General features: G+C 52.6%; 7 protein-coding genes and 1 long non-coding RNA gene across 19 annotated transcripts in view; 6 read left to right on the top strand and 2 right to left on the bottom strand.

Annotated features, from left to right (window-relative positions):
* Nucleotides 1-1,535: 1,535 nt before the first annotated feature.
* PRKD2 (protein kinase D2) lies at nucleotides 1,536-41,307 on the top strand. Of its 5 annotated transcripts, XM_084958851.1 has the most exons (19): nucleotides 1,536-1,828; nucleotides 2,161-2,532; nucleotides 4,763-4,901; nucleotides 10,113-10,244; nucleotides 12,744-12,898; nucleotides 13,021-13,243; nucleotides 15,474-15,551; nucleotides 15,627-15,780; nucleotides 21,079-21,196; nucleotides 21,437-21,514; nucleotides 23,414-23,672; nucleotides 25,313-25,365; nucleotides 25,513-25,585; nucleotides 26,355-26,461; nucleotides 27,875-28,036; nucleotides 32,415-32,513; nucleotides 37,090-37,357; nucleotides 40,447-40,532; nucleotides 40,872-41,307. In XM_084958851.1, the coding sequence occupies exons 2-19, from the start codon at nucleotides 2,293-2,295 to the stop codon at nucleotides 41,082-41,084; spliced, it is 2,637 nt and encodes an 878-aa protein (XP_084814977.1). In that variant the 5' UTR covers nucleotides 1,536-1,828; nucleotides 2,161-2,292; the 3' UTR covers nucleotides 41,085-41,307. The 5 variants fall into 5 exon arrangements, 2 of the variants coding, with proteins under 2 accessions (XP_084814977.1, XP_084814976.1); XR_014805084.1 differs by having other exon boundaries at nucleotides 1,536-2,532; nucleotides 32,415-33,112; nucleotides 35,896-37,357; XM_084958850.1 differs by having other exon boundaries at nucleotides 1,536-2,532.
* A 5,166-nt stretch (nucleotides 41,308-46,473) lies between these two features.
* Nucleotides 46,474-56,965, top strand: DACT3 (dishevelled binding antagonist of beta catenin 3). The gene is made up of 4 exons (XM_003355955.5): nucleotides 46,474-47,029; nucleotides 53,080-53,176; nucleotides 53,343-53,495; nucleotides 54,725-56,965. Exons 1-4 carry the CDS (start codon nucleotides 46,616-46,618, stop codon nucleotides 56,119-56,121), a joined length of 2,061 nt encoding a protein of 686 aa, XP_003356003.2. The 5' UTR covers nucleotides 46,474-46,615; the 3' UTR covers nucleotides 56,122-56,965.
* Nucleotides 56,129-65,753, top strand: GNG8 (G protein subunit gamma 8). 8 transcript variants are annotated; one of them, XM_084958849.1, is made up of 5 exons: nucleotides 56,129-61,452; nucleotides 61,671-61,923; nucleotides 63,831-63,846; nucleotides 65,040-65,125; nucleotides 65,553-65,753. In XM_084958849.1, exons 4-5 carry the CDS (start codon nucleotides 65,042-65,044, stop codon nucleotides 65,679-65,681), a joined length of 213 nt encoding a protein of 70 aa, XP_084814975.1. In that variant the 5' UTR covers nucleotides 56,129-61,452; nucleotides 61,671-61,923; nucleotides 63,831-63,846; nucleotides 65,040-65,041; the 3' UTR covers nucleotides 65,682-65,753. The 8 variants fall into 8 exon arrangements, with proteins under 8 accessions (XP_084814975.1, XP_084814970.1, XP_020950271.1 ...); XM_084958844.1 differs by lacking the exon at nucleotides 63,831-63,846 and having other exon boundaries at nucleotides 61,671-63,008; XM_021094612.2 differs by lacking the exons at nucleotides 56,129-61,452; nucleotides 61,671-61,923 and adding an exon at nucleotides 62,944-63,355.
* Nucleotides 65,754-73,099: 7,346 nt separating this feature from the next.
* PTGIR (prostaglandin I2 receptor) lies at nucleotides 73,100-78,084 on the top strand. Its single transcript, XM_003355952.5, has 2 exons — nucleotides 73,100-74,332; nucleotides 75,394-78,084. Exons 1-2 carry the CDS (start codon nucleotides 73,565-73,567, stop codon nucleotides 75,778-75,780), a joined length of 1,155 nt encoding a protein of 384 aa, XP_003356000.1. The 5' UTR covers nucleotides 73,100-73,564; the 3' UTR covers nucleotides 75,781-78,084.
* Nucleotides 78,085-84,009: 5,925 nt separating this feature from the next.
* Nucleotides 84,010-93,737, bottom strand: CALM3 (calmodulin 3). The gene is made up of 6 exons (NM_001244209.1): nucleotides 93,570-93,737; nucleotides 89,087-89,117; nucleotides 86,442-86,585; nucleotides 86,172-86,278; nucleotides 85,767-85,902; nucleotides 84,010-85,671 (listed from the first exon to the last, which is right to left on the bottom strand). The coding sequence occupies exons 1-6, from the start codon at nucleotides 93,570-93,572 to the stop codon at nucleotides 85,643-85,645; spliced, it is 450 nt and encodes a 149-aa protein (NP_001231138.1). The 5' UTR covers nucleotides 93,573-93,737; the 3' UTR covers nucleotides 84,010-85,642.
* A 7,434-nt stretch (nucleotides 93,738-101,171) lies between these two features.
* PNMA8B (PNMA family member 8B) lies at nucleotides 101,172-114,160 on the top strand. The gene is given in 7 exon segments (XM_084965673.1): nucleotides 101,172-101,181; nucleotides 113,011-113,130; nucleotides 113,133-113,198; nucleotides 113,201-113,376; nucleotides 113,378-113,457; nucleotides 113,459-113,718; nucleotides 113,721-114,160. Coding segments are annotated over 7 exon segments (1,152 nt in total).
* Nucleotides 114,161-120,557: 6,397 nt separating this feature from the next.
* LOC146402399 (uncharacterized) overlaps nucleotides 120,558-123,086 on the top strand; it is a 12,269-nt gene continuing 9,740 nt past the window's right edge. The window contains exon 1 of the long non-coding RNA XR_014806412.1: nucleotides 120,558-121,011. This is a non-coding gene — a long non-coding RNA (uncharacterized LOC146402399). The remainder of the gene's footprint in view (nucleotides 121,012-123,086) is intronic.
* Nucleotides 122,470-123,086, bottom strand: part of CCDC8 (coiled-coil domain containing 8) — a 2,799-nt gene continuing 2,182 nt past the window's right edge. Inside the window, exon 1 of the mRNA XM_003127233.5 lies at nucleotides 122,470-123,086. This exon is cut by the window's right edge and continues 2,182 nt beyond it. The gene's annotated coding sequence lies outside the window, so the exon portion shown is untranslated.

Raw genomic sequence — 123,086 nt, 5'->3', positions numbered from 1 at the left:
CTGGAACCCAAGCAGCGGTGGCCCATCTCCACTGGGATGCCTCTGCAGCTCAACCAGGCCTTGGCCTCGTGAAGAAGCCGTGGGTGGTAGCAACCCGCCTGGTAATCCTGGACATGTCACTTTGCCTCTCAGAGGGTTCAGCTTCCTGTATGTAAACGAAATGGTAGCAACTTTTTTTTTTTTTTTTTTTTTTTTTTGCTTTTTAGGGCCGCACCCTCAGCATATGGAAGGTCCCAGTCTAGGAGCTGAACTGGAGCTGCAGCTGCAGGCCTACACCACAGCCACAGCAACTTGGGATCCCAGCTGCATCTGCAACCTATGCCACAGCTCACGGCACCTCTGGATCCTTCACCCACTGAGCGAGGCCGGGGATCAAACTCGCATTCTCATGGATACTAGGCGGGGTTTCCTTCCACTGCGCCACAATGGGAAGGTCCCACCACTCTATTATTAGCTGGGGAGGAGAAATCAAGTCCGAATTGCTCCTAGAGGAGGCATTTTATGACAGCCTGACACAGAGTAGGTAGGGCCTCAATCCATATTTGTGGAATGACTGAATATACCCTTCCATAAACACCCCAGCGCTTCAACGTGCTCACCGGCTTATCTGAGCACTAGAGCCAGAGCCATCATCACTCCACGTCTGCTGTGTTTCGGTCACCCTTCTACTATCTCATTAATCCCCACAAAGACCCTCTGGAGTCAGTCCTAATATTTTCCCATCTGACAGAAAGGCTCAGAGAGCAGAGGCCACCAACCTAAAGTTACACAGGGGAAGACACGTGCACACTTCCCCGTGAGAACAATGGGCTCTCCAGCTACAAAGTGTGGGTGTGATGCTCCCTTGCTGCTATGGCCCTTCCAGCCACCCCCAGGCCTTTCTTTGGCTCTTCACCCTAAGAACTGGGGTGGAGTGGGGAGCTGACAGATGGAAAATATCCCCCTTCTCCACCTGCCCTGTGCCTGACTGCCTGCACAGCCCTGGCTCCTCCTGTTTGCTCCTGGCTCTTTGGCCAAGGTCGCTGGAGAGAGACCAGAGGCAAGAACCTCTGCCCTCAGGAAGCCTCGGTCTTCCCACCTGTGGAATGGACTGGGGCGTGGCGACACTCTGGGAAGAGGGAAGCCCAGCTCGGAGAGCGGGCCGGCTCTGACCCCGTCTCCCACCCTTTCCCCTGCGGTGGGCGCCGGATGCAAGCCCCGCGAGACGGCCCCCTTCCTTAAAGGGCCAGGCGCCTCCTCAGCCCCGGCATCGCGCCCTGTGGTGGTGTGCGGGTGGCTCGCCCCTCCTTCTCTAGGTCAGAGAAAAGCCGACTTTCCCGACCCGAGTGCGTTGGGGGGTAGGAATCAGTGTCGCCTCCGGATCCGCCTCGCCTCCCAGGTCCCCAGACCCGGTCGGGGGCGGGCAGGGGGGGTGCCACCCCCAACTCGGAGGCGCTGAGCCCGCCCTCCTCTTCCGTCCCCGGCCCCTCAGCAGGCTCCGCCCTCTCTGACGTCATCGAACCCAGCGCCGGTTGGCCAACTGCGCCGTCGCTCCGGACACTTCCTCCTGGGCCGCCGCAGCGGAGTTAAACTTTGGAGGGGGAAAAAGAGCCCTGGGCGCCCGGCCACCTTCCTTTGCCCCACCCCCACCCCGCCACCCCACTGCCGCCGGTAACACCCCCTTCTCCGCGGTCCCGACCGAATTTTTCTCCTACTTCCGAAACCCGTGAGATTTTCCCACCTTAGCACCCCGGCCCTCGGAATCCCTTTGCCCATCCCCGGGCCCGCTGTCGGATCCCCGGGATCCACTCGAATCCCGTCTCTGAGGCTCCTGCTCTCCATCCCCAAGGTCTGGTGAATCCCTCGGGCCCCCTTAGATGAGTCCTCTTAGAGCCACTGTGTTGGCTTCCCCTGCTCCCTTTCCAGTTTCTTCTCTCCCCATGGCTCCTTTAGATCCTGAGCTCTTCTGCTCCCCATGACCCCGACCTGCTAGATTTTCTTCTTTGGTTTCTTGGATTCCCCTGGTCGCTGGGTACCCCCAAACCATTAGCTTTCTACTGTCTGATCGTCTGTGATCCCTTGATTCTCGGGCGGGCATCTGATCCACTAGATAGCTTTTCTCTATCTCCCAGGGTCTCACCATCCTCCAGTCCCCTCAACCTGCCAGGTTTCTCTTCTCAGAGCCCCGGGATCCCCGCGGTCTAACCACCAGCTTACAAGATTCCTCGGACCCAGTGACCCGAGCCTCTCTGCCCAGGCTCCTCCAGCCGGATCCCGGGTGGAAGACGGGCGGCTGGTCCCGGGCCTCGCCCTATGGCCGCCGCCCCCTCCCATCCCGCTGGGCTCCCGGGCTCTCCCGGCCCAGGGTCTCCTCTGCCCTCCGGCGGCTTGGAACTGCAGTCGCCGCCACCGCTGCTGCCCCATGTCCCGGCCCCGGGCTCCGGGGTCTCCTTCCACATCCAGATCGGGTTGACCCGCGAGTTCGTGCTGTTGCCCACAGCCTCCGAGTTGGCCCATGTGAAGCAGCTGGCTTGCTCCATCGTGGACCAGAAGGTGAGAGCGTAGTGTTCCCCCCCTCGTCCAGCTCGGGGAGAGGTCTAGAGGAGGGGAGCGCTGGCAGAGGCGACCTGGAGCACAGCGTAGGGGAGGAGGGAGGGGGGGGAGCTAAGCCTTTGGTGAGTGAGGTGTGGGCCTAGGGCTTGGGCCCCCAGGTGTCTCCTCACCTGACTACCCATTTGAGGGAGGCCCCAGGGGTGGGGTGCCCCAGAGGCCTCCCCAAATTGCATGTCCCTGCATGTTGTTGTTTGCAGCAGACAGCAGGGAGGAAGGGATGGGCGGGCCAGGTGTAGAAGCCTAGAGGAAGGGGTGAGGGGGGCGGGGGGGGGGGGACACCTCCCTGCCTGGCCAGTCCAGGCCTCCCATTTGGTGGAAAGAGTAGATATTGAAGCCAGGCTGGCCATGGCGATCAGGTGACATGTGTGGGTGTGGGTGCCCGCACTAGCTGCCAGGGCCGAATGAGGTCTCAGAGTCCAGTCTCTGCTCCCGTCCCAGGCCTGAGGTGTGTGCGTGTGTGTGGAGGGGCCTCTTGACAATCCTCAAAGGCTCTGAGGTTTCTGCCCCCTTTCCTGATCAGTGTCCCCACCCCTCCGTTCTGAGATTGGTTTGTTAAAACGGGCCTTCCCCACCACCCACTCTTAGCTTTGGATATCAGGGGTCACCAAGGTGGGAGCCTAGCGGGGCGGGGGGGGGGGGGTGTCACTGCAAAGGAAAATCCGGTGGGACTCAGTGCTTGAATCCTAGAAAGCTGAAAGTTAGACTGAATAGTGGGCTTCTCTATTGTGGGAATTGTGGACTGTAAAAATGTTAAGATATTAGAGTTCTAAATTGCTGGGATATGCTAGGTAATTGAACTCCTCTGATAGTAAAATGTTCAAACATTAGAACCCGAGGTTGTTGAAATACTAATGCCTTAAAATGTTGGAATATTCTATTTTGTGTTGTTGGAATCCTAGAACATTAAAATGTTAGAATTTTGAAAAAAAAAGTTAGAATTTTGGAATGCTGGGTTGAAACCCTTTAATGCTGAGATATTTTAATATTAGAATCCTAATATCCAAAGGTTCCTAGAACATTAAAATATTAGACTACTGCTAATTTAGGTTGTTAAAATCCTAAAGCATATAATGATAATTTATTGGACTCTAGAATGAGTAATCCTCTACTGTGAGCATATTAGAATCTCCAAATATTCAAATTCTAGAATCTTAGACGCCTCGAAATGAAATCTGGGAGATTCAGAGAAAACCTTAGGCACTAGGCCAAGTCTCCCATTTAACAGACAAGGAAATTGAAGCTCAGAAGAAGACTGCCCAGGCAGTCAAGGCCCAGGGGGTCCTGGCCACCTGCGGCCCCCCTCCCAGCCGCAAGAACAGCGAAATCTTCCTTTGCCATCTGCTTAAACCCCCAAACCATCAGGCCCAGCTCCCACATGCAACTCAGTCTGCTCCTTGGGAAAACAGGCCTGGGGGAGGAGGGCGGGGGATGCAGATTGTCCCCTGGGTGAAATGCTGTGTCCCATGCTCAAATCCTCAGCCTGCCCTCCGGGGCCTCACTCCGGGTTTATTTTCTGCCCTCCCTGTCCAGGTGTCCTAGGGCCCCTTTCCTTCCTTCCCCGGGCTCCACCTGGGCGGTTTCACTTTCTGTTCCACCAGGTTTCATTTCCTGCCCCCCCCCAGCTGGGGGATAGGACACCTGGGTCCTTGGGGCTCTGGGTGGGTGGCACCCTATAGCTCCCTTGAACCCTAGCCTTTCTGCAACCCCCAGCACCCCCAACCTGGAGTCGTAAATCCCCCCCTTTCCAGCTCATCCAGCCCCAGTGCTGGGCCTGGAGCCAGGTAACAGGGACAACAATGGATCCAGGAAGGAAGCTGGGGGGGTAGGGGGAAATAAAGGGCTGCTAATTCAGCCCCCCTCCCCCGCCCCATCTCCAGAAGATTCTCGGTGCCTACCCTCCTTGGAGCCACTGTCCCTCCCACCCCAGTACACTAGCTCGGCCACCAAACTCTGGCTGGCGCTCTCTCCTAGCACACCTGGGGCCCTGGGGCCCTGGCACCCTGCCCGGCTCGAGCTGGGCTTGGGAGGGAACCGGCAGGAAGCGAGGGGCTGCGGGGTCTCTGAGTTTCCGGGGGAAACAGAGGGCCCTGCCCCGGGAGGGTTCTAGACCGCTGCCTGCGGCAGGCAGCTCTGAGCTCTTCCGTCACCGCCCCCCTCTCCCGCCTCCCAGTTCCCCGAGTGTGGCTTCTACGGCCTTTACGACAAGATCCTGCTCTTCAAACATGACCCCACGTCAGCCAACCTCCTGCAGTTGGTGCGCTCGGCCGGAGACATCCAGGAGGGCGACCTGGTGGAGGTGGTGCTGTCGGGTAAGAACCCGCGGCCCGTCGAGGGGCGGAGCTTCGGGTGGGGGCGGGGCAGCAGAGGAGTCGGGCGGCGAGCTGGGCCCAGAAACTTGGTTCTTCACGTTAAGGGCCGGTGGGCCTAAGCCCCAGCCGCAAATTAGAATCACGTGTACAAAGTCCCGGCCCGGAACGGGCAGATGTACTGTGGCGCCGGCATCCGGTGGAATTCGCACAGCCCTGAGCAGAAATGATCCGCCGCAACGCGGATGAATCTCACACTTCGCGCAGAGCGAACCGAGGCTAGACCTCGGACGAACAGTTTCACGTAGGACATTCAAAGACGGATACTTTGTGAGAAGCCAGGAGAGTGGGTACCTTTGAGGAAGGTGGAGTTGCGTGAGGAGCACAGAGGTTTAAACTTCATTTATCCATCAGGATCCTGGTGACACTGCAGATACAGTTTGACCATTCATTGAGCTGTGCGTGTTTTCCTTTTTCTTCTTTTGTCTTTAGGGCCTCCCCTGCGGCATATGGAAGTTCCCAGGCTAGGGGTCTAATCGGAATTGCACAGCCACAACAACGCCCCGGATCCTAGCTGCGTCTGCGACCTTTGCTGCCACTCAAACAACACTGGATCCTTAACCCACTGAAGGGGGCCAGAAATGGAACCCGCATCCTCACGGAGACAACATCAAGTTCTTAACCCACTGAGCTACAATGGGAACTCCGAGAAATTTTGATTTTCCCCTTCTAAGCCTGCTCTTCCCACAGTCTGTTCCAGCTTGGTGAAGAGTATGACCGTTAACCCAGGTGCTCATGCCCAAAACCTTGGGGCATCCTTGCCTCCTCTTTTTTTTTTTTTTTTTTTTTTGTCTTTTTGCCATTTCTTGGGCCGCTCCTGCGGCATATGGAGGCTCCCAGGCTAGGGGTCTAATCGGAGCTGCAGCTGCCAGTCTACGCCAGAGCCACAGCAACGCAGGATCCGAGCCGCGTCTGCGACCTACACCACAGCTCACAGCAATGCCGGATCCTTAACCCACTGAGCAAGGGCAGAGATCGAACCTGCAACCTCATGGTTCCTAGTCGGATTCGTTAACCACTGCGCCACGATGGGAACTCCCGCCTCCTCTTTTTCTCTCACCCCTTCGCTTGATCCATCATCAAACCTATTGGTCTTACCTTTATATACATCCCGAATCTATTTCTTACACCTGCACTGGTCCAAGCCTGGATCACCTCCTGCCTAGACTATTGCAGTAGCACCCAAGTCAGTTCATGACACCACACTGTTCAGAGTCCTCCTGTGGCTCCTCATTACTCTTGGAACAAAATGCAAACTCCTCAACGTGGCCTCAGGGCTGTCGGTGACCTGGCCCCTGCCAATTCCCCAGATTCATCTCTCTCTTTTTACTCTTTACGGCCGCACCTGGAAGTTCCCGGGCTAGCGGTCGAATCAGAGCTGCAGCACACAGCTATGCCTATGCCACAGCCACAACAACACTGGATCTGAGCTGCATCTGTGACTGAGGGCAACACCAGATCCTTCACCCAATGACTGAGGGATCGGACCCACATCCTCACAGAGACGTCGGGTCCTTACCCGTTCAGCCACACAGGAATTCCCGGAATTCATCTTCTCTTGACACTGTCCTTACTTTCTTTGTTCTAGCCATCTTGTCTGCCCCTCTGTCCCTTGAGCAAACCAAGCTCCCTCCAACCTCAGGGCCTTTGCCCTGTTTCTCCCCACCGACCCACCATCACCCCATATTCTCATAGCTAGCACCTTCTTCTTATTTGGATCTCAGCTTAAATGGCATTTCCTCCAAAGTCTGAGGTTTCCTTGTTTATTTATGTTTTTATGTTTCTTGTCTCCTCAAAAGAATGTCAGCTCTCTGACAGTGGGGTATAAATCTGTCTTGTTCAGAACTTTATCCTGAGTGTGTAAACAGGGCTTGGTACATAGAACAGAGTCCCCTTTCCATTGCATAATACGAAGAAAAATAGCTTAATATTAGACAAATATGGGCAAGGGTGGGGGTGGGGAGAAGAACAAGATTTAATCCAAAAATGAAATTTTTAAAATACTAGCTTGAGCATTTTTTCTGCACCAGGTACTCTTTTTTTTTTTTTTTTGTCTTTTGTTGTTGTTGCTATTTCTTGGGCCGCTCCCTCGGCATTATTGTTGTTGTTGTTGTTGTTGTTGCTATTTCTTGGGCCGCTCCCGCGGCATATGGAGGTTCCCAGGCTAGGGGTTGAATCGGAGCTGTAGCCACCGGCCTACGCCAGAGCCACTGCAACGCAGGATCCGAGCCGCGTCTGCAACCTACACCACAGCTCACAGCAACGCCAGATCGTTAACCCACTGAGCAAGGGCAGGGACCGAACCCGCAACCTCATGATTCCTAGTCGGATTCGTTAACCACTGCGCCACGACGGGAACTCCTAGGTACTCTTTTTAAGAGCTTTGAATATATTCATTTAGCCCATGAAAAACAAGAACTATAAGGAGATACTTTTATGATACTGGGCGTGCTCTTTCCTAGATACCTGCACAGCTCAGACCCTTACCTTTTTCAGGTCTTTGTCTTACTGTCACCTTAAGGGGGCCTTCCCTGACCACATGTTTAAAATCATACCTCTTGCATCTTTTCCATCTCCCTTCCCTGCCTGATTTTTCTTCCAAGAATGTACTGGCATCTCACCTACTATACATTTTATTACTTAAAAATCTCAAGAGTTCCTACTGTGGCACAGTGGTAACAAACGTAACTAGTATCCATGAGGATACGGGTTCAATCCCTGGCCTCACTCAGTGGGTTGAGAATCCAGCATTGCCATGAGTTGTGGTATAGGTCGCAGACGTGGCTTGGATCCTGTGTTTCTGTAGCTCCGGCGTAGGCTGGCAGCTACAGCTCCAATTCGACCCCTAGCCTGGGAGCTTCCAGATGCCATAAGTGTGGCCCTAAAAACAAAAAAAAACAAACAAACAAAAAAACCTTGGGCCTTCTCTTGTGGTGCAGCAGATTGAGGATCTGGTGTTGTCACTGCTCTATGGGTTGGGTTACTGCTGTGGCATGAGTTTGGTCCCTGGCCCAGGAACTTCCACATGCTGTAGGTGTGGCCAAAAAAATAAATCTTGATGCAGTTCCTTGATGGCCTAGTGGTTAAGGATCAGGTGTTGTCACTGCTGTGGCACATGTTCCATCCCTGGCCTGGGGAACTTATATATATATGCCGTGGCTGCAGACAAAAAAATAAATTAATTAAAATTACACAAGAGGCAGTAAGTACAGTGCTAAAAGCATGGACTCTAGAGCCCCTCTGGCCTGGGTTCAAATCTGCTTCTGTACCTTGCTAGCTGTGTGACCTTAGACAAGTTTTGTAACCTATCTGTGCCCCACTCTTCTCATCTAGAAAACAGGGATGTTGGAGTTTCCGTCGTGGTGCAGTGGTGAACGAATCCGACTAGGAACCATGAGGTTGCGGGTTCGGTCTCTGCCCTTGCTCAGTGGGTTAACGATCCGGCATTGCCGAGAGCTGTGGTGTAGGTCGCAGACGCGGCTCGGATCCCACGTTGCTGTGGCTCTGGTGTAGGCCGGCGGCTACAGCTCCGATTAGACCCCTAGCCTGGGAGCCTCCATATGCCGCAGGAGCGGCCCAAGAAATGGCAAAAAGACAAAAAAAAAAAAAAAAAAAAAAAAAAAAAAGAAAAAGAAAACAGGGATGAGTGTTAGCGGGCTCTTGCGAGGGCTAAAGTAGTTGATTAAAGTACTCAGAGCAGTGCCTGGCACAGAGTAACTGCTGGATTGGGTGATTGTTAAAATAACATTTCTTTCTTTTCTTTTTGTTTTTTGTTGTCTTTTTAGGGCTGTACCCGCGGCATATGGAGGTTCCCAGGCTAGGGGTCTATTTGGAGCTATAGCTGCCAGCCAGCACCACAGTCACAGCAAAGCCAGATCGAGGCTGTGTCTGCGACCTACACCACAGCTCACATCAACGCTGGATCCTTAACCCACTGAGCAAGGCCAGTGATCAAACCTGCCTCCTCATGGATGCTATTCAGATTCGTTTTCACTGAGCCTGAGCCAAGACGGGAACTCCCATTTATTTTATTTTATTTATTTTGTCTGTCTCCCACAGTAGAGGCCAGGCAGAGATTTTGTCTCTTTTTTCTGTGTGGTGTCTCTAGCCCCTAGAACAATGTCCTGTAAATATTTGTTGGATTTCCATTTTCAGGATGAGAAAAGTGAGATATATATAGGTGGGGTTTTTTTTGTTCTTTTGTTTTGTTTTGTTTTCTTCTCTTGCTCCTCAGGCTATTCCCAGATCCAGTAGATGAGAAACTCTGAGCGTGGGACCCAAGTATCTGTATCTGTTTTTTTTTTTTTTTTTTTTTTTACAGCCCACACCTGCAGCATACGGAAGTTCTTGGGCCAGGGGTCTAAAACAAGCTACAGCTGAGCCCTACCCTACAACACCAAATCCTTGACCCACTGAGTGAGGCCAGGGATCGAACCCAAATCCTCACAGAAACAATGTCGGGTCCTTAACCTGCTGAGCCACAAGGGGAACTCCTTTTTTTTAATTAAATTTTTTTGTCTTTTTAGGGCTGCACCTGCAGCATGTGGAGGTTCCAGTGTTAGGGGTCGAATCAGAACTGTAGCTGCCGGCCTACACCACAGCCACAGTAGAGCCAGATCTGAGCCGCGTCTGCGACCACCACAGCTCAAGGCAACGCCGGATCCTTAACCCAGTGAATGAGGCCAGGCCAGGGATCGAACCTGCGTCCTCATGGATACTAGTCAGATTCGTTTCCACTGAGCCACAATGGGAACTCCAAATTAAAATGTTTTAATTGTGATGAAATATCCATAACATAAAATTACCATCGTAACCATTTTTGTCTACCGTCCAGTAGCGTTAATGACATTCACAAGTGTTGTGCAACCAACCTTCAGAACTATTTTCATCTTGCAAAAGTGGAACTCTGTACCCATCAAACAACTCCCCATTCTCCCTCCACCCAGTCCCTGGCATAGGCTCACCGGGGTTTTGGCCAGTGGCGGAGCTGGGATTTGAACTCAGGTAGAATGTGGTACACGAGTAAATGATTGAAGGAAAGATCAAACCTTGCAACGGGGAGGGCTGTGCACAGAACTCTGGGAACACACACAGAGGCCGAAATGGCCTCCAATGGTCCCCGCTCAACCATCCGCCCTTCCCGGCCACCTGCAGCTTCCGCCACCTTCGAGGACTTCCAGATCCGCCCGCACGCCCTCACGGTGCACTCCTACCGAGCGCCTGCCTTCTGCGACCACTGCGGGGAGATGCTCTTCGGCCTGGTGCGCCAGGGCCTCAAGTGTGATGGTGAGAGGGGCTGGAGGCAGGGCCGAGTGGTGCGGGCGTGAGGGCGGGGCCGGGGTAGAGCTCAGGGTCGGGAGGGGGGGCCTAAGAGGCGGGGAGGTGAGCGCCAGAGGCAGAGCTGGGGGGGCGGTCCTGGAGGTGGGGTCGAAGGCGGGGCTTGTGGGACGGGGTCTGGCTGGAACGCAGCTGGGGGGTGGAGACTGGGAGGTGGTGCGCCGAGGGGGAGGTGAGGGGCGGAGCTTGGGGAGAGAAAGGTGATGGGGCAGAGGGCGGAGCCTATATCCGTGGGGGATCAATCAGAGAAACAACCAGTAGGGAGGCATATAATAAGGGATTTTTGGAAGGAATTTGCTTACAGGATTGTGGGGTCCGGTAATTCTGAAATCTGCAGGGCGGCCGTCAGGAAGGGCAGGCTGTAACTCTCGGGCTGGAGCAGACGCTGCTATCCACAAATGGAACTTCTCCATCTGTGAAATCTCAGCTCTGCTCTTTAAACCTTTCCATTGGTTGAAATGGGCCCACCCAGATTAACTAGGATAATCGCCTTCATTTATGTGGACTTGAATCACATTTCCAAATAGCTTCGCTGTAACACGTAAATTGACATTTGAATAACTGGGGAATGCCAGACTAGCCAAGTGACACAAAAAGGGGACCGTCAGAGTCCACCCCTTGGCAGCTTGCACTTGGGTCTGCTAGGGCTGTGGTAACAAAAGACCGCAGGCTGAGTGGCTTAAACAGTGGAAATTTATTTCTCATGGTTCTGGAGCCTGGAAAGTCCAAGATCTGGGTTCTGACAGGTGTATTTCCTGGTGAGGGCCTTATTCCTAGCTGGCAGATGGCTGCCATCTCAGTGTGTGCTCTTACGGTGAATGGAGAGAGCAATTTCTTTCCTTTCTTTTTCTTTTTTTCTTTTTTTTTTGTCTTTTGTCTTTTTAGGGCCACACCCTCAGCATATGGAGGTTCCAGGTTAGGGGTCCAATTGGAGCTATAGCCACTGGCCTATGCCAGAGCCACAGCAACGCTGGATCCGAGCTGTGTCTGTGACCTACACTACAGCTCACGGCAACACCGGATCCTCATTGAACAAGGCCAGGGATCAAACCCACATCCTCATGGATGCTAGTCAGATTCGTTTCCGCCGAGCCACAAAGGGAACTCCCCTTTCTTTCTCCCTTTTTTTTGAGGGAGAGCGATTTCTAATGTCTCTTATTTTTATAAGGACTCCAGTCTCATTGATCAGGGCCCCACCCTTATGGCCTCATTTACATTTTTTTGTTTGTTTTGGTTTTTTAGGGCCACACTTGTGGCATATGGAGGTTCCCAGGCTAGGGGTCAAATCGGAGCCACAGCTGCTGGCCTACACCAGAGCCACACAGCAACGCCAGATCTGAGCTGTGTCTGTGACGTAGACCACAGCTCACAGCAACACCAGATCCTTAAGGCACTGAGCCAGGCCAGGGATCGAACCTGCAACCTCATGGACACTAGCTGGGTTCGTAACCCACCAAGCCACAACTGGAACTCCCTGGAATGCTTTGGAATCACCAGAGATGTATTGGCAAAGGGTACAGGAAGTCCAGTGGGAAATGACAAGCTGAGCCAGACTCTTTCATGGTCAAGGATTAAAAATAGAAAAGAAAGAACAAAGTCATACTTCCACTTGATAGGATACAACGAAAATGCGCTCTTTCCCCAGAAGGCGATGTCCTTGGGTGATGTTCCCTCTTCTCCTATGATATAATTTAAGTATCACGATATATAGTTGATTATTAGTAATAGCCTGTGTTAGGTGATCAGAGGGTAGAAAAGGGAAGAAAACGAAAATATTTGGTACACACATGTTCATAACAAAACCAAGACTATTCAGGGAGTACCCTGGTGGTCCAGTGGTTAGGACTTGGCACTTTCACTGTGACAGCCCAGGTTCAGTCCCTGCTGGAAACAGATTCCATATGAAGCCGTTACTTGCTGGTGGCCAAAAAAAAAAAAGATTGGAGTTCCCGTCGTGGCTCAGCAGAAACAAATCTGATTAGCATCCATGAGGATGCAGGTTTGATCACTGGGTTAAGGATCCGGCGTTGCCATGAGCTGTGGTGTAAGCTGGCAGCTGTAGCTCCGATTGGACCCCTAGTCTGGGAACCTCCATATGCCGCAGGTGCGGCCCTAAACAAACAAACAAAAAAATTGCTGACAGTCCTTTTGGCTGCAGCTGGTCACGTAGCGGGGACATTCTCTTTGCCCAAAGCCAGCACCTGCTCATCGTGCTTTGCCTACTGGGGTGGCCCAAACCTTTATTCCCAGAGGCTCTCAGCCATTAGCAATTCTGTCTGAATGGGTTTTGAAGTTTTCCGTTGATGTTAATCACACTAGGAGGAGGCATCCTGAGGGATCCGTGTTCCAGATCCTCAGAAAAGGAGAAGGGAGGAGGTGCGGGAGGCGGGCAGAGCTTTCCAGCCCAGACCGGGTGGTGCCTATGTCTCTGTCTGGCGCCCCCAATAGGTTGTGGACTGAACTACCACAAGCGCTGCGCCTTCAGCATCCCCAACAACTGCAGTGGGGCCCGCAAGCGACGCCTGTCATCCACGTCTCTGGCCAGTGGCCATTCGGTGCGCCTCGGCACCTCTGAGTCCCTGCCCTGCATGGCTGATGAGCTGGTGAGGGGCTGGGGGAGTGGGGAGGGCTGGTGACCTGGACGGGGGGGGGGTGTTGGGGGGTGATGGGGTCCCGGGTGGCGGCAAAGCACTTAAGCATCCCCTCCACTCTTGCCATCGGGTAGAGCCGAAGCACCACTGAGCTCATCCCTCGCCGCCCCCCCTCATCCTCCTCTTCATCGTCTGCCTCCTCCTACACCGGTCGCCCCATCGAGCTGGACAAGATGCTGCTCTCCAAGGTGAAGGTGCCACACACCTTCCTCATCCACAGCTACACGCGGCCCACGGTCTGCCAGGCTTGCAAGAAACTCCTTAAGGGCCTCTTTCGCCAAGGCCTACAGTGCAAAGGTCAGCCAGGGCCCCCAGGGTTGGGGCGGGGGGAACAGAGTCAGAAGCCCCCCCCAGGCACAAACATACACACTCAGAGGCTTAGGATCTCAGCTGGGCTTGTGGCAGGATGCAAGAATCTACTCTAATCCTGGAAGTGCCGAAGGGCATAGCCGGTTAAGGATCAGGCATTGCTCCAGCTGTGCACAGGCCGAAACTGCAGCACAGGTTTGATCCCTGGTCTGGGAACTTCCATATGCCTCAGGTAAAAGAAAAACTTTTTAAATTAAAAAAAAAGAGTCTGTTCCAACCCTTAGGAGCACAGGGCCTGGGAAGGGGAGTGCCCTGAATTCTGGCCTTCCAGAACCTTTGAAATTCTGGAATCCTAGAGCCTCAGTCCTTAGAAACTTGGAATCCTGGCACCTTAAGAATCTACATTCATTGGACACCTAGCATGGAATTCTGAAACTCTAGAATTTGAGAATTCTTGAATCAGAACCTAAGAAATGTAGGTTTTAAGAATTCTGGAGTTAATGGCTCAGTGGTGGCTCAGTGGTTAACGAATCTGACCAGGAACCATGAGATTTTGGGTTCGATCCCTGGCCTTGCTCAGTGGGTTAAGAATCCGGCATTGCCATGAGCTGTGGTGTAGGTCGCAGATGTGGCTCGGATCTGGCATTGCTATGGCTCTGGCATAGGCTGGCGGCTACAGCTCCAGTTAGACCCCTAGCCTGGGAACCTTCATATGCCACGGGTGCAGCCCTAGAAAAGGCAAAAAGACAAAAAAATAAAAATAAAAAAAATAAAAAGAATTCTGGATCTGGGTTCCTGCTATGGCACAGTGGGTTAATAATCTGGCTTGTTTCTGTGAAGGTGTCAGTTCAATCCTGGCTCACTGTACCAACTGAAGGACCCAGCGTTGCTATAGCCATGGCATAGGTCACAGTTGTGGCTTGGATTCATTCCCTGACCTGGGAACTTCCATTCTGCCTCGGGGGTGGCCAAAAAAAAAAAAAAAAATTCTGGATCATCGGAGTCAGCAAAAAAAATCACAAAACATTTGACTCATAAATCTTAGAACTATCAAATTATAGATTCTCAGAATATGAGAATTTTAAAACGATAGGATTTGAGAATAGAAACCTAGAAACCCACACATGTGAATCTTAGAAATCTAGAATCATATAGCCCACTGAATCTTAGAGTCCTAGAAATCTAGGTTCCCAGAAATTTGATCAAATTCTGGAATAGCAGAAGTCTACATCCATAAAAAGTTGGAGCCATCCAATTCTAGAATTCATCGGAACAATCAAATGCTAGATCTTAGCTCTCTAGAACTAAAGAACCACAGAAACATGAAGTTCTAGATTCTTGGGTGTACTGAATTCTAGACCTTTGGGCCTATCAGTTTCTAGAGCCTTAGAAGTCTAAAATCATAGAACCATAGAGTCACCAAATTCTACAGTTCAGATACATCAAAACTTAAAACCTCAGACATCAAAGAATCTTAGCATTCTAAGAGTCATACAACTGTCAAGTTGTAGATGTGTAGAGTTCTGGAAACTTGGACACCAAATTCTGGAGTCTTAGAAATATAGAATCAGAGGACCTTAGAAAAATCAGTTTTCACGCAATCCCAGGCTCTTTGATGTATAGCACCCGAGAACCTTAGACTCATCAAACTCTAAAGCAATGATTCTCAACCAGGAATAGCTTTGACCAAGGGGGAATGTTTAGTGACACTGGGAAACATGTTTGTTTGGCACATGGGGCTAGTGCTGCTGGTGTGCAGGGGTCAGGAACACTGCTAAAACTCTTATGATGTACAGAACAGCCCCCCACGGCAAGGAACTGTCCAACCCCAAATGTTCCTAGTGCCAAAGCTTGGGAAACCTGCCCGGGAGAGTCCAGAGTCTAGAACCATAGAATGTTGGACATGATTCCGTTCTAGAATTGCCGCAGTCTAGGGTAATGGATGTTTACACTGTTAGACCATCAGACTCTTCTTCAGGTCCTAGGGCTCTAAAGCCACAGATGCTTCATCTGGCCCTCCTGTTTAATGGCGCCCCTCCATAGTCAGAACTGCGGCTCAAAGGACGGATGACCAGGGAAGGGTCAGCTAGCTTTCCTGCCCCCCAAAGCAAGAGCAAACTCTTTCGAGACTGGGGGTTGGGGGTCAAGGGTCAACCCTTAGAAAGGTGACCTCTCTTCCCTTTCCCACCTGTCTCGGCGTGCCCTGTCCTGCCGCCAGATTGCAAGTTCAACTGTCACAAACGCTGCGCCACCCGCGTCCCCAATGACTGCCTGGGGGAGGCGCTCATCAATGGAGGTAAGAGGCTGAGGGCTGAGCGGGAAAGGGGGGCAGGCCTGGGTGGAGGCCCCTCTGATGCCCCTGTCCCCCCAGATGTGCCGATGGAGGAGGCCACCGATTTCAGCGAGGCCGACAAAAGCTCCCTCACAGATGAATCGGACGACTCCGGTTTCGTCCCGGGCTCTCACTCGGAAAATGTTCTCCACGCCAGTGAGGAGGAGGAAGGCGAGGGAGGCAAGGCCCAGAGGTACCCAGGGCCCCCTCCAGCGAAGGCCCCTCCCCATCCCTACAATGGGTTGACAGCACCCCGTACACGCAAATCCCCCAGGTTCCTGAGGTGAACCTTTTCAAGCACCCAAACTTTGTTTTGTTTTGTGTTAGGGCCACACCAGCAGCATATGGAGGTTCCCAGGCTAGGGGTCGAATCAGAACTGCAGCTGCTGGCCTACACCACAGCCACAGCGACTCGGGATCTAAGCCGCGTCTGCCACCTGCACCACAGCTCACGGCAACGCTGAACCCCACTAACCGAGGCCAGGGATCAAACCCGCATCCTCTTGGATACTAGTCATGTTTGTTACTGAGCCACAGTGGGAACTCCCCAAACTTTATTTTTTTTAAAACTTGACCTTTATTCCTGATTTACATTTCGAACAAGTTTTTTCATTTTGAACAAGCCTTTTTTTTTTTGGCTGCACCCAAAGCATGCAGAAGTTCCTGGGCCAGGGATCCAACCTGTGCCCCAGCTGTGACAATGTCAGATCCTTAACCCATTGAGCCACCAGGGACCTCTAAGCCTATTTTAACTTACATTATATTTCTTCTTTTTTTGAGGGGGGAGCTAGTAACATGGTCACTCAAAATGTGTATAGTCTGTCCCTCCCACTTCCCTGCTTCCAGCTGCCCAGCCCCTCTCCCCACAGGATGCCACTGGGATCATGTTGTCATGGATCCTTCCAGAAACAGTCCATCTTGCAAAGGGAGAGTACAAAGAATGAGTAAGAACATGGACTTTGGAACCAGAGTGCTGTACGGCCTTAGGCAAGAGATTAACCTTTCTGGGCCTCAGTTTTCTCCTCAGTAAAATGGGGATGAAGTAGAATCTACCGTTTAGTGTTGTTGTGAGGATGAAATGAATTATTACAGGAGTTCCCATTGCAGCTCAGAAGGTTAAGAACCCAACATAGTGTCCGTGAAGATGCGGGTTCTATCCCTGGCCTCGCTCAGTGGGTTAAGGACCCAGCATTACTGCAAGCTACTGTGTAGGTTGCAGATGTGGCTCAGATCTGGGAGTTACTGTGGCATAGGCCTGCAGTTGCAGCTCCAATTGGACCCCTAGCCTGGGAACTTCCATATGCCGCAGGTGCGGCCCTAAAAAGAAAAAAAAAGTGAATTATTACAAAACAGTGCATGGTGCACAGTAAGTGTTAGTTTAGCTTTTATCACAGAGCCCTGAAATCTTAAAAAGGAAGGGAAAACCCATCTTCTTTCAACCATTTTGGCCTCAGATTGACTTGAATGGCTTTAAACAGGTCTCTTCTTGGAGTTCCTGTCGCGGCTCAGTGGAAATGATTCTGACTAGCATCCATGAGGACACAGGTTCAATCCCTGGCCTTGCTCAGTAGGTTAAGGATCCAGCGTTGCCATGAGTGTTGTAGGTCCCAGGTGCAGCTCGGATCTAGCATTGCTGTGGCTGTGGTGTATGTAGGCAGGCAGCTACAGCTCCGATTCAACCCCTAGCCTGGGAAACTTCCTATGCCGCAGATGCGGCCCTAAAAAGACAAGTAATAGGAGTTCCTGTCATGGTGTAGCGGAATCGAATCTGACTAGGAACCATGAGGTTGCGGGTTCGATCCCTGGCCTCACTCAGTGGATTAAGGATCTGGCACTGCCTCGAGCTATGGTGTAGGTCGCAGACACAGCTCAGATCCTGCATTGCTGTGGCTGTGGTGTAGATCAGCAGCTGTAGCTCCCATTCGACCCCTAGCCTGGGAACCTCCACATGTCGCAGGTGCAGCCCTAAAAAGCAACAACAACAACAAAAAAAACTACTAAAAAAAATAATAATAAAGACAGGTCCTTTCTCCTTTTGCTGCGTCAGTCTTCCCATCTGGAAAATGGGGAAAGGAGAATAGCCCCAACCAGCTAACACGTAGAGGCTTTCTTCTGGCGGGGAAGCTCTGAAAAATAATAGTAACTTTTACTTAATTACACATTTTAAGTGAGAAAGGGAATTCATATTCAACTCCACTAGAATGTGAGTTCAAGTGCTTGATGACAAGGATATTTGTCTGTCTTCCAAGTGCCCAGGAAAGGCCTGGCTTCCTCTCTGGGGATGCCTGTTGATGGAGGAGGTAGGAAGGCAGCAGGGCTGAAAGCTCAGGGTGCTGGAGGCCAAGGGAGCTGGGCTAGATCCTGGCTCCATCCCTGAAACTGCTGGTCACTTGTCCGTGTGCCTTAGATTCCTCCTGGGGAATGAGGACGTGCCTTAGAGAGTGACTGTGCAGATTCCATTAGATCATGCAGGTAAAGTGCCTGCCAGGCTCTAAGGGCTCAGAAAATGGAAAAGGAGTTCTCCCAAGTATTTGAATCTTGAATCCCCAAAGCGGGGAGAGTAAGAGATGATCCGTTCCGAATTATGAGAAGAAAATAATTGAATTTCTGGAGTGCCCTGGTAGCTTAGCAACTAAGGATCCAGCATTGTCACTGCTGTGGCTTGGGTCACTGCTGTGGTATGGGTTGGATCCCTGGTCCAGGAACTGCAGCCTGCCATGGTGCAGCCAGAAAAAGAAAAGAAAAAGATTGAATTTCCATTTCTCGACTTTTCATCACATCCTTTGAAGGTTTTCACTTTTTTCCTTATGTCTTAGGAAAAAAATATTTATTTTTATTTATTTATTTTAAAAAACTGGAGGGGGGTTTCCCATTGTGGTGCAGTGAGTGAAGAGCCTGACATTGTCTCCATCAGGATGCCGGTTTGATCTCTGGTCTTCTTGTCCAGTGGATTAGGGATCTGGAGTTGCTGCAAACACCAGCATGGGTTGCAGATGTGTCTCGGATCCAGCGCTGCCATGAGCTGTGGTGTAGGTCGCAGATGAGGCTAGGATCTGGCATTGCTGTGGCTGTGGTGTAGGCCAGCAGCTACAGCTCCAGTTTGAGCCCTAGCCCAGGAACTTCCATATGCCACAGGTGCAGCCACAAAAAGAAAAGAAAGAATTTCTTTTGGCCACACCTGAGGCATTCAGGAGTTCCCAGGCCAGGGAGTGAACCCAAGCCACAGCACTGGATTCTTAACCACTAGGCCACCATAGAACTCCAGGAAAAAAAAAATTTTAATTGAAGTATACTTGTTTACAATGTTGTGTTTGTTTTAGGTGTACAGCAAAGTGATTCAGTCATATATATATATATATATATATATATATATTCTTTTTCAGAGTCCGTTACAGGTTATTATAAGATATTGAACACATTTCCCTATGCTTAGAGTAGGTCCTTGTTTTATATACAATTTTTATATATAATAGTGTGTATATGTTAATCCCAAATTCCTAATTTATCCCTCCCCCAGAAAAATATTAATACCGTAGTGTTAATACACTGTATGAATACAGTAAATGCATATATAAATAAATAGACATGCGTGGAAGGGAACCTGTGGAATTCAACAACCACTGATGTAAACATTTGTTCTTGAACTAAATCCTTCCCATAAGGACTGTTAGGGTCATTATCCCCATTTCCAGGTTAGAAGACTGAGGCTCAGGGGCTTCAGCCAGTAATCAATAAGGGAAAGGAGCTGAGACTTCACCCCAAAGGGCCAAGGAAAAGTAAACATGGGGAGGAAATTTGTCACTTCCTCGGAGCATCAGTCAATACTTAATGAGCACCTACTGGGTTCTAGACTCCAGGTGCACAGCTGTGAATAAACCAGGTAAAACTCTGACCTCACAGAGCAGACACTGCAGCTGGGGAGACAGCTAATAAACGCAGGCATCCATAGCATCAGATAGTGATAACTCCTATCAGAAATGACATTTAAGCAGTTCCTGCTGTGCTGCAGGGGGTTAACAATCCAACTGCAGCAGCTCAGGTCACTGCAGAGGCACGGGTTCGATCCCTGCCAGGCACAGTGGGTTAAAGGATCCATCGTTGCCTCGGCTGTGACTTGGATTCAGCCCCTGCCCCCAGGATCTTCCATGTGCTGCCATGAAATTGTTTAAAAGTAAATAAAAAATAAACATTTTAGAAGAAATGGGAGGGGATAGAAAATGGGGAGATACTTTCTTATTTAGGGTCATTGAAGGAGCCCTCTCTGAGGAGGCGAGGGAAGGAGCCGTGTGGAGGGTATCTGGGGGAAGTGCCTGCCAAGCAGAAGGAACAGCAAGTGCTAAGGCCCTGAGGTAGAAGCAAAGATGTGCAGGAATAGCAAGGAAGCTGATGTGTGTGGCTGATGCAGGGGAGGAGCGGAAGAGAAGGGAGGTGAGGCCAGAGGAGGGATGGTGGTACAGGTCACAGCGGTCACCAAGAGTTTCTTACTAGTGCTACCCGGCCCTCACTGCCTGGGAGCCTCAGATTCTCTCTCCCAGATCTTTCCTGGGAGTGGTTAGTAACAGAATCATAGGCTATCAGAATTGAGGGACTTGGAGGGGAGATCTGGGGAGAGGCAGCCCCTTTCACAGATGAAGACACTGAGTCTCAGATGAAGAGAAGTGGCCAAGGCCACCCAAGTCCAGGTCTAGCACAGAGATCAAGAAGTTCTTGGTTCTGGAGTTCCCATCATGGCGCAGTGGTTAACGAATCCGACTAGGAACCGTGAGGTTGCGGGTTCGATCCCTGGCCTTGCTCAGGGGGTTGATGATCCGGCGTTGCCGTGAGCTGTGGTGTATGTTGCAGACACGGCTCGGATCCCATGCTGCTGTGCCCCTGGCATAGGCCGGCGGCTACAGCTCCGATTAGATCCTTAGCCTGGGAATCTCCATATGCCACGGGAAGCAGCCCTAGAAAAGGCAAAAAGAAAAAATAAATAAATAAATAAGAAGTTCTTGGTTCTGGAGTTGGGCAACTCACCTAATTTCTCTCAGCCTTCATTTCCTCCCTGAAATAATAGATCGCTCACACATGAAGGAAATGAGGCACAGAGAGGTTAAGTTACTTGCCCAGTGTCACACAGCTAGCTCCACAATCAGTGGGGTCAATACTAATTAGCACTTATTGGAGGCACACTGTGTGCCAGGCACTGTGCTAAGCTCCTAAGAAAGGCTTCACCCCTCACAGCAACCTCTTTGGGTGGAGAAACAGACAGGAAGAGAGCAGTTAGGTAACTTGCCAGGCAGCCGGACCTCAGAACCCAGCCTCTTAAGGTGGTCCTCTCAAGATCCTTGCAAGAGTCCCCTTCCTCACAGGGGAAAAAATGTGTGGCAACCCACCCCTACCCCATCCCGGCTGCCCAGAGATGCCCCAGCCCCTGGCTTCACACACTATGGCCCCAGGAGCCATGTTTTCTGCGTGTAACCTCTTATCCCCTCCTCTCACCCATCCTCAGTTCCCTGGGGTACATCCCCCTAATGAGAGTGGTGCAGTCAGTGCGACACACGACACGGAAATCGAGCACGACACTGCGTGAGGGTTGGGTGGTTCATTACAGCAACAAGGACACACTGGTGAGTTGGTGGGGTGTGGCCAGTGGGGGCGGGGGTGGGGTTGTTTGTGGTTGGGAGTGGGCGGGGTCATGCCGGAAGTAGCGCTAGAATTAGAGGGGCGGGCTTGGGGCTAAAGGGGCGGGGCAGGATTTAGGGGTGGGCGGGGCTAAGACAGTCTGGGGCGGGGTTTGGCTGGAATTAGAGCAGGAGCCAAAGCAGCATGGGCAGCAGACCACCTCACTCAAGCACCTCTCCCAACAGAGGAAGCGGCACTATTGGCGCCTGGACTGCAAGTGCATCACGCTTTTCCAGAACAACACAACCAACAGATACTACAAGGTGGGCCTTCTGGCTCCCAGATCCCCCAGGCCTCCCCTCTTTGTCCACTGTCTTCTCCCCTCCTCTCCCAGTTGCTTCAGCCAAACACCTGCGAATCACCCCCTCTGCCCACCTACGGCTTGCCTGCTTCCATGCCATCAGCAGGTGCCACTCACCTGGATGCCCTGCCCTGTATTTGATCCCCGCTCCATCACTTTCCAGCTGGGGGACACAGGAAAGTGACCTCACCTTTCTGCACCCGGAGTCTTTCACTTGTAAAAAGCCTCAAGAATAGCCAGGCCTGTTGCCAGAATTAAAAGAGATAATCTACCCGAGGCAATTAGTTTAGGGGCAAGTGTATGCTACCTGGTGAACTCTCAGTAATTGTGTGTAAGCACTATTACTTTATAATTGATTTATTGAATTTTTTCTTTGTATTCATCAGCGCCTCCCACAGCCAGCGCTGTGTTCTGGCCAGTCTCATCATGGGCCCTTGCTCTGCCCTTGCCCTCATAGTCTTTCACAGCAGCCAGAGGAGTTGATTAAAATCGTCAGAGCCATTCTCCTGGTAGCCTAGTGGTTAAGGATCTGTTGTGACTGTAGCTCAGTGATGTGGGTTCAGTCCCTGGCCTGCGAACTTCTACCTGCCGCAGGTATGGCAAAAAAAAAAAAAAAAAAAAAATCAGCACAACCTTCCAATGGCTCCCACTGTCCTTAGAATAAAACCCAGACAAGGAGTTCCCTGGTGGCTCGGCATGTTAAGGACTCAGTGTTGTCACTGCTGTGGCTTGGGTTTAATCCCTGGCCCGGGAACTTATACCTGCCTCAGGCATGGTGAAAAAAAAAAAAAAAAATCCAGAGCCTCGCCATTTACCTTGAGAGCAATTTCCTTACACTTCCCAGGGCTGCTTGCTTCTCATCCTGCCTGTCGTCCTCCAGCCATGCTGTCTAAAATACAATCCCCACCACAACGTCTTTGTCTCCTGGTTTTATTGACTACATGAGTCAGTCTCTCTCATTCTTTCCTTTGTGTCTTCCTCCCTTCCTTCGTCTTTCAACAGTTTTCAAAGCACACTCATTTCCCTCCCCATAGACCTGCACCTTCTCCCTAGGGCCCCCTCTGTCCCCTTTCTGGTCTCCTATGTCCTATCCTGTCCCAACCATCTTTCACACACAGCCAGTTTGGAGCTCCCCACCTTGCTCTAAACCCTTCCATGGCTCCCCAGGGCCCAGGAGACAAAGCCCAGGCTCTTCCCTGTGGCTCATGAGGCCTTACATGGCCTGGGCGTAGTCTGATTAACTTCATTTATTCATCAAACATGGCACACAGGAGTTCCCATTGTGGCTCAGCAGTAACAAACTCGACTAGTATCCATAAGGATGTGGGTTTGATCCCTGGCCTCACTCAGTGTGTTAAGGATCTGGCGTTGCCATGAGCTGTGGTGTAGGTTGCAGACTCGGCTTGGATCCCATGTTGCTGTGGCTGTGGCGTAGACCAGCAGCTGCAGCTCTGATTTGACCCCTAGCCTGGGAATTTCCATATGCTGCAGGTGCAGCCCTAAAAAGGAAAAAACAAAACAAACAAACAAACGAAAAAAAAAACCAAAAAAAAAGGAAAGAAAAAGAGAAAGAAAGAAGCCAGGCCCCATCCATGTAATGGGGATATGGTCTGTCCCTTGAACCCAAGCCCTTTCTACCTCAGGGCCTTTGCACATGCTTCCCCCATCAATTCCATTCTCCCACCAGCTGGCCTTTTCTTACCTTTCCCACCTCTGCTTCCATGTAACTTCTGCCAGGCAGCCTTTCTTGACCACCCCATGCAAACTAAGTCCTTCCACATTCTGTGCACTGATCTGAGTAAGTGCGGAGCCTCTGGCTCTGCCTGGAGCCCTCACCTGTACTGGCTCTGTGTCCTGCCAGGAAATTCCACTGTCTGAAATCCTCACCGTGGAGCCTGCCCAGAACTTCAGCCTTGTGCCACCAGGCACCAATCCACACTGCTTCGAGATTGTCACTGCCAACGCCACCTACTTTGTGGGCGAAACCCCTGGTGGGGCCCCAGGAGGGCCCAGCGGGCAGGGGGCTGAGGCCGCCCGGGGTTGGGAAACGGCCATCCGCCAGGCCCTGATGCCCGTCATCCTCCAGGATGCACCCAGCGCCCCAGGCCATGCGCCCCACAGTGAGTCCCCCACCCCAGGTGCCGGGGAGGTTGGATCTCAGGGGGCTTGGGTGGGGCCCTGGGGAAGGGAAGAGTCAGGGAGAAGGTAGGGAATGGCAGAGTGGAGACTGGCTTCTGGACTCAGCAGGCCTGAGTCCAAACCATTAAGCCCCAGACCTCCTGTGTGGCCTTGGGCATGTCACTTCCCCTCTCTGAGTCTTTTTAATTCATGGAGCTTGCAGTCCAGGAAAGGAGGCAGATCTGTCCCCAGACAGTGATGACTCGCAGTGGGCAGGGCTGGGACAGGGGAGACAGAGGACTGTGGGAGCTCAGAACGGGGTGCCTAATGCAGGCTGGGTATCCAGGAGGGCTCCCTGGAGGAGGCAACATCTGAACTGAGACTTGAAGTTAAGAAGGGGTGAGACAGTGGGAAGCAAATGGCTGTTCCTTTCAGGCAGAGGCAAAGGATGATCAGAAAGTCCCAGTTTCCCGCCTTATGGAGCTCATAGTCCAGGGCACGTGACACATTCAGCAGATCATCCTGGGTGAATGACAAGTGGGGCATAGAGCCCATGCTAGAGGAACCTGACATGGCCCCAGGAGTGACATTTGAGCTAAGACTGAGAGGAGAAGAAGATTTAGCCAAGTCCAGAATGAGGGGAAAAGCATGCCTGGCAGAGAGAACCACAAGTGCAAAAGATAGGAGAGAACTTGCTGTATCTGGGACCCGGTAAGGGGCCCAGCATGTCAGGAATATGAGTAGCTCAGGAGAGGGTGATGTCAAAGAGGCAGAGAAACCAGGCTCTGCCTGATTGGCCATTTAGAGGGCTTGGGCTTCTTCCTGAGGGCCCTGGGGAGCCATGGCAGAGTTTTGAGCAGGGGAAGGACAAGACCAGGTTTGTGCTTTGGCAGGATCCCTCTGGCTTCCCCGTGGAGGGTAAATAGGAGAGAGTGGAATGGGGAGACCAGGGAGGAGGCTGAGCGGGAGGACCAGATGTTCCTCAGCAAGGGGACAGATGTTCACATGACAGGAGGATCAAGACTTTGGAAACGTCTGGCCCTGCCAGGGGTGGTCATGGGGCAAATGAAGGGGAAGATGCCAGAGTCAGCTGGGAGTTTCCCAGAGCCTCAGTTTCCTCCTCTGTAAAATGAGATCATCATACTTCCCTTGGTGCCGAGATTGCGGAGCGGAATGTTCCATGAATTCTCAATCATGACATCACTTTTCTCTTTTTTAAGATTTTTGGCCACCCTGCAGCTTATGGAGTTCCCAAGGCAGGGATCAGATCCTAGCTGCAGTTGCGACCTCTGCCGCAGTTGTGGCAACGACAGATCCTTTAACCCACTGTCCTGGGCTGGGGATTGAACCTGTATCCTGTCACTGCAGAGACACTGTGATCCCTTTGTGCCACAGCAGGAACTCCACGTTATCACTTTTTGAGCCCTCTCAACACATCTCATTTCCTCCTCTCGCTGGCCTTAGGAAGAAGGTCTTTGCATTGTTCCCATTGTCCCAGATGAGGAAACTGAGGTTCTTAGCGGACGCGTGAATCATTCAGTAGCCTGAAGTTGCACATTGGTCTGGCTGCAGAGGGTGGCATTAGGGGTGAACACGATCTTGAGCCTGGGGTCCCCTCACCTCTGCCTCCCTTTCTCTACAGGACAAGCTTCTCTGAGCATCTCAGTGTCTAACAGCCAGATCCAAGAGAATGTGGTGAGACCCCACCCACACCCGTGGCCCGCCCTTTGCCCCTCCTCCCTCTCCCAAATAGACTCTGAGCTCCCCTGCCCTCCCCAGTCTCCTTGACCCCTCCCATCTCAGGTGCACCCCCAACCCTCCCTGTCCCCCCCACCCCCGCAGGACATTGCCACTGTCTACCAGATCTTCCCCGATGAGGTGCTGGGCTCAGGCCAGTTCGGAGTGGTCTATGGCGGTAAGGATGCTTCAAAAGGGGGATCTTGGGGGAGTTCCCATCGTGGCGCAGCAGAAGTGAATTTGATTAGGAACCATGAGGTTGCGGGTTCGACCCCTGGCCTCATTCAGTGGGTTAAGGATCCAGCATTGCTGTGAGCCATGGTGTAGGTCGCAGACGCGGCTCAGATCTGATGTGGCTGTGGCTGTGGTGTAGGCCGGCAGCTGTAGTTCCGATTCTACCCCTAGCCTGGGAATCTCCATATGCCGTGGGTGCGGCCCTAAAAGGACAAAAAAAGCGGAGGAGGGGCCTTGGGGGTTTCTGGGCTCCAGACCTTCTCTTCTGATTGGCCACATGCTCGCCTCCTTTTCTGATTGATTACAACGCTAGATCCTGGGGGCAGATGGTCGCAGGCTCACCTTTTCTCACTGGGAAAGGCCGATCAATTTCTCCCGGTATTAATACGGAGGGTAAATTCTGCACTGATTGGCCACAGAGCTAGATGCTAGATTCTGACTGGTTACAAATCTAGTTTCCCATGTTATAGGTTCCCTTCCTCAGAGCTCTGTCTTTACCTTCTTTCCTTCCACTTATATTCCCAGGCCCCACCCCCCACCCCTCACATCTATCCTGCCGGCCCCCCCCCCCACCGCCACCAAGCCTCCTTGCTGGCCCTTCATCCACCTCTGTCCAAACTCTGGCTGTGTCTCTGTGGTGGGGGGTTCTTCCTGCCGGCACTGCAAGGTCCTGTTCCCCTCATTTAGACTCCCTCCCACTGTTCCCTGCCCAGGAAAGCACCGGAAGACGGGCCGGGACGTGGCGGTAAAAGTCATTGACAAACTGCGTTTCCCCACCAAGCAGGAGAGCCAGCTCCGGAATGAAGTGGCCATTCTGCAGGTGACCCCTGGGGTCTGGGGCCCAGCTCTGCCCAGGAAGGGGCTTCCCTTCCTGCTTCCTCCTTTGCCTCCTTCCCATGTCCTCCAGTCTGGGGGTTTTCAGGGAAGACTTCCCAGAGGAGGCAATATGCATGTTGAGACTGAAGGGGTGGGGGTGTTTGGAGCAGAGGGACCAGCCTATGCAAAAGTCCAGAGGTGAGCGGGAACACAAAGGCTTCAGGAACTTGAAGGAGTTCAAGGCTACTACACGGTTTCTGTGTAGGAAGGTGGTAGGCAGTGAGGCTAGGGAGATGGGGGGGCTCACACCCTGTGCGTTTTCTCCTGAGGGTCTTGGGGATTTTGAACAAGTGTCCATGGAGGGATTTTGAACAAGGAGGGGGCAGGGTCACATATGCATTTTTTTTTTTTTTTTTTGGTCTTTTTCCTATTTCTTGGTCTTGGGCCGCTCCCGCGGCATATGGAGATTCCCAGGCTAGGGGTCCAGTCGGAGCTGTAGCCACCAGCCTACGCCAGAGCCACAGCAACGCAGGATCCGAGCCGTGTCTGCAACCTACACCACAGCTCACGGCAATGCTGGATCCTTAACCCACTGAGCAAGGGCAGGGATCGAACCCGCAACCTCATGGTTCCTAGTCGGATTCGTTAACCACTGCGCCACGACGGGAACTCCTCACATATGCATTTTAGAGAGATGCCTCTGGCTGCTGTTGGAAGGTAGGTGGAAAGGGGGTAGGACTGGAGCGTGGAGCCCAGGGAGGAGGCTGGGTGAGAAACTTAGTGAGAGAGGTGGGGTTCCTCCAGGCAACCCCATTTGGGGGAAGAGGAAGGAGGGCCTGGATTTAAAAGATACAGATGTACAAAGCTCCTTCCCATTTCTCCACGCTTTCTCTCACTCCTGAGACCCTGGGCCTTTGCCAGAATTTCATTATGGAAAGATCCTTCCTGGAGTTCCCAGCTGGTTAAGAATCCAATATAGTGTCTCTGAGGATGCAGATTCTATCCCTGGCCTTGCTCGGTGGGTTAAGGATCCTGTGTTGCCGTGAGCTGTGGTGTAGGTTGCAGAGGCGGCTCAGATCCTGCATTGCTGTGGCTGTGATGTAGGCCTGCAGCTGCATCCCTAGCCTGGGAACTTCCATATGCCACGAGTGCAGCCTCCACTCCCCCCCAAAAGAGAAGGGAAAAAATCCTTCTGGACACCTTGTGGTGCAGGAGGCTGGAGGGTGGTTCTGCCTGCGTCTGTGGAAGCCCCTTCCCCTCCTCCAATGCTACCTACCCCCAGGGGAGGAACCGACCCTTGGGGACGTCCTTCTTGTTTGTCCTCCACTTGTTCCCACGGCTTGCCCTCTGGGGTCCCAAGTTCCTAGTCAGCCTGCGTTCTGACCCCCCCACCCCGCCCCCACTCAACCCACCCCAGAGTCTGCGGCACCCGGGGATCGTCAACCTGGAGTGTATGTTCGAGACGCCGGAGAAGGTGTTTGTGGTGATGGAGAAGCTGCACGGGGACATGTTGGAGATGATCCTTTCCAGCGAGAAGGGCCGGTTGCCCGAGCGCCTCACCAAGTTCCTCATCACCCAGGTGCGCCCGCCCCGCCCCCTGCCCCGCCCCGCCCCCTGCCCCGCCCCGCCCACTGCTCCATTCCCCGCCCACTTCAGCTTCCCCGCCCAGGCTCCCACCTGCCCTGCAAGAGGCCCCGGATGGAAGGCAAACGACCCAGAGTGGGAGTCATAATAGTGGATGATAGGAAATGTAATAATAGGGTAATAATAAAAGCAGTCATAGAAAAAAATTAGAATGATAATTTTTAAATAGAGTAATAATGGAACAATTAATAGAGTAATAATAATAGATGAATAACAATAGAAACATCCCGGAATAATAAGCAAAAAAATAATAAAGTGATAACTATTATTATTATTAAAAAATAAACGCTTATTTTATATATATTTTTTACTTTATATAATGAGTCAGGCTCCCTAGGCCTGGCTTTATTCATGCAGAAAAAATGGAAGAGGAGAAAGGCCTTTCTCTGGGGAGCTCATTCATTCATTTATTTATTAGATTGCTCAATAAGCACTGCCTGAGCCCCTGCTCTGTGCCCGGCCCCATGCAGTGTGAGGACACAGCAGTGACCAAGACAGCCTGGCTCTGGACAGTGATCACTGAGAGTGGGTTGCTGATAATGATGAAGATAAATAATATGGTCCCTGACTTTGCTGAGCACTTAGTGTATGCCAGGTCCTATTTTGGTTCATTTAATCTTCATAGCAACCGATGTGGTAGTAGCACAATTACTCCCGTTGTCCTGAGGCTCAGAGACTTTAAGTAACTGACCCAGGGTCACACAGCTGATGCGATTTGAATCTAGAAGCTGTGCTTTTAACTAGTAACGTCAAACTAATTTGTGTTATCCGTGTGTGTGTGTGTGTGTGCATGCACTTTAGTTGGTTTCGCATCACAAGTCACACTATGTTGTTCTGCTTCTTACTTTCCTCACTTTAATAGGGCTTCTGGAAGACTGTTCTATTTTAGTACATAGTTAGCAGAACTGCCTCTTTTTCTTAATTGCACCCCATGATGAATATCACCAAATTCCCCAGGTGCTGAGTATGTAGATTGGTTTCACTATTCCATTCCTACAAAAAACATCCTGTGAACATTCATCCACAAACATCAGCGGGCTCTGGTGGGAGAATTTCAGTAGAACATGTTTCAAATAGTAGACTCCTGAGTCCAGGGAAATGCGCTTTAAATTTTTAAAAAGGACGTTACCCAGTTGCTGTCTAAAGCCTCTTTCAATCTTTGTTTTCACCAACAGAGTTTGAGGTTGTCTGTTTTCTCACTCCCTACCAACTCTGGGTAATATTATCATCAGTCTTAAAGGTGGTAAGATAATACTTCATGTGGCTTCCTTTGTTGGTTTAAAAATTACGGGTGAGGTTGAGCATATTTCACATATTTATTGGACTGTGCTTTATATACTCTTTGTCCATTTTTCAGCTGGATAATTCTTTTTTTTTCTTTTTTTTTTCTTTTTGCCATTTCTCAAGCCGCTCCCACGGCATATGGAGGTTCCCAGGCTAATCGGAGCTGTAGCCACCGGCCTACGCCAGAGCCACAGCAACGTGGCAGGATCCAAGCCACGTCTGCAACCCACACCACAGCTCACGGCAACACCGGATCCTTAACCCACTGAGCAAGGCCAGGGATTAAACCTGCAACCTTATGGTTCCTAGTCAGATTTGTTAACCACTGAGCCACAACGGGAACTCCTCAGTTGGATAATTCTTATTGAATTGTAAGAGCTCTTTGTTTATGAAGGACACTGGCTCCTCATTGCTTGTATTGTTCCCGGCTTTTATCCCAGTATTTGTTTTCCTCTTCATTTTCTTCAGGGCGTTTTCTGGGTTCCATAGCCTTCCTAGGAAGAGCTTTCTACCTGACTGGTACCACACCTGATTCTGGGACATGTACTCTGTTGGTTATGAAGTCCCCTGTGCTGGCTTCCTTCTTCCAGGCCCAGCACCTTGGCTCTCCCAAGCCTTTGTCAGGGTGGTGTGCGGGTTGGGGACAGAAACCCACTGAGGCAGGCTCATCCAGACTTCAGATGGGGAAAGAAAACCAAGGTGGTTTCTCTTTCTTTCTGGTCTTTTCTCTCTTCCTCTCTTTTTGCACGTGCTCTTCTCTCTCTCTTTCTCTCTGCAGATTTCTGCTTTCTGCCTCTTGCCTGCCCCACTCCAAGTCCTGTGCTAAACCCTTTACCTCATGAATTTGCCTAGGCCTCACAACCACCTTTGAGGTAGGTATCACTGTAACTCCCATCTTACAGTTGCGGAAGCTGAGGTGGAGGGAGGCTCCTGGGTCTCACCCAAGGTCACACACCTAAGCAGTGATCTAGCTGAGGTGTGAACCTTAGTCTTTCTAGCTTCCAATCCTCCCTCTTTGTTCACCATATTTACTGGGAAAAAAAAATCAATAAACTGAAGATCTGGAGTTCCTGCCGTGGTGCCACAGAATCGGTGGTGTCTTGGGAGCACAGGGATGCAGGTTCAATCCCCACCTGGGCCCAGTGGGTTAAGGGTCCATTGTTGCCACAGCTGTGGCTTAGGTCACAACTGTGGCTTGGATCTGATCCCTGGCCCGGAAACTCCATATGTTGCAAGGCAGCCAAAGAAAAGAAAATCCCAAAGATCTGTAGAAGAGAATGTCCACATACATCTTTGGATCTCAGTCTCCTTGTCTGTAGAATGAGGAAGTTTGACCCCAGCAGTAGCTTTGAAGTAGCATTTCTGGGAGTTCCCATTGTGGCTCAGCAATAATGAACCCAACTAGTGTCCCTCAGGTTGCAGGTTTGATCCCTGGCCTTGCACAATGGGTTAGGAATCTGGTGTTGCCATGAGCTGTGGTGTAGGTTGAAGAAGTGGCTCGGATCTGGCATTGCTGTGGTGTAGACCAGCAGCTGAAGCTTCAGTTTGACCCCTAGCCTGGGAACCTCCATATGCTGTGGGTGCAGCCCTAAATTTTAAAAAAGTGGCATTTCCATACTCAAAAGTCATCCGGCATGCACAAGGAATTATATTCAATATCCTTTGATAAACCATAATGGAAAAGAATATATATTCAGTTATATAATATATAACCGAATCCCTCTGTGGTACATCAGAAATTGACACAACATTGTAAATCACCTACACTTCAATAAAATAACTACATACTTATTTATTTATTTATTTATTTTTGGCCATGCCAGAGGCATGCAGAAGTTCCAGGGCCAGGGATCAAACCTGAGTGACAACAGTTGACAACGCTGGACCTTAACCTCTAGGCCACCAAGGGACTCCACAATAAAAAAAAAATTTTTTTAAATCATCCAGCAAAAATAATGTGTATAGATATTTCAATTCTAAGACATAGATTACAACTTCATGCTTCATGAAGAATTTGTACTTCCAGTGAATTTGTTTGGGGTTTTTTGTTTGTCTTTTTTAGGGTCGCACCTGCAGCATATGGAGGTTCCCAGGCTAGGGGTCTAATTGGAGCTACAGCTGCTGGCCTAAGCCACAGCCACAGCAAGGTGCAATCCGAGCCAAATCTGCGACCTACACCATAGCTCACAGCAATACCAGATCCTTAACCCACTGTGCGAGGCCATGGATCGAACCCAAAACCTCATGGTTCCTAATTGGATTTGTTTGCACTGCGCCACAACAGGAATTCCAATGGCTCAGATATAATCCCTGGCCTGGGAACTTGCATATCCTGCAGTCCAGCCGAAAAAGTGAAAAAAAAACCCAAAACAACAACAATAATAACAGCTTACATGGGGTGCTTGCTGTGTGCCAGACACTGCCTTGAGCACTTTCTATGCTTCAACTCATTTAAAGCTCACAGCAACCCACGAAGATGGCTACTGTTATTACCCCCATTTTACGTGAGAAAACAGATCCAGAGAGGTAAAGTGATGCCCAAGACAATAGGGTAGTAAGTGTGGAACCAGGTTTACTACCTCGGTAGACTGACTCTTGAATCCCTCCCACCTCTTAAGGGTGTTAATGTTTGATTTATGACACACTGGTATTGTTTGTATTGTTTCATATTTCGGGTTATCAGTGGGTGAAAAAAAAATTTTTTTTAATGGAATCGCATAATACCTCCTTGAAAGTACAGCTTTATTCATAGCCCTTTTTCACCAAGATCCACAGAGAGTCTCAGTATCTTCCCAAACCCACCACTCCAGTTTGGCCTTCTTAGGATTGTATGTCCAGCTCCAATCTCTGGCAGAAATGGTTCTGGGGTTCTGAGAGTCTTCTTTGGTGCTCCAGTGCCTCCCCTGGCCCTGGGAGGCATATTTAGGGGGAGAGAGGGGCATGGATAGTTTGGAGAGCTGGCTGCTGAATGCAGAATCTCAGCAGGGAACTTTTCCAACTGTCTTACTGGCCTCATCTCCTCCGCTCAGATCCTGGTGGCTTTGAGACACCTTCACTTCAAGAATATCGTCCACTGTGACTTGAAACCGGAAAACGTGTTGTTGGCGTCAGCGGACCCATTTCCTCAGGTTAGACATGTCCCCTCCTGGTTTGGGAAAGGTCATCCAATACTGGTGGTGGGTGGGGACTGTATTAATCAAGATAATGAATCAGACACAGAAACCCAAGATAGTGATGGCTTAAATCAGATGGAGGCTGGTTTCTCACGTAGGGTCCAGCATAAGCATTTTGAGGGTGGAAAAGCAGTTCCATGGAGTTGCCACCACAGCTCCTGCGGGCTTGTGTCTTGGTCTTGATTGTCCAAGACCACCCCTCTTCCTCTTGTGAAAAGATACATAATAGTAGGGGGAGAGAGGAAAGAAACAGGGTAGAGGAAATGGACACACCCCTTTCCTTCCTTGGGTGCCAAATACTTCTTACATCTCATTGGCTAAGGCTTGATCACGTGGTCATGGCTGGCTGCGGGGTGGGGGTGGGGGGTCCGTGCTGGGAAATGTAGTTTTCATTCTGCCTGGCCATGTAGCTCCTTAAATTGAGGGGTTTTATTAAGGTGAGAAGTGGAGAATAGGGTTGGGGCGGGGAAGGGGGGGGACTGGTAATTTCTTCTGTGTGTCTCTTAAGAAAACAGTCGTTTTGGGATTTTTTTGGTCTTTTTGTCTTTTCTAGGGCCGCTTCCCACAGCATATGGAGGTTCCCAGGCTAGGGGTCTAATTGGAGCTATAGCCACCGGCCTACGCCAGAGCCACAGCAACTCGGGATCTGAGCCGCACCTGCGACCTACACCACAGCTCACGGCAACGCCAGATCCTTAACCCACTGAGCAAGACCAGGGATCGAACCCACAACCTCATGGTTCTTAGTTACGTTCATTAACCACTGCGCCGGGACGGGAACTCCAAGAAAACCGTTTTGATGAGCCTCTGACTGGTCGATGAAAATCCACTTGGGGCGTGAGCCACATTGAGCAAGGCTGATGACTTTTAACAGTTACATTTTATTGCGTGCCTGCTGGGTTTAAGAGCCTTTAGCTATAGGTTCTCATTCAGCCCTTTCACAGCCCTGTGAAGTTTTTTCTTTATTATCCATGTTTTGCAATGATTTAGTTCATTTTATTTTAAAAGTTCGTTTTAGTCAACAACTAAAAACTATTGTGTGCCTTGCTATATGCCACGCACCATGCGGAGGCATTAGGAACTGTGTAAGTGCAGACATCCCCACCTCTATGCCCACTGGTTTACAGCTGGGGGCAATTGTGTCCCCCAGGAGACGTTTGACAGTGTTGGAGACATTTTTGGTTGTCACAGCTGTTTGGCAGGAGGAATCGCTACTGGCATCTAGGGATGCTGCTAAGCATCCTACGGTGCACAGGACAGCCCCAGAACAGAGGCTAATCTTTCCCAAATGTCAGCAGAGCAGAGCCTGAGAAACCCCAGCTTAGAGCGGTAATATTCACTAGAAGTATAATATGAACCATATCTATAATTTTACATTTTCTAGTTGCCACATTTTTAAAAAAAGAAAAGAAACTGGAGTTAATTTTATTTATTTATTTATTTATTTTGTGTCTCTTGTCTTTTTTTTTTTTTTTTTAGGGCCGCATGTGCAGCATATGGAGGTTCCCAGGCTAGGGGTCGAATTGGAGCTGTTGCTGCCGATCTACACCAGAGCCACAGCAACGCCAGTTCCGAGCCAGGTCAGCGACCTACACCACAGGTCATGGCAATGCCAGATCCTTAACCCACTGAGCAAGGCCAGGGATCGAACCCACAACCTCATGGTTCCTAGTCGGATTCGTTTCCGCTGTACCACGACGGGAAGTCCCAAGTTAATTTTAATAATATACTTTATTCTAGTATATCTAAATATTACCATTTCAACATGTACTCAAATAAGCATTATTAATGAAATATTCTTTCGTTTCATACTAAGTCTTCCAAATCTGGTATATATTGTACACTTACATCACATCTTAATTCAGATATTAAATGTCCATCAGAAATGCTTGGTGTTAGATTTCATAAAATTAACAGTTTGGAAAGTAGACAGACCCCCCCCAAGTTGTTCCAAATATGTTTAAAAGTTTTCTAATAACTAAATCTCAGATCCCTTTTTAAATGTCAATTAATTAAAATTAAATAGAAATAGTATCTCATTTGCACATGCCATGTTCTAGTGCTCAGCAGCCATGTGTGGCCAGTGGCCATCATACTGGACAGCGTAGATCATAGAGGGAAGAGTAAATGTTGATCAAATTGTCACAAAAAGGTTATATCTGTGTTATATCTGTGACACAGTTCTCTGAGTTCACATAACTTTATAACCCAGTTGGAGGGTCAGAGAAAAATCTATCTAAAGAAAGAGTGGTTTTGTTGGGGGAAGGGGGAATAAGTGTTCTAGGCAATGGAAACGGCCTATTCAAAGGCCCTGTGGTAGAAAGATCTGTGTTTTTGTTTAACATCTTTATTTTTTTAATGGTTTTTATTGTTTCCATTGTAGTTGGTTTACAGTGTACTGTCAGTTTTCTACTGTACAGCAAAGTGACCCAGGCACGCACGCACACACACACACACACACACACACACATATTTATACATTCCTTTTCTCACATTATCCTGCATCATGCTCCATCTCAAGTGACTAGATATGGTTCCCTGTGCTATCTCATTGCTTATCCATTCCAACTGCAATAGTTTACATCTCTTAACCTCAGATTCCCAGTACATCCCACTCCCTCCCTTAACAGCTTTATTGAGATGTAATTCACATACTATAAAATTCACCAATTTAAAGTCTAAATTCAGTGGCTTTTAGTGTATTCAGAGTTGCACAACTATCATCACAATCAATTTATTTTATTTTATTTTTTTGTCTTTTTGCCATTTTCTTGGGCTGCTCCTGCGGCATATGGAGGTTCCCAGGCTAGGGGTCGAATGGGAACTGTAGCTGCCAGCCTGCACCACAGCCACAGCAACACAGGATCCAAGCTGGTCTGCGACCTACACCACAGCTCACAGCAACACCGGATCCTTAACCCACTGAACAAGGCCAGGGATCAAACGCACAACCTCATGGTTCCTAGTTGGATTCGTTAACCACTGAGCCACGACGGGAACTCCCATCACAATCAATTTAGAACATTTTCATCACTGCAAAGAAAGCTCATACCTCTTAGCCATCATTCTCCAGTCCTACCATCCCCCCACCCTCAACCACTTTCTGTGGATTGCCTATTCTAGGTGTTTCATATAAATGGAATAATCTATATTATATATATATATATATGGAATATACAATAGTATAATATATGGTCCTTGGTGACTGGCCTCTCATTTAGTTAATATCTTCAAGGTTCATTTATGCTGTAGTATGTGTAAGTACTTCACTTTTTTTTTTTTTTTTCTTTTTTCTTTTTAGGACCACACCTTTGGGATATGGAAGTTCCCAGGCTAGGGGTCGAATCGGAGCTGCAGCTGCCAGCCTACACCACAGCCACAGCAACACCCAGATCCGAGCTACATCTGCGACCTGCACCGCAACTTGAGGCAATGTCAGATCCTTAACCCACTGAGCGAGGCCAGGGATTGAACCCTCATCCTCATGGATACTAGTTGGGTTCTTAACCCACTGAGCCACAATGGGAACTCCCAATACTTCACTTCTTTTATGGCCATATAATATTTCCATTGTAAGATAGGTAGGAGAGGGTGGATCTTAGAAAGAAAAAAAAAAAAGATGATATTATAAGGTCTGTCAAAAAGGCAAAAGTTCTTAGGAAACATTGAGATTTGGGTCAGAAGTTGGGGATGGCTATTTTTGAAGGCAACAGAGCCATGGGGGCACTATGAGCCAGAGAAGAGTTTTGAGAAGGGGAGAGACAGTGTGTGAATAGAGGTGGCAGCTGCCTGTGGACTGGTACGCAGCAGACAGGACCTCGAACCCAGGCCTCGCTGGCCGTAAAGCTTGTCCATGACCCTAGACTGCCTCCCACAAGAGAAAGGTAACCTCATAACTGTTACTGTCTGGATACCATGGTCAGCAGTTTACATGCCTGGTCCCATTTCATCCCCAGGGAAGCCTGAGAGGCAGCTGCAGTTAATATCCCCGATCCAGATGACAAAAGTGGGAGTGGGAGAAGTTAGGTCCCTCCGCTGAGATCACCAAGGCTCGCTCTGTGCCCGCCGATGCTCCTAACATTTTCCATGTATTTACTCTTTCAGTCCATACAGCTGCCCTTTAAGGTAGGGACTGTTAGCATCTCCATTGTGCAAAAGAGGAAACAGAGGCACGAGGAGATTGAGACCTGGTCGGCGTGACAGAGGTATAGTGGCAGGGAGCGTTTATCGAGCCCTCACTGCATGCTGGGCGTTTACTGTCCTATGAGCTTTAGCTGGATGAATTCGTGGAACCCTCACCACAGCCCTTTGAGACAGGCGCTGGTGGGATCCTCCTCCTCGTACAGAAGGGGAAACAGGTACCGAGAGAGGACATCACTTGCCCAGGGTCACCCAGCTGGTGAACTGGAGGAGCCTGGATTCGAACCGGCGTTCGATTTTGTCTGGAATACCGTGGTGGGGGCACACTTGGGGAGGAGCGAGAGGGGCGACCTCCATACCCCCTCAGATCCTCTACCCCTCACCTCCGCAGGTGAAGCTGTGTGATTTCGGCTTCGCGCGCATCATTGGCGAGAAGTCTTTCCGGCGCTCGGTGGTGGGCACGCCGGCCTACCTGGCGCCCGAGGTGCTGCTCAACCAGGGCTACAACCGCTCACTGGACATGTGGTCGGTGGGCGTGATCATGTACGTCAGCCTCAGCGGCACGTTCCCCTTCAACGAGGACGAGGACATCAATGACCAGATCCAGAACGCAGCCTTCATGTACCCAGCCTGCCCTTGGAGCCGCATCTCTGCTGGAGGTGGGGGGGGCACTCCTGGGGAGAGGCGAGGGGCGGGGCTTGTGGTGGGGGCGTGGTGAGAAGAATGGGCGGGGCCGCAGGAGGGGTGGGCTCTGAAAGAGCCTGGCGCCATGGGGGTGGAGCCTGGCTGTGGGCGGGACCGTGGGGAGGGCGGTCTTTTAAATAGGGAGGCCCTGGGACCTGAAACCTTGCAGTAGGGAGACTCAAGAGTATGGAACTAGGGTTGCAAGACTCAGGCCTAGACTAGGTTATGTGAGTTGGAAAGGAAGTGCCCTAGAAGAGCTAGGACAGACACTTGCCGCCTTAGGGGCTGAGCAAGATTTGGATTGTCAAGGGCGAGGCCAGAAGAGGGATTGGAATTGAGGAAGGTCTGGGGTGTCCAGGAGAAGGGACAGATCCACCTAAGGCGTTGGCCGGGGCCTTGGAGTCAGTCTTTGGGATTGTGACTCCAGAAGGGTTAGCCTTGCAAAAGCGGTGGCACCAGGGGGCAGCGTTGAGGAGCAGAGGCTCGGCTAATTTGCTGGTAATTGGGAACGTGATTGGGATTGGAGATGGGCCTGGGGTTGGATCCAGCAACAGAGGAGCTGGTTTAGAGGCCTGGCTAGAGGAGGGGCAGGAGGATTTCCAAAGTTGTCCAGGAGAAAGACTGGCCCTGAGACAAAGTCACACCTAGAACCTGGGAGCAGATGGAAGTTTCGAGACACATGGGGCTGCAGGGAGAGGGGAGCCAGGACCAAGGTGGACCTTGGGATCTCTGCTTATAGGGGCCTTGGCATCATGGCCTGGTAGTGGTGCTGGGCTCTGTGAGGCACCTGCCACCTTGGGGATGGCCCTGGGAAAATTAAGTCAAGCCTCAAGGCCTTTTGGCTTTGGGGCAAAGCCAGGTGTGAGGGTGACCCAAAGGCAGGGCCAAGATGCTGGGGTGTGTCAAGGAGCCCTAAATAAGTTAGAACAAGGGAAAAGTCCTGAAGCCAGGAGCTCAGGAAGACAGAGGGAATAGGGAGGGAGGTTAGTTAAGGAGACAGTCATTTACTCATGACGATAACGATTTATTCAACAAATGCGTGTTGAGTGCCTACTCTGTGCCTGGTACAGACTGTCCTAGGTTCTGGGAATGCTGGGGTGAGTGGGAGAGCAGGATCGTGTGGAGAGAAGGTTGTTGAGTGGTCTGTGAAGCGCAGGGGGTAGGGCCCTGGAGGGGTGTGGTCTCAGAAGCTGGCAGAGAGGGGTCCTGCAGTGCAGGAAAAGGTGGCGGTAGCCTGAGACGTGGGCACTAAGCGATGAGGATATGGATTGACTTGAGTCCTGGAGTCAGTGGGCATCCTCAGGGGTTTCTTTGGGACCCACTCAGAATCCCTCGGTAAAAGTTCATCCTCTGGTGTGCGTGAGTGGATTTTTGTGGATGGATGTGTTTGAGGGAGCCTGTGGTGACAAGGCCTGTACTCAGAGTGTTTACACAGTGAGGCCTTGTCTTTCAAAGCTTATGATCAAGGAAGAAGCCTCAGACAAGTGCTGGCTTGTCCTGAATGCCCGACACTTGCTAATCTTCCTTTTCATAAAGAACAGGCCTCCAACTGAGCCTTCTGCAGGATACCATTGAGTACCATTTTATAACATGCTTTACTTTTGATTTTTGTGACATGGCATGTGACCTTTGACCGGATTTCCATTGACCGGGGTGATGGAAGTTTCCGTTTAATATAATTATATATTATATATGTTATATATGATATGATTTATATTGGGAACTCCCCAATTCACTTTTTAAAATTTACTTTTTAAGGGAGTTCCCGTTGTGGCTCAGCAGAAATGAACCTGACTAGAAACGATGAGGTTGCGGGTTCGATCCCTGGCCTCACTCAGTGGGTTAAGGATCTGGCATTGCATGAGCTGTGGTATAGGTCACAGACGCGGCTGGGATTCTGCATTGCTGTGGCTATAGGCCAGCAGCTACAGCTCTGACTCGACCCCTAGCCTGGGAACCTCCATATGCTGCTGGTGCAGCCCTAAAAAGACAAAAGACAAAATAAATAAATAAATAAGTAAATAAAAATAAAAATTAAAATTAAAAGTGAATTGAGGGGAGTTCCCGTTTTGGCTCAGTGGTCAATGAACCCGATTAGTATCCATGAGGACTTGGGTTCGATCCCTGGCCTCGCTCAGTGGGTTAAGGATCCAGCGTTGCCGTGAGCTGTGGTGTAAGCCAGCAGCTACAGCTCCAATTCGACCCTTAGGCTGGGAACTTCCATATGCTGCGGGTGTGTACCCCCCCAAAAAAAAGACACACAAAAAAAGCGAATTGATTTAAAACAAAATTTTATCAATTTTTACAAAAGTTACTCACTAGGAGTGCCCTCCGTGGCGCACTGAGTTAACGATCCGGTTTGTTTGTGTGGAGGTGCCAGTTCAATCCCTGGCCCAGCACAGCAGGTCAAGGATCCAAGCATTGCTACAGCTGTGGCGTAGGTTGCAGCCCCAGCTCTGATTCTCCCCCTGGCCCAGGAACTTCCATATGCCTTGGGTGTGGCCAAAAAACTGGGGGGGGGGAATATCTAAAGTGAAAATTCTCTTACTCTTTTGTCTGCCATGCTTTCAAAGGCAATGGCTATTACAACTTTTTACACGTATGCAAGCAGATATGTGGACATATATTCCATTATTTCCCCTTTTTACTCAGATGGCAGCATACTATACCCAATATTTTGCAACTTGCTTTGTCTCCATCCCAGTTATCTTGGGTAAATGGGTAAATGAATCGGCTTAAAGAAAAATACTAAGTGAAGAATAGTACAGGTGTACCTGTGCATGAAAAACTTCGAAGGTGACATAGGAATGGGGAAAATGAGGTAGAGACTTAGTGCAGCAATGTAGGATCTGGTGTGTGCCACGTGGCGGGGGGGTGGGGGAGAGATAAATGTGTAATTTAATGAGGAAATGGGTGGGGTTAGTGTAGATGAAGCTTCCAAGCCACCTGGGCCAGTACAGAAAGAAAGCCTGGACGGCAGGCCAGTAGGCCGGGGTGGCCTGTTGCAGGAGGCGGGGGCCCCTCACTCCGCAGAGCTTGAGCTGTCTCTCTCCTTCCTCTGCAGCCATCGACCTCATCAACAACCTGCTGCAGGTGAAGATGCGCAAGCGCTACAGCGTGGACAAGTCTCTCAGTCACCCGTGGTTACAGGTGAGGCAGGGGGCGGGGGTGAGAGCCATGTGGGTGGGACCGACCCATTAACAGGGTTAGAGGAAATGGCGGAACCACATGTCTCATTGGCTGCGCAGGAAATGAAGGCGGTAGGTACATTTTCATAGGTGAGGAACGTGGCTGAGCCCTTCCATTGGCTGGGCTGCAGGAGAGGTTGGAGTTAATTGGCTGTGTAGGTTGCAAAGGGTGTGGTTTCACCTCCCTTGGTACCTGGCTTCTCACTGGCTGGGCGGATAAAGTGGAGGCGGAGCTCTGGCCCCTATTGGCTGCCTGCCCTTGATGCAGCACCCAAACTAACCCCCTTTCTCCCGGGCCCAGGAGTACCAGACCTGGCTGGACCTCCGAGAGCTAGAGGGGAAGATGGGCGAGCGGTACATCACACACGAGAGTGACGATGCGCGCTGGGAGCAGTTCGTGGCAGAGCACCCACTGCCCGGGCCGGGGCTACCAGCCTATGGGGAGCTCGGTGGGACCCTCCCACCCCCGGACCATGAGATGCAGGGGCTGGCCGAGCGCATCAGCGTCCTCTGAGGCCTCATGCTCCCGCCCTAGCTGCCTCGTGATGCCGTCCTCCCGTCCTCAGAGAGAGCGGCCCTCCATGCTATCCCAGCGATGAACTGTTCTAGCGGAAGCAGCTTCCTGCCCAAACTGGATGGGACACGCCCTGGGGGAGGGGCATGGCGGGGGTGGGAGCGGGGGCCGGGGTTTTTACCAAAGCTAATTTCCCAACAATTAAAACGGACTCATCTCTGGCCCTATGGCCTTGGTTTCTGGCCACACCGCACTCACAATCATTAGTCGGTTGCTCACCAAGATAGAGTTTACATGGAGAGAAGATGGGATGAAGGCGGGATGGGAGGGGGTGCCGTGCTGGAAGAAGAGGAGTTTTGGAAGGAGGACTAACTGGGGTAAAGAACAGAAACTGCCAGGAGGGAAGACTAGAAAGGGGAATGGTAGGGAGGTGCATAAAGAGGGGAGAGAAGAGAAATAGAGGAGAGATGAAAGAAATCTCATCAGAGGGGTGAAGGATTTAGAGGAAAGCAAGTCATCTCATGACTTGGTGTTTTGTTTTTCTTCTTCATGGCCGCACCTGCAGCATATGGAAGTTCCCAGGCTAGGGGTCGAATAAGAGCTGCAGCTGACCCCTAATCCACAGCCACAGCCACACCAGATCCAAGCCGCATCTGCAACCCACAATGCAACTTATGGCAATGCTGGATCCTTCACCCACTGAGTGAGGCCAGGGGTTGAACCCGAATCCTCACAGACACTGCGTTGGGTTCTTAACCCGTTAAGCCACAGTGGGAACTCTGGCTTAATGGTTTAATTTGTTTATTTGGTGTTGTTACTATTAATCACAAGTAATAATAATAATGCAGTTAGCACAAGTCTGGGTCCTAGTAGAGAGCCGATACACAGTAGTTGGTGTTTTCTCTTAAATTGGTGCCGTGACTTCTTTACACAATGGATGTGCTCATTTGCTGTCATCTGTTTGTCACTCTGTGATGATGCTGGAGATGTGGTGGGGGCCGAGACAGCCCAGATCCCACCTTCAGGGGCTTCACTGTTGAATGAGGAGACAGACCTATTTTCCAGCCAGTGATGACCCAGAGTGTGGAGGCCTGGAATGAGAGAGCCCAAGAGGATGGGGCAGCCTAGAGGATCCTGAGGGTCTCTGGAGGCAGCTCTTCTGAGCTGACTTAAGGTTCACCTTGGCCCTGAGGTTCCCTAGCTCCCTGTTGTCATCCAGACTTTTGGCCCTACAGCTGAAGGTAAGAGATCAGAGCATGCAGTCAGACAAGTTCTCTTCCCACCTTGATCATGCTCAGACTTACAGGCCATTAAGATTTTCCTGAGCCCAATAGAAACTGGGTGGTATTTAGCAGCCAGGCTAGGATACCAGGTGCTTCTGCTCCATGTCTTCCCAATTTATGTCAATTAGTCCATCTGCCGGTCAATTGCAGAATTGCAGTTCTTTAATTTGAAAAGCTGAATGAACCTCAGACAGTAAGGACCTCCGCAGAAGCCAGAACACATCCAGGGGATAATCCAGAGCCAATACTATTGGGGAATGTCTCTCAGACTCCATCCTGAATACTTCTTCTAAAACCAGTTGGTCTAAGGAGTTCCCTGGTGGCTCAGCGGGTTAAGGATCTGACAGTTGTCACTGCTGTGGCAAGGGTTCTATCCCTGGCCCTAGAACTTCCCTTCTGATGCTATGGGCATGGCCAAAAAAAAAAAAAAAAAAATTGAGGAATCAACAGAGGGCAGAATCCATCTGCAATAATAGAACCAGGCCAGGAAATGTATGGAAAGACTATTCAGGCCTGATCCTGGACAATCAAACTGCTTCTACCTTTTTTTTTTTTCCTTTGGCCATGCCCACAGCATTTGGAAGTTTCCAGGCCAGGAACTGAACCCGAGCCACAGCGATGACAACACTGAATCTTTAACCATTAGGCCACCAGGGAACTCTCAATCTTTTTGTGTTTTCACCTGGAAAAGTCAACAATACACGTGGATGTGTGTGTCTAAAGGATTCACTGAGGAGTTCCCATCATGGCTCAGCAGTTAACGAATCCGACTAGTATCCATGAGGACGTGGGTTCCATCCCTGGCCTCTCTCAGTGGGTGAAGGATCCGGTGTTGCTGTGAGCTATGGTGTAGGTCGCAGACTCGGCTCGGATCAGGCGTTGCTGTGACTGTGGTGTAGGCCGGCAGCTGTAGCTCCCATTCGACCTCTAGCCTGGGAACCTCCATATACTGCAGGTGTGGCCCAAAAAAGACTGAAAAAAGGATTCACTGAAGCTCCTACTTAATTTTACTTTAAATTTGAAGCATTTGTTTTCCCCTTGTAATTCCTCTCTAACCTGATAGGTGGATCACCTTTTCATCTGCCCTGTTCATTTCAACAGCTCACTCACTGACACCTGACACCTACCCCACATCCCTACTCATACGGATATCTGGGGACAAATCACAATGACGTAAGTCACAAGTACCCTGCTTAGGACATGACTTTGCACCTGTGGGTAAACCCTTATCCCCAGAATGCATTTATCTCATCATTAATTTCATCTTCACCCAAGACTGAAATGCAACTCCAGTGGTTCCTGGGTCTGTTGCGGGTTGAATTGTGTCTGCCCCAAATGTATGTTAAAGTCTTATCCCCCAGTATCTGAGAATGTGACCTGATTTGGAAAAGAGAATCATTGCAAATGGATTGAGCCTTGTCCCATGTACCGCCCTTCAAGACCCCTCCCAACTCAGTGCTCTCGTAACAGGAACTTCTCCCTACTCCAACCATCTATGACTCCAGATTCATGTGCTTCTAAAGCTTCCCTAATGGCCCCTTCATGGGCCTCAGTTTCCACAATCACTGAATTTTACTGACGCCTTAACAACCCTAATGACAGGAACCGCCTCCTCATTGAACTCACCTGGGTTTCCCAGCGATCACAATATTACCAATCCTGAGTCAACTGGTGCTGCTGATGATACCTCTCAGTATCCGTGGCTTGTGTCTCTTATGATTCATCTCACGGTCCCAGTCCTATCCTTGCATCTTGGTTTTCCACCTTTAATCAATATTTGTTTTTTCTTTTTCTTTTTCTTTTTTCTTTTTTTTTGGTCAAGCCCATGGCATGCAGAAGTTCCCAGGCCAGGAATCAAACCCGAGCCACAGCAGAAACCCAAGTCACAGCAGTGACAATGCCAGGTCCTTAACCCACTGAGCCACCAGGGAACTCCTAACATTTGTTTTCTGACCAAATAAATAAGGCAATGGTTTCCGTGAGTCTTGGGATGCCCCCAATGATGTGTAATTTACATGTGGAGACTTTGCAGCCATTAGTGTTTCAGTGTCCCTTCAGTCTATCAATACCTGAACTTCACTCTTTCTCCTGCCAAACCCCTAACTCACAAATGTAAGAGATCTGCCAAATCTTGGGAGGCAGACACTCATGCATATGATCTCCTTTTTCTCGTTCACCTTGGAACAAGAAACCAAACGCTTGGGAGTAAACTCTTAAGGGTTTAATATGGCTTCTGACCACGTGTGGGCAACTCTTATACCCAGGTTGGGGGCTTCCAGGAAAGGGACTTGTATGCTGTGGTTGGAAGCAACCACTGCACGTTCATTCCCAGGAATTCGACAGATGTCATCAACATCAAAAGGCCGACAAGGAAATCCACAGAATAGCTACTGCTCTGACTCCACCAACCAAAGATCTCTCTTCACTGATTACTTGGAACCCTCTCAACTGGCTGTCCTCTGGTCTCAAGTCTGGGTTTTACTCCCTTATTCAACCATTAATAATGCTCTTTTTTTTTATTGCTCTTCTTAGAAATACCCATTTTCAAATGGCTGGTGAGCAGAACACTAAATCACCTCAAGATCCAACATTTTTGCCAGCAAATGGCTCGACTGGTTTTATACAAACAGCAGGGATGTAAACCAATCCTGACATCACCCCAGACACTAACTACTAAGAAAATCTTGTTTGAAAGCAAGCTCTCCATATCCCCCTTCATCAATCAGATCATCTCCCCATCGCTGGTGAATTCAGGCAGTTTACGACAGTCTAGGTCTGTCTTAAACAAGAAAGGGATTGAATAGTTTGTCTCTACTAAAATCCAGATTCATTTTTCTCCTTGGGACCAGCTAGATGATTTTTTTATTTATTTATCAGATCCCTCTGTGACTTTATACATGGAAGGCACTGCTCCAAGCACCTGACAGACATCTCAGTCCTCGTAACAACTGTGAGATAGGAAGTATTACATAGCTAAGGAAACTGAGGCACAGAAAGGCTAAGCACGTTTCCCAAGGTCGCACAGCTGGAAAGTGGCAGAGCTGAGGCTCACCCCAGGCAGTTTGGTTCTGGAATCTTTGCTCCCAGAAATTGCCTCTTCAGCTCAGGACCAGGTCATCTGGTGCACGGGGTATCATAAAAGAGGGAGCTTCTTACATGATTTTCTGGGCCTTGGCTGTTAGGGAGTCAAGGTCTATCTGAGAAATGGGCATGAACTTCGGAGCTTGATCCTCAAGGTTGTAGGTACTCGCACTCGGCGTAGTGACACAGGTTGGCCGCCTGAGGGGGCGCTAGCCCCGCTTGCCGAGCCAGGGAAGGGAGGAGGGAACCTTGGTAACGAATGTCAGGCTCAGACTTTTCTGAACCATAGAACGTTGAGAACAGAGCATCTTAGAAGGCTGAGAACAAAGCCTCTTAGAACATAGAACAAAGGCCCCTGGAATCGTAAAATGGTGAGCGCAAAGCCTCACAGCATCTGTGAGACAAAAGATGCTAAGATTCTGTTCGGGTGGAATCATAGAATTACACCCATGGTTTTACACTTCCAGAATTTGGGACATGCTCTCAGAAGTAAGACTGGCTACCAGAGCAAAACGAAAATGCGGGGCCCCTTGTTCAAAAAATGAAAAATCCAAAACTAACAGCAGAATGTTAAACCAAGTTTGGGGCCTTTCTAAGCCGGCCAGTGAAGCTCGCCCCGCTTAGAAGCATTAGTTTATGGGAGGATGTCGGAAGTTGCCCTGGCCCTCTAGTTTTACAGCTGAATGTCTCGGAAGGCTTCCTGGAAGGGGAGGCAAAATCTGGACTCGATTCTTAACCCTTTCCGCCCCCTTGCGCATCTTCAGAAGCAGAAGGTTAGGAAGGGCGGAGGGAGAGGAACTGCTGCCAAAATGTCACGTGCACCCATTCTCTATTTATAGATCACCCCTGCCCCTCTCGCGGGACAGTCCAATGGTAGCCTGAGCTCTCCCGCAAGGGGGCGGAACCAGCTGCGGGGACCCGGGAGATACGGACCAATAACATTGGAACAAGGGCGGACTTGTTTCATTGTGACGTGTGGGGGCGTGGCCAGGGCCCTATGGCAGGCGAGAGGCGGGGCGTGGCGAGGCGAGGTGGCCGGTAAGCCGAGCGAGTAGGCAGCTGCGAGCATACGTTGCGTTGAGGGGCGCGGGTGCACAGCCGAGTATCTTCGTAAAGGGAGGGTACCGGCCAATAGGCGATGGTTGCTCTGTCGCCGGGGGCGTGGCCATGCAGATAAGGCGCGGGTGGGCGGCCCAATGGACGGGCGCCTATGCAGATGAGACGGTGACAGCCGGGCCAGCGGGCGGGCGGGCGGGCTGTTGGGGCGGGGAGGTGGGACCGGGAGAGGGGTGGCCGCGGGGCCCGGCCGGGCTGGGGCGGGGGGCCGCAGCCATGATCCGGGCCTTCTCGTTCCCGGTGAGCCCCGAACGGGGTCGGCTGCGGGGCTGGCTGGAGGGCAGCCTGGCCGGGCTCTGCGAGTTACACTGGCTCCGGGAGAGGCAGGAGTACCGCGTGCAGCAGGCGCTGCGGCTGGCCCAGCCCGGAATGGGGGGCGCCGAGGCCGAGGACGAGGAGGACGCCGACGAGGACGAAGATGCGGCGGCGGCGCGCCGGGCTGCAGCAGCCCTGGAAGAGCAGCTGGTGAGGGGCCGCCTGTCCGTCTGTCCCTCTGCCCTCGTCTGTGTCTGTCTCTCTGTCTCGGTTGGATGCTCAGACACCCGTCCGGGTGGGGGAGGGAAGAGGGGGAAAAGAGAGGGGGGGTGGGGCTGGAGAGTCTGGGCGGCGGGTGGGATCAGGCCTCCCTGCCCCCAGACTGGGGAAGGGGACTGCATCGCCTCCGCCGGACCCTCGTGTGATGCAAAAGCCCATTCCCTACACCCCTTCCCCAAAGCGAATCCATCTGGGCGCCAAGTATGTGTCAAGCCCGGGCTGAGTGTTAGGCAGGCGTTGTCCTCTTGCTGCTTGGAGGATAGGGGGTGATAGTTCTCATTTCAGAAAGCAACAAAACGGAGGCTCAGAGAGGGCCAGCGACTCACCCAAGGTCACACAGCGGGATCCAAGCACGCCCCTCTCCCAGCCTCCATACCAGGGCTCCGTCTTCCTAAGTCCTAGTGTGCTTGGAGATCTCCGGAGGGGGCGGGGTGGGGGGAGGGGATCCTCGGGCCTCCTGAGGAAGGGATTGCTGCTGAGAGGAAGCTCGCAGCCCTTTAGGACCCCATGGTGATCTTGATCCTCTGGTAACACTTTCCTACCTGGTCCCAGTTCTGGTTAACCCAGGAGGTGGCAGATTGAGGCAGCCTGGGGGTCTGACTTCTAGATTCCCTGGGCGCTCTGAGGGTGGAAGATAAGCCAAAGGTCTCCAGAATGACTTAAGGAGCATCGTCGCACCTTTCTCCTTTATGTCATTTCTTAATTCTCCTGACGTCTTCCTGGGTTTCTTGCACTCCCCCCCCGCCCCACAGCCATTTCTCTGTGACTTTCTGTATCTCTTTCTCTGTCTTTTGCCATCCTCTGTCTCTGTCTGCCTGGTCTTCCCTTCTTGCATTTCTGCACCTCACTCTCTTCTCCTGCCCCACAGTCCCTGTCCCTCTCCCACCCCCCACCGCCTGCCAGGCCCCAGACTCTGGCTCCACTTGCGGATCCCATCCCCAAGCCTGTGTGTGGTCAGAGCTTCCCGTTTGGGGAAACCTGAGCCGAGGTAGCAGGGGGGAGGGGGCTCTCCCTGCCGCTGACCCCGACTGCCCCCTCCCCAGATGGGGAATGGGGAGGAAGACTGAAGCCAGACTCTGGGGCCGCAGCGGCGGGGAGAGGGACCCTGCACATTCTTCTCTGGAAACAGAAACAGCTGTGGGAAGCCCCACCCCCCCTCCCAAAGTTAGAGCCGCGTGGTGGGGGCCTTCACCAGCTCTCCCCACCCCCCAGGCTGGCTGGGCTTGGGAAGGCACCTCCCACCCCTCCGAGGAAAAGAAGGCTTGGGGATGGGCCAGCTGTGTCCTGCCTCCCTGCCCCTCAGCCTCTCCCTCTCTCTGCCTCAGTCTCCCCCTCCTCTGCCCCTCTGTCGTCCTCCCAGCCTTCAGTTACCCCCCACACACACCCCACGAAGTGGTAGTGGAGAGGCCTTCCCTCGCCCCCAGGCCCCCCACCCCCCAATCTCCAAGCAAAGCTCCGTCCCAGCGTCAGGGAGGAGGCGGTGGCAGGCGACGGGAGGGAGACAGCGCCACTGAGGGAGGAGCAGAGAAGCGCTAAATATAAACTCCTCCGGTGCTGGGGGTTCCTGGGTCCTTCCAAAGAGGGGGCGGGGCCTCCTCTGATCCCTGATCCTCTGTCGAGTGATACTTACCCCTCCTCCTCCTCTCCCCCCCCCACCCTTTGAAGCAAGAAAGACTGAAGCCAGAGTTGATTCGTTTCTAATAGGAATGATGGGGGATGCAGGTAGAGATAGGGGGTGTCTCAGAGAAAAGAGGCAAGAAACCCGAATGGGGGCAGGAGTCCTGTTGTCTCTCACCAAGGAAAATGGGCCCCTTTCAGCAAGAAGGACTTAAGTTAGACTTTCAGAAGGACTTCCTAACAGAGATAAAGGGAATTGGACCCAGACTAAGGACATGTGAGTGGGGAGAGCAAGATCTGGGAAAGTTTGGGCCAAGGGGTCTCCAGGGCGCCGAATCACATTCATGTTAAACTTGCCAGAGCCGGACGGCCTCCGAAGGGCTTCCAAAAAAAAAAGGATGAGGGGCATTGTGGGAAGGCAGGGAGCCAGATCCAGGCCAAGGACCTTCTGGTCTTTTAAAGATACATCCATTCCCTTGCAGCTGGAAGGAATGAGGTCAGACTTACAAATGGGAGGGGGTGTTGACTTGGGGGTGTGGGGGGTCCAGGCACAGGGGAGGAGGAGCCCTCTGCTGTCTATCTTTCTAACTTCTGCTTGTCCTTGCAGTGGAAGAACTGAAATTAGACCTGCAGAACTTATGGGGTGGTGGGGGGATCTTTTTCCTTTATTTCTAATTACACATGTAAAACATGTTTAATACTTTCCTTGATGGAAATTCATAGCTTTCATGTAACAAAAAAAAGCCAGCGTTGATTAAGTGCTTAAAAATAACCACTGTTTAAACTCATTTAATCCTCCCAACAACTGCACAGGAGGGGGAGTTGAATGATGCCCATGTTACAGATGAGAAAACTGAGGCCCAGAGAGGTGAAGTAACCTGCTCAAGGTCACACAGCCTGGGAAGTGGCAGAGCTGAATTTGAACCCTGGCAATTTGGCTCCAAGCCAGGCCTCCGTAAACCCTTCATCTCACCATCCCGTCCACTCACCCTTCCCTTGACCCCTAAATGCACCCTCTCGCTGTGACCACTGCCACTGAGACCCTGGCGTTAGTTCTGCATCAATGCTCAGAAACAGCTTACACATAACCAAAAAATATAGAGTTTTGCTCTGCTTTTTACAAATTCCAGTTTCTTGGGTGAGGTCTTAGAGACCATGGCAGTGGTTCTCAAAGTGTGGCCCTCTGGACCAGCAGCATCATGTGGGAACTTTTTGGAAATGCAAATTCTCAGGCCTGGAATCTGGACCTTTGGTGGTTGGATCCAGCATTTTTTTTTTTTCTCTCTCTCTCTTTTTTTTTTTTTTTTGTCTCTTTAGGGCCACACTCACGGCATATGAAGGTTTCCAGGCTAGGGGTCGAATCAGAGCTGTAGCCACCGGTCTACACCAGAGCCACAGCAACGTCGAGCTGAGTCTTCGACCTACACCACAGCTCGCAGCAATACCCAATCCTTAACCCACTGAGCAAGGCCAGGGATTGAACCTGAGTCCTCATGGACGATAGTCAGTTTTGTTAACCTCTGAGCCACGACGGGAACTCCTGGACCCAGTAATTTAGATTTTCACATGCCCTGCCCTCAGGTAGTTCTGATTCACCCTTATATATACATTCTGCATTTTTCTTTTTCCACTCCATGATAGATCTTTGTGATGGTTCTATATAGAACTGCCCCATTCCATTTTAACAGCTGTGTAGTATTCCACCGTGTTCATTCATTCATTCCCCAAACATTTTCTGAGTGCCTACTTTTTACTGTGCTATTATTCTAGGCAGTTGGGAGGCGGCGGGCTGTGCAACTGTGTACGAAACAGACAAAAAGCTCTGGGCTTCTGGGGCTGGGGCTGACATTCGAGTGAGAAAGATGATCAACCAAGGACAGCCTGATATATCATTTTAGGTCAAGAGGTCACTACTGCTCTGTGGGGGAAACAGCAGGGCAACCCAGGGGCAGAAGGATTGGGAGCTATTTTGGAAGGGGGGGTCAGAGACGGGAGCGACCTGCAGGAAGCAAGGGAGTGAGACAGGAGGACATGCTGGGGAAACACATCCTACCCAGAGAGGTAGGAGCGTGCCTGCAGGGTTCAGGGAACTGAGGAGGCCAGTGTGGCTACAGCAGTATGAGCAAGGGCACGATGGGCAGGGGTCAGGGGCGGCCCTGGATGTTTTTTAGCCACCTCCGTTGCTGCACAGTTCAGCTGCCTTCCTGGGTTCTGCTCAAAGATGACACCACCCCAGAGCATCTCTGTACACTCAGGGCAAGAGCCCAAAGTGGAACGATTTGGATTTGTTGACTTTCCTCCCATAAACAAGCCCAGAGAGGGGCTTCTGTTCTGGGGGGAGGGGCGAGGACGGGGCCCAGAAGCGCAGCCTCTAGAGTCGGAAGCTGGGTGGGGGGAGAGATTTGTCTGCGGGGGAGCCGGCCAGTCTTTCTGCCCTAAATAGGCAAGGCTGGGCGTCTGCCCTCCGCGTCCCTCCTCCCTCCCTCCCTCCCTCCGGCCGCCTGCCGTCCAGACAAGCCGCTTTTGTCTGAGGGTCAACCGTCAGCCCGAGGCTGCCGCCACCTCTGGCCTCGCCCAGATCCATGGGAGACTCGGCCTGACTCTGGCCCTGTTTTGCCAAATGGGGTTAAGTCCTAGTGCCTTGGAGAGCCCATCTGAGTTGTTTCAGCCCCTTCCCCCGCCACCAGCCGCAGTCATTCCCCGTAAAGTGTTTTTGACTTCATCTATTCACATCTGATAGCAAAGGGTCTTTTTCTGCAGCAAGAAGGATCTAGGACAGACCCAAGAGAGATTTCTCATGGGGACAAGGAGCTGTGGTGGACACTCCACTCTGGGTGGGAATAGAGGAAGGGCCACAGAAGGATGTGGTCCCCGCTGGGAGCGAAGGAACCCAATGGGCCTCGCCGTTGTGGTGCCACCAGGCTAGATTCACAGAAAGACTTTCCAGAAGGCATGGGGGATTTCTTCCGAGAGGAGCAAAAATGTCTAGGAGTTGTGGTCGGCCTGTTTTATCCAAATGAGGGAAAGAGTCAATCTGCAGCAGGAAAGACTTAAGGAAGAAGTGTTTGTTTGTTTGTTTGTTTGTCATTTTTGTATTTCCCAGGGCCGCACCTGTGGCATATGGAGGTTCCCAGGCTAGGGGTCGAATCAGAGCTACAGCTACTGGCCTACACCACAGCCACGGCAACCCGGGATCCTCAACCCACTGAGCGAGGCCAGGGATCAAACTTGCAACCTCATTGTTCCTAGTTGGATTCATTCACCACTGAGCCACGACGGGAACTCCAAGGAAGACTTTTAGAAGACTTTGGTGATGGGGCAGTGGGGGAAGGTGGAGGCATCTAAGAAGGGAGAGTTCAGGTCTGGGAGAAGGCAGACCAACAGATGGCGAAGAGAACTGCTAGGTCCTGGACACAGGCGTGTAGCAGTGAGCTGCCCTTACAGCAAGAAGACTTGAAGTTACACTCAAAATAGGGACATTCTGGAGTTCCCATCATGGCTCAGTGGTTAATGAATCCGACTAGGAACCATGAGGTTGCAGGTTCCATCCCTGGCCTCTCTCAGTGGGTTAAGGATCCGGCGTTGCCATGAGCTGTGGTGTAGGTTGCAGACGCAGCTTGGATCCCCCTGTTGCTGTGGCTCTGGCGTAGGCTGGTGGCTACAGCTCCGATTAGACCCCTAGCCTGGGAGCCTCCATATGCCACAGAAAGCGGCCCTAGAAAAGGCAAAAAGACGAAAAAAAAAAAAAAAAGGGACATTCTAACAGGGGTTAAGGGGCCATGAACGCAAGATGCAGGGAACAGCTGATAGGGAGGGGACAAGGGATGGGGACTTCTGAAGCTTTATTTCTCACACCAAGGACAGAAAGAGGTGGCTGCAATAGGAGGGACTGGAGTTAGACAGCCAGGACTTTTTTTTTTTCCTTAGGGCCATACCCATGGCATATGGAAGTTCCGGGCTAGGGGTCAAATCAGAGCTGCAGCTGCCGGCCTACACAACAGCCACAGCAACACAGGATCCGAGCCACGTCTGTGACCTACACCACAGCTCATGGAAATGCCAGATCCTTAACCCACTGAGCGAGGCCAGGGATCGAACCCGAATCCTCGTGGATACTAGTTGGATTTGTTTCTGCCGAGCCGCAACAGGAACGCCCCAGAAGGACTTTCTAATGGGATGAAGGGACAGAGCTCTTGAAAGGAATCCTGGAACTTGGGTACCGCTTCTACCTTTTGGAAATTAGAGCCTCCGTGTCAAGGTGAAATTCTGCCCACGAGCTCCTAGAATAGGGGACTAGTCAGCAGGAGACTTGGGCAGGGGGAGGGGGGGGGCTTCTGACCATCTTGCTGTCCCCATGTCCTCAGGAGGCCTTACCCGGGCTCATCTGGGACCTGGGCCAGCAGCTGGGAGACCTGAGCCTGGAGTCTGGGGGCCTGGAGCAGGAGAGCGGGCGCAGCTCAGGTGAGCATGGATGGAGACAGTGGGATCTGCCTGGGACACCCCAATCTTTCCCACTGTCTCCTGTTTCTCCGGGTCCCCACTCTCTGCTGCTTGATCTCCTCCCTCCCCCATCCTCCCTCCTGCCCCTCCCCCCCCAATTGTCTCTCCTTTTCTCTTTGGAATCCAGGCTTCTATGAAGACCCCAGCTCCACAGGAGGTCCAGACTCACCACCTTCGACCTTCTGTGGGGACAGTGGCTTCTCCGGATCTGGCTCCTATGGACGCCTGGGTCCCTCTGAACCCCGGGGCATCTATGCCAGTGAGAGGCCCAAGTCTCTAGGTAAGGGGGGTGGGGTTGGGCCCGGAGAACCAGGGCATGGACACTAAGGATGCTTTTGAGCACAAGGATCTGGAGTCAGACCGACCTGGATTCGAATTCTGGCTGTGACATTCCCTTTGGGTGTGATTTTTGAGCTTTTTACTGGGCCTCTGTTTCTCCATCTGTGAAAGTGGGAATAATAACAGTACCTTTGTGGTACGAAGTTTTAATATGCATTGAGCCTCTGCCCTAAGGCATCAAACTTGGCAGTAAATAGAAAGTGCTGTTATTTATTCAAGTAAGTTTCTGAGTTGCTATCCCAGGGGTCAGGGATATGGCAGGAAAGAAATTCCTGTGTTGGAGTTCCCGTTGTGGTGCAGTGGTTAACGAATCCGACTAGGAACCATGAGGTGGCGGGTTCAATCCCTGGCCTTGCTCAATGGGTTAAGGATCCAGCGTTGCTGTGAGCTGTGGCATAGGTTGCAGGCGCAGCTCAGATCCCGTATTGCTGTGGCTCTGGCGTAGACTGGCGGCTACAGCTCCGATTAGACCCCTACCTAGCCTGGGAACCTCCATATGCCGTGGGAGCGGCCCTAGAAAAGGCAAAAAGACCAAAAAAAACAAAAAAAAGAAAGAAAAAGAAAAAAGAAATCCCTGTGTTCATAAACCAAGATAAATAAACAAGTAAAATATAGGAGTTCCCGTCGTGAGGCAGTGGAAACGAATCTGACTAGGAACCATGAGGTTGCGGGTTCTATCCCTGGCCTCGCTCAGGGGGTTAAGGATCCGGCGTTGCTGTGAGCTGTGGTGTAGGTCGCTGACACAGCTTGGATCTGACGTTGTTGTGGCTATGGTCTAGGCCGGTGGCTACACCTCTGATTAGACCCCTAGCCTGGGAACCTCCATATGCCGTGAAGGCAGCCCTAAAAAAAAAAAAAAAAAAAATAGAGGGGTAGGAGGTCAGAGACGCAGAGGCAGGACAGACCAGGCAGGGTCTTGTAGGCTAAAAAAAATAGAGGGGTAGGAGGTCAGAGACGCAGAGGCAGGACAGACCAGGAAGGGTCTTGTAGGCTACTGTGAAGATTTCGTTATGAACCTGGTATGCGGGAAGGGGTGAGAGCAGGGGTTTTGTTGGTTTTTAAGGGGAGTGGGAGGGTAGGGCAGGCAGAAGGCAATTGGCCCCTCCTAGGCTCACTGAGAAAGGGCTTCGAGAGCCTCTCCACTCTTCCCTTTTTGCCTTCCTCCTCTAGGAGACGCCAGTCCCAGCGCACCCGAGGCGGTGGGCCCTCGGGCGGCCGTGCCGCGGTCCTTCTCGGCGCCCTACCCATCGGCAGCGGGGTCTGCGGGCCCGGAGGCCTGCTCCTCCGCCGAGCGGCGGGCCCGCGCGGGGCCTTTCCTGACGCCCAGCCCCCTGCACGCCGTGGCCCTGCGCAGCCCGCGGCCTTGCGGCCGCCCGCCCCCCGACTCGCCGGATGCGGCGGGCGCGGGGCGGCCCCTGGACGGCTACATCTCGGCGCTCCTGCGCAGGCGCCGCCGCCGGGGGGCGGGCCAGCCCCGGACAAGTCCCGGGGGCGCGGACGGGGGCCCGCGGCGCCAGAACAGCGTGCGCCAGCGGCCTCCCGACGCGTCCCCGCCCCCCGGAGGCGCGCGGCCCGCGCCCGAGCCCCCGGTGGAGCGCGCGGGGGGCCGTCCCGCCAGCCCGGCCCCCTTGGGCCGCGCGTGGGCCTCACCGTGGGAGTCGGAGGCGGCCCCCGAACTCGCCGCGCCGCCCGTTGTCCCCTCGCCCCCTGACAGCCCGGCGGAGGGTCGCCTGGTGAAGGCGCAGTACATCCCGGGAGCACAGGCCGCCACCCGCGGCCTCCCCGGCCGCGCGGCGCGCCGCAAACCGCCCCCACTGACCCGGGGCCGCAGTGTGGAGCAGTCCCCACCTCGGGAGCGTCCCCGGGCTGCGGGCCGCCGCGGACGCATGACCGAGAGCTCGGGCCGCCGGGGCTCACCCAGGGCTCGCAAGGCCTCGCGCTCCCAGTCGGAGACCAGCCTTCTGGGCCGCGCCACAGCGGTTCCTCCCGGCCCCCCCAAGTACCCTACAGCCGAACGAGAAGACCCTCGGCCGCCGCGGCCCCGCCGCGGTCCAGCTCCCACGCTCGCGGCCCAGGCCGCAGGGTCCTGCCGCCGCTGGCGCTCCACCGCTGAAATCGACGCTGCCGATGGTCGCCGAGGCCGGCCCCGCGGCCCTGCCGCCCGAGGCCCGGGGCCCGGCCCATCCCCGTCAGCTCCTCAGCGCCGTCTGCTCTACGGCTGCGCGGGCAGCGACTCAGAGTGCTCGGCCGGGCGCCTGGGGCCCCTCGGACGCCGGGGCCCGACCGGCGGTGTCGGCGGCGGCTACGGGGAGAGTGAATCGAGCGCCAGCGAGGGGGAGTCGCCTGCCTTCAGCTCCGCATCCAGCGACTCTGATGGCAGCGGTGGCCTCGTGTGGCCGCAGCAGCTGGTGGCAGCCACCGCGGCCTCCGGGCCAGTGGGTGGTGCAGGTGGAGGGGCGCCCGCGGGCCCCGCCAAAGTCTTTGTGAAGATCAAGGCTTCCCACGCGCTCAAGAAGAAGATACTGCGTTTCCGTTCGGGTTCTCTCAAGGTCATGACTACAGTGTGAGTTTAGGGGTTTGCTTGGGCTCCCCCTTCATGGCCTCTGCACCACCACACCCCCCAATCACTGATCCTTCTACACCTCCCTTCCAAAGACCACCATGTTTCTCTGCTTCCAAAGACCCTTCCTCAAAGTCCCATACAACTGCAGTCTTGGCTGAAAAGGCTCCCCCTCCACCACTGGGAGGAATGGGGGAGGAGCCCTGTTTGACCCAGTGCACTGCCAGCCCTTGGGCAAGAAAGTTCCCTTTCCGTAGGCCTCACTTTCTTCATCTGTACTGTGGGTGTACTATGGTATGCAGAAGGGGTAATTCAGTTTGGATTTCCCCATTTTAGTTTAGACACTTAGTCTGTTTGTCTACCTTCATGTCTCTCGCTGAGCCCTCTTATTCCTCTTTGCCATCCCCAGATATGTCACCCCTCCTCATTCACAAAGTGCCCCCCTTCATGTCCCTGGCCCCTTGGAATATCCTCTTGGCACTCTGGACAGCGATGCTGTGTCTGACCCAGACGGTGCCTGCAGAGTGCCCTGGGAAGGGAAGAGGAGCACTGACTTTGGGGTTTTGAGGGTCAAGTAGGAGTTGGTAATACCTGGAGAGACTCTTTCACCTCCATCCCTGGACAGTTATGGAGGTCGAAGAGGGGAAGGAAGATGGCTTCTATCACGTGGCACCCCCTGTGAGAGGGAGTAGGGGGAGCTCAGGATGACCCTCAGCTGTTCCAATCCAGTATTTTTTTCTTTTTTAAAAAATTACTGTATTTATTATGACGATGGTGACTCCCCAGTGCACAGGGGGGCCAGAATCTGTGTTTCTCTAACCTCTTTGTAAATAAATGCACAGTGTTACATACATGGTGGTGGACTCTCCTTCTGTGGTCAAATGGGCTTTTCCTTTGGACTAATTTATTGAGCACCTACTGTTTGCTTTGGATATGGTTGTGTCCAGAACAGGTGGCAGATCCCAAGGTAGGTCTCAATAGTATTTTCTTGCCATTGAATATTTTACTTCCATGAATCTGACCTCTGATTGAGTTTTGAGTTTTGTTTGGTTATAAATATGGTTTCAGAAAAATGAAAATAATGAAAACTTTTAAAAAATAAAAACTGGAGTTCCCGTTGTGGCTCAGCAGTAATTAACCCGACAAGTATCCATGAGATGCGGATTTGATCCCTGGCCTCACTCCGTGGGTTAAGGATCCGGCATTGCCATGAGCTGTGGTGTAGGTTGCAGATGCAGCTTGGATCTCATGTGGCTGTGGCTGTGGCTATGGTGTAGGCCAACGGCTGTAGCTTTGATTCTACCCCTAGCCTGGGAACTTACATATGCTGCACATGCAGCCCTTAAAAAAAAAGCAAAAATAAACAAAATAAAAATATGTAAAGGGACAGTTCCAGATCCCTTCTCTCAGAAGTTATCATAATCACCCTGATGTGCATTCTTGTATGTTTTCTCATGTGTTTACATACATATATGAACCTATAAGTATATAAATATATGTAACTATATGTATATAAGTGTAGTTATACTCTATATGAGTAAAACTATATTTACATAACTTGAACCATGTGTATGCATCATTTATCAATATCTTTGTTATCTGTACCTTAAGATTTCTATGTGGGAAGGATGTTAATTAAGAATCGAATAGTATTGGAGTTTCTTTGTGGTGCAGCAGGTTACGAAACCAGCGTTGTGGAGTTCCCGTTGTGGTGCAGTGGTTAACGAATCCTACTAGGAACCATGAGGTTGCGGGTTCGGTCCCTGCCCTTGCTCAGTAGGTTAATGATCCGGCGTTGCCATGAGCTGTGGTGTAGGTTGCAGACACGGCTCGGATCCTGCGTTGCTGTGGCTCTGGCGTAGGCCGGTGGCTGCAGCTCCGATTGGACCCCTAGCCTGGGAACCTCCATATGCCGCGGGAGCGGCCCAAGAAATAGCAAAAAGACAAAACAAAAGAAAAATCGAATCCAGTGTTGTCACTGCAGTGGCTAGGGTCTCTGCTGTAGCACAGGTTCTATTCCTGGCCCAGGAAATTCCACATGCCCTAGGCAAAAAAATAAAATAAAATAAAATAAAAATTAAGAATTGGGAGTGCCCGTTGTAGCTCAGTGGTTAACGAATCCGACTAGGAACCAAGAGGTTGTGGATTTGATCCCTGGCCTTGCTCAGTGGGTTAATGATCCGGCGTTGCCGTGAGCTGTGGTGTAGGCTGCAGATGCGGCTTGGATCCCGAGTTGCTGTGGCTCTGGCATAGGCTGGCAGCTACAGCTCCGCTTAGACCCCTAGCCTGGGAATCTCCATATGCTGCGGGAGTGGCCCTAGTAAAGGCAAAAAGACAAAAAAAAAAAAAAAAAAAAAAAAAGAATTGAATAGTATTATTTAGCTTTTCCTTTTTATTTTGTAATGCTTTTCTATTTCTTACGTCAGTTTTACTAAGTTGTATTCTAGGAATTTGCTTATTTTATCTAAATTTATTTATTTTTTGGCCACATCTATGGCATGATGTTCCTGAGCCAGGGATTGAACCCATGCCACAGCAATGACAATGCTGGATCCTTAACCTGCTAGGCCACTAAGGAACTCCACTTTTCATCTAAATTTATTTATTTATTTATTGTCTTTTTAGGGCCACACTCGCAACATGTGGAGGTTCCCAGGCTAGGGGTCAAATCAGAGCTATAGCTGCCAGCCTACACCACAGCCAGAGCAATGCAGGATCTGAGCTGTGCAACCTACACCACAGCTCACGGCAATGCCAGGTTCTTAACCCACTGAGCAAGGCCAGAGATCAAACCTGCATCCTCATGGATCCAAGTCAGTTTTGTTACCACTGAGCCATGACAGGAATGTCCATATTTTCTTTTTTTTAAAAAAAAATTTATTTACTTATTTATTTTTCTCTTCAGGGGGGAACCTGTGGCATATGGAGGTTCCCAGGCTAGGGGTCTACACCACAGCTACAGCAACTCAGGATTGGAGCCGAGTCTGTGACCTACTCCACAGCTCATGGCTGAGTGAGGCCAGGGACAAAACCCATATCCTCATGATACTAGCTGGGTGCGTTACTGCTGAGCCGCAATAGGAACTCCTCCAGTTTTGTATTTCTTTCTCAGGATTGCATTGGCTATTCAGGCTTTTTTGTGGTTCCGCACACATTTTAGGATTGTTTGCTCTATTTCCGTGAAAAATTCCATTGGAATTTTGATAGGGATTGTATCGAATCTGTAGGTTGCTTTGGGTAATATGGACTTTTTAACAATATTAAGTCTTCCAATCCATGAACATGGGATATCTTTCCATTTATTTATGTCTTTTGTTTGTTTGTTTTTTCTTTTTAGGGCCACACACATGGAGGTTCCCAGGCTAGGGGTCCAATCAGAGCTACAGCTGCCGGCCTACACCACAGCCACAGCAACACCAGATCCAAGCCGCATCTGCGATCTACACCACAGCTCACCTCACCACGCCGGATCCTTAACCCACTGAGCGAGGCCAGGGATGGACCCTGCAACCTCATGGTTCCCAGTCAGGTTTGTTTCCACTGTGCCACAACGGTAACTCCTTATTTATGTCTTCTTTGATGTCCTTTATCAATTTGTTTGTTTGTTTGGGTGTTCCCATAGCATGAGGAAGTTCCTGGGCCACGGATCAAATATGTGCCACAGCAGTGACAATGCTGGATCCTTAACCCACTAAGCTACCAGAGAACTCCTATCAATGTTTTATCAATGGCTTTTTTTTTTAGGGCCACACCCGTGGCATATGGAGGTTCCCAGGTTAGAGGTCGAATGGGAGCTGTAGCTGCCACCCTACACCAGAGCTCACAGCAACACCAGATCCACTGAGCAAGGCCAGGGATCGAACCCACATCCTCATGGATACTAGTCAGGTTCATTAACCACTGAGCCACCATGGCAACTCCTTATCAGTGGCTTTTTCTTACAATCACAGAGTAGTGCTGTGACTATACTATCACCACAGTAAATTTCAACACATTTTCATTACCCCAAGCAGCAAATCTGTACCCCTTACCTGTCATCCTCCAGTCTCCTCAGTCCCTGGCAACCACTGATCCTCTTTTGTCTCTATGGAATTCCCTGTTCTGGACATAAAAATGGAATTGTGCAATATGTGGTCTTCTGTAACTGTTTCTTTCACATAGCATGTTGTCAGAGTTCATCCATGTTGTAGCTTGTGTCATTATTTCATTTATTTTCATTGTCAAATGATATCCCGCTTTTTGGATATACACATTGAGGTTATTCATTCATCAGTTGATGGGCATTTGCGTTGTTTCCATTTTGGGGCTATCATGATAATGCTTGCTATGAACATTCGTGTGCAAGGTGTTGTTTGAACATATGTTTTCATTTGTCTTAGGTAGATACCTAGGAGTGGAATTGCTGGATCATCTGGTAAATCTTGTATAATCTTTTGAGGATCTGCTAGACTGTTTTCTAAAATGGCAGCATCATTTTATATTCCCACTGGTGGCATATGAGCATTCCAGTATCTCCATGTTCTCACTAATGCTTGCTATTAGTATCTGGGGACTTTGTTTTAAACAAGGTCCCTCTGGCTGCTCTGTGGGGAACAGGCTGAAGGAAACAGAGGCAGAAGCTGGAAACCCAGTGACCAGTGACTATAATAGCCCAAGCTGGAGAGCTTGGTACCTGGACCAGACTGGGGGCAGCAGAGGAGGTGAGAAGTGACTGGATTGTGGACAGATTTTGAAAACCACTGAGTTTGAGATACGCCAGACTTCCAGGTTCAGTAGGGGTTGGGCATTGGATACTAGAGTTACTGTTGGCATTCGTTGCACGTTTCCTGAATAATTAAAGTCAGAAACGGAACCGGAATCTAGGATCTCAGTTTCTCCCTCCAGAAAATGGGGACAGGAGTACCATTGTCATGAAGCTGGGGGATTCCTGTGCATCACAGGGCAGGATTGCACATCTGGTGACTAAGGTTATGCGTTTGGTGGAAAGGTCCGCAGCTCGGAAGAGAAATGAAGGTTACACTCGGTTCAGGCAGTGTCCGCCCATCTGCCTCCCCCGCCCCCAGCCTCTGGCTGCCATCCGACAGAGAGAAGGGAGATTAGGTCGTCACCCTGTCTTCCCAGCTCTAAGTTGTGTTTCCTCCTCAGGGGCTGACCGGGCCAAAACTGCTGATGGAAACCAGCTGCGGGAGGCGCCGAGGTTCGGCGTAATCCCAGGCCCCTCCCCGGCGCCGGCCGACCCCGCTAAGGGAGGAGGACGGGGGCGCCCCAGCTCCCCTCCGTTCTTCCGCAGCCGGGCCCCATGCCCTGGCACGTCCGGCGCGCCTGATGCTTTCCAGATGTGAGCCTGGTTCCCCTCCCCCACCTGGCCTGGGGGATCCCTCGGGGGAGGGGAGAGGGGAACCAAGGATCTGACACCTCCCATCAAATCTCTACCAGGGATCTGGGCCAGGGTCCCCTCCCAGCTGGTCTCACTTCCCTGTCCGATCGGTAAAAACCGAATCGGGATGGGCTGACTGTGGTAGAGACGCTGCTCTCTCCATCTCTGCCTCTTCCCAGGACTCTGGCTCGGCCCCTCCGGTGTGGCAAGGTCTGATCGCGAGTCCCAAGACCCAGACCCTTCCCTCGCGCAAGTCCAAGTCGCACTCAGGCCACGCCCTAGACACGCCCCGAACACGCCCACTTAAGCCCGGCCCCCAAACCACCACGCCCCTTCAGCCGCCCCCCGAGGCCACGCCCCTTCGGGCCCCGCCTCCGCTGTCAGGTCCCCTGTGGAGGGCGCAGTCTGCGGTGTCTGTCTCTTTACCCGCCTGTGTGTCTCTGGGTTTCTGTGTTTCTCGGTCACTATTTCTGACTCTACTTTTCTGTCTGTCTCTCCCGTACCCCGCATGTCTCTGCTTTTGTCTCTCTCTGCAACACTCTGCCTGTCTCTGTCTCTCTCAGTTCCCTAGGTCTATTATCTCTCCAAATTTCCGTCCGCTGTCCCTTTCTGTCTCTCTCTGCATTTCTATCCCCCTTCTCTTAATTTCTGTGTCCATCTTCAACGCTCTCTCTCTAGCTCTGTCCACCTTTCTTCGTCTCTTTCTCGCGTCTGCTTTGCCCTCTGGGTTTCCACCTCTTCCTGCAGCTTTGGTGACGGTGGGGTGGGCGGCTCGGTGGGCCGTGGGCGCCCCCGTGTGGCCGCCAGAGGGTTGTCAGAAGAGGACAGAGGGCTGAGTGTGTGAGCCCACAGGGGTGTGCTTAGTGTATGACGCAGTGGGTGTCTGTGGGTGACACTGCAAGGTGGTGTGTGATGCCATGAGACTCACTGCGTGAGTGTGCATTACCTTGAGATCGCGCGTGATGCAGAGGTTGTGTGTGGCTGAGTGACCTTGTGAGACTTTCTGTGACAAGAATTTGGGTATGACTGTGAAATCATGTTACACGAAATTGTGTGTGACTGTGTATGTGAGGGGACCTAGATGACATATAAGCGACTGTGTGTAACACCATGATATTGGGTGTGCTTGAGACACTTTGGGGGACTCTCTGCGACATCAAGAGAACATATGTGAGCTAGAGATCATGTGTGACATTGTGCAACATGGTGAGGACAGGAGCATTGTGTGTGTCACACGGGTAGATGATGTGTGAGGGAGGGCAAGAATGAATGAGTGTGATCCACTAATTTATGGCGTGAGAAAGCAGCGTGGGAGGTCTGGGGGGGCTGGGTGTGACCCAGTGACCCTGTGAGTGTGAGACAGGATATGTCAGCCACACTGATGATGTGTGAGAAGCTGGATGTGACTGTGTGTGACACGGGGAGACTGAGAGACTGGCCCCGTGTCATGACAGTTGTGAGAGCGTGTGCAACTGTCCGGGGCACTCAGATGAGTGTGCGAGAGAGAACTTCTGTGGGTAAGTGTGTGACACCGGGAGATTGCTGCATGAGGGTGACAACTGTGTGTGACACAGATTGTGAAGCTTGGCAAGACATCTTGAGAGACTGTGTGCGACACTGCGTGGAACCGTGTGTGCCCACTTGACCCTCTGAGATGGTCTTTCTGACCGTGGTTGTGTAGGATGTCACTGGCGATGATGGGTTGCACTAGGAGAGATTGTGAATGGCTGTGTGGCATTTCGAAAGACCGTGTGCCTTCAGCGCTGTGGGAGGTTTTGTGTGGAGCACAGGTGATTCAGGAGATGGTAGCAGCATCCTGTGACACAGCAAGATATTATGCCTCTCTCTGCCAGGGACCGTGAGTGTGAGTCTGCGTGCTGAGCGGGGTTGTCTGGGATGGGGTGACACTCAGGGGGTGGCTGTGACAGAGTGGCAGGGCGTATGTAATGGGTGAGAGGCTGTGGGGGACCCACAGGAGATGCGTGTGATGGTGGAATAAATGTAGCAGGGCATGGGGCACCTCTTGAGACTGTCTTTACCTGTGAGTGAGTGTGTGAGTGTATGTGCAAGAGACTGAAAGAGGACACTGCAAGAGAGACAGAGGAAGGGGGAGACACAGAGAACAGAAGACACAGAGAGGAGAATGGACAGACAGGCAGATGTAACAAGAGGACTCGGACAGACAGACTGGAGGAGGCTAGGGCTATGGGGATGGTGGTGGAGGTAGCTGGAGGAGGCGGGTCTTCAGGGGCTGTGCCCCCAGAGAGGGGGCGGGGCAGGCGGGGGGGAGGGGACCCAGACGCTGCATCCCAGCCTCTGCCACCCGCTCACCATCCTAGCCCCGAACAGCAACAGGTAGGAGGCTCCCGTCCTTGTCCCCACACCTCGTCCCTCTGCCTGGGAGTGAATGAATGACTTTCTACGTCTGCATCTCTGTCAGCCTCTCTCGCCCTCTGTCCTTCCATGTCCCCCTTCTTCATTCCATCTCCCCTCCATCTCCCTCTCTGTCCCCTGTCCCTTCATCTCTTCTGTGCCTTTTTCTCCCCCTCTATCACTGTTGCTTCCTCTCTGCTCCATTTGTCTCCCTCCATCCTTCCCCAACCCATCCATCTCCCCTTCTCTATCCTCCCTCTCTCCCTTTGTCCCCTTTGTGCTTCTCTCCCCGTTTCACGCCACCCCTTTCTTTACTCTATTTGTCTCCCCCCTCTCTCCTCCCTCCATCACTTCGTCCCTCTGCCATATCTCCATCTTTCTATCCCTCCTCAGTCTCTTTATTTACCCCTGTGCCTCGTCTCTCCCTCTGTCACTTCATCCTTCCAGTGCCCCTCTATCTGCCCCTCTCTCCATCCTCTTTGCCTCTCTCCCAGTCTTGCCTGGGTTGCCCCCCCTCTCCAGGCCTCTCTCCGGCTGCTAATGAGCAGAGGAGCCTTTGAGGTGGCAGGGACTTGGGGGGGGGCGCCGAGGGGGCCGGAGGGGGCAGCTGCTGCCAAGGCCCTAATGAGGCCACCTCTGCGCCCCTCCCGCCGCGATCTTAATTCCTTGTTCTCCCTGGAACCACCGCTAATTGGCCTGCGGAGGTCCCCCCTCCTGGCTCACGCTCTATCCCCAGGAGGTGAGGACACCTGGATCTCCCTGGATCCTGATCCAACACCTGTGGCCCTGTCCTTCCGTCTTCTGCACTGTCTCTCAGCCTCCCATCTGTGCTTCCCTCCTGCCTGCCCTCTCCGCTCCCTGTTCCTCTCTCCACCTGCCTCTAGGTACCCCACCTGCTCAGCCCTCCATCCCTTCTCTTGCCCCTCTCCTCTCCATCCGTCTCTCCCTCTTTCCGCCGCCCACTTCTTGGGCCTCCACCTGTGCGTCTCTTCATCTCTCTCCCCTTTTCTTATTTTCCTCTCCCTTCCTCCACCAGCCTCTGGGCACCGCATTCGTGGGCCCTTTAAGGTACTGGGTCCCACCACCACCGCCATCCCTATCTGGGGACCCGGCTTTGCCCTAGCCTACCCCTCAGCCCCCACTCCGGGCGGCTTTTAACCCTTTCCCCGCTGCAGTCATGTCCAACAACATGGCCAAGATCGCGGAGGCACGGAAGACGGTGGAACAGCTGAAGCTGGAGGTGAACATCGACCGCATGAAGGTGCTGGGTTGGGCAGGGAGGAAGGCGAGGACCTGGACTGAGTAGTACCGGGAGCTGGGCAGGGAGGCGGGGGGGGGGGGGGGGGGGGGGGGGAGAAGAAAGAAGCGTCGGCGAAGATCCCTTTCGGAACCAGCCTGGGCGGGGCGGGGGGGGGGGCAGAGAAGGGGCGGGGTCAGACCCGCGTGGGGGTGGGCACGGACTGGTCAAAGAGATTAGAGGGGCCAAGGCAAGGGGCAGGGCCTGAGAAGGGGCGGGGCCAGACCTGAGGGGGGCCCAAATGGTGGGCTCGGGGATAATGGGAGGGGCCCGGCCTGGTAAGGGGCGGGCCCGGCCAGAGGTGGGGCCCAGGCAAAGCACGGGGCGGGGCGGGGAAGGGCGGGGCCGGGCCGGCCTCGCGGCTTGAACACCTCCACTCCTACACCTGCAGGTGTCGCAGGCGGCCGCTGAGCTCCTGGCCTTCTGCGAGGCTCACGCCAAAGACGACCCACTGGTGACGCCGGTACCCGCCGCAGAGAACCCCTTCCGCGACAAGCGCCTCTTCTGCGTCCTGCTCTGAGCCCTCTCGACAGTTGACCGTGCCCTTGCCCTCCCCCGCCAAAGTATGAATCTAATAAACGCGGTGACTGTGGTGGTGGTGCCTGTGCTTTCAGGGGAGCTGAGGCACGTGCAAAGCTTGGGGCCACCGTGGGGGATCCGGCGTCCCTCCTCACCCCTACTGAGTGTGTGTGGAGTGCCAGGGGTGGGGTGAGGCTATGTGGGGTATGTGGATGTGAAGGGGTTCCGGGCTCTGGCCTCCCCAGAGTGTTCCAAGATCCTGAATTTTTATTTTATTTTATTTTTTTTTTGTCTTTTGTCTTTTTTGTTGTTGTTGTTGTTGCTATTTCTTGGGCTGCTCCCGAGGCATAGGGAGGTTCCCAGGCTAGGGGTCCAATCGGAGCTGTAGCCACCGGCCTACGCCAGAGCCACAGCAACGCAGGATCCGAGCCGCCTCTGCAACCTACACCACAGCTCACAGCAACGCCGGATCGTTAACCCACTGAGCAAGGGCAGGGACCGAACCCGCAACCCCATGGTTCCTAGTCGGATTCGTTAACCACTGCGCCACGACGGGAACTCCCAAGATCCTGAATTTACTTAATCGCCCAACAGCCCCAGAAAGCAGCTGGCTCCTTCTAGGACACCTATTTTACAGATGAGGAAACTGAGCCAAAAGAAGTCCTTTACTTAAAGGCACAGGTAAGAGGTTATAGGGCAAAGACTGGACTCCAGTGTCCCGGAACAGCTGGCCTGACCTCTCTTCTCTCCTCCCTCCTGCGTTGGAGGTTCTTAGAATTCCTGAGGCCCACCTTTCTCATCCCTTGAATGATTCTACCCACTTTTTCTTTCCTCATCTGCCTACTCCCTGCCACAGCGCCACCCACACCTTAAGCAATGAACTTTTCTCTGTTCATTTATTCATTCTTCCAAACACCCCTGGTCCTGTGCTGGTTGAAACTGGGGACATGACCATAACTGAGACAGCTCTGGCCCTGGGATCCTGGGGTTCAGAATCCAGTGGCAGAGACAGACCTGTCTCCAGATGGTGATGATGCAGAGTGGCCAGGGCTGGGAGGAGGGGAGTTCAGAGGAAGCACCTGACTTAGCTTGAGGGTCAGGGAGGGCGTCCTGGAGGAGGGGCTATCTGAGCTCTAAAATGATGGTAATAGAACCTGGGCACCCAGAGAAGAGCGAAGTGTGGCTACAGGAGACAAATTAGTGTGTACTTTCCTTCCCATTTGCTTTGGTCTGGGGACACGGGGACTGTGACATCCCTGGTTTCTGTCCTGTGTTCCCGACTTCACATACTGGTGGTCTGCAGGACATATATAGCCTGCAGTTAAATAGGAGTACTTCAGGATTTCCTGTCGTGGCTCAGTGGAAATCAATCCGACTAGGAACCATGAGGTTGTGGGTTCGATCCCTGGCCTCGCCAAGTGGGTAAAGGATCTACTGTTGCTGTGAGCTCTGGTGTGGGTCGCAGCCGTAGCTCGGATCTGGCATTGCTGTGGCCCTATCATAGGCTGGCAGCTACAGCTCCAATTAGACCCCTAGCCTGGGAATCTCCATATGCCGTGGGTGCGGCCCTAAAAGGACAAAAAAGACCAAAAAAAAAAAAAAAAAAAGGAATACTTCATATAAAAGTCCACATTATTTCTGGCTTCTTCCAAATTGGAAGGTCTGGGTCGACCCTGCAAGGTGAGAAGAGGCTGTGAGATGTGCCCTGCGCTTTCCAGTTTGCCAAAGTCTCCACCATACCCTATTGTCTCCTGGTTAAGGAGGTTGAGCGTCAGTCCCTGTTAATCACAGCGCCTGTGCCAGGGGCTTCTTACAGAGGAATGTCTTAAATTATGTCTCTGTTGAAAACAAAGAAAAGGAGACTGGGTGAGCTATGGGCTTGGTTAATTATTTTACCTGGTTGGTCCTGGGGCCACTGAGTTTGTGACCCCTCCCCTCTCCTTATGCCTTCTTGTCTGGAGACTGACAGGTGGATCTGGATGGAGATGGCTCACTGGGCCTCCCATCCCCAGAGAAGGGATGCGCCTGCATCTGGCAAGGGCTCGATTATTCACATTGGATTAGGGTCCCCTGGGCCCCAACTCTGAGTTTCCTGTTGAATTGAGGCAGGAGAAGCTGTAATTACATCTCTCTCCTGCCTCCCACCTCTCAGCTGGCTCCGGCCTGGTTGCATCATGTCTGTGGGAGCCCCAGGGGAGACGGGGGACAGAGAGAGCCAAAGATGAGCTGTGGGGTGGGGGGAGGCAGGAGGCAGGATGCTGAGAGCGAAGTTGCCAGAGGAATTCTGGAATTTCACAGACAGATCTAGCATCCTTGTATCTTAGAACCCAAAATGCCAAGGAATCTAGAATCCCAGGACCTTTGGAGGGCTGGAATTCTGGAGTCTTGGAACCCTGTGGGGCCAGGATACTGAGGTCCTGTCCCTTTGTTCGACTAGGATTCTGGAGCTCAGCACTTCAGGAGTGTAAAGATTTCTTGAGCCTGGACTGTTGCAGTTTAGACCCTTTGAGCCCCAGGATCTTGGAGCTGGTCTTAGGGGATGGACACTGGGAGACCAGCGAGGGGTGCTGGCTGACCTGGTTGGGGCTGAGGCAAGGAGTGGGAGGAAGTGTTTGCCTGGAGAAGGAGGTGAGGTGAGGGAGCCTGTACCCAGACTGAGGCTCGGAGGGAGGAGAAGCCAGAGGGACAGCGCTGTTCCCTGGGTGATCAGCCTCCAAACTGGATAATCTCATTAGCTAGCGGGTATGACCCTGCAGCACCACCTTCTGTCACCCGCTGCTCTTTCCTGCCACCCCCAGCTGTGATGTCAGCTCTGGGGACAGGCCCTGGCTGGAGTCAGAGCCAGACCAAGAGGCAGCAAAGTGAACGCCTAGGGAAGTGGCTGCACCCAGCGGATCCCCTTCCACTTCACTCAAACCCCAGGGCTGTGCCCAGCTACTTCCCCTCCACACCCCACGACATTGGCCCTGATGGCATTGACAGAAGAGGGGGGCGCTGATAGCCCAGAGCCAGAAGGAGCCGTAACCATGGCCCTCACTTATTGGGAGTTCCGGGCCCAGTTTCACAAGCCCCATCTCACTCTTTTTTTTTTTTTTCTTTGATGTGGGATTTCAGTTCCCAGACCAGGGATTGAACCGGGCGGCGGGGGGCGGGGGGGAGGCAAAAGTGAAAGTGCCAAGTCCTAACCACTAAACCACCAGGGAACTGCTAAGCCCCATCTCACTCAATTCTCTTGGTAGCCTCAAGGATTCTGTTTACCTCCATTTTTTATATTTATTTTTTAATTTTAATCTTATTTATTTATTTTTTGCTTTTTAGGGCCACACCCTCAGCTTATGGAAGTTCCCAGGCTAGGAGTCACAGTAGAGCTGCAGCTGCTGGCCTATACCACAGCCACAGCCACATCAGATCCCGGCCGCATCTGCAACCCACACCACAGATCACAGCAACGGCGGATCCTTAACCCACTGAGTGAGGCCAGGGATCGAACCTGTGTCCTCATGAATGCTAGTCAGATTCATTTCCACTGAGCCATGATGGGAACTCCCTCATTTTTAAAATTAATTAATTAATTAATTGGGGGGGAGGCACCTATGGAGTTCCCAGGCCAAAGATCAGATCCGGGCTGTAGTTGCCACCTAAGCCAAAGCGGCAGTGAACCTGGATCCTTAACCCACTGTGCCCACTGTGCTTAGCCAGGGATTGAACCTGCATCCCTGTGCTCCCAAGACGCCGCCAATCCCATTGCGCCACAGCAGGAACTCCTACCCCCATGGTACAGACACAGAAGACCAGCACGGAGAGGTGATGTCACCTGGTCAGTTGGGGCTGGAATTTGGAGTGGGAGGAGCCCATGGGTGACTTCAGGAGAGGCCGGAAGGGTCCACTTGAAGGACAGAAATGAGAGGATCCCAGGTGAGGGACACAGCCCAGCAAAGGCAGGGCAGGAACCACAAAGTAGGGACACCAGGAAAAGCTGAGGGAAGCAGCAGCCCATAAGCAGGTAAGGGCCCATCTGGGGTGAGAGAGGGCAGTGGGCAGAAAACTGGCCTCCAGCTATAGGGCCTGGGACCCGCCAAGGATGGATGGGTCAGATGGACACACAGCAGCTTCTCACAGCAGCCAGTGGGGACAGGTGACAGGCAGGCCTGGCAGATATAAACAGCTGGTGGTGTGTGGTGAGAGGGCACGAGTGGGGTCAGCTTCCTCCCAGGGCACGGCCAGGAGGACGGAAACCAGGGAGCCAGGAGAGGGTCGGGCCCAGGGCAGGCTGGCATCTTAGGTCAGCAGCCGTCCAGATGCAGGCTTGGATAGGCAGTTGGAGGCGCTGGCCGGCAGGCGTGGGAGAGCCAGTCCTGGTCCCATTTCCTGGCCTGCTTGGTGTGTGCCTTCTTGACACCCACCCAGATGGAATGACTCAGCTGAGGGCCTGCCCGGGGCTCCAACTCCAACCTTCCACTTTCATCACTGTCACACATCACTTGGGAACATGCCCCCATGGGAAGGCGCTCTCTGAGCCTCTCTGTGCCCCCAGCCCTTGGCACATGGTGAGTGGGTCAGGGTCCTTGAGTGAAGAACAACGCTGGCAGCTACTTGGAATTCCCATCGTGGCTCAGTGGTTAACGAACCCAGCTAGAATCCATGAGGTTGCCGTTTCGATCCCTGGCCTCACACAGTGGGTTACGGATCCGGCGTTGCCGTGAGCTGTGGTGTGGGTACAGACGCAGCTCGGATCCCGCGTTGCTGTGGCTGTGGGGTAGGCCGGTGGCTACAGCTCCAATTCAACCCCTAGCCTGGGAACCTCCATGTGCCACGGGTGCAGCCCCCAAAAGCAAGTTAGTTAATTAATTAATTAAAACACCCAAACACTGGCCGCTACTTGAGGGCTTCCTGGAGGTGGCAGGGTGAATTCCGTCTCTAACCTTCATACGATATCCCAACAAGGGGGGGCAGCCGTCTGAGGAAGGACATCAAGGCTTAGATACCTTCGGACACACGGGGGCACACAGCCATAGCGAAACACGTGGGCCCCCCATACACAGACCGGCATGGACACCCCAGTAGATAGTCACACAAAGCGATCTTAGAGGAGAGAATGTCCACCCCGCTGCAACACACATGCACACACACACACCAGTAGATTCTCGCATAGGTCACGCAAACCCACCCCTGAAGCTCACACTTCCAGGGTCCCCAGAACCCCCCTCCAGGTAGCCCTTACTCCTGGCCTTCCCCCGCCCAGGCCGTGTGTCCCTTTCCGGCCCTCTCTGGGTTCTCCGCTCCTGCGCTGCTCCAGGGTCCCTCTGGGGAGGCCCAGTCCTGTTCTTAGCAGCTTGCTGGGGGGGGCGGCGCTGACTCACCCACCCACAGCAGCTCCTTCCCACATAGCTACCCACCCCCGAAAGTCTCCCCACTCCCCCGCACAGCCCAGCCCAGGGGACCTCTCACCCCAGGGCCCCTGGATGGAAGAGGAACCCTTCGGGGCCCTTATGGGCCCCGGCTGGGGCACCAGCAGGCAGAGGCCCTGGGTCCTCTCCTTAGGAATAAGCTACAGGCACCCCCCTCTCCCGCTCGTGCTGGAGCCCCAAACTGATGCCACGGTTGCCAGGGCACAAGTGGGGAAACTGAGGCCTGAAGGGTGGCACGTGTGAGGTGTTACTAGATGGGAGCAGCGTGGACTTGCTGAATGTTCCACAGCGCCTGGTGGGGCAGGGAGCCAGTGGGAGGGAGGCTCCGGGAAGCAGCGAAGCAGAGCTCCCCCTCACCCCAGCCCTGCAACTCCCCTGATGCTGAGACAGGACGCAAGCCTGCCAGGCATCATCCTTTATTAATATCATAGAACTTCCTGAGTTCCCTCTGGTCTGCCGGAGATCACAGAGTGTGTGGGGGGGAATCATGTGGCCTGGCGCGTGCAAACACACACACACTCACACACACACACAGAGGCACCCTCAGAGCAGGGCTAAGTGGTCGGAGCCCCTGGGGTGGCTGGAGCTGGGCTATCATCCACCAGGGCGGAAGCTGAGGATGCCAGCTGGGCATGGGTGATTGGGAGGTGGGGGAGGTGGGGGGGAGGGGATCGTGATCATGGGGAGTGGGGGAAAGGGAAAGCCTATGGCTGCCCAGTGTCCAGCCCTGGGGTGAGGAACATCCTTCCTGGCCTTGGATGTGACACAATTATCTACACAGGCCCACTCCTTGTTACAAAGAGGGGTCTGGGATGGGCCCCTGGCCATGGTCAGCCACCAGGCTTATGAAGCCGGTGTTACCCCATTGCACGGATGAGGAAACTGAGGTCCACGGGCTTCCCGTCCTGGCCGGGGACCATCAGAGAGCAGGCAGGTAGTGAAACTGGCGTGAGATCTTGAATGCGTACTCTCTGCGCTTAAACTGCCTCCCTGAAAAATCAGGGGTGTCTGAGAGGGTCCTTGAGCTCCCACCTGGCCCTCATGGGCGGGGAGGCTGCAGGGGAAGCCATGAGGTTCAGTGGCAACAGTGATGGTGATCACTGTGCTGGCAGGGGGACACCCAGGCTGACTACACTGGCTGGAGGGTGGTGGCTGTGCGGCTGGCCATGTGTTTGGGGTGGGGTGGGAGAAATGGAGGAACAGCGGAGTTGGAGCCCTGGACGGCTGTCTGTGGCTAAAATATTCCTTGAAGTCAAGGTCACCAGAGCTTGGCCTGGGGCCTGGGAGTGCTGGGGTGAGAGGTGGGGGGTGTGTCCCCCTTTGATGCCTGAGAGCAGTGGAAATCCTGGGGCAGACCTGTCCCTTATCAGTGGATGACAAGTCCGGCGCCCCCCAAGGCTCTGTGGGGTGGCTGAGTGTGCAAGCTGGGAGCCCCAGGACGGACTCCAGGGACTGGCATTTTGTTCTCTGGGCCACCTCTTCCCCCTGCCTCGTGGAAGGAGTGAAGTCTATCCAGGGAACAGAAATCCCAGTGGTGCCTGGAAAACACTGCATCAGAGAGGAATTTCCCGGTCATGTCTCAATCCCTGGCCGTGTCCTAACCCCAGAGCCTGAGCCCAGAATAGATGCCAGAGGCCACACCAGACAGCCTTGAGGACTTGTCGGCTGTGGCCCTCAGGTCCTGTCCCCACTGGGTGTGATGACTCAGGTGATCCCTAACCCAGGTCCACTGAGCGATGCTGGGAAGGGACAGGGTGGCAGAGACCTGAGTGTGGGGAGACGGCAGGTGGCTCAGTGATGTGGGCCGGGGGAGAGGACACAGGGAGGAGAGGCAGAGGCCTGTCCTGGGCAGGGGGGGATGGAGGGAGCCGCCAGGGAAAGGCGGGAGGGAGCCCAGGGGCCGCTGGAGAAAGCAGGGGAGGGGAGGCGGGGCAGAGAGAGGAAATGAAAAAGCCGGGGTGAGCGAGCAAGCCGGGGAGGGAGGGAGGAGAGAGGGAAGGAGGGAGAAGTTGACACTCGGCGTTGGACCCAGCGAGAGACACCCAGGAGAAGCAGCAAGGGGACAGAGGAGGGACTGGGAGGCTGCAGAGGTGCGGTGGGGAGGGGCTGGGAGAGGTCAAAGCCGAGACCGGGAGCGAGAGCTGTCCAGGGACCAGGAAGGAGACAGAGACGGAGCGACAGCAAGAGACGGAGACGGAGAAAGAACGCGCTAGGGGCTTGGCGAGGAGAGGACTGGACCTGGAGACCGAGGCAGAAGGAAAGAAAGAGGGGAGAGAAATAGACAGAAATTGACGCCCAGCAGGACCTGCCGCGGGTCGACGGGGACCTGAGCCCACTCCCTCCAGCTGCAGCGGGGACCACAGGGAGCGCCGGCGGGGTTGGGCGTCGCAGGGGCGGACCCGGCCTCCCCCTCCCACCCCATCTCCCACCCCCGGGGACCCCTCCAGCCCGGCGGTCGCCCGCGGCGAGGCGGGGGATGGCCGATTCTTGCCGGAACCTCACGTACGTGCGGGACTCGGTGGGCCCGGCCACCAGCACCCTGATGTTCGTGGCGGGCGTGGTGGGCAACGGGCTGGCCCTGGGCATCCTGGGGGCGCGGCGGCGGTCACGGCCCTCGGCCTTCGCCGTCCTGGTCACCGGGCTGGCCGTCACCGACCTGCTGGGCACGTGCTTCCTGAGCCCCGCCGTGTTCGCGGCCTACGCCCGCAACAGCTCGCTGCTGGGCCTGGCCCGGGGCCGCCCGGCGCTGTGCGACGCCTTCGCCTTCGCCATGACCTTCTTCGGGCTGGCCTCCACGCTCATCCTCTTCGCGATGGCCGTGGAGCGCTGCCTGGCGCTCAGCCACCCCTACCTCTACGCCCAGCTGGACGGGCCGCGTCGCGCCCGCCTGGCGCTGCCTGCCATCTACGCCTTCTGCACGGCCTTCTGCGCGCTGCCCCTGCTGGGCCTGGGCCAACACCAGCAGTACTGCCCGGGCAGCTGGTGCTTCATCCGTCTGCGCTCGGCCGAGCTGGGTGGCTGCGCCTTCTCGCTGGCCTACGCCAGCCTCATGGCCCTGCTGGTGGCCGCCATCGTCCTCTGCAACGGCTCAGTCACCCTCAGCCTCTGCCGCATGTACCGACAGCAGAGACGCCACCAGGGCTCGCTGGTCCCCAGCCCCCGGGCAGGTGAGGACGAGGTGGACCACCTGATCCTGCTGGCCCTCATGACTGGCATCATGACTGTGTGCTCCCTGCCCCTCATGGTGAGTGCCCCTTGCGGCGGGGGGGGGGGGGGGGGGGGGGAGGAGGGCAGCAGCCGGCTTTAGCCTCCAGGGGCTGAGCCCATTTCATGGATCTGGAGACTGAGCCTCAGAGAGGTCAGAGGCTGTGGCCACGGTCAAGCAACTCCCCACTCCCAGGAGAAGTCTTTCCCCATTTGCTTCTGCCCCATTTCACTCCTCCTGACCCTGTCGCCCCTTCTCCATCTCTAGCCCCCACCCCTGCCAATTTCACCCCCAGGAGCCTTCCCCTGCCCCTGCCTGATAATAAGACCCGCCAGGCATTGAGTGCTTGCTCTCTGTACACCCTCTGCTCAGGGTTTAGAAATCCTTTCTCAGATAATCTCCAAAATGATCTTCATCACATTTTCCACAAGCACTTAGCAAGAAGTGGGATGACGTCCTTGTCCCTGCCCTGTCACCGTTTTCACAGATGAAGGGTGATAAGGTCTCTTGCCCACGACCACACAGAGGCAGGTCTGGACCCTGGGCTCCTCTGATTTCTGAGTCAGCTCTCCCGGCTGCCACACTCCCCACTTCCCCATGCCAGCCCCACCCAAATCTCTGCCCTTAGCATCTCCTAGCCTCGCCACTTTCCGGCAGGAACTCCCGCCCTGCCTCTCCCAAATTACAGCAGGGAGACCCTGGCCCTTGGCACCCAGTCACCCCGCTTATACCCTGGGCTTCAGTTTCTCTTTCTGTAAAATGCAAGGGCTGGGCTAGATGTAAGGATTGTCCAACTTTGGGGGGGGGGTGGTGACAAAAGACCCGGAGACTGGACACGCTCAGGCACAGCCCTGGGACACAGTCCTGGCGTCGTGGCCCCATCTCTCCCCCTCTAGGGCTTTGCAGTTGTCCCCTGGGGCTTTTTCTCCCTCCCCCCGCCCCATGCGCTTGTTATTTAGTTTTCATCTTATTCCCTTCCCCATCCAGCAGGCCACCCCTCCCTCATTTCTGCCGATGAGCAAGGGGTGGGAGAGGAGCTTTGGGGGGTGGGTGGAGGCAGGACTGGTGGGTGGTTCTTGACGGCCTCACTCTGCCCCCAGATCCGCGGCTTCACCCAAGCCATCGCCCCGGACAGCAGCGAGATGGGGGACCTCCTCGCCTTCCGTTTCAACGCCTTCAACCCCATCCTGGACCCTTGGGTCTTCATCCTTTTCCGCAAGGCCGTTTTCCAGCGCCTCAAGCTCTGGTTCTGTTGCCTGTGCCTGAGGCCCGCCCAAGGCGACTCGCAGACATCCCTCGCCTGGCCCGCTTCGGGGAGGAAGGACTCAAGGGCCCCTGCTGCTCCCAGGGGGAAGGAGGGGAGCTGGGTTCCTCTGTCAGCCTGGGGCGAAGGGCAGGGGGCACCCTTGCCTGCCGCACAGCCATCCAGCAACACCGTGGGAACGCCATCCAAAGGGGGGTCTGAGACCGCCTGCTCCCTCTGCTGACATCTGCCCTGAGCTCTCCGGCCCTGACTTCCGGGAGCGGGAGCCAGAAGTTCGGGGACATGGCTGATGGCTGGGGGTGGATAAGCCCAGAGATGGATCCTGGAGCCCTGCGTCCCGGAACATTGACCCTCTGAATTCAGGGGGTGATCAGCTGCTATTTCTCCTCCTTCAGGGTGGCTGTGCGGGCTGTGGAGGGAGGGGGAGAGGGAGCCAGAGCAATTATCCTGGAGCATAAAAAGGACAGTTCCCTCCAAATATCCGGTGGCCTGGCGGCCTGGTCTGGCCATCGCTTGCCCATCCATCTCACTATCTAAATATTTAGAAAGCAGAAAAGTTCCCAGCAGCTTCTGTGCAACTCAGGTCTGCTCTGGTTAGGGTTCTGGCTCTGACCCTCATTCATTCAGGGTGCCCCACTTGCCCATGCCTAATCTCCAGAGGACAGCCCTGCCCTCTCCCAGCCCACTCCAAGGCCCCCCCACCATCTCTGCCTCAAGGAAGCCACAGAGTCTGTGACAAGCTCCCTGCTTCCCTTTACTTTTTTTTCCCCCCTCTTTTTTAGGGCCCACTGGAGGCATATGAAAGTTCTCAGGCTAGGGGTCAAATCAGAGCTACAGCTGCCGGCCTACAGCACAGCCACAGCAACGCCAGATCTGAGCCGTATCTGTGACCTACGCCATAGCTTGCATTAACTTTGGATCCTTAACCCACTGAGTGAGGCCAGAACTTGCATCCTCATGGATACTAGTTGAGTTCTTAACCCCCTGAGCCACAACAGGAACTCCTAGTTCTGATTCCCGCGCTGGACTTGGGAGCCCTGGTCCCAGCAGGGGGAGGTGGGAGGGACGGGAGACTGTTGCATTGTGGGTAACACCACTGGACAGGTACCTGGGAAACTGCATAGCTTGGTGGGTTCCAAGATGAGGATGATGGAGCCATGGGATGCAGGGGAGCTGGAGAAGCTGGAGGGCAAAGGGGTAGGAGGCAGGGAACTCAGGGCTGGCCCTAGAACTCAGACTTAAGTCCCATGCCCCCGTCCCTGAATAGATGGCTGCCCCCTCACGGAGCCTGACCTCACCTCCTGTGTCCTTTCGAAGCTCTCCCAAAAATGTCATTCAGGATTCCCCTTGTGGCTCAGTGGGTTAAGGATCAGGCATTGTCACTAGGGTGGCTCTGGTTAGAGCTGTGTTTTGGTTTTGATCTCTGGCGTGGGAACTTTCACATGCAGCAGACGCAACCCCCCAAAACACAAAACGTCATTCATTCAACAAGGCAGAGAGCGGGCGCTGACTCTACCAGCTGCTGGGGACACAGATCAGTCTCTGCCCCACCCTGGACTCCTCTGGGGGTGACTTCCAGCCTTCAGTTCCCCTTCTGACTGCTGGGGTGATTTCCAGCCCCTTTCTCATGGCCATTCTCTGCACTCATGCACAGCATCAAGGGTGTGCAGGGGGCAAGCATGAATGAACTGGGGCTTAGTGGGGTGGTGGGTGGTGGGGGAATGGGAAAGCCCACAGACTTCCCTCCACTCCCCACCACTTCCGCTTTCCCTTTCTCCCTTGCTTCATGGTTAAAACAATGCATCTGCCTGGTGGGGGCGGGGAGTAGGTGAGGCTGAGTTTCCTATAAAGGCAGTAGCAGTCCCTCTCCACGGTGGGATGTACCCTCACTCCATCTGGCTATTATTAGAGCCTTTCTACAGAGACTGGAATCAAGGTCCAGAGAGGGCGCTCACCGGCTACAGGCCACACAGCAAGGAGAAAGCCGTCTGCAGGTGGAGCTGGTCTTTCCATCTCCTTAGGCCCGATCACTGCGGGGATCGGTGCGTTTGCCTTCCTGAGCCTTGATTTCCTTTTACATAGAATGGTCATCATGACCCAGAGCTCAGCTCGCAGGGCTGTGCTGAGGATGAAATGAGTCCTGCGAAGAGCAATTTAGCGCCAGCCCCCAATACATGTTACTGTTCTCGCCCTTGTGGTCGTTGTGGCTACAGTCTCTGGCACCTGGGTAAATGTGGTTTGATATTCGGCAACACTCTGCTTCGTTATTTTGACTTTTTTCCCCCCAGTTACTGTGTTTCGTATGAAGGGTGTCTTCAAGAGTTAAAAATAGTTCAAGATGATGCTTCCTGGGTGCAGGACTTCCTTTTGGGGTGATGAGAGGGTTCTGGTGATGAAAACGTTGCGGTGGGGGTTGTACAACATCACAAGTGGATTAAATGTCACTCAGTGGTAGCCTTTAAAATGCTACATTTTTTGTTATGGGTATTTAACCACAATAAAAACCCCTATGTAATACTGAAAAAAATTTGAGGAAGTTTAGAAACTTTTATAGCTGTCTTGGCAGAAATACTATTACATTGTTTGATTTTTTTTTTTTTCCTGTTTTTCGCTACCCTGTAGCTTATGGAGTTCCTGGGCCAGGGATTAGATCTCAGCTGCAGTTGCAACTTAAGCTGCAGCTGGGGCAACACCAGATCTTTAACCCACTGTGGCTTGGGATCGAACCTGTGTCCCGGTGCTAAAGAGACGCCTCTGATCCCGTTGCACCACAGCAGGATCACTTATATTGCTTGAATTTCATAACCAAAATATTGACTTATATGTGTGACTGGGTCACTTTGCTGCACAGCAGAAATTGGCACAATGCTGTAAATCAACTATACCTTCATTTGAAAAAAGCAATTTCAAACAGAATGTTGACCTGCACCAGAACAAACCAACAAAAACAGGTCAAGAAACATCAGGTGTTGGTGTTGTGACTCAGCGGATTAAGAATCCCACTATTATTAATGAGATTGTGGGTTCGATCCCTGGCCTCGCTCAGTGGGTTAAGGATCTGGCGTTGCTGTGAGCTGGGGTGTAGGTCCCAAACATGGCTCGGATCCCGAGTTGCTGTGCCTGTGGTGTAGGCTGGCAGCTGCAGCTCTGATTTGACCCCTAGCCTGGGAAGCTCCATATGCTGCCAGTGTGGCCCTAAGAAGAAAACAAAAACAGAAAGAAGCTTCAGGTGGGGTCCAGGTTTTGTTCTCAAACCTGGCCTGGCCTGGCCTCACTGGGAACTGGCCGCTGGAGCACAGCCGGTAAGGAGGGGTGGAGGGGCCATTCAGGCAGGAGTCAGGGGGCAGGGCTGCCTACCCTGGCCAGACCCAGGGGTGGGGGAGCCGCTTGCCTCCTCTCTCTGGGCCGCCCCCGAAGGTGGCCCAGTTTGGCCTCTTAGCCCTCGCTGAGTGGGGGTGCAGGGCGGGGCTTTTGAGTCCACAGCACCTTCACCTGAGCCGAGTGCCATGCTCAGTCCCGTCTCCCAGGGGTGGGTCGAGGGGAGGAGAGGTTGAGCCCTGAAGCTGCTTTTGTGCTGGCTTTGACCCACCAGGCCTAACCTCGCAGAGCCAGGCCCTCTCCTCCACACCCCACCGTTTATCTCGGACCCCCACCGCCTCTGGCCTGGATGCCTGCAAGCTTTCTGTGGGGCAGGGGGTTTGAAAGAGCTCCCGCCCCATCTGCCCGCAGCCCCTCCGGGATGGTTTGGAAGCGCCTCTCCTAGCGGGGCCCTGACCCCTGACTGCCAGTGTAGCCTCTCCGCCGGCTGCTGTGGTCCTGCCTGGGGGTCCTGTCTGAGCTGTCGCGTCACCCCAAGCTCGCCAAGCTCCAAGAGCTCCCACTGCCTGGAGGCCACTGCCACCCGCTCTGCGCAGCCGCGGCCGAGGTTTTCCCCAGGAGCCCGAGTGCTTTCGGGCCTCCACCTCTCTGCTCATTGAGGTCACCCTTCCGGTAAGAGCGTTTGCCCTCTTCCATGTGTCGAACGCATCCTGGCGCCTTCAGGTCCTGCTTCGGCTACCCTTTCTCCCGGAAGACCTAGCCACTCCTCTCGGGCGCTCTCAGGGCCGCGGGGGCCCTGGGGGCCCTCGCTGCAGCCATGGTAGCACAGACAGCTGGTCACTTATTCTGCTGGCTTGTCCTCCTTTCTCTTTTCTTATTTTTGGCCGTGCCCAGCTCAGGGATCGAATCTGTGCCACAGCAAGGACCTGAGCCACAGCAATGACAACTGCCAGGTCCTTAACCTGTTGAGCCACCAGGGAACTCCCAAGTTGGCTCTTTTTTTTAAATGGCTGCACCTGTGGCCTATGGCGGTTTCCAGGCCTGGGACTGAATACAAGCCACAGCTGTGGCAATGCTGGATCCTTTAACCCACCGCTTTGGGCGGTGGATTGAACCAATGCCTCCGCAGAGAACTGAGCTGCTGCAGTCAGGTTCTTTGTGTGTGTGTGTGTGTGTGCGTGCCTTTTCTTGGGCCGCTCCTGTGGCATGTGGAGGTTCCCAGGCTAGGGGTCTAACGGGAGCTGTAGCCGCTGGCCTAGGCCAGAGCCACAGCAACGTGGGATCCCAGCCGCGTCTGGGAACTACGCCACAGCTCACGGCAACGCCGGATCCTTGACCCGCTGAGCGAGGCCAGGGATCGAACCCGCAACCTCATGGTTCCTAGTCGGATTCGTTAACCACCACGCCACAACGGGAACTCCTGCACTCAGGTTCTTAACCCCCTGTGCCATAGTGGGAACTCCAAGTAGGCTCTATGTCAGGCTTAGTCTCTGCCAGGTTTTGTCCCCATGATGTAGGGGCGGGTGGGGGGAGGGGACACGGCAGTGACAGAGGGCCTTGGCCCTGTTCTCCTGGGGCTCATGGTTCAGAGTGGGGAGGGTGGAGTCTAAGGGGACATCAGGGAGGGCTTCTTGGAGGAGGAGATGGCTGAGCGGGACCTGAGGACTGGGGGAAAGTGAGCCAGGTAGAGGAGCACTGCTGTGCTCACAGTTCTCACTCTGGCCTCTGATGCCTCCTTTCTTTCTCCTCTCATTCATTCATTCATTCAAAGCACAGAGGAAACGACTCCGACTACGAACCATGAGGTTGCGGGTTTGATCCCTGGCCTCGCTCATTGGGTTAAGGATTACAGTGTTGCTGTGAGCTGTGGTGTAGGCCAGAGGCAACAGCTCTGATTCGACCCCTAGCCTGGGAACCTCCTATGCCGTGGTTGCGGCCCTGAAAAGGCCAAAAAAAAAAAAACTGACTAGTATCCATGGGGACGCAGGTAGGATTCCTGGCCTTGTTCAGTGGGTTAATGATCCGGCGTTGCCATGAGCTGTGGTGTAGGTCGCTGGCGCAGCTTGGATCCTGGTTTTTCTGTGGCTCTGGTGTAGGCCGGCAGCTACAGCTTTGATTCAACCTCTAGCCTGGGAACCCCCATATGCCACATTGTGGTCCTAAAAAGACCAAGACAAAAAAAATCCCCAAACTTCATTTCTGACCTAAGCCAAGCACACCCAGGCCAGTTCCCCAGGACTTGCACTGGGGCTACTGCACTCACTGCCCCACCTGCTGGCTATTTCGGGAATGACATTTAGAGGTGGTCTCCGAGCCACTGCCACACCTCTTCAGGAATTGAGGGGAACGTGGACTCTGATTTCCGGGCCCTAGTTGGGCACCTCCCGATGTGTCCCCATGTCTATTCACTCTCTCAGGACCGACTTTGAGCTGGCCTTACTAGGATCTGTGAGCCTGAGTTGGAAATGTCTTCCACTCCAAGCATCATCTCTCCTCGGTGCCTGCCTCGTGTCCATTAGCAGCACAGAGCTCCATCTCTGTCTTCAATTAATAAAGAGTGGGAACAGGAAGTCAGAGGTTTTTAATAATGCAGGCTGTCTGTGAGTAATAGTCTTTCAAAACATAAGGCCCAAGGGGGGAAATAAAATGAAGGCAGTAGAGAAGTGCAGGCAACATGATGCTGTGGTTAAGAAACGAGGGGCATTTGGGAGGTGGATAATCTGAGTTCCAGCTCAGACTCTTCCCAGAAGTGTGGTGCGAGAGGCTTTACCTGCTGGGGGCCTCCGTTCCTTTCCCGTCAGCTCCCAATGGTAACTTATCTCGTGCTCACACGCTCACTGGGGATTTTGCGCGTCATAAATGGGTGCCCAGTTTTACCAGGACTCAGTCTGGCCCGGGTGAGAATTAAATGAGATGATGTCTAGAAAGTGCTTGTCACAATCCTCTGAGGTGGATATTTTTATGGTCCTCCATCGAGAGAGGATTACTGTTCTCTATTTTGCAGACTGGTAAACTGAGGCTCAGAGAAGTGAAGTCACTGCTTGAGGTTGTCAGGTAAGAAGTGAAAAAGGCGAGAGCTGAGGCAGAGGGAGTGTACAGACGTGGCAGTGAGTGGTCTCACCGGGCTTGCAGCCCAATTCTTTGAGTCACCAAAATATGTCTTCCTCTCAACTCTAAGATCCACCACTGTGACCCCTGCCTCAGCCTAGCTGTCTCTGGCCTACCCGAAGCCATCTTTTCCTTTCTCTCTTCCTTTATGACCAATTAGCAGTTCCTGCTGTGGCTCAACGGGTTAAAGACCAGACGTTGTCTCTGAGAATTCGGATTTGATCCCTGGTCTTGCTCAGTGGGTTAAAAATTCAGTATCGGGGAGTTCCCGTCGTGGCGCAGTGGTTAACGAATCCGACTAGGAACCATGAGGTTGCGGGTTCGGTCCCTGGCCTTGCTCAGTGGGTTAAGGATCTGGCATTGCCATGAGCTGTGGTGTAGGTTGCAGATGCTCTACGAGTAGGCTGGTGGCTACAGCTCAGATTAGACCCCTAGCCTGGGAACCTCCCTTTGCCACAGAGATGGCCCTAGAAAAGACCAAAAAAAGAAAAGAAAAATTAGCATTGCTGCAAGCTGTAGTGTAGGTTGCAGATATGTCTCCGATCTGGCGTTATCGTGGCTGTGATGCAGGCCCTCAGCTGCAGCTCTGATTTGACCCCTAGCCTGGGAACTTCCATATTCTACAGGTGCAGCTGTAAACAAAGAAAAGACCTTTACTCTAAAGCCAGACAGCTGAGAGCATGGACTCCTTGGGACAGATCTGGTTCAGACGCCAACTCTGGCACTTTCTGCTTAATCACTTTGGACCAGTGTTTTCACTTCTCTGGACCTTGGTTTCATAGTCTGCAAAATGCAGATTAATAGCATCAGCCAAAATGGTTGCTTGGATGAGTCAATGAGATGGATGCAGATCTTAGAAGGGAGCCTGTGGAGTAGGGAAGCACCCAATAGAGAACGGCTCATGCTCCCTGGGCACCCACTGCACCCCAGGCCCGGCTCCTACAGGCTCACTGGGGATCCTCGGCCAGCCCCGGAGATCAGTGTTACCATAGCCCCACTTTACAGCAGGGACAGAGAGCCATCTACCCAAGGCCATATGCAGTTAAGGGCCCCAGCTCCCATTGCTCCACTGTCTTTACTGTACAAATACCCAGCTGCAACCAGGTGGCAGGAAAAGGGGACCCAGAAGCTGGGGTTTTGGCAAAATGGCTTAATAGCTCCCAACTTCCCCTCCCTCAGTGCTGGGCTCCAGCGACTGTCCCACACCAGGCAGATTCAGCCGAGGCCCGACCTCTCTGCCACAGGAAAACCCTTGAGGTAAGGCCCTGCCAGGCTTCTCAGTGCTCCCAGGCCAGGTGAAGGTGAGTCTTCTTATTCCACTGAGCTCTTTGCTTGCCTTGTGCCCGGCTGTGGCTGAGTGATTGTGCAGCTCAGACGTAGACAATGACAACCGACCATGGCCCGAGAGAGAAGCGCATGGGTTTTGCAGTTGGGGGCGGGCATATGTGTTTTGGGAAGAGTACCCCCCTCCGCCCTTCTTCTTTACATTCCCACTTAACTCAGGGAGCCTGAGGGGCATCCTCTTCCTCTGCTTTGCAGTTCTTCTGGTGTTTTATTTTCCCCAAGTCTCACTCCTCTGCCTTCTCCAGGAACTGTCTGAAGTCCATGAACTCAGGACCACACCCCTTTTCTCCCCACTGTTCAAACCTGGCACTTAGGCTGCCTGACCCTGATCCCTGTTGAGAACCCCCCTCTGGCCAAGGCCCCCAGACCCTGTCTTTTTGTTCCCCTGGATGACATCCTTCCTCCCCCTGCACAGCCACCTTACAGGGCCCAGCTCGATGCTGCCCCCCCCCAAGCGGGATGCTCTCATGACATGATGGACCGGTCTCATCCTGCAGACATTTGCATGACTGACATGCGCCCCAAGGCGGAGTGGGTCTCTCTGCTCAAGGGTGCAGGCCCCATGCTGCCGATGGCACTCTAAGCTGCCAGGACAGAACCCTGCCCTCAACGACCGTGCAATCTGCTTGGGACCCATGCAGGGAGCAGGCCCAGAAACCAAGACAAGAGGGGAAGAGCCAACTCAGGTAGTCACTGTATTTTATTGGAAAACATTGATATATATTTTTCTTCACAGCTTGAACTGAACACAATATTGCCCGGTTTAAAAAAAAAAAAACAAAAAAAAATCAAAACCCAAACACTCCAAAACGTCCACAGCCTCGTGCCCACCTGCCCTTACCCTCAGCTCTCAGCTGGGTCTCCCACTGTGCTCCACCCCCCTTCCATCCCCGGAGGCTGGGGACCAGAGGGTGGACGACAAGAGATTCTCAAAGCTGGGCAGGTCCCAGGAAAAGCCACTTGATCGACCTGGGGGGTGGAGGGCAGATGAAATGAAGAGAAAAAGGAAAAAGAAAAATCCAGACGACCGAACTGCCCACATTGACTTCCTTGTCCCAGAGGCGAAAGTCAGAAGCAAGGTCACGGATCATGCTCTCCGCTGGGGTGCGTGGGGGCAGGCAGGTGGGCGAGGGGAGGGGCGGGCACGGAGACAGCGCAGAGGTGGGGGAGCCAGCCAAGTCACCACGGGGAAGCGGGAGGGGCCGGCTGACCAGGAAGCGGAGCTGCCTGCGCCCCCGGGGCCAGCTGGCCGACAGGATGGCTTTATTGCAGGAGTGTTCCCTGGAGAGCGAGGTGGGGCGCATCTGCCCTCTCCTCGCCCTCAGCTAGCCCGATGTGGTTTCGGATAAAATTAAAGTTTTCAGGGGCGTAGAGAAGAAAAAGGAAAGATAACCAGCACATCACAAAGCGGCCATCCCACATCCATGCCGAAGCAGGGATCTGGATGCAGGTGGGCGGGGCGGCACAGGCAGCACATGGGATGTTAGCACCAGGTATTTACAGGACAGCTTGAGATCACTTCGGGACGTGGGCTGAGCATGTTCAGAGGGGCCGGGGCAGCGCCCCCACCTGGCCCGCCCTCGGGAAGCCAATGGGATGTTTCAGAAGAGTGGCCCACGGGATCTGAGTGTTGTCCACTCTGCCCGGCCCCTTCTGTGGGTTGGCCTCCTCAAGCGGTAAAGAATGCCAGCTTCCAAGACTCCCTCGCCCCTTGACCTCCTCCTGGGCCACATTCAGTCAACGCAGCTCTGGAACCTCCCCCCTACCCCCGCCCTCAGTCCTTCTGGAATGCCTGTCTTGGCACCCCTGCCCCAACAGGCTTCCGGGATGGACACATGGACTCACGTGGCTGGTTGCATGCAATGGCCAGAGGCTGCTTTCCTCCCCAGCTGGGGGCTGAGGCCCGAGGCCCCTCCCTAGCAGGTCCTAGGACAGGGCTGGCAGTCACTCCGGCACCCAAAATAAGATGACAAACGTAAGGAAACAAACCAAAACGGACGAGAGCCACCCGGGCGGGAGGAGGGCAGAGGGCCCCCCAAGGGGAGTGGGGGGCTCATTTTATGAATGCATCAGGCCTCGGAAGATGTGCATGGGGCGGGGGAGGGCAAAAGGAATAGATGGGGGGCCGTGGGAGGAGACTGAGGAGGAAGAGAAAGAGCAATCATGCAGCTTGGGACAATCTTTTGTTGCTTTATCAGATTCTCAGTCAATCAATTGGTGTTTGCTAGAACCGGGATACGCAGGGGAGTGTTGAAGAGAGTGTGCGCGCGGGAAGAGAGATCAAGAGAACGGGCATCGCCAGCTGCCCGGGGCCTTCACTTTGCCGTCATCATCTGTACAAACTCTGTGAAGGCAGAGACGGGGAGGTCAGCTGGGGGGCCGGGCTCAGCCCCACGCCGCCCTCCCTGCCCTGTGGGTGGCGGGTGGGAGTCGGCTCACCTTCATAATTGACCTGGCCGTCTCCGTCGATGTCAGCCTCTCTGATCATCTCATCCACTTCCTCGTCGGTCAGCTTCTCACCCAGGTTCGTCATTACGTGGCGCAGCTCTGCGGCGCTGATGTAGCCGTTGCCATCCTGGGTGTTGGGGGAGACAAAGGTTTTGAGCTCGAGGCCTCAGCCCGGCTCTTCCCTGGAGGTGGCGGGAGAGAGGCCACAGCACAGGGACTGTCAGTCCTGCTCACTTGGGGCTTCCTGCAGGGGCAGAGAAAGATGGCAGTGGGGCTGGCACGGCGACCAGGGCCTCCCAGAAGTGGTGACTTGGTGACTGGGGTTGTGCTGGGCATTCCAGGGTCCCACCTGTCCTGTCTCCCTGCCGGAGTCCCAGAGTCACCCAGTCAGCTCACCTTGTCAAAAACACGGAAGGCCTCTCGGATTTCCTCCTCGCTGTCTGTATCCTTCATCTTTCTGGCCATCATGGTCAGGAACTCCGGGAAGTCGATGGTCCCGTTCCCTGCAAGGTGGGGAAGGGAGCAGGAAGGCTCTGGGCCTGGGTCCTGGGCCATGACCCCAGAGCCCTGGCAGGGGAGACACTGCTCATCCATCACCAGAGGAAGGCTCTCCATGGCCACCAGGGTGACTGGGACGGGGGCTGCCCACCCATCCTAGGGGCTCACCATCCGCGTCCACCTCATTGATCATGTCCTGCAGCTCGGCTTCGGTGGGGTTCTGTCCCAGGGATCTCATCACTGTCCCCAACTCCTTGGTGGTGATAGTGCCATCTCCATCCTTGTCGAAGAGGGAGAAGGCCTCCTTGAATTCTGGAGGGAGAAAGAGAGTGAGTCAGAGGCCAAGGACATAGGAAAGCCCTGACCTCAGGGAACAGGCCCAGAGAATCAGGCCCGCCTAAAGAAACCAGAACGAGACTTCGATTCCAGCCCAAGCCTCTCACCTCCGTACTCAGGGCCACCCCTTCCTCCTCTCGCTCAGCACTTACTAAGCACCTGGCCTAGACCAGGGAAAGCCACCTGTTTCGCCAACCTAGCTCAGGGAGGACAGAGTGGAGAGTGGACCGACAGCGGCCTTAGATCATTCTATGTTTCTCTTTGATCCCTGGCTTCAGCCTCCCCCTCAAATGATGAAATGGGCCAAGGTCCTGGAGGGGCCGAGAGCCAAGAGAAGTCTGCAACTGAAGTATGCCAGCCAAGGGCAATGATTGGGAAGGGAAGGGAAGGAGAGGCCGCAGAGGCCTTTGGTTGGCACGGCCTCCCTCCTTACTGGGACCGCCAGCCCCGTGCCTGGGGTTTCCAGAGGAGCCGAGCACCGCGTGTGGTGGAGTGTGGGGGTGGTCGGCAGTGGAGCACGGATGATGGCCGAGGCGTGGGGTGGGGGTGCGGGGGAGGAAGGGGAGGGGATGGCTGCCAAGCCAGGAGGATGAGGAGCTAGTGGTGCCGAGTGGGAAGGCCACAGCTGGGGATGCATCAGGAGCCGGGAGCGGAGCACGTGGCTCCTGCCCTCCTACTGGGCCCAGTTTGGCACCTGGTGCTCCCTACCCCCAAACCCTCAGAGAACAGATGCCTGGCAGCCTATTCCCAGAGGGTGTGGGCTGGGGCAAGGTGGTGGACAGCTTGCTAATGGGGACGGGGGTTGGGGGGTGGAGATGTGGGGTGTGTTTTTGTGTCACCCGAGGGCAGAGCTAGGGTCATGGGTGTAACAGGCATGGTGGGAACCACGCATACAGCCGAGAAGCTCTGCCCCCGCCTTTGGGCCCTGGAGAGCCATGCCTCTCCTCGGGGACACTGGCACCTCCCCACGCTGAGCCCTTGTTGTTCTTTGGGGGGGGGGGTCCCATGGGCACCCTGTGCTCGGGATCCCTTAATAAGGCGCCGTTTTCTGGCTTTCCTCAGTGGGTCTCCAGAGGCACCCAGGGCCAAAGTTTACAAGCTGAAAGTGTGACTCTGTGCTGGGGGTGAGGGGAGGAAAGGAGAGAAGGCACGTCCACTCCTGCCTCCTCCCACTTCAGGACTTGTCACGTGTAGCCGTTTCAACTGGACAGCAAAACTGGGGTTGGTAGCTGCTGGGGCCCAGGGGCTACTCTGTGGTGGCCCAGGCAGCTCATAGTGTGGGGAGAGGGGAACACAGACACTCAACACACTACTTCCTGCAGCTGTGACTTTCTGGGCTTTGGGGGCGGAGGGAGCTACAAAAATGAATTCGATGGGACCCAAGGATTTCTTTTAGCTTGCTGGCAGAGAGGTGATCACTGCTTTACCTTATTTTAGTTATTTAGCCAACAAAAATTTACAAGCACCTATTATGTTTTAGGCACCAAAGGTACAGCAGGGACCAATAAAAACAAAGCCCCCCCAAAAGGAACTCATCTAGTGACAGGAGACAGAGCAGGCAAAGACATCGTAGAATAATCTCAGTGAGAAGGGCTATGAAGGAAACAGTGACGTAAAGGAAGCTTGTCTATTTGAGAGACAGTCAGGGAAGGCTGCTCCAAGGTGACATTTGAGCCGAGACCCAAAGGATGAGAAGATGCTGCCCATGCAAAGTGCAAAGAGCGGGGGAGGGGAAGAGGTATCTCTGGCAGAGGAAACAGGCAGAAAGCGAGTGCAAGCACGCGCAGAGGGGAGTGCAGAGGTGGGAGTGACAGCCAGCTCCTGGGCGGCTCCTAAAGTGGGCCAGGAGCTCTGCAGCCCCACAGGGAGGCAGGGAGCTCACCTCCTGAGCCTGACCAGGAGGCGTTGGGACAAACAGCTGGGCTCACCCTGCAGCCACTGATTAAAAGGCCGAGATGAGGAGTTCCCGTCGTGGCGCAGTGGTTAACGAATCCGACTAGGAACCATGAGGTTGCGGGTTCGGTCCCTGCCCTTGCTCAGTGGGTTAACGATCCGGCGTTGCCGTGAGCTGTGGTGTAGGTTGCAGACGCGGCTCGGATCCCGCATTGCTGTGGCTCTGGTGTAGGCCGGTGGCTACAGCTCCGATTCAACCCCTAGCCTGGGAACCTCCATATGCCGTGGGAGCGGCCCAAGAAATAGCAACAATAACAACAACAACAACAACAACAAAAAGACAAAAAAAAAAAAAAAAAAAAAAAAAGGCCGAGATGACCCATGGCCAGGAGAGGCGCACAGCCTCGCCATCTGGTGAGGGCCGGCTTGGGACGGTGGGGTTTGGTGTTACTGGGGCAGTGGTGTGCTCTATGCACACAAGTTTATCTGTCAGATGTTCCTCCTGGCCCGAGTGAGATTTGGCCGGGGATGCAGAGGCTGTCCTGCGCCAGGGGGAGGGGAGTGAGGGAGGGAGGCCAGCTCACCTGCAATCTGCTCCTCAGTCAGCTGGTCAGCCTGGAAAAGCAGGAAGGAGAAAGTTAGTCACGGCTGGGCTGGCCACCCGGCCGCCACAGACACATCTTCCTCTCTCAGCCCGGCCCCCTCTGGCGAGGCCGGTTCCGTTCGGCCTTCCAGGTACCCAGGCAAGGAGGTCATGCCAGAGCCAGGGCCTGGGATCAAGGCCGGCGATTCGGGAGGCTGGGGACAAAGGTGGGCTAGAACCCCAGGCCTGCCTGACGCGGGGCCCGATTAAGTTGCCCAGACCCCAGGGTTTCCAACCCGATCCCATCCTCTGGAGCCACAGTGGGTGGGAAGAAGTGCCGCCCCAGCCCTAAACCACTGGCACTGGCACAGCACGGGTTCACATCTCTGAGCCGTTACTGCCGCTGGGAGCCCCAGAGGCTGAGTGAAGGGAGCAGTTGCCCTAGAGGCCTAATCAGGCAGCTCTAGAAGGCTCCAAACTGAAACAGGCCAGTCCTGGGGCTGGGCAGAGGGAGGATGTCTGGGCTCTTTGCTAGTTTCTGTGTCACCGCTGTAGAGGCACTTGGTCCAAGCACGGTGAACCCAAGTGGCAAAAATTCTCCTAAGCGCTCGCAGAGGCACTTGGAGTGCCTGAGAGCGCCCCATCAGGCGCAGGCAGCCCCCCACTCCCCTGGGCAGGGTAGGTGCAGGGTGCCATCCTGCTGTTTCTTTTGGGCAGGAAGGGCAGTTGTTGGGGAGGGGACTGCAGCAAGCAGGGCGCTGGTGGCAGGGTCTGTAGGACTCAAGTCAGCTTCCCCTGCTGCGCTGCAGTTTTTAACCCTTGCTGGCCCTGGCCACTCTGGGGACTGGCCAGTTGGTGGCAAGCAGCCCTTGCTGCATGCGGGTTTGGGGGTGAGAAGCAGAGACTAGCCTGTCCCGCACTGGTGTGCTGGGAACCAGCCAGGCACAGGGATCCTCTGGGAAGAAGCTGGGAGCAGGGCTCAATCCCAACCTAGCTTTAGGCATCAAAAAAGGAATTTTCCTTGGTTTTTGTGAATGCTGCTAAGAAGGTACCACTCTCCCCACACCACTGCCCTCTTCCTTTATCTCCTTTCACAATTAGGGGAAAGGGCTCCACATCTACAGCAGAGTCTGAGAGCCTCCCAAACTAATGCGTACCATTGTGCATATCTGAATTATTCTATGTAGGGGTTCCAGAGATTCCATGCAAAGCTAAGGACAACCACCTCCCACCCTGTCCCAAATATGAAGACTGATGACATTAGAACTAATCAAAAATGTCCTTTGTCATTTTTTTTTTTTAAATCTAAGGGAAGAGGAACTTGAGCCAAGCCCCAAATAGGCAGAATAGGAGAGGAAATCAAAGTGATGATAAGAGGGGGGAGATGGCTAAGGGAGGGGGAAGCAGGAAGGTAGAGAAGGAAAAATACCACACGTGCACATTCTGGAAAAGTCCAAAGTCTAAAGAGAAGGTTAGGAGGCACAGTGGAGACACTTCTGCACTGCTTTCAAAAAAGACCCAGAGCTGCTGGGCTCCTGAACGCCAACCTTACAGCCCCAGGCCCACAAGCCCCTTGTTCCACTCACTTCTCTTGGCTTCTACAGGCAAAGAGGACTGAGCTGATCCCCTAGGCTCTGACACCCAAGGAAGCTGCTGGGGGAAAGTGCGAAGAGAGGATGGGCTTCTGGTTACCAAGGCCAGGCAATGCCAGGGGAGCAGGGAGAGGCAGAGCAGAGGGGAGAGCAGCAGTCTGGGGAGGAGGGCTGCCGTTCCACCCGCTTCTATCCTCTCCCCTGGCCTAGATGGCAAAAGCCAGTCTACTCAGGGACCTTCGCACCCCACCACACCATGCTCTCTGCAAGAAGCTCACTTCTCCCCACCTTCAGGCAGCACCATCAGGGGTAGGGGCTGGGTGTAAGGAGGTTGGGACAGGTTGCAGAACGCCCCAGAGCGGCTCGGGGCTCTGAAGGCAAAGGCCGGTGTCTGCAGCTCCCTCCCCACCGACAAGCTGGAAGGCGCAGAGGCGGCACTGCCACGCTCCACTCCTTTACAAGGTTGCTGCAAATAGGCGTGGCTCTGCCTGTGGGGCCTGTCACACGCACACTCTCTCTCTCCCTGCTAGGAGACCCTCTCCCCTGCTTGGGGAAGGAGGTCTGAGCTCTGAGCCTGAGATGGCAAAGCACAGCTACTGCCCAGAACATTGACTATCTGAGAAGTGATCCCTGCTGGGGACCACTTCTCAGGGCTTCTTCCCTTTCCAGATCTGAACATTTTCAGCTTTCATCAAAAACTGTCTCGAAAATAACCCAGCTGGTGTCCTGCTTCCTTATCCCACATTTTAGGCTCCAGCAAGGGGCTGGACATGAAAAAAAAAAAAAAATAATAATAACCTTGAGGTGGGGGAGGGAAGAGAGTATTATTTCTCTGCCTTGCCCCAGCCCCCAACCAATGCCAGAGAGCAGTGTTAGATGAGATCAGAAACCAAGGCCAGGGCCTCTCACCCGGGCCAAGGAGGAGCCACAGCGCTCAGGCCAAAGTCCAAGGCCAGTTAACAGCGACTCGTCCCACCCATACCTTGCTGATTACATACGGAAAGAGAAACTAGTCAGGGCCAAAGCTCGGGTCCTATTTGGGAGGTGGGGGACCTCTTGGCACCTGCCAGTGATTCAGGCACCTTTAGCAAGTTTCTGCTCGGGGAAAATGGGGTAGCGGTGAGAGGAGCCATCAGGTCTGTGTCAGCAAGTATGAGATCTGATACACAGCAGCGGCTGCCTGTTCTCCCTGGCCTTGCCAGGGAGGATGGCTGCACCTGGTTCTGAGGCCAGGCCTGGGGGGCTGTGGGTGTTGTGGGTGGCAGAGACTAGAAAAGAACTCGTTCGCTGGTTTTCTCTCAAAGCCCTAGCTGTGTGAATTCACAGAAGCACTCAGTGAGGGCCCTGAACGGAACAAGTGGACCTCAGGCCGATGAAGGGGTCCCTTTGGAGGTTCTCTCTGGTCAAGCTCTGCAGCCCCCACCCCGAGGCCACAGGAACAGGCGTCTGATTGTCACTGACGCCACACTGTACTGCACTGTCATTTGGCACAAGCGAGGAGATGCAGAGCAGTGCGTGGAGCTGGAGACCACGAGAAAACCAACACTCCTGTTTGGAGAAACCAGCTCTCTTGGTCTGAAAGGGCCATCAAGGGGGTGAGGTTCAAGGCTTAAAAAGCTGGCTCATTTGATGCATCCCAAACTTTGATTTCCCCACCCCCATTTCATGCAGCTTCAGTGCGCAATAGAGGCCGGAACAACTCCGCCCACTGGCTCCCACTGCCTGGTGCCCTCTGCCCAGCCCCATCTTATGAGAAGGGGACCCTAGACCCACTCTCTCTGGCCTCTGCAGCCAGCCGCCCCCCATCCAGAATGAGCAGTCTTTGTCCCGGCTTTGCCCTGGAAACTTCCAGGAAGCTACCCACATCCACCTTCAAACCTAGGCCAACCTCAGCTGCCATTCATTTGCTCCAACATGTCTGCGGATCTCCTTCCACCACCCAAATCAAAGTGCTCGCCCACCCCTCACCTTGGAAACCCACCCCCTCGTGAACCCAAACACAACACTCCTCCCCACTCCTCTCCCCCCAAAACCAACCTCCTGTCCTAGTTTACCAGCCTTAACCCACTGGTAACCTCAGAATCTTCCCTGGCTGCCCCCCAACATCAACCACAGGGCCCCCGGACCCCGCACCACTGGCAAGCACGCTATCCCCTTTTAACCACTTCCCGACCCCAATCCTTTCCAGTCCCCATAGACTTCAGAGCATCTTCTAACCTCTGTCGCCACCCACCCTAGGCTCTTCCTCCCCAAGCTTGCACCTCACCCTCCTCCTTCTTCCTCTGCAATGTCTCTGGAGAACCTCCTTCTCTCCCCTCGAGGGTCTGGTCTGCAGGAGTGACCCCCACCTCCCTGGTCCCAGGAGCACCCCTCCCCACCCAGGCCCAGTTATCCACGGCCCCCTTTTGGGGAGCTCCCTAGCAGCCTGGCTTCCTTCCGATCCCCCTTCCCTGCATCCTCTCAGGACCCAAAGCCTTTATCAGGGCACAGATCACCCCCTTCTCTAGCCAACGTTTCTTCCCTCGCTCCCCTGGAATTCAAACACCCCACTTCGGGGACCAAACGCCTCATTCTGGGTCCAGGAGCCCTTCCCATTTGAGGGTCCAGATGCTCCATCCCGGGTTCCAGTGCCCCCCTTGGAGGACTCAGGTGCCCATTCTGGGGTCTAACTACCCCATGCTATACTTCTGGAAGACCCCCAAAGCCCTTGTGGGATCCAAATGTCCCGCTCTGGGTTCCAATGCCCCCGACTGAGGAGCAGAGAGGGGTCCAGAGGCGCTCGCTGGGGCCGAAACGCTCCCCCATTCTGGGTCCGCTCGCGCTCTCAGGGGTCCTGCCCCTCCGTGCCCGCCTCAGAGCCCCCGGCCTCGGCGGCCTCTCAGCCTCACTCACCATGGCGAGGCCCGGGGTGTCCGGAGCGCGGGGGTCAAGGTTCCTCCGGCGGCGGCAGCAGCTGCAGCAGCTCGAGCTCCGCCGCGCGTCCGCGCCTCCACACTCACTGCCCGCAGCGCGCGCCGCCGCCGCCGCCGCCCGCCCCAACGGTCCCTCAACGGCCGCCGCGCGCGCCCCGCCCCGCCCCGCCCGGCCCCGCCCCGCACGCGCGTCGCCGCACTGCGGCTCCCACGGATCCCTCCGCGCCTCCCTCCGCACCACCGGGCCCGCGGATCTCTCGCTCTCGGTTCGCGCAGACCTGTGTTTACGGCCGGCCGCGCGGGCACCCGCGCGGGACTACTTTCCGTCGCCGCGCGCCCCGCCCCCGTGCGGCTTTACTTTTCCCCTCGGCGGAGGGGCACCTTACGGCGGCGCGTGACGCGTCCCTGTGTGAGACGCGCCACTATTGGGCCCGGGTTATGGCGGAAATGAAAGCGCGGTGCCGATTGGTCCGGCCTTCCCTGCAATGCGTCAAATTGGGGCGAGCCACTGTGTGGTGGTGGTGGGGATTCTGAAATGTGTGGCTGCGTGGAGCCGTGAGGTGTAACGAGGCGAAGGGGAAAACTCTGTGACTGTTAGAGAAGCAACTACATAGTCTTTGCAGTCAGAGAGTAGTAAGAGGGCTGGTGGAAGATGCAGAAGCTCTTTCTCGGCTCTCCCCTCTAACAGATGGAAGATGGTGCAATCCAAAATGCTGGCCTGGAAGCTCCGCCCCTAACTGGACCCTCCGAGTTGGCGGGGTCTACAAGGTTCAGCTGGTTACTTAGAACTTCCACCTGTTGGGGCCAGGTGTCTCCACCCTGAGACACACTCTACAGGTGTGCAGAACGCCTGTCCCCCTGATTGGCCCAAGGTCTGTGAAGCTGGGGCCACCCCGGGACGATCTCTGGGAATATGGCATTAATTCAGCCTTCAATTAAGCCTAAATTGAGCGCCTCCTGTAAGGCTGGACCAGTGTACTTGGCTTGGCTGGGGAGCCCAGACTTGCACTGTCTTATTGTGTTGTAGACCACCTGACTCTTGCACTCCTTGTGCCTAGGTTCCAACCATAGGAGGAAAAGAGTGTGAAGGTTAACTGTGACTGTTTCCTGGAGCTCAGAAACAGTTGTGAGCGGTCATTTGATTGAATTGTGGTTAAAAAGGATGTGTGCAGAAGCGATATGTGAAACTTTTGGACATGCCCTTAAGGGGGTGGAGAGCATGCTGTCCTTTCTCTCACCTTGCCTGCTGATGGAACAGCCTGGTAGGCATTAGAGGAGAGACCAATGGGAGCAAACTCACCTAAGATCTGGATGATTTTCTGGAGCAGAGCTCACCTTTTTGTCCCCAGTGCCAAAATTTTATGCAAGAGAGAGAGACTTTTTTTTTTTTTTTTTTCTTTCTAGGGCCACACCTGTGGCATATGGAGGTTCCCAAGCTAGGGGTCAAATTGGAGCTACAGCTGCTGGCCTACATCACAGCCACAGCAATGAGAGATCCCAGCCACATCTGCAACCTACACCACAGCTCAGGGCAATGCCAGATCTTTAACTCACTGAGCAGGGCCAGGGATCGAACCTGCATCCTCATGGATCCTAGTCGGGTTCATTAACTGCTGAGCCACGACGGGAATTTTGAGGAATACATTTCTCTATGGCTTAAGTCACTGTTATTTTGGGTCACTGTGTTATAGCAGCCAAACATGAACGTGTTCCCTTTTTGGTTAGTGCCCTTGCATTGGTGGAAGCTGACTCGGATGCCTGCTTTGGGGGAGGACCTGTGGTTCAGGTGTAAACCATCAACTTTTCTTATTTCCATACCTCTGACTGGTTCAGAGCCAATTGTGTGTGCATGTGTGTGCATGTGTGGCATAATTTATTTATCTATCTATTTTTATTTATTTTTTTACTGTGGCATGTGGAAGTTCCTGGGCCAGGGATTGAACCCATGCCACAGCAGTAACCCGAGCTGCTGCAGTGACAACGCCGGATCCTTAATCCACTGCACCATGGGGAACACCACAGCATAATTTACATTCAGTGAAATGCCACAGGGAATTCCTGTCGTGGCGAAGTGGAAACGAATCCGACTAGGAACCACGCACGAGGTTGCAGGTTTGATCCCTGGCCTTGCTCAGGGGGTTAAGGATCCAGTATTGCTGTGAGCTGTGGTGTAGTTCTTAGACTCGGCTCGGATCTGGCATTGCTGTGGCTGTGATGTAGGCTGGTGGCTGTAGCTCCAATTAGACCCCTGGGAACATCCATATGCTACGGGTGCCACCCTAAAAAAGCAAAAAAAAAAAAAATTAAAAATAAAAATAAATAAATAAATAAAACAAAAATTAAGAGAAAAATAAAAAGGTTTTAGGTATTCAGCTCAGTGAGGTTTTTTGTTGTTGTTGTTCTTTTTTGTTCTTTTTAGGACCACACCCAAGACATATGGAAATTCCCAGGCTAGGGGTTGAATACACCCCTGGCCTATGCCACAGCCACAGCAATGCTAGACCTAAGCCCTCTCTGCGACTTACACCATAGTTCACGGCAACACCAGATCCCTAACCCACTGAGCAAGGCCAGGGATTGAACCTGGGTCCTCATAGATACTAGTCAGATTCCTTTCCACTGAGCCACAGTGTGATCTCCCAGCTCAGTGAGTTCTGACAATTCCATATACCTGTGTAACCACCGCCTAAGACGAGCTGTACGTTTCCATCATCCCAGAATTTAGCTCCTCTGTGGCCCTTCCCAGTCAATTCCTGTCCCACTCAACCAAAATGTTTCTGGCTTCTGTCATTAGAAATTCGTTTTGCCTATTCTAGAGTTTTGTAGAAATGGAATTGTATGGAATGCATTTTTTTGGTTGGACCAATGTAATATTTTGGAGCAAAAGTTCCATGGACCATACTTATACTCAAATATCTATTTTTGTTGTTGATCTGGAATTCACATTCAACTGGATTCCTGTATTTCTTTCTTCTTTTTGTGTGTGTGTGTCTTTTTAGGCCCACACCCAGGGCATATATAGGTTCCCAGGCTAGGGTTCTAATCAGAGCTACAGCTGCTAGCCTTCACCACAGCCACAGCAATGCCAGATCCTTAATGCACTGAGCAAGGCCAGGGATCGAACCCACAACCTCATGGTTCCTAGTCGGATTCGTTTCCTCTGTGCCACAATGGAAACTCCCAATTCCTGCATTTCTAATTGCTAAATCTGATGATCCTGACCTCAAAACCCCTTCTTTCCACTGCTGGGGAATAATCTTGGTGACCTCACAGGGGATCTCCTGCCCTTCCAAATCTTAGGTTGTCCTATGCTCCAGAGAGGCAAGAATCTTGATGTAGCTTCAAATCTTCTGAGCTTTAGGAATGATCAATAAACTAAGGCTTAACCCCATTATCATCAGGAAAATTCAAATTAAGATCGTAATAACAGCGGAAATGAATCTGACTGGTATCCATGAGGATGCGGGTTTGATCCCTGGCCTCACTCAGTGGCTGGGGATCCAGCTTTGCTGTGAGCTGTGGTGTAGGTCACAGATAGGAGTCAGATCCCACATTGCTGTGGCGGTGGTGTAGGCCAGCAACTATAGCTTCGATTCGACCCCTAGCCTGGGAACCTCCATATGCCGTGGGTACAGCCCTAAAAATTTTTCTAGAAGTCATAACACACCAGTTCAGTTCACATCCATCACCTGGATAAACACTAAGTCCTCCATACTGTCTGTTCCACGTCACACTCTGATGACCCCGTTATTTTTCTGACCTCACCTCTTGATGTTCTTCTCCTCTCAGTCTCTGTTCCAGCCACTCTGGCCTCATTGCATATGTGGCCTTGAACATATATGGGTGATTCCTGCCTTGGGGTCTTCTTCAAATGGTCTCCCCACAATACTTCATGCGGTTTGTCTCCTCTTTAGCTTCAAGTCTTTGTTCAAACAACATGTCCTCAGTGATGGCCTACTTTGGCCATTCCATTTAAAATTGCATCCCAGGAATTCCTGTTGTGGCTCAGTGGTTAATGAACCCAACTAGTATCCATGAGGACGTGGGTTTGATCCCTGGCCTGGCTCAATGGGTTAAGGATCCAGTGTCGCTCTGAGCTGTGGTGTAGGTCACAAGTGCGGCTTGGATCTGGTGTTGCTGTGGCTGTGGTGTAGGCCGGCAGCTGTAGCTTCGATTTGACCCCTTGTCTGGGAACTTCCATATGCTGCTGCAGATGTGGCCCTAAAAAGCAAAAATAAATAAAATAAAATAGCAACCCAACACTCCCAATTCCATTTACCTGGTTTATTTTTTTTCATAGGAGTGGCCACCTTCTCAAATACGATATAGTTTTCTTTCTTTTTGGCTGCGTCCGTGGTATGCAGAAATTCCCTGGCTAGGGAATGAACCTGTATAACTGCAGTAACTTGAGCTGCAGCAGTGATGATGCTGGATTCTTAACCTGCTGCACCACCAGGAAACTCCTAGATTGCTTCAGTTTTTCACAGATTGCTACTCGAGAACCATCCAGTCTAAATGGTGGGGTCCCCAAATGTACAGAACTCAGAGACAGGGCTGTAATCAGTGCTTTTCTGTCTATAGAAATCGTATACACGTTATAAACCCTGATCATGTTTTTCACCCCAGAAAGAAGGACAGCCTAAGCTCAATCCCATCATTGACCCTCCCCCAGTGCAGAAACGGCAGCGACTATATTCAGCAAAAGATGCTCCCGGGGTCCCCATTCATGTCTGTAACCATTAGACTGCAGCACATGGGACCATTTGCACAGATTTGTCACCTTCTTTTCCTTCCTGGCTAAAGTGTCAGAAACACCAACTCGGGGGGGGGGGCATGGCTTTTGTACTCTGTGAGCTCACTGCATTAAGCCTCTACGAGTTAATTTTGAGTTAGCCCGATGCCGTTTATTCCATTCACATGTGCCCCCCTCAGCTCACGGGCCAGTTCTGATGGGCACAGGGGCTGTGAACCTGGATGACCCAGTCGTAGCTTCTTCGGCTCCCACGGGGGCAGGGAGCAGCACTGGCACTGATGGAAATAGATGTCAGCCCTGGTAAGCCTGGGGCACCTACCAGCAACGCCCTTAGTGGGTCTTGCTCTGGATCCTCTTCTGGTCCATACACCTGGCATGTCAGTCTTCACCTGACCCCCGCTGAGCATTCTTTTGATTCTCATCCTACAAATTCAGAAAGCGAGATGGCAAAGGACCAGGGACAGTCCGTCAGTGGCAAAGCTGGGATTTGGGCTTGGATGCTGGGCCCCCAAACCTGAGATCTTGACTTTGAGGCTCTTTTGCCTCTGGAATTACCCACTGAATTATCTGGAGGTCTTTGGTCAGCCATTCAGTAAAAGGTAGGTCCAGCCCATGGGTCTTTAAATATCCCCCTGCAAGAGATAGCCTCTCCCCCAAATGACACTTTTTGTCCTCAAAACAACTCTTAGGTGCCTGGATTTAGGGTTCTAAGACCAAAGCCATAGGGTGTCTTCAGCCTCCCATATTCCCACAGTAAAACATCTCCTCCTCCCAGAGAGTGGGCAAGAGAGACTGCGTGGGAAATTTCTCTCCACCCTCTGCTGCCTTCAGGAGTCTGGCAGGTTTTGTTTTCCAGAGATGGCCACAATCCCGTGTCACATCCACATGCTCTTCTAGAAACTGAGTGGCACTTAGAGACTGCCTTGACAAATGAAATGGCAGTGATGCTCTGTAATTCCAAAGCTAGCTTGTCAAAATGCTACTCACCTCCGAGTTGTTCTCTTGGACTCCAGCTGCCATACTGCAAGGAAGCTCAAGCAGCGGGAGGGAGGGGCCACATGGAGAGGAAATGAGGGCTCAAGCCCTCAGCTGCAGCTGAGCTCCTAGAAGACAGCTTGCACAAGTGTGCTGTCTTGAAAGCAGATTCTGATGCTATCCAGCTGACACCAGGTGGGGCAGGGTACTGTCACTGCCTGCTTCAAATTGCAGATTTGTGAGCAAAATAATTGCTGTTTTAAGCCACCAGGGTTTGGAAGTGAATTGTTATGCAGCAATGGATAACTGGAACAAAAAAAACAAGCAGCTACCAGTTGTCACTCTGCATCCATGGGGGATTGGTTCCAGGACTCTGTCCCCCCACCCCCATGGATACCAAAATCCCCAGATGCTCAAGTCCCTTACATAAAATGGTGTAGTATGTGCATATACCCAACACACATCCTCTGTATACGTAAGCTCAGCTGTAGATTACTTTATATACTTAATATGGTATATTTGCTATGTAAATAGTGGCTAGAGCATGAAAAATCAAGTTTTGCTTTTTAGGAGTTCCAGTCGTGGCTCAGCGGAAACGAAGCTGACTGGTATCCGTGAGGACGAAGTTTTGATCCCTGGCCTGGCTCAGTGGGTTAAGGATCCAGCGTTGCTGTGGCTGTGGCGTAGGCCAACATTTGCAGCTCCAATTCAGCTCCTGGTCTGGGAACTTCCATATGCTGCAGGTGCGGCCATAAAAAGAAAATAACCTCCCCAAAACAGAGGGCTGACTGTAATCAAAAAATGGCCACAGCTGTCTCCTAGGTTCGGAAAGCACCCCTTGCACTGAGTCAGGGCCACACTCATGTCCAAGTCCTGTCTCTCTTCCTGAACAGTATAGTCCAGAAGAGTAGAAGCCAGGCAGACATGAGCTCATACTCCTAACTCCACTACTTCCTGGTTGTGTAACCTCAGACACTTTAATGGGCCTCTCTGAACCTCAGACTCCTTCGAAATAAGCACAGTACTTGGAGTTCCTGTGGTGGCTCAGTGGAAACATATCTGGCTGGTATCCATGAGGATGCAGGTTCGATCTCTGGCCTCGCTCATCAGGTTAAGGATCCAGCACTGCCGTGAGCTGTGGTGTAGGTTGTAGACGCGGCTTGATCCCACGTTGCCGTGGCTATGGTGTAGGCCAGCAGTTGGAGTTACAGTTCCGATTGGATTCCTAGCCTCGGAACCTCCATATACCTTGGGTGTGGCCCTAAAAAGAGAGAGGAAAAAAAAAAAAAAGCACAGTACTCATTTTTCTCCCTACATCTTTCAGGAGGATTTAGTGAGGTTATATATTATATATCCGAAGTGCTTAGCCAAGAACATAGCACATAACAAGTGCTTAATAATGGTCAGCCGTGATTTACCAGGACTGTCCTGTAGTTGGATGTTGAGAGTCCCTCACTGGATAGCCTCTCCTGAGGGTAGATCAGGAGCTTTCTGGATCCCACCACACTTCCTCTGTGCTGAATTTCTCTGCCTAGACTAAGGGTTTTTTTGGGGGGTTTTTTGTTTTTTGCTTTTTATGGCCTCACCCGCGGTATATGGAGGTTCCCAGGCTAGGGGTCTAATTGGAGCTGTAGCCACTGGCCTACACCACAGCCACAGCGACTTGGGATCTGAGCCTCATCTGCAAACTACACCACAGCTTACAGCAATGCTGGATCCTCAACCCACTGAGTGAGGACAGGGATCAAACCTGCATCTTCATGGATATTAGTTGGATTTGCTTCTGCTGCACCACAAGGGGAACTCCCGAGACCTGGGTTTAAAAGACTCAAGGCTCCCCCAGTTTTTGGCCGTATGACCTTGGGTAAGAGATTTAACCTCTCTTTTTGGAATCCTCATCTGCAGGACGCGGGGTGGTCATATTCCCTCCTTAGGGGGCTGCAGTGAGGACGGACAGTGTAGAAGGCATAACACAATGTCTGGCACCCAGTAGGCGTCCATACTGTGTGTAGAGAGAGGGAGGGGTACTCTCCCACCCTCTGCAGAATCTCCGGGGATCTCTGTCCCCTCCGTGTCCTCCGCAGCAAGCCTGAACAGGTGGGTGGTGGTAGTGAGAGGTCCCGGAGAGGAAGGGAGGAGCAGGGGTCTCCTAGACGGACCAGTCGCCTTGCTCTCTCACGTCCCACCAGCGGGCGCTCTGGGGAAGTGACAATCGCGCTGGCCGCCACCGCGCGGTGACCATAGCTACCGCCATTTGTGAAGCTCTCTGCGTGGGGCTGAGAGCTGTGGTTCCCTTAAATGAGACAGAGGGCCCAACGTCTTTGTTAAAAGCAAGAAATCTAGGAGTTCCCGTCGTGGCGCAGTGGTTAATGAATCCGACTAGGAACCATGAGGTTGCGGGTTCCGTCCCTGCCCTTGCTCAGTGGGTTAACGAGCCAGTGGTTATAGCCAGTGGCTACAGCTCCGATTCAACCCCTATCCTGGGAACCTCCATATGCCACGGGGAGCGGGGAGCGGCCCAAGAAATAGCTAAAAAGACAAAAAAAAAAAAAAAAAGAAATCTAGCAGAATCACAGGCATTTGTTGCCATTACGTCTGGGGGGTGGGGGGTGCGGGGGTGGGGAAGGTACCAACGGTCCTCTTCTGATTGAGAAAGAAAACCGACATGTGTTTATTCCTTTTAATAATAGAGATGATGTTATCACCATGGTAACAAATGATCAAGGAAGGCGACCAATCAGAATTGCAGGTTTCTGTCGGAGGTTATTTTTCTTAAGATAAGGCAGCAATTTCTAGGAGACTCTCAAAGACTCTTTTGTTCAAATTATCCTTCAAGGACAGTCTTAAGGGAACAGACCAGGTTGGTGACAGGAACTCAAGCCTCCGGATTTCACAGGGAAACCAGATGGGTGTTCTTGGGGAGGGCGCTCTGTTTCCTTCCAGGGCAGGTCCTTTCGATGGGCTTCATTATGCAAAATGTGTAGCCGCTGGAAAAGAGAGACCATCACCTCTTTTATACATTTTCAGCATTATTTTTATTACAAAATTAAAATCACTTTTTCACACTTCTCTTTGTTCAGAGTTGGGACTTCCATTTTTAAGTGCTGGCTCTGAATCTCCTTGGATGACGTCACAGGAAGAACCCAGCACTTTGATCTGGGACATCTCAGCCTCCCGAACCATGAGAAAATACATGTCTGTTGTTTAAGTCACCCACCCCAGGGTGTTTTGTTATCGAAGCCCTGAGCAGACTAAGACATCGAGTTCCCTTCTACCGCCCACAGGCTCAGTGGCCCAGAGAGTAACAGGTACTTCCCCACTCCCATCCCTACACACCACTGAACAGGGGCTTCTGTCCAGGTCAGTCTGAGTGGGTAGGGGTTGAAAAAAAGTTCTATTTTCTTTTGCCTAGTTTCTTTGGTTGTGGCTTTTTTTTTTTTTTTTTTTTTTTTTTTTTTTTTTTGTCTTTTGTCTTTTTAAGGCTGCACCAGTAGCATATGGAGGTTCTCAGGCTAGGGGTCAAATCAGAGCTGAAGCCGCTGGCCTACACCACAGCCACAGCCATGCCAGAAATGAGCCTCTTCTGCAACCTGCACCACAACTCTATGGCAATGCTGTATCCTTAACCCACTGCACAAGGCCAGGAATTGAACCTGAGTCCTCATGAATGCTAGTTGGGTTCGTTAACTGCTGAGCCACCATGGGCACCCCTGTTGTGGCGCTGTCATAATAACCACCCTCTCTAGCTGTGCTCTGCCCACGCAGAAACTGAGCTCTGTAAAGCTGGGGCTTCTCAACAGAAGCTACTCTAGGTATTTCAAACAGGAAATTTAATGCAGGGGATTTATTACAAAAATATTCAAAGGGCCAGAAAATCAAGAGCCAGAGAAGAGAGCGGTAGGGGAAGAAAGGAAGTAGTATATATCATCCCCTTTCTTCCTTTCTTTCCTTTCCTTCCTTCCTTCTTTCTTTCTTGGCTATGCCCAAAGCATGTGGAAGGTCCTTGCTAAGGATTGAACCCAAGCCACAGCTGGGACCCAAGCCACAGTGGTGGCAATGACAGATCTTTACCCTGCTGAGCCACCAGGGAACTCCTGTGCTTCATTCATTTTTTAGGGCTGAGTAATATTCCATTGTGTGGATATGCCATGCTTCATTTATTTATCCTCAGATGGTCATTTGGGCTGTTACTACCTTTTGGCTTCAGGAATAATGCTGTGATGAACATCACTGTACAAGTTTTTGTTTGAACCCTTTAGTATTTCTGTTTTCAGGTGACTAAAATGGTCTAAAATTGATAGTGCTGATAATTGCACGCCCCAGGGAATATACCCCAAAGCACGGAAGAGTACACTTTAAAAGGGTGGATTTTATGGTATGTGAATTATAGACCAATAAAGCTGTTAACAACAACAACCCTGAAAGGACTTGAGCTTAAGTACATTTACTTACATAAGTTTATGATAGGGGGCAAAGCACACAGATTCTCTTCATAACCCAGGAGGTTCTCTGGCCTGTCTGTTCAAGGTGAGTTAATTAGGAGTGGATTAGAGATGGTGTCATGAAGGGTCAAATCACACGCTTGAGGAATAAGCTCTATTTCCTGAACAGGCAATAATTAAACACACCTCCCTGTAGCCAACATGTAAGCCAAGCTTCGTGGTCACCTCAGCCTCAAGGTTAAAGATGAAATTCCAGGGAGTTCCCATCAAAGCTCAATGGTAATGAATCCGACTAGTATCCATGAGGATGTGCGTTCAATCCCTGGCCCCACTCAGTGGATTAAGGATCCAGCATTACCATGAGCTGCGGTGTAGTTTGCAGATTCAGCTCAGATCTGGCATTGCTATGGCTGTGGCGTAGGCCAGCAGCTGCAGCTCTGACTCTACCTCTGGCCTGGGATCTTCCATATGCTGTAGGTGCAGTCTTAAAAAGAAAACAAACAAAGCAAAATGAACTAGCCAGGACACACTGTTATGTCACAAAAGGGAAGTCATTTGTATAGATCCGACATTCAAACATTCATTCCTTCAAGAAATAATTTTTGGGGCATTCCCTGGCGACCTAGAAGTTAAGGATCTGGCATTGTCACTGCTGTGGCTTGGGTCGCTGCTGTGGTTCAGGTTTGATCCCTGGCTTGGGAACTTCTGCATATCCTGGGTGCAGCCAAAAAAAGAAGAGTTTTTTTTTGTTTGTTTGTTTTTGGCTTTTTGGGGCCACACCCACGACATATGGAAGTCCAATCAGAGTTACAGCTGCTAGTCTATGCCACAGCCACAGCAATGCCAGATCTGAGCCACATCTGTGACTTACACCGCAGCTCATGGTAACTCCAGATCCTTAACCCACTGAGCAAGGCCAGGGATTGAATCCACATCCTCATGGATGCTAGCCACAGCAACACCAGATCTGAGCCATGTCTGCAACCTACACCACAGCTAACAGCAATGCAGGATCCTTAAGCCACTGAGCGAGGCCAGGGATGGAACCTGCATCTTCATGGATTCTAGTCTGGTTCATTTCTGCTGCACCAAAATGGGAACTCTGAAAGAAATATTTTTGAGCAGCTTCTGTGTGCCAGGCACTGTTCGAGGCCAGGCTTTCTCAACACCAGATCTATTGACGTTTGGTGCCCATGATTAGTTTCCTATGGCTTCTGGGACAGATGATCACAAATTTACTGGCCTGAAACAACAGACATTTATTTGTTGATAGTTCCAAAGTTCAGAAGCCCAAAATGGGTCTCTTTTTTTGGCCACACCAGAAGTTCCCAAGCCAGGGATCGAACCTATACCACAGCAATGACCCAAGCCACAGAAGCGAAAATTCCAGATCCTTAATTCTCTGTGCCACAGGGGAACTCCTAGTATGACTTCATTTTTTATTTTTTATTTTTGTTATTTATTTATTTATTTTTAGGGCCACACCTGTGGCATATGAAATTCCCAGGCTAGAGGCTGAATCAGAGCTGCAGTTGCTGGCCAACGCCACAGCCACAGCAATGCTGGATCTTTAACCCACTGAGTGGGACCAGGGATCAAACCATAATCCTCATGGATACTAGTCAGTTTCATTACCACTGAGTCACAACAGGAGCTCCCATGACCTCATTTAAAATAAATAAATAAATAAATGACTTCCATTTGAGTCACTTATTTAACTTTTTATTTTTATTTTTTTTTAAGAACCACTTTATTTATTTTACTTTATTTTATTTTTGTCTTTTCTAGGGCCGCATCCACAGCATATGGAGGTTCCCAGGCTAGGAGTCTAATCAGAGCTGTAGCAGCTGGCCTACACCAGAGCCACAGCAATGCCAGATCTGAGTCACATCTGCGACCTACACCACAGCTCATGGCAACGCCGGATCCTTAACCCACTGAGCGAGGCAGGGGATCGAACCTGCAACCTCGGGGTTCCTAGTCAGATTCGTTAACCACTGCGCCACAACGGGAACTCCTTTATTTTTATTTTTTAATGGCTGCACCTGCAGCATATGGAAGCTCCCTGGCCAGGGATTAAACCCAAGCCTCTGCACTTGGATTCTTAACCCACGATAACACAGTGGGAACTCCTGATCTCATTTTAATTTAACTAATTATATCTGCAACAGCTCCATTTCCAAAGAAGGTCACATTCTGAGGTCCTGGGGGAGACAACTTCCTTCCTAAAACTTCTGAGGTTAGGTTTTAAAGCTGCTGGAGGATGGATGCTCAAGAAGGTGAGAAAAGAGCATAATCAGCTACCTCGGGGTAGCTGGGATATGGAGATACAGTGAGATATATGAGAGATATATAAGATATATGAGAGGCCAAAGGCAAGAGGCTGCAGAGAAGGAAGGAGTTTATACACTAAACAATCCGACAGGCATTTATCAAGTACCTGGAAGCCAGAATTCAGAATTCAGATTTTGTGGGTCAGGAAGTCAGAAAGGTTTGGGTGGGTGTTCATCTCTGCTCTGGGGGCATCAGCTGAGGCAGAAGGATTCATTTTCTTTTTCTTTCTTTCCTTCCTTCCTTCTTTCTTTCTTTCTCCCTTCCTTCCTTCCTTTCTGTCTGTCTTTTGCCTTTTTAGGGCCACGCCTGCGGCATATGGAAATTCCCAAGCTAGGGGTCTAATCAAGAGCTACAGCTGCCAGCCTATGCCACAGCCACAACCACGCCAGATCGCAGCCGCGTCTGCCACCTACACCACAGCTCATGGCAACACCAGATCCTTAACCCACTGAGCGAGGCCAGGGATCGAACCCGCAACCTCATGGCTCCTAGTCAGATTCATTTTTGCTGCGCCGTGATGGGAACTCCTCTTTCTTTCTTTTTGTGCCCACAGCGTGCTGAAGATCCCGGCCAGGGATGAAACCCTCGCTACCACAGTGACCACAGTAGTGACAATGCAGGATCCACAAAGGAGCTTGGAGGATCCATTTTATAAGACGGCTTCTTCACTCCCAGGTCCGGAGCTTCCCTTCCTTCTCCTGTGCCTACTCAGAGCAGGATGCTCTTATGGTACTATGGTACTCTACATAGTACATAGCTGCTCAGGGCTCCAAGAGATGAAGATGGAAGCTGCCTGTTCTTTAAAAGCTAGGTCTAGGAGTTCCCATTGTGGATCAGTGGTTAACGAATCTGACTAGGAACCATGAGGTTGCTGGTTCGATCCCTGGCCTTGCTCAGTGGGTTAAGGATCCGGCATTGCCGTGAGCTGTGTGTAGGTCGCAGACACGGCTCGGATCTGGTGTTGCTGTGGCTGTGGCATAGGCCGGCAACTACAGCTCTGATTAGGCCCCTAGCCAGGAACCTCCACATGCCACAGGTGTGGCCCTAGAAAAGACACACACACAAAAAAGCTAGGTCTAGGATTGTGTCACTTATGTCATATTCTGTTGGTAAAAGCAATCAGGTCTTTTGGCCCAATCAGTCTGAGACCATCAGGAACAAACCTGTTGTATTATTTGCTAGGGCCCCTTTAACAGTACGTAGAGCAAACTGGGTGACTTAGAATGGATACAGTCCTGCTGTTCTCCAATTGACCACCAGATGGCGCAGTGGATCTGGTGTTAATAATTACTATTAGCAGGAGCTCAGACATAGGGCTTTTGTTAATTTAGTTGAGATGACTGAATTTCTTCGTTAAAAAAGACTTGGGCTTTTATTTCATAATGTTCACGGAAGGACAGAACTAATCCTTTCCTGATCCGACAGAGAAGACCTACGATTACCTATTCTTTAAAAAATACAGATAATCTTGGTATCACCATGGCAACAAATAATCAAGGAAGACAGCCAATCAGAAATGTAGGTTTCTTTGGGAGATTTTCTTCAGAGACTGCAACAATTTCTAGGAGAATCTCCCAGACTCTTGTTCAAATTCTATTTCCAAGGACAGGCTTAAATAAACAGAGAACAGAGGAGGTGGGTAACAGGAAAATTCACTGGAGGCTCCTGGCTGCACAGGAAAACAAGATGGATGTCTGGAGATTGTTCACAATTGTTCCTTTATTGAAGCGGATTCTTTTTTGTTTTTGGCTGTGCTCATGGGATGGGGAAATTCTCAGGCCAGGGATCTGACCCACCCCACAGCCAGATTCTTAACCACTAGGCCACCAGGGAACTCCAGAAGCTGATTTTTTTTTTTTTTTTTTTTTTTTTTTGCTTTTTAGGACCGCACCTGCAGCATATGGAAGTTCCCAGGCTAGGGGCTGAATCGGGGCTGCAGCTGCTGGCCTGGGGCACAGCCATAGCAACCCCAGATCCGAGCCGTTTCTGCAACCTATACCAAAGCTCACAGCAATGCTGGATCCCTAACCCACTGAGCAAGGCCAGGGATTGAACCCACATCCTCATGGGTGCTAGTGGGTTTCATAACCCTCTGAGCCACAACGGGAACCACATAAGCTGATTCTTTAGAAGGATTTATGATGCAAAATAGTATCCCTCCCACTGAAGATACAGAAAAGAAGCTACATCTTCATCTCTCTTTCAATGTTTAAAAAATTATTTTTGCAGGGGGCATGAGTTCACTGCAGTCATTAATAACGTTGATTGGCTGCTCTAAGAGTTGTTTCCAACCCCTTTCCCATGTACCATCATGATACTATAGAGACTAAAAATGCCAGCTCCCCTCTTCCACAGACTCCCTTGCAATGATGGGTAGGGAGTGAACCAGTTCTGGCCAATGAGTGCGTTGGGGGCTTTGGGGAAATTTTTTGCTAATGAATTAAAGAGGAGAGGCAGGAAAGGAAAAGACTCTATCATCATCCGCCACCTTCCTGCTTTTTGCTCGTTATGTGAGAAGGTGATGCCTGGAGCTTGGCAGCCATCTTGTAACCATGAGGCAACAAGCTGGGAGGCAAAAGCCAATGACTGGAAGAATAGGAAGGTTCTGGGTTCTTGATAGCACACTTGACTAATTATACCCAAAAGCCTCTTTCCTACAAAATTTTAATTGAAAAGCTAAGAAATATCCTTATTGTTTATGTCTTCTGCTAATTTGGTTTTCTGTAATTTGTAGCCAAAATATCCCTGGCTGATCCTTGCTCCCTCCCAGACTGCACTAGAGCAGGGCTGCCAAACTCAAATATCCAGAGGCCAGGTGGCTGCTGTGAGTGGAGAAGCAGGCTGGACAAGGATTCCAGCAAGTGGAAGACTTGTGCCCTGTGAAAGGGGGAGCCAGGAGTCAGCTCAGCAGAAATTCAGCCTTGGCAGGCAGCATCTCTTGATTCCAAATGTTGTCGGTGAATTTGAAATTTAAGAACACTGTATAGCAAAGAAAACTGTCTCTGCCCTCTGCTTGAAAATGAAGCTGTTATAGGAGCTCCCGTCGTGGTGCAGTGGTTAACGAATCCGACTAGGAACCATGAGGTTGCGGGTTCGGTCCCTGCCCTTGCACAGTGGGTTAACGATCCGGCGTTGCCGTGAGCTGTGGTGTAGGTTGTAGACACGGCTCGGATCCCGCGTTGCTGTGGCTCTGGTGTAGGCCGGTGGCTACAGCTCCGATTCAACCCCTAGCCTGGGAACCTCCATATGCCGCGGGAGTGGCCCAAGAAATAGCAACAACAACAAAAGACAAAAAGACAAAAAAAAAAAAAAAAAAAAAAAAGAAAGAAAATGAAGCTGCTATAATCTTATTTTATGTTCAATTATATAAACTTATAAAAGGAGAAAAAACCACATGGATCCTATCTCCTAACTCCAGGAGATGCTCCCCTCTTTCTGGACAGAGCAAGTTAATTATAACAGGATTAGTGATACTTTAGTCAGGGAGTTAAATATTTCCAGCTGGAGCAATGACTTCAATTTCCTATTTTTGAAACAGGCAATGAGGAGTTCCTGTTGCAGCTCAGCGGTAACAAACCCAACGAATAACCATGAAAACGTGAGTTCAATTCCTGGCCTTGCTCAGTGAGTTAAGGATCTGGTGTTGCCATTAGCTGTGGTGTAGGTCAAAGACATGGCTCTGATCCCTCATTGCTGTGGCTGTCGTGTAGGCTGGCAGCTGCAGTTTAGATTCATTCCCCAGCCTGGAAAATTCCATATGCCATGGGTATGGCCCTAAAAAGACAAAAAAAAAAAAAAAAAAAAAAAAAAAAAAAGAAAAAAGAAAAAAGAAAGAAAAGAAAAACAGGCAATGAATATAATTTCCCACCACAAACATTTGAAACAACCTTTGTAGGAACAACGGTCTCAGGGTGAAGATTTTATTCCAGAAGGGATCAACATGAAACCAATGGGGTTAAAGTGGCCTCTTAGAGCCAAGCTTCTCATTCACTCATTCATTTGTTCATGTTCATTCATTCATTCATTCAACTAACATTTACTGTCTCCTCTGTACCACACACAATTCTAGGCACTGGGATACAGCAGTGAACACACAGACACGGGTCCCTGTGTGTATGGACTATACATTCTTTTTTTTTTTTTTTTTTGTCTTTTTAGGGCTGCACCGGAGGCATATGGAGGTTCCCAGGCTAGGGGTCAAATCAGACCTGTAGCTGCCAGCCTACGCCACAGCCACAGCAATGCCAGATCCAAGCCACATCTGTGACCTACACCACAGCTTATGGCAATGCCAGATCCTTAACCCATGGAACGAGGCCAGGGATCGAACATGCGTCCTCATGGATACTAGTCGGGTTCGTTACCACTGAGCCACAATGGGAGTTTCCTATTGTTATGGGTAGAACTGTGTCACCATCTAAGATCCTATGTTGAAACCCTAATCCTTTGTGCCTCAGAATGTGACTGCATTTGGAGATGGGATGCTTAGAGAGGTAATTAAGTTAAAATGAGTTTAAATTGCATGAAAAGGCTCTAGTCCAGTATGACCAGTGTTACAAGAAGAGGAACTTAGGACAGAGGCAGGTAGGCAGGGAAGAGTTTGTGAGGACACAGCAGGAAGACAGCCGTCTGCAGGGCCAGGGGAGAGGCTGCAGGAAAAAACCAACCTTGCTCACACCTGGATCTCAGACTCCTGGCCTTCGGAATTGTGAAAAAATAAATTTCTATTTGTTGAAGGCACTCAGGCTGTGGTGCTTTGTTATGGTAGCTCAAGCAAATAAATACATCCATCACCACCTTTGGAAACTACAGCCAACATTCTCAACTATAATTCTAATCAAGGCAGAATCTAAGTACTTGAGACTTTTTTTAGTTTTATTTGTTTAGGTTTTTTGTTTGTTTTAGGGCCATACCTGTGGCAAATGGAAGTTCCAAGGCTAGGGGTGGAATCAGAGCTGCAGGGGGTTCCCATTGTGGCTCATCAGGTTACAAACCTGACTAGTATCCATGAGGATGTGGGTTCGGTTCCTGGACTCACTCAGTGGGTTGAGGATTCGGGGTTGCTGTGACTGAGGTGCAGGCCAGCAGCTGCAGCTCTGATTTGACCCCTAGCCTGGGAACTTCTATATGGTGTGACCCTAAAAAAAACCCAAACCCAAACCAAAACAGGTGCTGGCTATGCCACAGCCACAACAACACCGTATCCGAGCCACATCTGTGACCTACATCACAGCTCTCAGCAACACCAGATCCTTAACCCACTGAGCAAGGCCAGGGATTGAATGGGTATCTTCATGGATACTAGTCAGGTTCTTAAACTGCTGAGCCACAAAGAAAACTCCTTAAGCCCAGCTCTGACAGGTACCTGTTGTGTGATGCTGGGGAAGACTCTAAACTTCTCTGTGTCTCAGTAAATTGGGGATCATAACCACCCCATTATAGGGGGTGCTGCGAGGATTCCATGAGATCAGGCATAAGTGTTTCCATGGCACGTCCCCACGGGTGTGTGTGTGTGTGTGTGTTTGTGTGTGTATCAATTAGGAATAATTTCCGCAGTAACAGCCAGCGCCAACTTGCCAGCCGTGGGAGTAAGGCATCTTGAAAGAGAATCCTTAGCTCTTAGTAGAGACCCTGGAGCCAGTGCCACATGGAGAAGAGATGAACACGTACAAAATATATGCCAAATATATGCCCTAACCTTAACCCTGCCCCAGGTTATGGGGCAGTTTGTTATACAGCAAAGATAACCAGAACATTTATGAAGGACTGTTTACTGGCTATCCACACAGTGATCCCTGACCCTCTTTCTTCCGAAAAAAAACCTGGATTATATTCAGGTATCAGACAGAACTTCCTGGACTTTAATCACTGCCACCCTTGGACGGGGGTGGGGGGTAGCCGTGTGACTACCAGCCAAAGTCAGTACTGGCCAAAGCAATATTGAAGGAGGTCTGGGAGTTCCCATTGTGGCACAGAAGAAACGAATCTGACTAGTATCCATGCGGCATAGGTCACAGATGTGGCTTGGGTCATGCGTTGCTGTGGCTGTGGCGTAGGCTGGCAGCTGCAGCTCCGATTTGACCCCTAGCCTGAGAGTGTCCGTATGCCACAGGTGCAGCCATAAAAAGACCAAAAAAAAAAAAAAATTCTATTGCCCTTCAGGTCTGAACTTGGAGACTCACTTCTAACAAGTAGAACATGGCAGAAGTGGCACTGTATGACTTCTGAGATCAAGTCACCTAAGGCTCTGTGGCGTTCTTGCTCTGTCTCTCCCTGCAGTCACTCACTCTGCACTCAAGCAGCCCTATGGAGAGGAACTGAGGCTTCTGGCCAAAAGTCATGGGAATGAGCCATTCTGGAGGCATGTGTGCTGGTCCCAAATGAGCCTTGAGATGACTGCAGCCTCAGCCAACATCCTAACTGCAACCTTATGAGAGACCCTGAGCCAGAATCACCCCGCTAAGCTGCTCCCAGATCCCCAACCCTCAGAAACTGTGAGATAATGACTACTTTTTTTTTTTTTTTTTTTTTTGTCTTTTTAGGGCCGCACCAGAGACATATGGAGGTTCCCAGGCCAGGGGTCCAATCGGAGCTATAGCTGCTGGCCTAAACCACAACCACAGCAATGCCGAATCCGAGGCAAGTCTGCAACCTATAAAACAGCTCATGGCATCGCCAGATCCTTAACCCACTGAGGGAGGCCAGAGATCAAACCCACGTCCTCATGGATACTAGTTCATTTCTGCTGAACTACGATGGGAACTCCTTGACTGTTCATTACTTTAAGTCACTTTTAAATTTGTAGACACAGGAAAAAGAAAAAAGGAAAGAAATCCTCGCCCCTCCTGCTTCAGATATCCTGGCTCTGGGGTCCAAGCCAGCAGTCAGAGAGGAGGCTGGTCCCTCTTCTTACACAGCCAGGAATGCTAAGATGGGCCTTCAGGGTTGCAGAAACAGAGCCAGCAGCAGCAGGTTGCCCCAGAAGGGCAAGAAGAGGCACCAAGAAGGCCTGCTTTCCAGGTCGGCGAGGCGGGAGTCGCAGACTCTTCCTGGGACAGCCTGAGTGTCGTGATTGAGGAGATGGATCAGGAGGACTTGAGCAGGGGTAACAGAGCGTGTGCCGGACCATGCTCCAGGTCACTGCCAAAGAGCTCATTAAGATGTGGGCCCTCCTGAGCAAAGAGCTTGGAGAGGGTCTCTGCGAGTTCTTGGCCTTGGCAACGGTGAAGGATGAAGACAAAAAGAGGGAGACAGAGAAAGACACACCCCACTCCCCCCACCCCCGCCGCCGGGGCTGAGTCCATCAGCCTGAACATCCAAGAGTACTGGAGCTAATTCCCCAACGTACTGGGTCCTTCTCAGGTGGGAGGAAGGGACCATGGACAGTGATGCCTCCCAAAGTCAATCGCAGGAAACTGGGGACCCAGAAAAAGAGGGGCTGGACAATCCCGAGTTTGTGGTCACTGGGGCTTATACAGACCCCTCAGACCCTTGCACCGGTGAGATGGTGAAATCATTTCTGTGATCTGAGCCCCTGGGCTGGAGCGACAAGAAAGGCAAGAAAGACGCCCTTCCCAAGGTCTTGACCATCATGGCCAAGGACACTTCCAGAACTTAAATGGAGGTTCAGGCTGCCAGGTGGACGCCATGGTCCTGAGGAAGGCCAACGACGATGGGCACCTGCGGGAAAGCATCGCCGCAAGGGTTGGGCCGAAGACCGCATTCCAAGGAAGGCAGGCTCCGTGTGGCCCGCTGGGGACCTGGGGCGGTGCCGAGGAAGATGAAGTGGGGCGAGTCCTCCCAGGGCTAATGGCGCTCCTGGCGGTCCAGGAAGTGGCCGAGGTGATGGAGGAAGAAAAGGAAAAAGCCTGCGAAGGCAGGAGGTTCAAAGGCGCCAAAGGCAACGTGGGGAATGGTGGCCCCGTGGAAAAACGGGAGTCGGAGGATGCGGAGAGCGAGGAGTCTGAGCCCGAAGATCAAGCGTCTGGGGAGCGCTGGGCCAGGCGACTCGCAGGGCCCCAGGGGCAGGGGCGGTGGCGCTCCCCAGGAGAAGAAAGCCCAGGATGAAGCAGGAATGGGAGCGCGGGCTCCGAGTCAGCCCGCGGAAAAAAGGCGCCGCCTGTGCCACCTGCAGAGGAGGGTCTGGAAAAGCAAGCAGTGGGCAGCCGCTTAGCGCTGCGCAGCACAGCGGAACTCTGAGCCCGGGTCGAGGCGGGGCGAAGCGCGGAGGGAGCACAGAGGAGCCCCCCCACCCCCCGCCCCGGCTGCTGGGGGCTGCCGGCTGGGGGCTGGCCTAGCGGCACATGGGCTCCCTCAAGCCTTCTTCCCACCGGCTGCCTTGGAGCCGGCCTTGGTGAACTTGGCCTGGGACTCCCAGACATCTCCGAGCCTTTCTTCTTGTACCTATGGGAACGCACCGGGTCGCAGTAGGGGGTTCTTAATTCGAATGCTGGGGTGGTGGCATCATCCAGTGGCATACCTTTCCAAACAACTTGATTCTTGCCCAGGGGTGGCCACCCTGCCTGCGGGCACTTGCAGCCACAGCACTCTTAGTGTCAGAAACTGATAAATTGACTATGGGACAAGAACTAACAGTGCGTGAGCCACATTCGGGGCTGACATCAATGGAATAGAAGGGACAATACTGGCTGGCTAATGCCCCGATGGTCAAATATCAAGGAATGTTATGCAAAGGTCTGTGCACTGGCCTGGAGGCAGCGAGGACCCTAAACCCCGCAGCCCGACAATCTGTATCGTCCAGCCAGCCAGATCAGGACTGCGTTGAAGTCACGGATGAGGTACTTCCCAGCCGGCCGGATTTAACAGACCAGCCCCTCCAAGACCCAGATGCTGAATATTTCACCAATGGTAGCAGCTTTGTAAGAGGGAAAACGTGTTGCTGGGTATTCTGCGGTGACCTTACATTCCACCACTGGAGCAAAGGGTCTGCCAAAAGGGACTGCCACACAAAGGGCAAAGCTCATTGTGCTAACCTGAGCCCTCCAACTGGCAGCAGGGATACATGTCAATATATACACTGACTCCAAATATGCCTTCGCCACCCTCCATGTGAGGGGGCTTTATAGAAAGAAAGGGGCTAATCAACTCAGGAGGAAAGGACATAAAGTATGGCAAAGAGATCTTTGAACTCTTTAGATGCTGTGTGGGCCCCTAGAAAGGTGGCAGTCACACACTGTCGGGGACATCAAAAGGGGGACACCACAGTCGCTTGGCGAAACCGTAAAGCAGACGAAGAAGCAAAACTCAAAGCCTCCAAGGGGGACGACACAATCAGTGGCCCTGACAGCTGCACTGTTCCCTAGCCCGCTGGCACAATGGGACCCAAGCTACTCACAGCATGAAAGCACCTGGTTCCACCGAAAAAGGAAACTGCCTCCCAAGTGGATGGTGGAAATTAGAAGACAGCCGAGTTGCAATTCCTGAGGCCCTGGCTCCAGCCTTTGTCAAACAGTTTCATCAGGAGATGCACATTGGCCCGGCGGTTCTCGAGACTACACTGGGCCGACACCTCTACATCCCTCGGCTTGCCAGCAGAGCCCGGGGAACATGCGAACAGTGTGAGACATATGCACGAAATAACCCACGCCAGGGGCCAAGGGCTGCCCCGGGATACAAGGTGTTGGAGGGGCCCCATTCGAAAATGTAGTTGTGGACTTCACTGTGCTCCCCTGGGTCCGAGGCTGCAAATACCTGTTAGGCTTTGTGTGTGTGTTCTCTGGGTGGGTAGAGGCCTTCCCTACTCACACTGAGAAGGCACATGAGGTGGCTTGATTTCTCCTAAAGGAAATCATTCCCCGATTTGGGATTCCCATCACCATTGGATCAGACAACGGACTGACATTTGTGGCAGAAGTAGTGCAATTGGTGGCAAAGGGATCAAAAATCACGCGGAAGTCACACACAGCTTATCGGCCCCAGAGCTGTGGAGCTGTGGAAGGTGGAATGGATAAACTGGACTCTGAAATGACAATTAAGCACACTGTGCCAGGAGACACACCTACTTTGGAGCCAGCTCTTGCCAGTAGCCTTGCTAAGATTTAGGTCCAGTCCTACTAGACAGACTGGGTTTTCTCCTTATGAAATCCTCCACGGGTGCCCCCCTCCTCTCATTAAGGGTATAAGGGGGGACTTAAAGGAATTAGGGAACCTCATCCCGAGACAACAGACGCAGGCGCTAGGTTCCACCCTGGCCACCGTCCATCAGTGGGCTAGGGAACGGCTGCCTGTAAGTCTAACCGCAGACCTTCAAACCAGGGGATGCTGTATGGGCAAAAGAATGGACTGTCCAGCCATCACAACCTCTTTGGAGGGGCCCGTTTACTGTCATTTTATCCACCCCTACTTCAGGAAAGGTGGCAGAAGCAGCTCCTGGGATTGACCACAGCAGAGCAAAACCAGCCTCTCGAGACTGGGTGTGCATCCCTGATCCCTCCAGGCCGCGCAGGCTGCCCACTCGAAAGAGGCAAGCTGCAGCCCTGCGCTAGTCACTCTGGAGGCTGACTAGCCTGTGCACGGCAGAAGCTTGAGGAATCAGCCACCAGACGGAATAAACAGACTGGGGGTCTTCCTCATTTCTGGCCCCTTGTTGTGCTGCCACCCCTTGTGCTTGTCTGTTATTGTGGTCACTGTTCTAATCTTTGCCACAGGGTTAGCAGAGACTGCTCCGGCTGACTGGAATGTGGCAGAAGCACGAGCTCTGCTTCACCTTCTGGGTAGGATGTTTTGTTGCTATTGGTTGCTTCTGGTCTGGGCCCCTTTCGCCCCTTTCGTAGACTCAAATTCCACCGCTTGTGCTAAGTGTAGAGGAAAGACTTGGTGTCGGGAGCGGGCTGGAGTGTCCTTCACCTCCTATGCCTACCAACCAGCTGCTTGTTCTCAAGGTACCCCCTCCACCCTTTGGGCATATAATGGTAAACGGTATTGGATGGGATGGATAAAGACAAAATACCCAGAGGGGCGCACTTGCCTGGGACCAAGGAGAAAAGACCCAGGGGCTTGGGCCTGTTGGACATATAGCGGGCATTGGGACATATCTGATGGAGGGAACGTTCAGGATCACGCCCAGCCCCAACTCGCTGGAGAAACTATACAAAAACCAAAACAACAGGCAGGTCCAAGGCCCCCACAATCGGGGTCAAGCCCAGTCTAGGACCAACTCAGGAAGGACCTAGGTCCAGACTGGGACTGCCCCACCCTAGGGAAGAACCTTTTCATGGACCTAGCTGAGAGACTTGCCCATCAGTTCAGTGTCACTCACTTGGGTTTGTGGAGGGGCCCTTATGAGTGAAGAATGGCCTTGGAAGGGGACCAGCCTAAATGCACTCCATTTGCTTCAATGGAATCATTCCATAATGGAGAGAGAAAATAACCAACCCTGAAGCTGGGTTTTGGCCTCAGAGGTAACTGGAGAAGAGTGTATTAGTAGAACAGGACCTGATTACACACAGTGGGTAGGAGAAACTCCATGTCAAAGAAGACTTTCTTGGGACTCTATCAGTTTCAAATGGTGGCCAAATACTCCTACCGGGCATTGGGCCCTGGCCTCCGCAGTAAGCATTTCCCAGTGTCAATCCTCTCCCTATCAAGCCACAGTCAATTGTACCATACATGCTGAAGAGGAGGCCAATCCATTCTGTGGCATAGCTGTAAACACTGGGACAGCCTCACTCTTAACAACCCCAAACACTGGAGGGCACCTGATGGGCTGTTTTGGATATGCAGAAAAAGCAGATACACAACTCCCCGCTTGATAGAAAGGGAGGTGCACCATTGTAATAAACCAACCGGGATTTTTCCTCCTACCTAACCAGGAGGGAGAAAAGTTAGGGGTTCCCCTTTATCAGAGGCTAAAAGTTAAAACCAAGAGAAGTCCTATGATAAGGGGACAACAAAGATGGGGGGAAGAATGGCCACCCTGGAGAATTATTGAAACACATGGCCCAGCCACTTGGGCACAAGACGGGAGTTGGGGCTACCAGATCCCTATGTATATGCTCAATCCAGTCATCAGGTTACAGGCGGTACTGGAAATTATTACTAACCAAACAGCCACGGCCCTGGAACTCATGGCAAAATAACAGTCACAAATGCGCACAGCTATTTACCAGAACCACCTAGCCCTAGATTACTTATTAGCAGAGGAGAGAGGAGTACGCAGAAAATTTAACCAATCTAACTGCTGCCTCCAGGTAGATGACGACAGCCAGGCTGTAGCTAACATAGCCACAAACATTAGAAAAGTGGCACACGTCCCCATGTTCCCGTACAGATTTGGAAGGGCTGGGACCCTGGAGAGCTATTTGGGGGATGGTTTTCAACCTTTGGGGGATTCAAAACCCTCATAGGTGTCATGCTCATGATCTCAGGAGGCTGCTTGATCTTACCCTGTCTGGCTCCTCTGGCTACAAGATCTGTCTCCGGCCTCACTGAAGCCATAGTGGAGAGAAAAACAACCACACATGTGATGATTCTGTGGAAATATAAACCTCTAGCCCAAGATGATTCGATGATTCTCTTTGACCCTGAGAAAGGGATCAGAGCATCAAAGGAGGGAGTGTAGAGGGGAGGGGGAAGGGCCCTCCCAGAACAAAGGAAGGCAACACGCAACACCAGCATCTGTGTGCGCAGGTGCAGTTCTGCAACAATGTAGCATAACCTGTATCCATAAGCACAGAGGTATCTATAACTGTCTGCTCAAAATTTATAGAACACCTTATAAGGGGGACAAAGAAATTTAGATGTGGTGGGAACACTAACCGGGTATATAAGGCGATGCCCCTTTGCATTTGGGGCTCAGCCTTTGCATATGAATCCGCTGAGCCAGTGCCAGCACGAATAAACACTGCATCCTGGTAAAAAGACTCAGGGTCTCGTTTCTCTGTATGTAAGTCCTGCAACAAGGTCTGATCCAGTCTCTCCCCTCTCTTACCTTTTAAAGGATTCTTGGAAGTCCTGTCATCGTGGCTTAACAGAATCTGACTAGTATCCTTGAGGATGTGGGTTTGATCCCTGGCCTTACTCAGTGGGTTAAGGATCCAGCGTTGCATGAGCTGTGGTGTAGGTCACAGACACAGCTTGGATCTGGCATTGCTGTGGCTGTGGCGTAGTCTAGTGGCCACAACGCCAATGTGACCCCTAGCCTAAAAACATCCATATGCCGTGGGTTCGGCCTTAAAAAGACCATCAATCAACCAATCAATCAAGCAATCAATCAATCAAGGCTTCCTATGTCAAGGTTTCCACGAGGTCAAAGCCAAAGTCCTTATGGTTGTCTAGACCTGCTCTGACCAACAGGGTAACCAATGGCTGCAAGGGGTAGTTTACATTTAAATGTAATTAAAATTAAAGAAGAGTGAGCACCCATTTCCTCAGCCACACCAGTCACATCACAGGTGCTCAAAGCCACACATGGCCCTCGGCTACCATACCAGTGCAAAAGAGGACATTTCCATCACCACGGAAATTTCTCTTGGATGGCATTGGTCTACTCACTCTGTCCCCATGTCCCTTCTCTGCCTCACTGCCCACCACTCCCATGACTCAGCCTGCCAGGTCTCCTTGCTGTTCAGGGAACACACCAGGCACATTCCTGCCTCAAGGCCTTTGCATTCGAGGTTCCTGCTGCTTAGAGTGTCCTTCTCCAGGATGATTTCAGGGCCCCTGTCTTTCACTTCATGTGGGTCTATCTTCAGAGGTCACATCCCTAGGGAGGGCTTCCCACCCTGTTAAAACCATAACTCTCCCCGAATATCCTCACTTTATTTCAGAGCACTGACTGCCACCTGCCACACTTTGTTTCTAAACAGCATACTGACTTCCTTTGTTTTTTTAAAAATATAATGATTTTTACTTTTTTCATTATAGCTGGTTTACAGTGTTCTGTCAATTTTTTACTGTACAGCGTGGTGACCCAGTTACACATACATGTATAGACTCTTTTTTCTCACATTATCATGCTCCATCATGTGATTAGTCATAGTTCCCAGCGCTACACAGCAAGATCTCATTGCTTATCCGTTTCAAAGGCAACAGTCTGCATCTACGAACCCCAAGCTCCCAGTCCATCCCACCTGACTTCCTTTGTTGATGGCGGGCACTGGTGAGGCGGGTATTGCATGCAAAGTACAAAAAGGGAAGGTCAGGTTGTCCGAAGATCAGGAACGCAGGGCCTGCTGCCGCCCTGGGGAAGTGCTATGGCCCCAGGTCGATGAGCTGCTGAGGTTCCACAAACCAGGCAGATTGGCCTGGTTTGTGGAACCCCTGTCTCACGTCGCTGCTGCTGCCACTACGGCTGGGCTGGAGCAGTTTTCCAGAGAGCGTCCCCTTGCTCACTCCCATTTGCCACCAGTGCCCATGGGCCAGCAGGTGGCTGGGGCCGAGGGGCCTTCGCGGTGTTGGGGGAGGGGAGGGGAGGAGAGTTGCGGGAGGGGCCGCAGAGCCACTTAGGCACTGCGCTGGCGGGCTGGGCGGCTCCTGGGGTCCGTTAGGCCCCGTGGCTGATCAGCTTCTAACTGCTGAATGACCGATGAACTGCGCCGACTTGGCAACCCGATCCCAGACACGCTTGGCAAGGAAAGCGCTAGAAGCCTACATCCGGGTGGGAACCAAACTGAGGGGACACGAGAGGAGTGTCTCCAGCCGTGTCCGCGCGTCCAGGCCCAACACTACTGCCTGGACAGCGCGGAGCGCAGAGTCCTCAGAGGCCCCGCAGCCGCGGGTTGGTCCCTGCGCGGGAAGCCCGGGAGCTGCCAGAAGAGGATGGAGGAGAAGCGGCGGCCTCTGAAGAGGGCGGCGACTCGGGAAAGGCTCGAGGGAGCCGGGCGGGCCACCAAAGACGTGGATCCAGGCCCGGGTCCCAGGCTGTGGCAGGACGCGAGACGGACAAGTGCAGGCCCTCCGTAAGCATCATGCGGGGCAGCGGGTGGGAGGCAGCGAAGGTCCTAAGCTTCCTAGACGAGTACAAGCTACTGCCCTGCGCGGGGGTGGTTGCAGGAGAGAAAAATCCGGAGGGCAGGAGGGGAGAGGGATGAGGCTGGCCGATGGCCGAGGGAAACGCACAAAGGAGGCAGGAACAGCCTGTGCAAAAGCCCCAAGCCAGGTCTATGGCGATCCGGGTTTATTCACGTGTAACCCCTGACTATTCCGGTGGTGCCGGGAGCTTGCTCCCCTCCTCCTCCTGGGACCTAGACAGGAACTGTCCCGCCCTTGGACCTGATCAAACTGAGACGGGTTCCCTGAGATTCCTGGGGATGTGAGTTGGTCCAACAACCGCCAGGAGGGAGAAGCTAGGGCTCCAGGAACAAAAAACAACACCCCTTTCCACTTATCCGGTGCTCCCGCCCCCTCAAGCCCGGCCGCAAGGTCCCGCCCCTCACACAGGCCGCTTCCCCCCGCCCCACGCCCAGGCCTGTGAAGGTAACGTCAACTCAGGCCAGTTGCCGTGGCCCAGATATCCACCAGGTGGCGCGCCAAGACCGATGGCTAAGATTGTGGGCGCGACGGCTCTTGAGCACGAAAGGTGCATGGAGCACTGGTCCACCGCCTAGCGGCTTCAAGGCTCTGCCTGTTGTTTGAACGCCGGGCTGCAGGAAGTGGACTTTCCCATAGAGCAGTAGTTCTCAAAATAAGATCCTGAAACCTGCTGCATTCACATCTCCTGGGGCCTTCTTAGGAATGCATATTCTCAGGCCGGGGCCAGACCCACAAACCTACTGAATCAGGTCTAAGAAGCTCAGGCCAGGACTCCTGCCAGTCAGGAGGACCAAGCTGGTTTTCAGACCTCCCTCCACGAATTCCTTTTTCTCCTGCTTGTATCCGGGCTGGGGAGTGGTCGTTTACTGTCTCTTTTTCCCCTGGTGAGGGTGGGGGAGGGGGAGACACGAGACAACGAGCAGAGATGTCCCCAGCTCCCAGAGCTGCAGCAACCTGATCTCATGATTAAAAGCTCCAGTCCCAGCATACTGCTCACCAACACACCGCAGTCCACCTTGTGGCCTGTTCCTATTGCAGTGATTTTTCTCAAGGTGTTCAGCAGCCTAGCTGCTCCAGGAGATGTTTGTGGGGCTTGATGGAAACAGACTCCTGGCTTGCACAGCTCACCCTAGCAATTCACAGCTCTGGCATGAAGGGCCCCAGAACCTTCATTTTGGACACGTTTCCCTAGTGATTCTTCTGTACCTGGGAACCACGATGGGACAACGCATGTAAATGGCAAGCCCTGGACCCATCAAGTGTAGGGATGGCAGGCAAAGTGAGGTGAACACGGTCACCATCATGGAGGTGGGAATGAAGGGGACACAGGGCATGACAAAACCACCCTGGAGCATTCTTCAGTTGCTGGGCCCAGAGGCAGGAAATAAGTTTGTAAACATGTTTATTTGCATATTGACCTGTGCCTTCTTTTTAAGTTCAAGGAGGCAGTCAATGTAAGTGTTCAGGCAAGATGGTGAAGAAAAAAGGGGAAGGGGAAGGAATTTCTCCCCTGCCTCCCTTTTCAAGTGGAGCACCTAGAGTTGCACTTGAGGAAGTTAAAATCTTGGGAGATGCAACCCCGTTCTATAGGTTTCTTTACATTCTTTGAGTTGCTATGAAGAGTCTGTATTTTTTTTTTTCTTTTTTAAGGGCTGCACCCGCGGTATATGGAGGTTCCCAGGTGAGGGGTCTAATTGGAGCTACAGCTGCCAGCCTACGCCACAGCCACAGCAATGCCAGATCTAAGCCGCGTCTGCACCACATCTCACTGCAACACCAGATCCCCAACCCAATGTTCGAGGCCAGGGATCAAACCTGCAACCTCATGGTTCCTAATTGGATTCGTTTCTGCTGCTGCATGATGCGAGCTCCCTAGTCTGTATTTTTTTTTTTTTAAATCAATGCATGAAAGATACAATTTTAGCAAGAAAAAAGAGGGGTGTTAGGCGGAGATTAGAGGGGCACTGCCAGGCCCTTGATTTATCTCCATTTTCAAGTGTGG

Source organism: Sus scrofa, chromosome 6, assembly GCF_054392235.1.
Source record: "Sus scrofa isolate SSC_HxYL_T2T_F1_AM1 chromosome 6, Sscrofa_HxYL_maternal_Yorkshire_Landrace_v2.0, whole genome shotgun sequence".
NCBI lineage: Eukaryota > Metazoa > Chordata > Mammalia > Artiodactyla > Suidae > Sus > Sus scrofa.
This window is presented reverse-complemented; position numbering and strand designations above follow the sequence as displayed.

Excerpts from the sequence above, each read along its gene's own strand:
- PRKD2 (XM_084958851.1), top strand. The coding sequence starts at position 2,293 with ATGGCCGCCGCCCCCTCCCATCCCGCTGGGCTCCCGGGCTCTCCCGGC. Across the intron at positions 26,462-27,874 it reads ATGAAGTGGCCATTCTGCAG|AGTCTGCGGCACCCGGGGAT; the intron begins GTGACCCCTGGG and ends AACCCACCCCAG. Across the intron at positions 28,037-32,414 it reads CCAAGTTCCTCATCACCCAG|ATCCTGGTGGCTTTGAGACA; the intron begins GTGCGCCCGCCC and ends TCCTCCGCTCAG.
- DACT3 (XM_003355955.5), top strand. The coding sequence starts at position 46,616 with ATGCAGATAAGGCGCGGGTGGGCGGCCCAATGGACGGGCGCCTATGCA. Across the intron at positions 47,030-53,079 it reads CAGCCCTGGAAGAGCAGCTG|GAGGCCTTACCCGGGCTCAT; the intron begins GTGAGGGGCCGC and ends CCATGTCCTCAG. Across the intron at positions 53,496-54,724 it reads TGAGAGGCCCAAGTCTCTAG|GAGACGCCAGTCCCAGCGCA; the intron begins GTAAGGGGGGTG and ends TTCCTCCTCTAG.
- GNG8 (XM_005664617.4), top strand. The coding sequence starts at position 63,955 with ATGTCCCCCTTCTTCATTCCATCTCCCCTCCATCTCCCTCTCTGTCCC. Across the intron at positions 64,604-65,039 it reads TCACGCTCTATCCCCAGGAG|TCATGTCCAACAACATGGCC; the intron begins GTGAGGACACCT and ends TCCCCGCTGCAG. Across the intron at positions 65,126-65,552 it reads TGAACATCGACCGCATGAAG|GTGTCGCAGGCGGCCGCTGA; the intron begins GTGCTGGGTTGG and ends CTACACCTGCAG.
- PTGIR (XM_003355952.5), top strand. The coding sequence starts at position 73,565 with ATGGCCGATTCTTGCCGGAACCTCACGTACGTGCGGGACTCGGTGGGC. Across the intron at positions 74,333-75,393 it reads TGTGCTCCCTGCCCCTCATG|ATCCGCGGCTTCACCCAAGC; the intron begins GTGAGTGCCCCT and ends CTCTGCCCCCAG.
- CALM3 (NM_001244209.1), bottom strand. Across the intron at positions 86,586-89,086 it reads GACTGAGGAGCAGATTGCAG|AATTCAAGGAGGCCTTCTCC; the intron begins GTGAGCTGGCCT and ends TTCTCCCTCCAG. Across the intron at positions 86,279-86,441 it reads CAATGAGGTGGACGCGGATG|GGAACGGGACCATCGACTTC; the intron begins GTGAGCCCCTAG and ends CCCACCTTGCAG.